The following is a 121,896-nucleotide window of genomic DNA, read 5'->3' as shown; positions in this document are numbered from 1 at the left end:
AACGTTACTACTCTATTGACTGTTAGTACTCTTGATCTCTCGTTCTCTGTCTCTAGATCTCTCGTTCTCTGTCTCTGCGTTGTGTATTTATCTTCAAAATATTCTTATACTTCTGTAAATGAGACGTGCAAAAAGTCATAAAAACAAGTTCACTTGTGGGTGAAACTCACTTTAATCCATTTTGAATTCAGGCTGGAACACAACAAAATGTTGAATAAGGCAAGAGGTATGACTACTTTCTGAAGCCACTGTAGCTTTACTTTAAAGCATTGCTGAGCAATTTGAGTTAAAATAATCAGTTGATAAAAGCAACAGGGTTGAGAAGTTTTATTTGTCACTCTAATGTCTATAACATCTTAAAAAACAAACAGAGCAGAAGCGCTTCAGGTATTACAAAACAACCACAGGTGCTTTTTGAGGGGAATAGGAATTGAAAAATGTATGGGAAAATTACAATATCAAATAAGTGATAAGTGGCATAAACAATCAAAGTCAAGGAACCTGGTGGGTATGAACTTTAGGAAGCCTTTCATTAATGGAATACAACATTAAAATACACTAATGCGCATCGGCTTAGGCCTTCATCAGGGTGTCTGATACAAAGTGAGTCAAGGCTATACAACTGCATCTCCTCCATTTTGTATCAGACACAGTAAGCCGATACAATTTTAATAATGGTGTAGCCCATTAATTAAAGTATTTTTTAACTTTCAAACCACACGAGTGACTGGACTTGGATTTAACAGTCCAAGGGAAGACTTCTGCAGTCATTTTACATTACCCTACATTAATTACATGGTACAATATTGATGCATTATCAATGACCTGATCCATAGCAAATAAATATCATATACCACTGAGAATTTGAAAAACTCATAAATAACACAATGTCCTTCATTCAATTATGTTTGATATGCACATGGTTAAATAAATACAAACCAATATCATGAGCATTATGTTCACCTGTGCCGTATTCAGTTGGGTACAATGCAGCAACAATTTTGCAACACAAAACAATTCTGAATTGTTAAACAACTTCAGGTACTACCTTCCTGTTTCAAAATGTTTTATCCCATTTCGTGCCAATATAACACACACACACTTGGTTAAGTACAGTATGTCCCAATTCTAAACATCTGATCATGTACCTGTCAAAATGCCACTCTGTCAAAGAGCACTATTGCAGAAAAGTAACCCCAAAAGATGTGTACGTTCAATTTCAGAGTATATGTCATACAGTCAGTATATAAATGTATATGTCCCAGGAAAAAGTTTGGAAACACCTACTCATTCCAGGGTTTCTTCATTGTTACTATTTTCTACACTGTAGAATAATAGTGAAGACATCACAACTATGAAATAACACATATGGAATCATGTAGTAACCAAAACAGTGTTCAAACAAATCGAAATATATTTGAGATTCTTCAAAGTAACCACCCTTTGCCTTGATGACAGCTTTGCACACTCTTGGAATTCCCTCAACCAGCTTCATGAGGTAGTCACCTGGAATGCATTTCAATTAACAGGTGTGCATTAAAAGTTAATTTGTGGAATTTCTTTCCTTCTTAATGTGTTTGAGCCAATCGGTTGTGTTGTGACCAGGTAGGGATGGTATACAGAACATAGCCCTATTTGCCAAAATACCAAGTCCATATTATGGCAAGAAGAGCTAAAATAAGCAAAGAGAAATGACAGTCCATCATTACTTTAAAGACATGAAGGTTAGTCAATATGGAACATTAAGAACTCTGAAAGTTTCTTCCAGTGCAGTCGCAAAAACCATCAAACGCTATGATGGAACTGGCTCTCATGAGGACCGCACCAGGAAAGACCCAGAGTTACCTGCTGCTTAGGATAAGTTCATTAGAGTTACCAGCCTCAGAAATTTTAGCCCAAATAAATGCTTCACAGAGTTCAAGTAACAGACAAATCTCAACATCAACTGTTCAGAGCAGACTGCGTGAATCAGGCCTTCATGGTCGAATTGCTGCAAAGAAACAACTAGTAAAAGGACACCAATAAGAAGAAGAGACTTGTTTGGGCCAAGAAACACAAGCAATTGACATTAGACCGGTGTAAATCTGTTCCTTTGGTCTGATGAGTCCAAATTTGTGATTTTTGGTTCCAACCGCCGTGTGTTTGTGAGAGGCAGAGTAGGTGAACGTATGATATGTATGGAGGAGGAGGTGTGATGGTGTGGGGGTGCTTTACTGGTGACACGATCTGTGATTTACTTAGAATTCAAGGCACACTTAACCAGCATGGCTACCACAGCATTCTGCAGTGATACGCCATCCCATCTGGTTTGCGCATAGTGGGACGATCATTTGTTTTTTAACAGAACAATGACCCAACACACCTTCAGGCTGTGTAAGGGCTATTTGACCAAGAAGGAGAGTGATGGAGTGTTGCATCAGAGGACCTGGCCTCCACAATCACCCGACCTCAACCCAATTGAGATGGTTTGGGATGTTTTTCTTGTTTTTTAAAAAACATTTATTTAACTAGGTAAGTTAGTTAAGAACACATTCTTATTTACAATGACGGCCTAGGAACAGTAGGCAGAATGACTTAGTTTTACCTTGTCAGCTCGGGGATTCGATTGTGCAACTTTCGATTACTAGCCCAATGCTCCAACCACTAAATACAAATACACCATGACAGCGCAACACACAAGGGGTGGAACAGTGGCAAAGGTACCCACAGGACCAACAGAATAATATTAGTCTGAGGAGAGATGAAATACTATTAATACCTGCCGCCCCGAGTGAAGGAAAAGCAGCCAACAAGTGCTCACCATATGTGGGAAATCCTATAAAAGACTGTTGGAAAAGCATTCCAGGTGAAGCTGGTTGAGAGAATGCCAAGAGTGTGCAAAGCTGTCATCAAGGCAAAGAGTGGCTACTTTGAAGAATCTCAAATATATTTTGATATGTTTATTACTTTTCTGGTTACTGCATGATTCCATGTGTTATTTCAGTTTTGATGTCTTCACTATTATTCCACAACGTAGAAAATAGTACAAATAAAAAGCCTTTAATGAGTAGGTGTCTCCAAACTTTTGACTGGTACTGTATATATGAAATTATGATTAGGAGGAAGTTGTAACCATGGCTTCCGTGTTTTAAAAGCATTTGAAAATGAGGTGGATACATAGCCAGTCATTTCAGGTATTGAACTACATTCCTATGGGGAAATGATTTACTTATATTCTGTTTTATTTGGACAAACTTCAAATTGACCCAGCGTTAAGTATGATGTTTCACTGCCGTAACATCAGAAAAACACAATACCGAAATAAAATGTTATTGAGAGCTAATCATACTGTATAGGTTCTTTTTGTGATCAGTCTTTTGTTAGTCTATAGCTACCACTGCTGCACATAATACTGTAATTGTAAACATAATGATTTAAAACATGAAATAAAAAAAGTTCCTGATTATTTTCAGCAAACACTAGCAAAAAGTACAAGGTTACTTTTTTGCTATTTACAAATGTTTAGAAGTAGAAAAGCCTGACATTTAGACATCATTGCAATAGACTCATTGCTTTGAGGTGAAAGTTATTCAAGTATTGCAGTAAAATTGGTAAGAGCAATTATGTATTTACTATTAAACTGAACAAAATTGGTAAAAATACAAATTAAGACAAAATAAATGCTGCAAGTCATGTATACTAAGCTGTATTTTTGAATTCAGACAATACGTTCCAGGCCTCCCGAGTGGCAGTGGGCTAAGGCACTGCATCACAGTGCTAGCTGTGCCACTGGAGATTCTAGATTAGAGTCCAGGCTCTGTCGCAGCCAGCCCAACTGGAAGACCCATGGAGCTGCGCACAATTGGCCCAGCGTTATCCGGATTAGGGAAGGGTTTGGCCGGCAGGGATGGCCTTGTCCCATCGCGCACAAGCGACTCCTGTGGCGGGCCAGGCGCAGTGCACGCTGACCCGGTCGCCAGGTGTATGGCGTTTCCTCCGACACATTGGTGCGGCTGGCTTCCGGGTTTAGTGGGCATTGTGTCAAGAAGCAGTAAGGCTTGGTTGGGTTGTGTTTCGGAAGACGCGCGGCTCTCGACCCTCGCCCATACGGGAGTTGCAGCGATGAGACAAGACGGTAACTACCAATTAGATACCATGAAATTGGGGAAAAGGTTTTTTTTTAAATGTGAAAGATAATACGTTGCAACCTCAGTGTGCTCCTGTCTATTTCTCTCTAGTCTCTATTATTATAAAGGACATTGAAACACCAGTGCATTACCAAATGCAAAGTAGAAATCATCTACAATCATATAGTTCATCCTGTAATAGGAAGCCTATTGGCAAGGTGGGTCGAGACTTAACCATTCAGGCCAACAGAAAAATCATTTACAAACATATTACATCCTATTCTTATCGGACTAATAAAATAATGAACAATACATCTTGATTCTTGCAATATATACATCCAACAACGCTATTTTTAACCATAATTAAACCTTTGTATATAATTTTAAGACAGATGAAATTAAACAAAATAAGAGCCCAGTAACACAGGAGGGATTGTCATAAACACACATTCAAAGTACAATCTGAAATCTTTGTCCGCTGTGGCCGGACGTTAATAAAATGCAAACAAATAATCCATGCTCAAAAGCACACACACACACACACACACATACACACACAGTTCAATTTGAAACTCTCAAAAACCCATCCCCACACTCCTATTAGCCAGGTCAATACCTCTGCCAGAAATGAAACTGCAAATTGTAACAAAACCTTGCTGACCTCTGACCTCACACCCGGCAGAAGCCAGTTTAGGAAGCCATCCTGATTACGCCAAATAAAGACATTTATTTAGAATGGTCCGTCATAATGTCGAGATTCAAAAAGAACGTTGCTCTGATATGAAAGCGAAGCCTCGGAGGTCTGCGGTTGAGGTGGACGATGAACGTCTCTCACTTGGAGGAGGAGGCCATGTGTCCGTGCACACGGAAGCGGTACACGCATGTGTACTCCAGGTGACCCCAGTTACTCAGAACGCGCAGCTCCACAAAATAATAGATGGCCCTGGTAGGATTCTGACATAGAGAACAGGAAGGGTTATAACAAGCAACACAACTGATGACTGTATAGATACTGCATTAGGGTCAACAGTAGCTACTAGCTAGGTATTTAGAACGAAGTTCTATGGTCCTGGTCCAGTTCTATTCCAGGCTTATTTCAGCTATAGTCTGTTGCATAAACATCGAGCCCGATTAATGTCTCACGCCCCCCAAAAATAACCTAGTAATCCTAACCGGAGGTCGTGTTCACTAGGCACCAAATGGAAGAAAAACTGAAAGAGGGACTACCTGAACTTGTCCAATAAGAAACACACATTTTCTGTAGCAAAATGTTTTGCTTCATTTTTGAAACGGTGTGTACTAATGAATACAACCGAGGCAAAGTTTAAATGATGGGACTCACAGGCAGTTGGAAGGTCTGGATTGCCCCTCCGTGCTGGTCATAAGTGAAGGTTCCCAGCCAGGTGCCGTCTTCTGTCTCAGTGGACATACCCTGCACAGAGAGAGCAATGAGACCGATTTTTAAAGACAGAAATGAGTCATCAGTGTTAAAGATATTCACCATACTGCTCTAAACATCTCTGTAGGAAATCTTCAACAGTAGATTATGTAGATGTGGCTCTGGGAAAAAGTTGTGCACTGAATAGAGTGTCAGGGAAGGGCTAGAGGTCACAGATGACTCACGTAGACAGAGAAGGCCTTGGGCGCGCTGTCGATGCGTCCGGTGGGCGCGTTGGAGACCGGCAGGTGCTCCAGTGTGACGTGGGTGATGTGGGCAGGATGAGATAGGGCGATGACCAGGGTGCCCTGCGCTCCATAGAACGCCCAGCACTTCCCAGCTTGCACCGCCTGACCCTGGATAACAGTGCGGGGGTTCTCAGAGGGGTACCAGAGGGGTACACCCAGGAAGGACACGCATGCCGAGCGGGTACGGTACGTCTCGGAACACCGTGTGCTCACAACACTGGCACCTTGGGACTCCAAGGCAAAGTCTGGCATCCTGTCAGCCAATAGGGGACTGCAGTTCTTCACAACCTCTTTCACCATCCGTGGCTCATTCTGGGGCACATTTTCATGCAGCCATTTGGCCATGGCCTCTTCGAGCTCAGGGGTCAGGTGTGTGTTGGCTGTGGGAGCTGGAGGAGGCTGGTTCTGAACAGAGTAGACCTGCTTCCCCAGCTACACAACAGAGAGACCACATCCATTAGGTTAGGAAGGCTCATCAATTATTGTTCCAAACAGCACCCCATTCCCTATATAGTGCACTACCATAGGGCTCTGGTCAAAAGTAATTGTAAGTCGCTCTGGAGGAGAGTGTCTGCTAAATGACTAAAATGGGAAATGTAGTGCACTATGTAGGGAATTGGGTGCCATTTTGGACTCTACCATTCACATTTGAGTTATTTAGCACCATCTCTTATGCAGAACCACTTAAGAAAGTGCAAAAGTTCAGTGCTACAAATTTGACTTGAGTTTGCGTGTTTTGTGTACATTACCGTGGCACTCTGGTCCTCCAGGGCAGCGACTCGCTGCTTGACGTGTGTGTGTTGGTCCTTCAGCTCGCCCACCTGACTGATGAAGCCGGCTGTCTGCTCGCTCAAACGATGCTGCCAATCCAGTGGATTCACACTACAATAGAAAAAAATAGAACATAATTGTCCAGTGAGAAACAGAGATATTTATTTATCTTCAACCCCCTGAGACAGCAAACTCACAAAACATTTTTAAAGGCTAAGTCAAGATCATCTTCAAATCAAACCAAATTTCAAATGTATTTATATAGCCCTTCGTACATCAGCTGATATCTCAAAGTGCTATACAGAAACCCAGCCTAAAACCCCAAACAGCAAGCAATGCAGGTGTTGAAGCACGTTGGCTAGGAAAAACTCCCTCGAAAGGCCAAAACCTAGGAAGAAACCTAGAGAGGAAATCTTAAATCCAAGGTTTTTTTTGCAAACAAGGTTTGGACATTAGATTGGTTAACAGAAAAAGTATGGGAGTATGTTTTCACTCCTTTCAAATCTTCCCAAGTGCCTAGGGAGCATGGGACAGGAGCTAGGGATAAGGGCAGGAGGTAGATGCTAGGAGGTAGGGGCTAGGGGCAGAAGCTAGGGGGCAGGTTCTAGATTGGGCTGGACACACACTCACCTGTCCACTCTCACTCTCACGTCCCTCATGTCTGTTCTGACGTCTGCCAAGTCTGTCTGCAGTCTCTCTACCATCTGTTGGGATAGACGAGCACTACATCTCAACCATATACGTAAATATACAACAATTCTATAAAACATATATACAGTACCAGTCAATAATTTGGGCACGCCTACTCAGTCCAGGGTTTTTCTTTATTTTTACTATTTTCTACATTGTAGAATAATAGTGAAGACATCATAACTATGAAACAACATATGGAATCATATAGAAACTAAAAAAAGTTAAAGAAACCAAAATATATTTTACATTTAGATTCTTCAAAGTAGACACCCTTTGCCTTTGCCTGGACTCTTGGCATTCTCTCAACCAGCTTCCCCTGGAATACTTTTCCAACAGTTTTGAAGGAGTTGCCACATATTCCGCGCTCCCGAGTGGCGCAGCGATCTAAGGCACTGCATCTCAGTGCAAGAGGCGTCACTATAGTCCCTGGTTTGAATCCAGGCTGAATCACATCCAGACGTGATTGGGAGTCCTATTAGGGCGGCGCACAATTAACTCAGTGTCGTCCGGGGTAGGCCGTCATTGTAAATAAGAATTTGCTCTTAACTGACTAGCCTAGTTAAATAAAGGTTAAAAAAAAAGAATAATTGGCTGCTTTTCCTTCACTCTGTGGTCCAACTCATCCCAAACAATCTCAATTGGGTTGAGGGCGGGTGATTGTGGAGGCCAAGTCATCTGATGCAGCACTCCATCACTCTCCTTCTTGGTCAAATAGCCCTTACACAGCCTGGATGTGTGTTGGGTCATTGTCCTGTTGAAAAATAAATGATAGTCCCACTAAGCGCAAACCAGATGGGATGGCGTATCGCTGCAGAATGCTGTGGTAGCCATGCTGGTTATGTGTGCTTTGAATTCTAAATAAATCACAGACAGTGTCACCCCCACACCATCACACCTCCTCCTAGAAGGCCAGCATCCTGGGGTAGCTGCTTCACTGTTGATGTTGAGACGGGTGTTATGCGGGTACTATTTAATGAAGCTGCCAGTTGAGGACTTGTGAGGCATCTGCTTCTCAAACTAGACACTAATGTACTCGTCCTCTTGCTCAGTTGTGCATCGGGGCCTCCCACTCCCCTTTCTATTCTGGTTAGAGCTAGTTTGCACCGTTCTGTGAAGGGAGTAGTACACAGGCGTTGTGCGAGATCTTCAGGTTCTTGGCAATTTCACAAATGGAATAGCCTTAATTTCTCAGAACAAGAATAGACTGACGAATTTCAGAAGTTAGTTCTTTGTTTCTGGCCATTTTGAGCCTGTAATCGAACCCACAAATGCTGATGCTCCAGATACCCAACTAGTCTACAGAAGGCCAGTTTTATTGATTCTTTAAAATCAGTACTACAGTTTTCAACTGTGCTAACATAATTGCAAAATTATCTAATGATCAATTAGCATTTTAAAATGCTAAACTTAGATTAGCTATACAATAATATTTTGAAGATAAACACACAACGCAGAGGATGAGGACGAGCGTACTAAACTAAATGGAGTACTATGGTCAATAGGGAATTGTCAATGTAAATAGGAGTTGGTTTTCAGTTCAACAGCTGTTTAGAATCTGTGGAATGTCAGTCCTGAAATCAGAGCTACGTTCTGTACATTGAGTCTGGAGCAGGATACTTGTTATATGGCCATTGGCCCAGTTGTACTGCAAGGACTTCTGATTGGTTGACCCCAAGCTAGGTTGGGGGGTTATAAATGACATCCTGTTATTTGTTCTGTGGAGAAAAGTTGAGGACAACAGGGGGAATGAACATCTACCTCCCAGCATAGCATCTATGATTTGTCCTTTTCAAATAAATACATTTTGCTTTGGGGTTTGTGTTATTGAAGAATAACAACTGCTAACAGCTAACACATCGTGCCATTGGAACACAGAAGTGATGGTTGCCGATAATGGGCCTATGTAGATATTCCATTAAAAATCAGCCGTTTCCAGCTACAATAGTCATTTACAACATTAAAAATGTCTACACTATATTTCTGTTCAATTTGATGTTATTTTAATGGACTATTTTTTTTGCTTTTCTTTCAAAAACAAGGACATTTCTAAGTGACCCCAAACTTTTCAACAGTTGTGTGTGTGTGTGTGTGTATATATTACATAAAAAAGAAAACACTATTTCCCAAATACTGCACTATTATAGAGCCCTATAAGAGGACTCCCTATCACACTACTACAGACATCTATAACTGAAACCCTGTTCTCCATACTAGACCTGACCTCACCTCGGTTACAAATTTCTGCTGGTGTTCCTTCTTCTTAAGAATTTCAATTTCTCTCTGCGGGAGAACACGGACACAAGTGAGTTAACCAAATGAATACACCCAAATGCAGTATAGTTTGTGCATTCTCTCTGTCTCTCTTACCAGGATGGTGTTCATCTTGGCTTCCAGAGCAGAATGCAATACCGAAGCTCCATCCTGCAGAAAGAGTTTCAACAAACAAGCTTTTAACTGTACAATCCAGGAGTACACATGCAGAGCGTCAATGTAGCATCCTACCAAATCAAGAGAAAGAGAGATTATTGCCGGGTATGTGGTCCCATCAGATCCTACCATAGCCTTGACAGGTGGCGTAGTGAAGACAGGTGGCGGAGTTGGGGTGATGACAGGTCGGTTCAGGGTCATAGTGATAGCATTCAGGGCTGAAGTCAGGGTGGCCCATACCAAGGGGGCAAGGAGCCAGCAGCCTAGTAGAAAGGGGTAGAATAGACTTGAATACACTAAGGAGCACATTATCATACAGGACAGGCTACACAGACAACATTTTGAACATATATGCTCGTCAACAATGGGTGTGTGTTGTACTTCTGCTATTTAAATTGCCAGTAAGTACTATGGTTAGGCATGTCATCTGTGGACAATGTACTGCTGGCACCAATAAAGTAACAGTGATGTTGGTTCTTTTCATGGAAGTTCTATAGAACTATAGACTGTCTGATTCTGTAGTGTGAGGTCACTCACCGAAGGTCAATAGGATGAGGAGGATGGCAATTAGAATGGCCTTCCCCACATCGGCCGGGATAAACGGAGGGGCTACAGGAGGAGAAAGAGATAAAGCTAATGCTAACAAACAAGCTACAATCATAGAGACCAGCTAATGCTACGCTAGCACACACACAGTACTCACTCCAATTGGCTCTAGCACTTGTCCTGTTAGTGCCAGATCTCTGGCTGGCGCTAGCCCTTTGTTCGCCTAAGGAGGAGTCTCCAGAGTATCCTCTGTAACGTCTTGCCTCTGAAGAGGAGTAACCAGAGCTGTCCATGGCGCTGGTCTGGCTCTGGGCCTGGTTCAGGCCGGTCTGGCAGGACGAGAAGCCCCTGGGGCTGGGAGCCTGGTTCAGGCCGGTCTGGCAGGACGAGAAGCCCATGGGGCTGGGAGCCAGGTTCAGGCTGGGGGCTGGGGCAAGAGGTTCCTGGAAGGTCTTCCTTCTCTGAACCAAGCTTGAGACCCCTGAAGGGCAGGGGGTGTGGGGACAAAGAGAGAGAGTCAGATGGTTCGTTTTGAATAGCCATAATAGCTAACTATAACCATAGACAAAGAGGCAGCTGCAATACAAAGCTATACTGTACAGTGTATACAGTATAGGCCTAGACAATGAAAGTAACTGAGTGAGTAGGACTGAGTGTCAATAGAACTGTGGATGCAGGAAGTGGTGTGAACCGTACCAATGTAGTCCTCAGCATTGATGGGTGGCTCCACTGTACTACCCTTGCTGCTAGCGGTGCTAGCCACGCTGTTGGCCCGGCTGGAGGTACGAGAGGCCGCCACTTTACGACCACCTGTCTTCCTCTTAGTAAAAACCCTGAGAGAGAGAAAGGGCTTTGTTCAAGCAACTGTCAGGCCTACTGTATTAGGCTATACGGTACAACATGAAACACAAACACACCTCACGGGGCTCTCCCTGTAGGAAACTGAGGAGGACTCATCATCGTCTGATGACTGGTGGTAGTATCCCCCTAAAACCAGCCTCATACTGCGCCGCGACATGTCTGACAGAGAGAGAGAGACAGAGACAATACTTCATACAGGATACTGTGGTATACGAACTGCTTTAACCGGAGGAATCCCACACCCACAGCAAATCAATAATAACACTTTGTAACAGTCATTAGGCTTTTATATGTTGTTAAAAATAGATGAGATGTACAGTTACAGTAAAAAGGGAATTGAGGTTCCCAAGAGGTAGCCTAGGTAGCATAGCGCTAGCCCAGAGCTGGTGGTAGCAGTAGCCCAGAGCTGGTGGTAGCAGTAGCCCAGAGCTGGTGGTAGCAGTAGCCCAGAGCTGGTGGTAGGAGAGAGGCTCTCTGACAGATGCTCTCCTGTATAATCTCTAATCCAGTTAATCTACAGCACCTCACACTGCTCTCTCATGCACCCCCAGTCATATGAAAAGGCTAGAGCTATCAAACCCAGATATGCAAGGTGATTTGGGTAAAGCCTGACACAGCCAGATCTGGTTAGGGATAAAACTAACCTTAGAATTTTTTTGGTGCGTACTTTGTAATTTACATATTACTCAGTGCAATGCTAACTGTGGCTGTGAAGGAATGAACTTCAACTTCCAAACAGAGCTAGCACGGATTAGCATTAGCTAACTGGCAGAAGGAGAGGTCAGTACGGGTGCATCAAAGCTGGGACTGAAAAACAGCTTCTATCTCAAGGCCATCAGACTGTAAAATATCCATCACTAGCCGGCTACCACCCGGTTACTCAACCCTGCACCTTAGAGGCTGCTGCCATATATACATAGACATGGAATCACTGGCCACTTTAACAGAACACAAGTTACTTTAATACATGTTTACATACTGCTTTACTCATCTCATATGTACAGTACCAGTCAAAAGTTTGGAGTCACCTTCTGTATACCACCGATACCTTGTCACAACACAACTGATTGGATCAAATGCATTAAGAAGGAAAGAAGTTCCACAGATGTAATTTTAACAAGGCACACCTGTTCATTGAAATGCATTACACCTCATGAAGCTGGTTGAGAGAATGCCACAAATGTGCAAAGCTGTCCAGGCAAATGGTGGCTACTTTGAAGAATCCAAATAAAATATATTTAGATTTTATAACACTTTTTTGGTTACTATTCCATATGTGTTATTTCACAGTTGATGTCTTCACTATTATTCTACAATGTGCCCAAACATTTCAATTAACAGGTGTGCCTTGTTAAAAGTGAATTTGTGGAATTTTTTCCTTCTTAATGTGTTTGAGCCAATCAGTTGTGTTGTGACATGGTAGGTATGGTATACAGAAGATAGCCCTATTTGGTAAAATATCTTGATATAGACTTCAACAGCTCAAATAAGCAACAAAAAAAAACTACCTTAAGACAAAGGTCAGTCAATTCGGAAAATGTCAGTTACCTCTGCTGCAGAGGATAAGTTCATTAGAGTTAACTACACTTCAGATTGCAGCCCAAATACATGCTTCAGAGTTCAAGTAACAGACATCTCAACATCAGCTGTTCAGAGGAGATTGCATGAATCATTCCTTCACGGTCAAATTGCTGCAAAGAAACCACTCCTAAAGGACAACGATAAGAAGATACTTGCTTGGGCCAAGAAACACGAGCAATGGACATTAAACCAGAGGAAATCTGTCCTTTGTTCTGCTGAGTCCCAATTTGAGATTTTTGATTCAAACCGCCATGTCTTTGTGAGACGCACAGTAGGTGAACGGATGATCTCAGCATGTGTGGTTCCCACCGTGAAGCATGGAGGAGGTGTAATGGAGTGGGGGTGCTTTGCTGTGTCAGTAATGGGAACTCCTTCAAGACTGTTGGAAAAGCCTTCCAGGTGAAGCTGGTTGAGAGAATGCCAAGAGTGTGCAAAACTGTCATCAAGGCAAAGGGTGGCTACTTTGAAGAATCTCAAATATATTTAGATTTGTTTAACAATTGTTTGGCTACTACATGATTCCATGTGTTATTTCATAGTTTTGATGTCTTCAGGTTAAAATGGCGCTGGAGAAGATGGCAGACGTTTACGTGCCCCCAGCCAATTGTGTTTTTTTGTTTTTTCTCATTTGCGTTGTCACTTATCTTGTACATAATGTTGCCGCTCTTATGACCGAAAACTTCTGGACATCAGGACTGCGATTACTCACCACGGACTAGCAGAATCATCTTTTTCCTTTCACCACTAACGAGCCCGACGCAAAGGACACACTGCTTCCTCAGGAACAGGCCCCGATACCCATGATCTGTGTGAAGAGGAGGCGGAAAAAGAGGGGCCGAAGGTCCAGCTGCCTTCTGAGAATTCGCAGGCGATCCAATAAACCTCCACTTCCTCCACTCTGCTTGCAAATGTGCAATCGACAAGTTACGCGGAAGATTAAACTACCAACGGGACATTAAAAACTGTAACATCTTATGCTTCAGAGTCGTGGCTGAACGACATACAGCTGGCTGGTTATGCGTTGTACTGGCAGGATAGAACAGCCGCGTCTGGTAAGACAAGGGGCGGCGGACTATGTATTTTTGTAAAAAAAAAAAAAAAACAGCTGGTGCACGATATCTAAGGAAGTCTATTGCTCGCCTGACGTTTATCTCATGATAAACTGTAGACCACACTACCTACCTCCATCTGTATTTTTCATAGCTGTTTACATACCACCATAGTCAGAGGCTGGAACTAAGATAGCATTAATGAGCTGTATTCAGTCATAAGCAAACAAGAAAACGCTCAACCAGAAGCGGCGCTCCTAGTAGCCAGGGACTTTAATGCAGAGAAAGTTAAATCTGTTTTACCAAATTTCTATCAGCACGTTAAATGTGCAATCAGAGGAAAAATAACTCTGGACCACCTATACTCCACACACAGACGCATACAAAGCCTTCATTTGGCAAATCTGGCCATAAATTCTATCCACCCGATTCCTGCTTACAAGCAAAAAAAAGCAGGAAGCACCCGTGACTAGATCAATAAAAAAAAGTGGTCAGATGAAGCAGATGCTATGCTACAGGACTGTTTTGCTAGCCCAGACTGGAATATTTTCTGGAATACCTCCGATGGCATTGAGGAGTACACCACATCAGTCATTGGCTTCATCAATAAGTGCATCGATGACGTCGTCCCCACAGTGCATACCCCAAACAGAAGCCAATGTTTACAGGCAGCATCCACACTGAGCTAAAGGCCAGAGCTGCCGCATTCAAGGAGCGGGACTCTAACCCGGAAGCTTATAAGAAATCCCGCTATGCTTGCCGACGAACCATCAAACAGGCAAAGCGTCAATACAGGACTAAGATCGAGTCGAACACCGGCTCTGACGCTCGTCAGATGTGGCAGGGCTTGCAAACCATTACAGACTACAAAGGGAAGCACAGCCGAGAGCTGCCCAGCGACACGAGCTTACCAGACGAGCTAAACTACTTCTATGCTAGCTTCGAGGTGAATAACACTGAAACATGCATGAGAGCACCAGCTGTTACGGAAGACTGTGTGATAAAGCTCTCCGCAGCCGACGTAAGTAAGACCTTTAAACAGGTCAACATTCACAAGGCCACAGGGCCCGATGGATTACCAGGACGTGTACTCCAAGCATGCGCTGACCAACTGGCAAGTGTCTTCACTGACATTTTCAACCTCTCCCTGTCCGAGTCTGTAATACCAACATGTTTTAAGCAGACCACAATAGTCCCTATGCCCAAGAACACTAAGGTAACCTGCCTAAACGACTATTGACCCGTAGCACTCACATCTGTAGCCATGAAGTGCCTTGAAAGGCTGGTCATGGCCCTCATCAACACCATCATCCCAGAAACCCTAGACCCACTCAAATTTGCATACCACCCCAACAGATCCACAGATGATGCAATCTCCATTGCACTCCACACTGCCCTTTCCCACCTGGACCAAAGCGACATCTATGTGAGAATGCTATTCATTGACTACAGCTCAGTGTTCAACACCATAGTGCCCTCAAAGGTCATCAATAAGCTAAGGACCCTGGGATTAAACACCTCCCTATGCAACTGGATCCTGGACTTCCTAATGGGCCGCCCCCAGGTGATAAGGGTAGGTAACAACACATGCGCCACGCTGATCCTCAACACAGGGGCCCCGTCAGGGGTGCGTGCTCAGTCCCCTCCTGTACTCCCTGTTCACTCATGACTGCACGGCCTGGCACGACTCCAACACCATCATTAAATTTGCTGATGACTGACAACAACGAGACAGCCTATAGGGAGGTCAGAGACCTGGCCGTGTGGTACCAGGATAACAACATCTCCATCAACGTGATCAAGACAAAGGAGATGGTCGTGGACTACAGGAAAAAGAGGACCGAGCACGGCCCCATTCTCAACGACGGGGCTGCAGTGGAGCAGGATCAGAGCTTCAAGTTCCTTGGTGTCCACATCACCAACAAACTAACATGGTCCAAGCACACCAAGATAGTTGTGAAGAAGGCACAACAAAACCTATTCCCCCTCAGTAGATTGAAAAGATTTGGCATGGGTCCTCAGATCCTCAAAGGTTCTACAGCGGTAGGTGATGTCAGAGGAAGGCCCTAAAAATTGTCAAAGACTCCAGCCACCCTAGTCATAGACTGTTCTCTCTACTACCGCACGGCAAGAGGTACCGGAGCGCCAAGTCTAGGTCCAAGAGGCTTCTAAAACAGCTTCTACCCCCAAGCCATAAGACTCCTGAACATCTAGTCAAATGGCTACCCAGTCAAATGGCTACTCCCTCCCCCCCACACCATTGCTACTCTCTGTTGTCATCTATACATAGTCACTTTAATAACTCTACCTACATGTACATACTACCTCAAATAACCGGTGTCCCTGCAATTTGACTCTGTATCGGTGACCCCTGTATATAGTCTCGCTATTGTTATTTCACTGCTGCTCTTTAATTACTTGTTACTTTTACCTCTTATTCTTAGCTGTATTTTTGGAAACTGCATTGTTGGTTAGGGGCTCGGAAGTAAGCATCACTGTAAGATGTTGTATTCGACGCATGTGATTTGATTATTTGATTTGATTCACTATTATTCTACAATGTAGAAAATAGTCAAAATCAAATTAAAAAACTGTTGAATGAGTAGGTGTGTCCAAATGTTTGACTTGCACTGTATTTAATTTTCTCCATTCAGCTTCACACAAAACCATCTCACTGCACTAGCTCAGACCTGTTTTGATTGAGTTTGCTGCTCCAATCAGAGAGCAGTGTGTGCGTTTCACTACCAAATCTGTTTTTTGCAAGTGCGGTACGGTCTCTGGCTGCGTGGAGAGCAATCCACAGAGACAAAACCTGGCAAGATAATCAAGTCAGTCTCAAGTCAAAGTTGACTTGGAGCCTCAAGAATCGGGACTCAAGTCTCAAGTTATCAAATTTGTGAGTCATGTGGCTTGAGTACTGCAGAGAAGCCAAAATACAGGGTAAAGGCATGGCATAAGGTGTAAGAGGATGTGGTGTGTGGTGAGACAGGAAGTCAGACATGCGAGTGATATGCAAATTCAGACAACAGAGTTGGGAAAAAGGAAGGTGGCCCACACTATCCGCAGCTTTGACAACACTACAGTAAACAACTAACAACAAGTTTAGGTTGCTAGGGCATGGAAAAGGACAGACACTGCTCTATGGTTACTGACAGACAAAAAGACACTGATGTAGGTCAAGTGATCAAGTGGGATTGAGCCAACACCATGAGATTGGGTAAAAACATCCAGCCAGCCAGGTTAAAGTAGCCTACATTAATAGCATTCTCATTGTTATGCAATGGAGTCTGGAATACATGACGTTCCTCTGGTGTGAAAATAAGCTTTAGCATCACTGAACATATTGTACCATAGGCTAATTCTCTCAAATCCTCTATTCCACTGAAAATGGCGTCTCTTGCCATCTCAGCGCTTTATCCCGCTTCCCAATCCTCTTCTCATTACAATAGCCTTCAGTTCCCTCCTTCACTAAGCTCTCCTCCCCTCTTGCTTTACCTGATCCTGCAATCTAATCAACCCCTCTCATCTACAGTGCATTCGGAAAGTATTTAGACCACAACTTTTTCCACCACATTATGTTACATTACAGCCTTATTCTATAAATTCATTAAACTGATGAAGCAAAAACAAGTTAGAATTTCTCAAATGTATTGTTTGCATAAGTATTATTAACATAAGTATTCAGACCCTTTTCTCAGTACATTGTTGAAGCACATTTGGCAGTGATTACAGCCTCGAGTCTTCTTGGGTACAACGCTGCAAGCTTGGCACACCTGTATTTGGGGAGTTTCTCCCATTCTTCTCAAGCTCTGTCAGGTTGGTTGCTGCACAGCTACTTTCAGGTCTCTCCAGAGATGTTTGATCAGGTTCAAGTCCAGGCTCTGGCTGGGCCACTCAGGGACAATCAGAGACTTGTCCCAAAGCCCCTGCTGCGTTGTTTTGGCCTTGTGCTTAGAGCCGTTGTCCTGTTGAAAGGTGAACCTTTGCCCCAGTCTGAGGTCCTGAACACTCTGGAGCAGGTTTTCATCAAGGATCTCTGTACTTCGCTCCGTTCATCTTTCCCTCGATCCTGACTGGTCTCCAGTCCCTGCCGCTGAAAAACATCCCCACAGCATGATGCTGCCACCGTAGGGATAATGCCAGGTTTCCTCCAGACGTGACACTTGGCATGCAGCCAAAGAGTTCAATCTTGGTTTCATCAAACGAGAGAATCTTGTTTCCCATGGTCTGAGTCCTTTAGGTGCCTTTTGGCAAACTCCAAGCAGGCTGTCATGGGTCTTTTGAGGAATGGCTTATGTTTTGCCACTCTACCATAAAGGCCTGATTGGTGGAGTGCTGCAGAGGTTGTTCTTTTGGAAGGTTCTCCCATCTCTACAGAGGAACTCTGGAGCTCTGTCAGAGTGACCATCGGGTTCTTGGTCACCTCCCTGACCAAGGCCCTTCTCCCCCGATTGCTCAGTTTGGTCGGGTGGCCAGCTCCAGGAAGAGTCTTGGTGGTTCCAAACTTCTTAAATTTAAGAATGATGGAGGCCACTGTGTTCTTGGGGACCTTCAATGCTGCAGACATTTTTTGTACCCTTCCCCAGATCTGTGCCTCGACATCATCCTGTCTCAAAGCTCTACCGACAATTCCTTGGACCTCATGGCCTGGTTTTTGCTCTGACATGCACCGTCACCTGTGGGACCTTATATAGACAGATGTGTGCCTTTCTAAAATCATGTCCAATCAATGGAATTTAGCACAGGTGGACTCCAATCAAACATCAAGGATGATCAATGGAAACAGGATGCACCTGAGCTCTATTTCGAGTCTGATAGCAAAGGGTCTGAATACTTATATAAAGTTATGTTTTATTTGCAAAAATGTCTAAAAACGTTGTCATTATGGGGTATTGTGTGTAGATTGAGTTCTAAAAAAATAAATAAAGCTGTAACGTAACAAAATGTGGAAAAAGTAAAGGGGTCTGAATATTTTATTTTTTCGTAGCTTTCTAGCCTATGGCTAGAACATGGGGACACAAATACAGTCCACACACTACAAGAGAGCATCATTAGACCTGACACACACAGGAGAACAGCCGTATAAAATACACATAAACAAAGACACGTGTGTTTCAGTAACAGCTTGAAGCTGATCCTCATTAGTAAATTGGATGATGTTCCTCCTAGAACATCAGAGAGGAGAGTTAGGGTTTGAACGTTCTGTGTTCCTGTTAAGGGAGGGGCAGGTCATGGAGGCATTGCTGGCAGAGCTAGCATGACTGCTGCCATACACACAGCCAGGCTACATAGAAAAATAGACCACAACACACACACACAGAGAGAGAAAGAGACCGAGAGAGAAAAAACCCGGCTGAGTCATTTTAAAGCAAACAGCACATAATTGCCATCTAAATAATAGGAAATGTGTTGACTGTGCCCCTAGAAGCTTGGAAACTGTTTCTCAAAAGTCTGTGTGTCAAAGAGATACTCGTGCATGTTGTGAACATCAGTACGCGTTATGTTTTATCAACAAGATGCTGACACTTCAGCCGCCGTCTCACGGACACAAACAGCATCATCCCCATATGAGAAAAAAGTCATTAATCTGCCTTGCAAACTGTTAGTTACAGCACGTCACGAGTTCACGACATAGCTACTGTAACTAGCTTGTACCATTAAACATGCATAAACAAACTTGGTGTAAACAAACGGATATATTTTGTCCAGACTTACCCGCTTCTTGGGTCGCCATCATGGGTAAGGCAGAGGCAAAGCTCCCTGTCCCAGGTGGCGAGCTGTCAAATGTAACCTCTCTCAAATGGAACGATAACTTGGCTAATTGCAACCAGCAGCCCTATACATTTCCGAACAACAATTTAGTGGTAGACAGAACGGGGTATAAAGAGCCAACCCCTTTGTTGGCTCTTCGTATCACTTTCACAAAAAAAATCTGCTACAGTATTTGCTAGCACAAGGCAAACGGGACTCAACCAGAACGTTGCTACTGACAGTTAGGTGGAGGAGGAGTCCGAGGGCCAGACAGACAGTTACAAAACACCCTCTTATTTTGAGTTAAGGCTGCCTTTTAGGTGCTCTCGTCTTTTTTACGCGTCACCCTGTGGCAATATCTGGTCAGCAACAATTCTTCCCCCCCTTTCTATTGAATGATTCATTAATAATCGTGGCAACTTTCCTTTGCATCTTGCGAGGTGAAATCAATTAATAAAAGTATGGGAAAATAGGCTAAACATGCACATATGATAAAACCAAGGACATCACATTTAGAAAATATTACCTAAATCTTGTATAATGTTCTCAGTCTACAGTCAGTGAAGAAGATCCCTGACTCGGGTTGTTGTCCCGACACTGTTCATATTACATCGACTAACGTCATAATCAAGTCTCAGAGAACTGATTATGACGTCAAACATTGGTTGACTTTTTTGTTTTAAGTTTGCCTTGCTATCCTTACGTTTTCAAGTTAAATTAATTAATATAAAGTGCAATTTAATACTGAATTGCTTGATGAAATATATATATATATATATAACACGTTAGCACGTTCATTATGGACATTGTCGATCCAACAACCGAGAGTCAGTGGCCTTTCCTTTTCTCAATTACATTTGCTCAACTCCTGCGTCCTCTCTGAGCCTTCCTCTCTGGCCTCGCGTTAAAGGTAGTAGAGGAGAGGGAAAGTGTTTTAAAAAAACACGCTTGTATTAAATGAGAGGGCTTGATTGACATTGCAGTTGACATTGCAGGGAACTGCCAGCAGACTGATCAACAAAAATAAATATTCATAAATTACTACTCCATGTTATTTGTAGATCAGTCAGTCACGCAAACGACGTTTACAAAATAAATGTATAAAGTGATTAAAAACTAATGTAGCTAGTTGTGCAAGACATTTTATAGACAAAGGGATAAGTAGCGTATACTTTTTGTCTGTTCGCATACTTTACTCCTTCAAGAAAACAATGGCAGATGTTTTTTAAAATCATGGGTAACTGCATACATGGAGTGTCTGGAAGTGGGCGTGTCAACAGAAGTGTGCGGATGAACAGAACAGGATGTATGGAAAAGCGAATCAGCTCATTGGGCATATTTGTTGCCACTCAATACCGTTTTGCCTGACTGATTGGGTTGCACAACATGTCGATTGTTGACAACTGTAGCATTTTAGCTAAACCTAACTCCTTTCCTAACCTTAACTTAATTCTCTAAACCTGCCACCTTAATTATCCTAACCTGCTACGTTAGTTCTCTTAACCCTCTATGTAAACGAGTGGCTATGCCCGGTCTAACCAATAATGGAGTGCTGATGACGCACCATCTAACTTTACTACTTACGCCAATCATATGCTTTTGGGAGCGGGCAGAAAAAGGTTGTCGATCCACTTAGGCAAAAAGGACATCGGGGTTTACATTCAATAAGAGAAAAGCTGCAAAATTGAGAGTTTAAAATAAAGGGAAGTGAGGGCCAGAAAAGTAATGTTTGGGAATGATTTGGTGAAGTAGTTAAAGAGGATGATAGGAGCGTGATGATTGTGAGGCGCTATACAAATTAGACAGTCACAAGATGGGGACATCAAATAGGCCAATGGCACATCAAGGGAACTGTAGTCTACTGTTTCCTTTGCGCGCACTGCTAACTAAGCTAGCCGTTTCACATCCGTTACATATATATATATATATTCAGACCCTTTGCTATGAGACTCGAAATTGAGCTCAGGTGCATGGTGGAAACTGAAATCTGGACACTGACTGTAAGTCTATAACCTCTCACATCATCTTAATATCTTTACAACCGGTCAAACGGATGTAATTTGGAAATTTTGCACATTTTCCTCATCAATCTACACACTATACCTCGTAATGACAAAGCAAAAACAGGTTTTAGCCATTTTTGCACATTTATTTAAAATATATATGTAACAGTATAATTTTAAACCATACCCGGGCGCGAACCAGGGACCCTCTGCACACATCAACAACAGTCACCCACGAAGCATCGTTACCCATCGCTCCACAAAAGCCACGGCCCTTGCAGAGCAAGGGGAACTACTTCTTCAAGGTCTCAGAGCAAGTGACGTCACCGATTGAAACGCTATTTAGCGTGCACCGCTAACTAAGCTAGCCGTTTCACATATATATATATATATATATATTCAGACCCTTTGCTATGAGACTCGAAATTGAGCTCAGGTGCATACATCCTGTTTCCATTTATCATCCTTGAGATGTTTCTACAACTTGATTGGAGTCCACCTGTGGTAAACTCAATTGATTGGACATAATTTGGAAAGGCATAAACCTGTCTATATAACGTCCCACAGTTGAAAGTGCATGTCTAAGCAAAAACCAAGACGGGATGATGTTGAGGCACAGATCTGGGGAAGGGTATCAAAAAACGTCTGCAACATTGAAGGTCCTCAAGAACACAGTGGCCTCCACCATTCTTAAATGGAAGAAGTTTGGAACTACCAAGACTCTTAATAGAGCTGGCCGCCTGGTCAAACTGAGCAATCGGGGGAAAAGGTCCTTGGTCAGGGAGGTGACCAAGAACCCAATGGTTACTCTGTCAGAGCTCCAGAGTTCCTCTGTAGAGATGGGAGAACCTTCCAGAAGGACAACCATCTCTGCAGCACTCCACCAATCAGGCCTTTATGGTAGAGTGGCCAGACTGAAGCCACTCATCAGTAAAAGGCACATGACAGCCCGCTTGGAGTTTGCCAAAAGTCACCTAAAGGGCTCAGACCATGAGAAACAAGTTTCTCTGGTCTGAAGAAACCAAAATAGAACTCAAAGGACTGAATGTCAAGCATCACGTCTGAAGGAAACCTGGCACCATCCCTACGGTGAAGCATGGTGGTGGCAGCATCATGCTGTGGGGATGTTTTTTCAGTGGCAGGGACTTGGAGACTAGTCAGGATCGGGGAAAGATGAACAGAGAGAAGTATAGAGAGATCCTTGATGAAAACCTGCTCCAGAGCGCTCAGGACCTCAGACTGAGGCGAAGGCTCACCTTCCAACAAGACAACGACCCTAAGCACACAGCCAAAACAACACAGGAGGGGCTTTGGGACAAGTCTCTGATTGTCCCTTAGTGGCCCAGCCAGAGCCCGGACTTGAACCCGATCAAACATCTCTGGAGAGAGCTGAAAATAGCTGTGCAGCAACGCTCCCCATCCAACCTGACAGAGCTTGAGAAGATCTGCAGAGAGGAATGAGAGAAACTTTTTTTTAAATCTAAAAACCTGTTTTGCTTTGTCATTATGGGGTATTTTGTGTAGATAAATGATGGGGGAAAAAACAATTTAATCCATTTTAGAATAAGGCTGTAACAAAATGTGTAAAAAAATCATTTCAGAATGCACTGTATCTATTTATAAACAAGTTGACTAACAAGTAGCCTACCAAAATGTAGGAAATTATAAGCAGAAACATATATAAATTAGGCACAAAAATCATGCACCCCCTGTCAAAAAAATCATTGTCTCGGACTGTAGCCTGCAGTTCATTTTCTATATTAGCTGGTTAGGGTCGGGTGCGGGCCTCAGATTTTAACTTTTTGACATATGGGTCTTGCGGTTTCCGATGGGTTATTAGCAATTGCAGGCGGTTGCAGGTGTAAAAACTGCTGATCTACACATCACTAGTGTAACGGATGTGAAACGGCTAGCTTAGTTAGCGGTGCATGCTAAATAGCGTTTCAATCGGTGACGTCACTTGCTCTGAGACCTTGAAGTAGTGGTTCCCCAGATACAAAGATGAGTTCTCTATCTATCTCTATTGGTAGGATAGCCTACACTTGCCTTCCACGCTGAAAGGAGGCTGTCGATGAGGGGAGAACCATTTTCCTTTTGCTTACTAACATATTGACACACTCCACCAACACGTATCGGTTTCTGGGTCATGGAGGAAAGAATCCAGAGGAGATAGGACATAGACCCCGCTGCAAGTCTATTGCTTGGTATTAATGAAGGTGGGTGGGGACAGGGGTTCCCCTAAGCTATATGGAATTGTTTAAAGAAGGTCATACCAAGTGTTATGTTCTGTTAATTACTGATGTCCCCTTTAAGAATGGAGCACCCTTGGTCATGTACATTTTGAATTTTAAGACCCCTTAAAGTATCACTACATGAAAAATATCTGAAAGATTTAAGAAAGATCAGGAAACATTTGTTTTTATTTTGAACATTATTTTTTGCCACCAAACAGTCTCTATATACTTCCATTCTTGTGAGTCTTGTGAGTCCTAGTCCTTGAGCAAAACAACCGACATGTACTTGTTGTGAGAGTCTCACCCACAGAGGGGTCATATTAGCGTGTAGCCCAAACTGTTCGGACGCTACAGACATAAATTGGCAGATCGAATTCAGAGGAGTCCCAACAAGCTTGTGGGGGTCGTATAGCAAAACACCATCGTGTTCGTGAGTCTCATCTTTCCAGAGGGGATTGAGATACATCCAATGCAAAAAACAGATATCTCTAGTTTAAACTGTTGGATTTGTATGGAGATTTTTGTATTATGCTAATTAGATTTCAGCGGGGGGCGCGGACATCGACCTTAGGGATTTGAAATAAAGAAATAGATTCATAAACTCTTTCCGCCTTGCTTTCATTGTGTGTATTTCTGCCTTGCCCACATGATGTCGCCATTTAATAATTCAAACGAGTGTACATCTTGGCAACGCCCAACCAAAGATGTTTATAGCTCAACCAAGATAGACCACAATCTGTCGTTTCTATTGGGAACCAACGAGTCATAGTGGGCAAAACAAGCAAGAAGGGGGGGCAGAGTCAAGTACGAGCCTATTGGCGTGTTCTAGCATGTATTTGCATAATTCTGTTAGGGAACGCCTACTCTGAAGTGCGTGTGTGCAAAAACTCAATTATCATTTGTACTCCTTTAAACAACTCGGTTTTAATAAACTTTTACAAAGGGTAAAGCCTACAAAATTTAGTCAACTCTGTTCATAATCTAGTTTTGGGAATAGAAAATCAGATCAGCTTTGAAAAAGATCTGAAGTGGAAAGATCTGATATGGTTGGTCAAAATACCATTTAGTGCCTGTAAGACCCACATAGATACATGTATATTTACAATGAGGCCTATTTCTATAGCTTGTAAAGTGGTAACTAAGCCAGGATTATGATACTGACACAGAGTCGATGGGAGAGGGAACCACTGAGAAAAGTGAAACCACATCCTCATCTCCTTCTCCTGCAACCACTCCCACTTAGAAAAGAAGTGTCCTCCTTGATAAACGGTAGAAGGAAAAGGGGTTTCAGAGCAACGACAAACACCAATGTAAGTAGACTATATTTATCTCTATTTTTCCATAGTCCCGCAACCAGCCATTGTTTACAGACAGACTGTTTAATATAATCTATATTGATGTCATTAAAAACAATTATGGATGAGTAGCCTTTCTCATCCATAATTCTTTGCAGAGTTGAGATGGGATCTGGTTTCAGCGGCTGCGTTCGGCAACAAAGTCCAAATAAGACCAAAGACGGTGAGGCAATACCTTTCAGCAACCCTTCATCCACTGTTCGGAACTCAAACACAGCGTTTGCTCTGGGCCTTTACCGTACACTGAGTGAAAACCATGCAGATGGAAACATATTTTTCTCCCCTCTTAGCATTAGTTCAGCTCTGGCCATGGTCTATCTGGGGGCCAAAGGAGATACCGCCGAACAGATGGCAAAGGTAGCCCTACACCCCCCCCCCCCCCCCCCCCCCCCCCCCCCCCCCCCCCCCCACACACACACACACACACACACACACACACACCAGCAACCAATTTTGTTCTATGTGTATATAATAATTTACCAGCCCTGTCTGTCTTTGCCACAGCACTCAACCTGGTAAGTGTGTGTAAGAGATACTACTCACTCATTCTACTATTCCTAGACCCTGTGTCTCGACACTGCCACTGATGTCCACTCTGAATTTCAAAAACTCGGCTCAAAAATCAACAAACCCTCAGCTTCATACCAATTGAAACTGGTCAACTGCCTGTGTGGAGAAGAGACTTTCAACTTCTTCCCAGTGAGTTAGACCAGCTACTTCCCAAATATCTAGCAGCAGGCAGTAACCCTACTGAATATCACTGCCTTGTTTGCAAATGTTGCCATTCCTCTTTCCCCTAACTTGAGAATTATGTAAATATAGGAAATAAATTCATGACCATTGGAAATATTCTACTCTAGACTGTTTGGTAAAACGCTCAGCTGCTTTAGTTTAGAGTGACTCTTTAGGCTTCCTCTAGGAGTTCATTGAAGCCACACAGAAGTTCTACCATGCAGAGCTGAAGGCTATGGACTTCATAAGGGCTGCAGAGGAGTCCAGAGCACAAATCAACAGCTGGGTGGAAAAGAAAACAGACAGTAAGATGACTGGTGTAAATCAGGAGTGTAAAATCTAACTATTATAAGTTAATGTAAGGATGTGTCTGCTCCAACTTCAGTAGTTGGATCCGTTAATTATTTGTGTTCTTTATCTACAGGTAAAATTAAAGTGATGTTGAAACCTGGCACTCTAAGCAGCATGACCAGGTTGGTTCTTGTGAATGCAGTCTACTTTAAAGCACAATGGATAAGTGAGTTCCATGAAGCTGATACCATGGAACACACCTTTCAAGTCAATGAGGTGAGAGAACTACAGTGTCTGAAAATCCTCCATTTGAGTCATAAAAACATACTTCTGAAATCAGTGTGGAAAATCCACTGTCTGCAACAATTGCATAATTGCAACCAGCCCCACCAATTGTTCAAGCCATAAAACTTGTGGAAATACAGTCCTTAAACATGGTTCTTGATTACGTGTGTGTGTGTGTTTGTTCTCCACTCTTCCACCCTCTGTGTCTTGGCAGAATCTATGGTCATTTGTACTGTAATTATTGATGTATGACCCTGCCTCCTTTGTGTGGTTTCAGAATGAGAAAAGACAGGTGCAGATGATGGTTCAAGTCAAGAAGTTACCATACAACGACATACCCCAGTTCAAACTCCAAATCCTGGAGCTTCCATATAAAGGGGAGGAGCTGAGCATGTTCTTCCTTCTGCCTGCAGATTCCAATTACCCTGACCAGTTACTGGAGGTAGGTGTAGCCAAAACCACTATTGACCCAGCCTTTAACTCTGTCATGACTGTCCATGAGAATCTAAATAGGTCAGATCAGGTATGCAATGAATAACTTCAATCAGAGGGAGGAAAGAGGTAGTGGTGATTAACAACTCACGTCCTGTCGTAAATCAAGGGGAGAAGATTGATAAGAGAATTATGTTCTCAAGGTACATAACCCAATTTAATTATTATATTACTCTGTCTGCAAACCAGAATTTGTAAGATCCTGGTCGAATGAAACAGACGGAGGCCCAGCTAAATAGTCAAAAAGGTTTATTCACGGGAACGTTCTGGCGAGCACAATACAAAGACCTTCATTTTATACTGACTTCTCACGCCCATACATTCACAACACACACACACACAAACAGACGCACACACATACACACAAACAGACGCACACAATGTCCTGCTACACACACACTGTCTGTCTCACTACCCAGCCGACAGAGATAGTGACCTTGTCCTGCTACACTGTCTGTCTCACTACCCAGGCGACAGAGATAGTGACCTTGTCCTGCTACACTGTCTGTCTCACTACCCAGCCGACAGAGATAGTGACCTTGTCCTGCTACACTGTCTGTCTCACTACCCAGGCGACAGAGATAGTGACCTTGTCCTGTCTGTCTCACTACCCAGCCGACAGAGATAGTGACCTTGTCCTGTCTGTCTCACTACCCAGCCGACAGAGATAGTGACCTTGTCCTGTCTGTCTCACTACCCAGCCGACAGAGATAGTGACCTTGTCCTGTCTGTCTCACTTCCCAGCCGACAGAGATAGTGACCCTGTCCTGCTACACACACTGTCTGTCTCACTTCCCAGCCGACAGAGATAGTAACCTTGTCCTTGAGACGTACTCCCCGTTCTCACCCAAATCTCTAGTCAGGTCGGCACCAAGCTCAGACAGTCTGTGTTTTAAAATACCATAAAGACATATTGTTTTACCCTAATTCTGACTAGGACTACACATTTATTGATTATGATTTCATACATTCTAATCAATTCCATACAATTATATGTTTCAGGGCGGAATATTCTAATCATTCAATTAACATATAATTCTCAACTAACAAAGATTCAGGTCTCCCTCTCCAATATTCACCAAGGCATGTCCTTTGTTTCAAGAGACCTTTCCTGACGAAACTCTAACACGTTCAAAAGCAAATACTGGAACAATATTTCTAACATAGAACGTGGGGAATGGTCAGAGGCGATCTACAGAACACTAATGTAATTTTGTTTGTTATTTTGTGATGTCATTAAAAATGTTATGAAGGAAATACTGTAACTTGGAAAGTATACTCACTACATGTACGAAGTTTCCATACTATGCGTTGTGCATGTAATATGAAAAATGATGAAAGTGTTTCTGTTAAGAGAGGAATGTGATTTGAGAAACTATAAGAGATAATTATTTTACATAAAACTTTATACAAGTGACAAGTCACGCCCCCAGAGTGAGGTCAGAGAGTGTGTCAGCCTGACGGAACCGCCCATTTCAAACAAACTGTATAAATGATGAGTCAAGAAATTAACATACTAGACCAGAAAAGCATAAAGCTGCAGCTGCACATTTAAAGTGGTTTGAACTGTGAATCTCAACATGAGGTAGAGACGATAAAGTCACCTCCCGGACAATCTCTGGTATGGCTGATTAGCTGTCCTAAGTAAAGTATCTTCGAAAGCAAATTTAAGTAGGACCATTCTAATACTCTGCTCAAACAATCGTATTACGCTACTCTCATGACCCCACTGGGAACCATCTACACGTCTGCCTAGCCTATCTTCAAAGAAGCATCTTCAAATGGAAGAAAAATTAACTATGTAGTTCTGTTCAGGACTACACGACAAGTCACCAGATACCAGACAACTACAGAGGAGAACAAAGGTAGAAGACTTGTTGGAACTCTTTTGAACAATCAGAGCCTTACAAGTGTGCCGCGAAAAGGCCCAACTCCCTTTCCAAGAGAGAGAGATCCGGCGAACCAAGGCATTTCATGTAAATGCATTCATGATTTCTTACTCAAAGAAGGCGGCAGTTCGTGTGCAAAGTATATGGTTACTGTAAGTGAGAGTAGTTTCTGAAAGTACCAATGTTAAGTGTCTCTGTCCCGCTCTCTCCCTCCCTCTCCATCTCTTTTGTAACAAGCAGCCACGTTGTTGTCATTCCGCTAGGGACCTGTTTTTTAACATATTAACTGTGTATGTTTATCCTGTGTTACCATTTAATTAGCTAGTAAATAAATATACCAATTTGTGTAGTACTGAAGTAAGGTTCAGGTTTTTGCAGATGCAAGGAGGTTACGACTGTTCAGAATGACGATATGATACGAGGTTATGATTAATAAGTTGACTGTTTATAGATGTGATAGGTAAAGACCCTTTAGAGTTTAATTGGGGAGATGGTAACTCTTTAAAGAACCGCTCTCATGGTGCCCCAGATCCTAATGAGTTACTCGTTACATGATTAATTTAATTAGGTAACAATTAAACATATTTCAGTAATTTAGATAAATAACAGTCTTCAGATTAATGTTAAAGTCAAGTCACGACAGCTCAGAGGACTATTAGTCTTGTGTTGCGTGGAAGACCATGGTTCAATACTCTGTGGATCATACATCCACAACTTTTCCAGTATGAAGCACAGGATGTTGGTGGCACCTTAATTGGGGAGGACGGGGTCGTGATAATGGCTGGAGCGGAATCAGTGGAATGGTATCAAATACATCAAACATGGTTTGATGCCTTTTCATTTGCTCCGTTCCAGCCATTATTATGAGCCGTCCTCCTCTCAACAGCCTCCACTCATATGTAGATATAGTGAAAACCTCTGCTGTCATTTAATTGCTTGGAAAGTAATATGTCACAAAGCAAATTTCTCCACAAACTGACTACAAAAACATATCTCTTCTTACCTTTTAAATGCGTTAACATACTGTAGGTAAGACTGGCAGCAAGGTTCATATACCGCCAATATAGAGTTGTGCTGTTTTACATCCAGTGGAGGGGTGGACCCCTCATAATAGTGGCTGGAACGGAGCGAATGGAATCAAACACATTGAAACCATGTGTTTGATGTTGTTGATACTTTTCCACGTATACCGATCCAGCCATTACCACATGGCCGTCCTCCCCAATCAAGGTGCCAACAACCTCCTGTGGTTACATCATCCCCTGTTTGTCATTCTCCACTGTCTGACACAGCTTGAGAGAGAGCTGACACCGGAGAGGATCCACAAGTGGACCAAACGGCAGAAAATGGGCACGAGGACCAAAGTCCAGGTTTCAATCCCCAAGTTTAAACTGCAGGAGGACTATCAGCTGAACACACCCCTGGCCTCGCTGGGCATGGTGGATGTGTTCGACCAGGGCAGAGCAGACCTATCTGGGATGAGTGCAGCGATGGAAGAGGAAGTCTACCTATCCACTGTAGCCCACAAGGCCTTCGTAGACGTGAATGAGAGAGGCACAGAGGCAGGCGCGTCCACAGGGGCAGAGGGCAAAATGTACGGTTTCAGTAACATGCATTACTTCACGGCAGACCACCCCTTTATTTTCTTCATTAGACACAACCAGACCCAATCCATTCTGTTTCTGGGCAGGTTCTCTTCACCTGAGGAGGGTGACAGGGAGGGAAGATTTCTGTAGGAAGGTAAAATAATGTTTTGAAAAACATGTTATGTAATGCAAGAGAGCCCTTCACAGTTTAGTTGATTATTGTTGATCTTGTGTACCGAGTTTGGATTTGACCTTTACTACGTGGATAGTGCTGTTATGTATTGTTATGTAATATAGCTCTCACGTGCTTATAGTTTGTGATATTTAATGTATTGAAAATCATCAATGATATAATAAAGTGAAAGTTTCTCTATGTAGATTGTCTACACGTGAAAATATTAGGAAATAGAATGTAGTAGTCTGTATTGGCACATTGCAGGCAAATATTCCCTTGTGTAACTAGCCTATCACAGAGACCTTCATTGTGCAGCTATTGCGTAACAAATGTACGAATATCCCAGACTGAATTCTTGCCCCAGTAAAAGTCCGTCTGAACAGGCTGAGACAGCTGGGTCACACAAAACTACAAATGTAAGTACCATTTTAGGAAACCTTTTCCTCATTGGTTTGGCCGGAGAGGCAAGGAATGTGTTTACATTTGTGAAAGCTAGAAGTTGTTGAACTCTGCTCTATATCACTGCAGTCCTCCATGGATTTATGTTCTCTTACAGAATAATACTTGTTTATTCTAGAGAAAAGTTTACGGTTTTGTCCGCTGACCACATGTGATCTTCTAATACATGCCGTAAGAGTAAAGACTTATACTCAGGGTTTCTACTGCCTCTGTACGCATTACCAGAGAGTTCAGTGAGGGTTTCCACCATGTTGGAGGCGTTAGTCTGTCTGGTGGGACAGTGGATCGATACCAAGGGGGTCCTCCTGTTCCTCTTGGTTCTGTTGGTGACCAAGTACATCCATGATCTGCCGCCTAAGAACTACCCACCAGGCCCCTTCCCCCTGCCTTTTGTTGGGAATATGCTGAATATCAGCATCAAGGACCACATAGGCTCCTTTAAAAAGGTAAGGACACGTGAGAGATAAGGTCGTGTGTAACTGCTCAAATTATACACTCTTAGAAAAAAAATGTCACAAAAGGGTTCTTCGCTTGTCCATCATAGGAACACCTTTTTTGGTTCCAGGTGGAACCCTTTGAACCCTTTTTTGGTTCCAGGTGGAACACCTTTTTTGGTTCCAGGTGGAACACCTTTTTTGGTTCCAGGTGGAACACCTTTTTTGGTTCCAGCTAGAAGTATTTTGCTTTCCATGTACAACCTTCTGGGGAAAGGGTTGTACATGGAACCCAAAAAGGTTCTACCTGGATGCAAAAAGGGTTCTTTAAAGAGTTAACCTATGGGGACAGCCGAAGAACCCTTTTAGGTTCTAGATAGCACATTTTTCCCCCCACATCTCCATAGGCTTTTCCACAAGAACAAAATATGCTATACTCAGTGACCAATTGGATCTAGTCATTCTGTAATCATCCGTTGTTTTTGTAGATAACCTATCTAATAAATTATGATGTAATTAGTGTGCTTAGTGTGACATGCTCACTAAAGTGTGTTTTCTATAGTTTGTAGAGACCTACGGGGATGTGACTACACTAGACCTGGGTGGAGGGAACCGCTGTGTGCTCCTCTCAGGTCTCCGAGGCTTTAAGGAAGCCTTTGTGGATCAGGCCGATGCCTTCACCGATCGGCCATCTTACCCCCTGAACGACAGGATAAGCAGAGGCTTGGGTAGGCTAATATGGTAGCTTAATGCAGGGGTTCCCAAACTCCTGGGTCCCCCCCGGGTACACAAACCAAAATGTGCACCCAGGAGGGGCCCCAGGGCCGTGTTTGGGAAACCTTGGTTTAATTAATTGAAATAAGTTTGACCAGTATGACATTGTGCCACCAGTAAGAGTAATAACACCAATGAGACATTTTTGGTACATTTTCTAGAATGGAGGTCACAATCCTTTAAAAAACATTTACTAAAGGGATATGATTAATCATTTTGCTCACAATGTTATTTCTCTTTATTTAAATTGACACCAAGTGAGGCTTTGGATTTAGACACCACATGATCAATGGAATCCTCACATTTATGACATAATTTTCTTTAATATAGACCCCTCCCCCAATAACAGTTTGCCACTTGAGATGATGCTCAAGATCCTTGTATATCTTTGTAATCAGTGATTTTCAAGGCGGTAACAACAATGACATAACACTGAAGGAAACACATTCTGCTAGTGTTTTAATAGTCTTCTTTGTTTTTATTGATCTGTACAATATCTTTCATTGTCACGCCCTAACGTTAGTTATGTTTTATGTATTATTTTGGTCAGGTCAGGGTGTGACGAGGGTGGGTATGTGTGTTTTTGTCCTGTCTAGGGTTTTTGTATATCTATGGGTTTTTTGTATGTCTAGGTAATGTAGGTTTATGGTGGCCTGAATTGGTTCCCAATCAGTTCCCAATCGTTGTCTCTGATTGAGGATCCTATTTAGGTTGCCATTTTGGTTTTGTGGGTTATTGTCTATGTGTAGTTGCATGTCAGCACTCGTTCTATATAGCGTCACGGTCGTTTTTGTTAGTTTAGTGTTCTTTCATTATTAAAAGAAGAATGTATTCATATCACGCTGCGCCTTGGTCTCCTCTATACGACAAACGTGACATGAATACTTTTTTTTCACTGTCTAGCATTCAAAATAATATCTCTAAATCCCCAAAGCATTTCACAACACTTCTAAATATCACCAGTGGGACAAGTAAATGTTTTATTTGACCTTTATTTAACTAGGCAAGTCAGTTAAGAACAAATTCTTATTTTCAATAACAGCCTAGGAACAGTGGGTTAACTGCCTGTTCAGGGGCAGAACGACAGATTTGTACCTTGTTGGCTCGGGGATATGAACTTGAAACTTTTTGGTTACTAGTCCAACACTCTAACCACCAGGCTACCCTGCCACCCCTACACTCTAACCACTAGGCTACCCTGCCACTCCTACACTCTAACCACTAGGCTACCCTGCCGCCCCTACACTCTAACCACTAGGCTACCCTGCCGCCCCTACACTCTAACCACTAGGCTACCCTGCCGCCCCTACACTCTAACCACTAGGCTACCCTGCCGCCCCTACACTCTAACCACTAGGCTACCCTGCCGCCCCTACACTCTAACCACTAGGCTACCCTGCCGCCCCTAAACTCTAACCACTAGGCTACCCTGCCGCCCCTACACTCTAACCACTAGGCTACCCTGCCTCCTCTACACTCTAACCACTAGGCTACCCTGCCGCCCCTACACTCTAACCACTAGGCTACCCTGCCGCCCCTACACTCTAACCACTAGGCTACCCTGCCGCCCCTACACTCTAACCACTAGGCTACCCTGCCGCCCCTACACTCTAACCACTAGGCTACCCTGCCGCCCCTACACTCTAACCACTAGGCTACCCTGCCGCCCCTACACTCTAACCACTAGGCTACCCTGCCGCCCCTACACTCTAACCACTAGGCTACCCTGCCACCCCTACACTCTAACCACTAGGCTACCCTGCCGCCCCTACACTCTAACCACTAGGCTACCCTGCCGCCCCTACACTCTAACCACTAGGCTACCCTGCCGCCCCTACACTCTAACCACTAGGCTACCCTGCCGCACCTACACTCTAACCACTAGGCTACCCTGCCGCCCCTACACTCTAACCACTAGGCTACCGTGCCGCCCCTACACTCTAACCACTAGGCTACCCTGCCGCCCCAATTAGCTAGCCCCCATTTTCTACAATAGATAAAAATATATGTTTTTCAGTATAAAGGACTTACATTGGTTTGCACATTAAATAACAGTTAAATAAAACAGCAGTAGATTTATTATTTGTCACGTTTTTGTGTTTTTACAAAATGGTGCCAAAGTTATCGGAAAGCCACAATACCACCACAATTCAAGAATGACCCATCAGGCAGAACCACACAATCATATTGGGTCTTATTTAGTTATATTTCATCTTAGTAATTCTGTCATTGTCTCTATGTCTTGACCGGATGATGGTTATCTAGGCCTGATCTCCTCTAACGGTCACATGTGGCGGCAGCAGAGGCGGTTTGCCGTGTCCACGCTCAAATACTTTGGAGTGGGGAAGAAGACTCTGGAGACCTCCATCCTCCAGGAAAGCCAGTTCCTGTGTGATGTCTACTTGGCAGAGAGAGGTGAAGTCAGCGTGTATGCTACACTTTTATGGTGCCCAAACCAGGGAATGAACCACCGTCTCAGTTGTTTAACTGGCACTCTTATCCAGAATGGCCAGTTGTTGTATGGTTAATTGCTATCTGGCGTTCAAACCCAAAACGTTGCTATTGTGAAGTCCAGATGTTTCTTAGCTTTAATTTCCAACAGTCTCTGATCAAGGTATCCTCTCTCTACTTTTAAATGAATGCTATGAACAAGCATCTTGAGATGTAGTTATTTGCATATTTCCATTGGGGAACGCCTACTCTGTGAAGTGTGCATGTGCAATAACTCAATTCACCCTTGCACTAGTTCTAAACAATGCTTTTTTTGTTGTTGTTGTTGTTTTTTTGCAAAGGGTCAAATCTACAAAACTGAGTCCAATCTGGTCATAACAGATTTTAGTTTTTGGAACAAAAAACTGTATTGAGATCAAATGTTTCATAATGTTGGCCACAATCCATCTGGGTCCATGATCTCCCACTGATGGCCACTGGGCTTCCTCTCATCACCGTATTTGTTTTTGTTTGGAACCGTCAACCAGCTGCTTCACACTTATACATCCGGTGAAATATCTGGCTCATTGTTCCATCTGTGTCTAAACTGTCTGAGTAAGACATCTTCATTTATCCACCATCTTTGACCCAACCTCTGAACTGTTTCAGGCCTGCCCTTTAACCCTGAAGACATCACCAACAATGCAGTGGCCAACATCGTTTGCACCCTGGTGTTTGGTTGTAGGTTTGAATACAACGACCACCACTTCCAACACATGCTGAAATGCTCTGAGGACATTTTACAGCTGCCTGCTACCTTCTGTGGACGGGTATGGTTACAACGACACAGACGTGTCTGCTATTCTCTGTTGGGTGATCAGTGTATCTCTTTGGCAAAGTGAATTATAGTGCACAGCATCTGCAAGGACACACATTGTCCTCAGGAAATCTACCATCTCAGGCTAATTTCATGTTCTTTCGACAGATGTATAATCAGTTTCCCACATTGCTGCACTATTTACCTGGGAGGCACCAATCAGCCTTTATCAACCTTGGTACCATAAAGCAGTTTATCAAGGAGGAAGTAGAGAAACACAAAGAGGACAGGAACCCGTCCAACCCCAGAGACTACATAGACTGTTACCTGGAAGAGATAGAGAAGGTAATACCACAGCCTGACCTTTTCAGCTCTATTCTATCTTTAACAGTTACTCCCTGTGATCTACTCTCATTTCTTTAGAATTACGATAGCCGTGTTAATATAGTTTGTCATATTTTGGGCAAATTTTGTCAAGACAATTGTACATTTGTGGTTTAATATGACTTTGTCAGCAAACTCCCCACAGCCTGACAATGCATGATGATTTGCCCTCAACTTAACATCACCTGATGACCATTCCCCCTACAGAATCAGGATGGGGCGGCTGGCTTCACTGAGGAGAACCTGCTGCACTGCGTGGTGGATCTGTTTGGTGCCGGGACAGAAACAACGTCCAACACCCTTCTCTGGGCAATGCTGTACATGGCCAAGTACCCCGACATTCAAAGTGTGACACTGGCAGGAACACATCTATTAGTATTAAAAAAAAATGGTTTCAAATGGCTGGTTTCCCAGATACAATAGAACATTTTCATTGAGCATGTTTTTTAATCCAGAACTAGGCTTCATCTGTGTTCAGGAAATAGGCGCTAAGCGTAAACAGGCCCTAACAGTACTCTGTTATAATAGCCTAGTGTTTACCAGGAAAATTACTTGTTTTATGGCTTTGTTAATCCATTATATTGCATGCGCTATGCAGCCATCTGCCCTAGCCAATCACTAACTTCCTCATTCTGACTCCGTCCGTAGAGAAGGTGCAAGCGGAGATCGATGAGGTCATAGGTTCGGCACGCCAGCCCTCAATGGATGACCGAGCCGACATGCCATATACCTACGCTGTGATCCACGAGATCCAGAGGTTTGGGAACATCGTCCCCTTCACGCCTCCCAGAGTGGCCAATAAGGACACCACCGTGGCGGGCTATCTAGTGCCCAAGGTGGGTGTAGGGTTGATGGATATGTTGTGATTCTACTGCTGGAGTACATGATCAACTGAATGTTTGAGTTGATGCGTGCTGGTTCAATAGTGCATGTTGACTTCACACTGAAGGTTTTACTGGCAATGATGTTTGACAAATTGACTCTTCTGTTTTGCACAGGGAATGATGGTGCTTCCAATGTTAAAACCAATCCTACAGGACAGAGATGAGTATGCAACCCCTAACCAGTTCAATCCTGGACATTTCCTGGATAAAAATGGAAAATTTGTCAAAAAAGACAATTTTATCCCATTTTCTATAGGTAATGTATTATGAACATGCGTTTAAAGGGGAATGGAAACACTAGGATTGGAACTGTACATCGCCATATTATATTATTTTGGAATTCCCAAAAATAGCTGAATTTACAGAGTAGCTCCAAGTCTGAGAATTAGTTTATTACAGAGAATGAAATAATGTAAGGTTAATATCCATAGTGGTTAGGTGCTCAATATATTGCAATGAAACAGCAGGGAGCAGGTCTCGAATCCTCGACCTTTTAGCCCGAGGTCCGGCGCGCTATCGACACGCAAAACCATGCTCGTGCGGCAGGGTCGATTTCCGTGCTTATAAACCCAGGGTCGTTACAATATATAATCAGTATCTTATAACGATGTGTTTCACCAGCGCCTTTTGGCGCGATGGTAAGACATTTACCATCGACGACCGGAGTTCTAATCGCAGACAGTGTCATGATTTATGAAATCTCATTCTAACCAATAACGGGGCGTGCTCATAGATACATTGTGATTTAGTTTCGGTATCAGACTAACTTCAATGATTTTGTTTGCTTACCATACAGGGTGGCAGTTTATCGCCAGTTCACCCTATGGGCACAAGGGAGAATTAGACGAGGTGTACGGCGTGTGTCGTTTCTTCCCTAAGGCGCGCATACCCAGAAGCAAAGGCATTTACATAGAGTTTGAATAAAACCAGTTAATTTAGTAAATCTATCCTTTTTTTCAAGACATAGTGCCTGCGCATTTTGTAAAAAATAGTATTGGTTAGCTTGTCCACTATAACGACAGGTTCAAGCATAACCAGAAACTTGCTTATAAAATAAAATAACTCTCAACGCGCACTAATCCCGTGTCCCTGTCGCTAGAGCAGTGACTTCAACTAGCTGTTGCTCCCATCTATTGGAAAGGAATGGTAACTACACTGGGCAGCTAGTAACAGTATAGCTTGCACCACACCGTTTGTACCACACTGAACGCACTGCAACTGCCTCTGCAACACAATGGTGCAAGGCAAACGCAGCGTTTCATTGGAAATCAATGTAATTCTGGTGTGCCGAAATGCAAAAAACGCTGTCGGTGTGTTCGAAGCCTCAACACCACAGACAATTTGATGATTCCTGCCAGTGACGCACTGGCGTCAGTCGTTACTATGGCAATTTAAAATGGCGCTGACCATAGCTCAAATAAACCTTGTCAATGATCAAAATACTAAATGTAGAGATGTGTTTATGTTAAATGCACATGTTTAGTATTAGTGGATTGAATACATCTCTTTGCTTAGATGTACTTTCTGTTTCCATTACCCTTTAAAATGTAAAATGTTACTGTTAATTCATAACAGAAACCCTTAATTTGTCTCCCAAACGTGTATCACAAAGCTATCTTCCTTCAATCCTCCCTACCAGAGAAATGGTTGTTCAAAATCAAATGTGCTACTGCAGGGTCTTTAAACAGGATTCGGGTTCGGGTTTTCATTTTCCATAGATTCTGCCAAGACACGGAGGGTGGAAGAGTGGAGAACAAACACACACACACACACACACACACACACACACACACACACACAATCCATCCTCATGTTAAAGGTATCTGTGTGTGTGCTCTACTCTCGCTCAGGTAAGAGGATGTGTCCAGGGGAGCAGCTGGCCAGGATGGAGCTGTTTCTGTTCTTCACCTTTCTGCTCCAGAGGTTCACCTTCACACCTCCACAGGGCTGGGAGCTGGGCCTGGAGGGCCAGGTGGGCATCACCAGTGGACCAAAGCCCTTCAAAATCTGTGCCTTGCCTCGATGAGACGCCTTGGGTGAATCTCTATTGTATTTTGTTGATTCCTTGTGTTCTGTCTCCTTGCCTCCTTCTCAAAATACATTGGAGGAATGTGCCTTGAGAAGGAGACGAGGAGGGAGAATTTAAGGAATCAAGAAAATACGATTGATATGAATTCCTTGTGCTTTGTGTAGGACTAGGCCCTGCATGAACTGGTTGATGAAGATAAATAGCATTGTTTGTCAAGCCTGTCTAAAATATTTTGTACTCTAACTGAAGAAATATATGGTAGTAGAGGTGGAGAGAATTCCAGCATCCATCTGGTGCATCATGATGTTTATATTGTAAGAGTGGTGTATTAGAATTGCATTCAAATTCTTTCCTCATTTTTTTTTTACTGGAAATTATATTTCTGGAAGACATTGTATACAAAATGTGTTTACTTTACTTATTTACTTCCCTGAAAAACATAACATAGCATTTTTTTTTATAGCTTGAACATACTCTGCTCCTGTAAGGTGGCAGGTAAATTCAAAATACTACCTTGACGATATATAATCAGAGTTCAGAATATAGTTCAAAGGTCAGTCAAGGCAAGTCCTTTTTATCTATACTTACCTTAATCATACTAATTTAATATCTTCTGCAAAACAAGACATGGGCTGACTAATGATCATTTTAACCGTCTATGTAAATAACTGTCTCATGACCGTTCAAAACAGGGTGTATGATTATTATGAGCTTATGGATGATGAGTGAAACATCTCATGTAATTATGTTAACTGTTACTGTGGCGTGAAGAAACCATGCCATCTCAATGGATCCGTGCCCTCTCATTGGTGCGGGGTGGCACAGATGTCATGGGGAACGGGTGACAGGGTGATGCCAAAGTTGTCGTCCCATCACGGGCTTCACTCTGGGCGGCATGGAGAACAAAAACCTCTGTATGAAGGTGAAGAAGAGGAATAGCTCCATCCTGGTCAAGCTCTCTCCCAGACGCATTAGTTTACCTGGAGGAGAGACAGGATGGTAGATTTAAGCAATAAGGCTCCTCTGACGTTTGTGGTATATGGCCAATATACCACTGCTAAGGGCTGGTGTTACGCACCGCGGAGTGCCTGGACACAGACCTTTGCCATGGTATATTGGCCATATACCACAACCCTCCGAGGAGCCTTATTACTATTATAAACTGGTTACCAACATAATTAGAGCAGTAAAAATAAATGTTTTGTCATACCTGTGGTATACGGTCTGATATAACATGTCTGTCAGCCAATCAGCGTTCAGGGCTTGAACCACACAGTTTTTAATCAGTATTAGCTAATTACTGTACTTCATTGTGTGAACATAATGCTATAGACTTCTTATGCAGTTTGTGAACTATATCCCTTTATTCTTCATCGTATACTGACAAAATATTTTTTAAATAAATTTGTGTTACATGATTTACACTTCGAACACACCGACAGCGTCATTGTCACACCCTGATCTGTTTCACCTGTCTTTGTGATTGTCTCCACCCACCTCCAGGTGTCACCTGTTTTCCCCATTAGTCCCTGGGTACTTATTCCTGTGTCCTGTTTGTCTGTTGCCAGTTCTTCTTGTCAAATCAATCAGTGTGGTTTTCTGTGCTCCTGGTTTTTTCCTTATTTCTGTTTTTGCTAGTCCTCCCAGTTTTGACCCTTGACTCTGAATCAGCCTGCCTGACCATACTGCCTGCTCTGACCTCGAGCCTGCCTGCCACTCTGTACCTCCTGGACGACCTAGTTTATGATCTTTTGCCTGTCCACGACCATTCTCTTGCCTGCCCCTTGGATTATAATAAATATCAAGAGACTCGAACCGTCTGCCTCCCATGTCTGCATCTGGGTCTCGCTCTGTGCCCTTATAAGTCATCGCATTTTGGTACATCAGAATTACATTCATTTCCAATTAAATGCTGAGTTTGCCTTGCAGCATTGCGTTGCAGAGGCAGTTGCAGTGCGTTAGGTGTGGTGCATAACTCTTTGAACACGCTGCTCAAAATAGGATGCAGCATCATCTGGATATGAATGTAACAAAAGTTCAACATTCACCTTCTGCTCCCTCCTCTATGCATACAGTTTGACACATATGTTCAATAAATCCACTGTATGCACCACACCGAATGCACTGCAACTGCCTCTGCAACGCAATGCTGCAAGGCAAATGCAGTCTTTCAGAATGTAATTCTGGTGTACCGAAATGCAACGACGCTGTTGGTGTGATTGACGTATAAGTTGGATTTATCAAACTTATGAGTCAAACTGTATGTGTAGACGGCTTGACAGAAATGGTAACAGAAGGTGAATGTTGAACTTTTGTTGCATACATATCCAGATGATGCTGCATCCTATCAATGAGGAAATGGCACGAATAAGATACCGGGGAGATGGCACGTGGGTACCTGCTTCTATAAACCAATGAGTAGATGGGAGGGGCAGGACTTGCAGCGCGATCTGCGTCAGAAATAGAAATCAAATCATCAAGGAACCCACCAGGTACAACCCTAAATCTGTAAACAAGGGCACCCTCATAGACGTTATCCTGACCAACTGGCCCTCTAAATACACCTCCGCTGTCTTCAATCAGGATCTCAGCGATCACTGCCTCATTGCCTGTATCCGCTACGGGCCAGCAGTCAAACGACCACCCCTCATCACTGTCAAACGCTCACTAAAACACTTCTGCGAGCAGGCCTTTCTAATCGGCCTGGCCCGGGTATCCTGGAAGGATATTGACCTCATCCCGTCAGTTGAGGATGCCTGGTCATTCTTTAAAAGTAACTTCCTCACCATCTTAGATAAGCATGCTCGTTTCAAAAAATGCAGAACTAAGAATAGATATAGCACTCGGTTCACTCCAGACCTGACTGCCCTCGACCAGCGCAAAAACATCCTGTGGCGGACTGCAATAGCATCGAATAGTCCCTGCGATATGCAACTGTTCAGGGAAGTCAGGAACCAATACACGCAGTCAGTCAGGAAAGCAAAGGCCAACTTTTTCAAGCAGAAATGTGCATCCTGTAACACTAATTCCCTCAAAATGTGGGATACTCTAAAGTCCATGGAGAATAAGAGCACCTCCTCTCAGCTGCCCACTACACTGGGGATAGAAAACATTGTCACCACCGATAAATCTACGATTAAGGATCATTTCTATAATCATTTTTCTATGGCTGGCCATGCTTTCCACCTGGCTACCCCTACCCCAGCAAACATCTCTGCACACCCTGCAGCAACTTGCCCAAGTCCCCCCCCCCCACCCCCCCCCCCCCCTGCTTCTCCTTCACCCAAATCCAGACAGCTGAAGTTCTGAAAGAGCTGCAAAATCTGGATCTGCTGGGCTCGACAATCTGGACCCTCTCTTCCTAAAATTATCCGCCGAAATTGTTGCAACCCCTATTAGTAGCCTATTCAACCACTCTTTCGTTTTGTCTGAGATCCCCAAAGATTGGAAAGCTGCCACAGTCGTCCCCCTCTTCAATGGGGGAGACACTCTAGACCCAAACTGTTATAGACCTATATCTATCCTGCACTGCCTTTCTAAAATCTTCGAAAGCCAAGTTAACAAACAGATCACCGACCATTTCAAATCCTACTGTACCTTCTCCACTATGCAATCTGGTTTCTGAGCTGGTCATGGGTGCACCTCAGTCACGCTCAAGGTCCTAAACGATATCATAACCGCCATCGATAAAAGATAGTACTGTGCAGCCGTCTTCATCGAACTGGCCAAGGCTTTCGACTCTGTCAATCACAGCATTCTTATCGGCAGACTCAAAAGCCTTGGTTTCTCAAATGACTGCCTCGCCTGGTTCACCAACTACTTCTCAGATAGAGTTCAGTGTGTCAAATTGGTGGGCCTGTTGTCCGGACCTCTGGCAGTCTCTATGGGGATGCCACAGGGATCATTTCTTGGGCCGACTCTTTCCTCTGTATACATCAATGATGTCGCCCTTGATGCTGGTGATTCTTTGATCCACCTCTACGCAGACGACACCATTCTGTTTCTATCTGGACCTTCTTTGGACACTGTGTTAACAAACCTTCAAACGAGCATCAATGCCATTCAACACTCCTTCCGTGACCTCCAACTGCTTTTAAATGCAAGTAAAACTAAATGCATGCTCTTCAACCGATTGTTGCCCGCACCCGCCCGCCCGACTAGCATCATTACTCTGGACGGTTCTGACCTAGAATATATGGACAACTACAAATACCTCGGTGTCTGGTTAGACTGTAAACTCTCCATCCAGACTCACATTAACTTCTTAGGCCTGAGATCCCGTTAACGGGATCGATATGACAACAGCCATTATCTCCAATTCAAAATTAACCATCTCCAATTCAAAATTAAATCTAGAATCGGCTTCCTATTTCGCAAAGAAACATAGCCTCCTTCACTCATGCTGCCAAACATACCCTTGTAAAACTGACTATCCTACCGATTCTTGACTTCGGCGATGTCATTTACAAAATAGCCTCCAACACTCTACTCAGCAAACTGGATGTAGTCTATCACAGTGCCATCCGTTTTGTCACCAAAGCCCCATATACTACCCACCACTGCGACCTGTATGCTCTCATTGGCTGGCCCTCAATACATATTTGTCGCCAAACCCACTGGCTCCAGCTCATCTATAAGTCTCAGCTCACTGGTCAACATAGCAACACTCACCCGTAGCACGCGCTCCAGCAGGTATGTTTCACTGGTCATCCCCAAAGCCAACACTTGCTTTGGCCGCCTTTCCTTCCAGTTTTCTGCTGCCAATGACTGGAACGAACTGCAAAAATCACTGAATCTGGAGTCTTATATCTCCCTCTCTAACTTTAAGCATCAGCTGTCAGAGCAGCTTACTGACCACTGTACCAGTACACAGCCAATCTGTAAATAGCACACCCAACTACCTCATCCCCATATTGTTATTTATCCTCTTGCTCTTTTGCACCCCAGTATCTCTACTTGCACATCATTATCTGCACATCTATCACTCCAGTGTTTATGCTGAATTGTATTTTTTCCGCCTCTATGGCCTATTTATTGCCTAACCTCCCTACTCTTCTACATTCGCGTACACTGTACATAGATTTTTCTATTGTGTTATTGACTGTACATTTGTTTATGTGTAACTCTGTGTTGTTTTTGTTGCACTGCTTTGCTTTATCTTGGCCAGGTCGCAGTTGTAAATGAGAACTTGTTCTCGACTGGCCTACCTGGTTAAATAAAGGTGAAGTAAAAACAATCATTTGAATATGGACACTAGAAAGGCCAATCAATTTTTTTCTTCTTTTTTCTTGGACTTTGCCCTTTGATCTTGGAGAACTCACTCTGTTCTTAAACAATTTTCGGGGTGTTTCATTTAGAATGTTTTTTTTTGGGGGGGGGGGGGGGGGGGGGGATTTCGAATTTGGGAAATAGGTCTAGATGTGAAATGGCTGTCCTGTACGTGACTGAGTCCCTTTAAAAGGTATGTATGTAACTACTCCGTTGCACAATGCAGCAGTAGCGTACAGTGAGTGACTCAACTAGATGCCATTATTAAACATAGAAGAAGTAGCGGGTCGTCACCAGTTACCATAGCCACAAAGTTATAAACCTCGCTCATTTCTACAATTTATCTTCTTAAAATGTGATCTTAAACCTAGCCCCAATCGTAACCCACTGATAATCTTATGCCTAACCTTAAATTAAGACCAAAAAGGAATAACAAAAATATGTCTACGATATAACCATATACTCGACTTTGTGGCTGTGGTAACTAGTGGACACCCGAAGTAATGTGACGACACGATAACATCCGGTGAGTGACCTGGACTGGTCCGTCCTCCAACATCAAATTCATCATCTAACAGTGGGTCATACCAGGTCAAGAGCATAAACGTCATGGTTTTCGAGGAGAAAATGATCCTGAACGGGGAACCTGAAGATGTAAGACGTGAACTCACCATGTTGTATTCAATATCTCGTTAAATAATGAACGGGCTCATTTGTTAAAGGCCAAACTTGAGAGAGCCAAAGTGGCTAGCAGATTCGTTAGCATACTCGCTAGCTAGTTAGCCAATAATCTGCTAGGTTGCTTTCGATCAACCAGTGGCAATAAATAGTACGCGCTAGCTAGCTTAGTATATTGCCCAGTGTGTAACATCGGTGTAATGTTTCGAGTGGTTTAAAATGTGTTTTTCTTTCAGGAGGAGGAGGAAGAGGAGGAGGAAGATATGGTGGTATGAATCGATTTTGTTTGATGCAGCATAATCTGCCCACCTTGCATTTGTTCTAAAACCCACATCATATGTTCTAACATAGCTAACTGGAGGGAATTAATAGCCTGGTCCCAGATCTGTTTGAGCTATAGTCAAGTCTATGGTCGTTTGTTATGCCAGACATGTTGGCTATAGCACAAACAGATCTGAGACCAGGCAGGGGAATAGATGGTTTGTGTACTTATTGACCTTGGTTTATCTGTTCCAGGACCCCCTTGAGGTGGTGCGGGACAAGTGTGCGCAGGCAGAGCACTGCGTCCACGCCAGGGCGAAACTGGAGGACTGTGAATCCAGGGTCGGCTCCAAGTCCGAAACCAGAGAGGACTGCACCGAGGAGCTTTTCGACTTCCTCCATGCGCGGGACCACTGTGTATGTGAGATCTACCCATACACTTTCACCAACAGTGAAGAAGGGGGTGCAAGGGAATACATACAAGCAGGCATGAGAGTGCATGTGACTTCATTGATAATGCCTGCAGGTCTTGGTAGAGCCTACTCAAATCAAATGTTATGTCATATGCTTCGTAAACAACAGGTGTAGACTAACAGTGAAATGCTTACTTACGGGCCTTTCCCAACAATGCAGAGAAAGAATTGTAGAAAAAACACAAGGAATAAATACACAATGAGTAACGATAACCTGGCTATATACACAGGCTACCAGTACCGAGTTTATGTGCAGGGGTACGAGCTAATTGAGGTAGATATGCACAGTTGAAGTCGGAAGTTTACATACACCTTAGCCAATTACATTTAAAATCATTTTTTTCACAATTCCTGACATATAATCCTAGTAAAAAATCCCTGTCTTAGGTCAGTTAGGATCACCACTTTATTAAGAATGTGAAATGTCAGAATAGTGATTTATTTCAGGTTTTATTTATTTTCATCACATTCCCAGTGGGTCAAAAGTTTACATACACTCAATTAGTATTTGGTAGCATTGCCTTTAAATTGTTGAACTTGGGTCAAACGGTTCGGGTAGCCTTCCACAAGCTTCCCACAATAAGTTGGGTGAATTTTGGCCCATTCCTCCTGACAGAGCTGGTGTAAATTGAGTCAGACTTGTAGGCCTCCTTGCTTGCACACACTTTTTCAGTTCTGCCCACAAATATTCTATAGGATTGAGGTCAGGGCTTTGTGATGGCCACTCCAGTACCTTGACTTTGTCCTTAAGCAATTGTTCCAAAACTTTGGAAGTATACTTGGTCATTGTCCATTTGGAAGACCCATTTGCAACCAAGATTTAACTTCCTGACTGATGTCTTGAGATGCTGCATCAATATATCCACATAATTTTCCTACCTCATGAAGCCATCTATTTTGTGAAGTGTACCAGTCCCTCCTGCAGCAAAGCACCCCCACAACATGATGCTGCTACCCCTGTGCGTCATGGTTCAGATGGTGTTCTTCAGTTTGTAAGCCTCCCCCTTTTTCCTCCAAACATAACGATGGTCATTATGGCCAAACAGTTCTATTTTTGTTTCATCAAACCAGAGGGCATTTCTCCAAAAAGTACGATCTTTGTCCCCATGTGAAGTTGTAAACTGTAGTCTGGCGTTTTTATGGCGGTTTTGGAGCAGTGGCTTCTTCCTTGCTGAGCGGCCTTTCAGGTTATGTCGATATAGGACTGTTCTTTACTGTGGATATAGATACTTTTGTACCCGTTTCATCCAACATCTTCACAAGGTCCTTTGCTGTTGTTCTGGGATTAAGATGCACTTTCACGCCAAAGTACGTTCATCTGTAGGAGACAGAACGCGTCTCCTTCCTGAGCGGTATGACGGCCCATGGTGGTATGATTGTCCCATGGTGTTTATACTTGCGTACTATTGTTTGTACAGATGAACGTGGTACCTTCAGGCGTTTGGAAATTGCTCCCAAGGATGAACCAGACTTGTGGAGGTCTACAAATATTTTTCTGATTTTCTTGGTTGATTTCTTTTGATTTTCCCATGATGTCAAGCAAAGAGGCACTGACTTTGAAGGTAGGTCTAGAAATACATCCACAGGTACACCTCCAATTGACTCGAATTATGTCAATTAGCCTATCAGAAGCTTCTAAAGCCATGACATAATTTTCTGAAATTTTCCAAGCTGTTTAAAGGCACAGTCAACTTAGTGTATGTGAACTTCTGACCCACTGGAATTGTGATACAGTGAATTATAAGTGAAATAATCTGTCTGTAAACAATTGTTGGAAAAATGACTTGTCCTAACCGACTTGCCAAAACTATTGTTTGTTAACAAGAAATTTGGGGAGTGGTTGAAAAACTAGTTTCAATGACTCCAGCCTAAGTGAATGTAAACTTCTTACTTCAACTGTACATATAGGTAGGGGTAAAGTGACTAGGAAACAGGATAGATAATAGGTAGCAGCAGCAGCGTATGTGATGAGTCAAGAGTTACTGCAAAAGAGGGTCAATGCAGATAGTCTGGGTAGCTATATGGTTAACTATTTAGTAGTCTTATGGCTTGAGGGTAGAAGCTGTTCAGGGTCCTGTTGGTTCCACACTTGGTGCATCGGTACCGCTTGCCGTGCAGTAGCAGAGGGAACAGTCTAAAGTATTGTTTTATTTATTTATAGGGGACAATGCACATTAATCAACATCAATATTACAATAATTACGGAAGTTCTCGACCCTCTCCACTATAGCCCGTCGATGTGGATGGGGGCGTGCTTGGCCATCCATTTCCTGTGGTCCATGATCAGCTACTTTGTCTTGCGGATGTTGAGGGAGAGGCTGTTGTCCTGGCAACACAACTGCCTGGTCACTGACCTACTCCCTGTAGACTGTCTCATCGTCGTTGGTGATCAGTTCTATCACTGTAGTGTCTTCAGCAAACTTAATGACAGTGTTGGAGTCGTGCCTGGCCGTGCAGTCATGAGTGAACAGGGAGTACAGGAGGGGACTGAGCACGCACCCCTGAGGGGACCCCGTGTTGAGAATCCCGTGTTGTCGTTACCTACCCTTACCCCCATGGGGCGGCCCGTCAGGATGTCCAGGATCCATTTGCAGAGGGAGGTGTTTAGTCCCAGGGTCCTTAGCTTATTGATGAGCTATGAGGGCACTATGATGTTGAACGCTGAGCTGTAGTCAATGAATAGCATTCTCACATAGGTGTTCCTTTTGTTCAGGTGGGAGAGGGTAGTGTGGACTGCAATAGAGATTGCATCATCTGTGGATCTGTTGGTGCGGTATGTGAATTGGAGTGGGTCCAGGGTGTCTGGGATGATGGTGTTGATGTGAGCCATGACCAGCCTTTCAATACATTACATGGCTACAGATGTGAGTGCTACGGGGCGAAAGTCATTTAGACAGGCTACCTTGGCGTTCTTGTGCTCAGGGACTATGGTGGTCTGCTTGAAACACATAGATATTACAGACTGGTACTGTATGTAGGCTGGAGGTAGATCTCTCTGTCTGCCAATAATGAACATGACACTGAGGCTGGCTGTCAGACTGACAGGAGAGTGATATCAGTGGGTTCATCTCAATAGTATATAGTGGTTTCCTCTCCTTGTCTCCTCTCCTTCATCTGTACTGTTCTGAAAACAGTTGACAGAACTGTGGTTGAAACCATACTGGGTGTTTGCATTCACCTGTCCAGTTCCTTCACGTCAGTGCAGATGATGGAGAGAAAGCGACTTAAGACTATTGAGATGCGTAGTAGTATACTCCCTCCCTATATCTCTAGGGAAAATAATAGCCTAGTATTACTGTCAGCATTGGGCTAATCATCCAGGTGTACCACCACAACTGATGCATGGGTAAATTAGATGACTCAACATTTTAACTTCTACAAGCAAGATTATATCCAGGAGTCAGTGGATTTACTCTATCGCATGCTCCTCCTTCATTAAGTTCCTCATGATTGGAGATGTTATAATTTGAGAACAGTAGTTGAATAGCAGGATGGAGGAGAACGCTGTGGAGAAACAGGGACATATGAGTGGACCGAACCTCATTTGGTGATAAGTCTGGATGCTTTCTATCGTCAGACAGGAGGAATGAATAGAAAATACTCCCAACTTTGGATGGGATGACTAGCTACTTTAGGAGGCAAGTGTCACTCACTTTGCATACATTTGTACAAGACCGTTTGCAATAACTTGTCCTTTAATTTCTGTCCTACAGGTGGCTCACAAAGTCTTCCATTCTGTCAAGTAAAGTCCCTCCAGCTCCCTGCACTACTGGCAGAAGTTCCTTGTCAGATATAGACAACTACCATTTAACTTAAGTGACAAGTACCTGGTTTTAAAGGATTCCTCTGAGTCTAAGTTGTAACCTCATACACACTGTATTTGTTCATGTGAATAAATTATAAATTAAGTGTTGAATCAGTGTTTGTTTTCTGTGGTTGGATTTAATATATTGGATGATGTGTCTAATCTTGTCTATCAGCTGGCGGTATAGCTATTGAGACGGAATGATGCATCAATTTGACAAGTGCAGCATACATTAATTTGGTCTAAACTGGATAATTGCAAAGCATTACAATTGTTTTATGTTTAGCTTAAATGCAATTTCACATAATGAAAACCTTGTACCTTGTACTCATACTATATGGCACAAGAGTAGCCTAATGTGCCATGAAATATGTATCACAGGTTCCCCATCCGAATGTCTGTGCCTCTACTGATCGCTACATAGCTACTTCATTGCAGAGAAGACTGTGGCGTTTGGCCAGAGCAATGAGACTGGGTAGCCAGGCAATCATCCGAAGGCAAACTGGATAGGATCTATGAACTGGACCATCAACTGCGTCCTCTACCGTACACAGGCAAAACCAGGCTTCCTCTGCTAGTTAGTTCCTTCCTCATCTTGTCTCGTGCTCGCCCGGAAGGGCTCCCGCAATTCGGGGCGTTCCTGCATCTGCAGGAACCCCTCTTTATACTTCTATAGGTCAATTTCTAAAATAGGACTCCGTTTCACATGCGGGAGCGCTCAAGTACATTACAGTAAACCCCACAGAATAAGGGGCGGGGGCGACAACAGTAGCTTGCTAGTTAGGACAACAGTAGATAGACACGTCCTTCGCCCCCGCAGTTATGTTAACCATGTGCTAGTTAGGACAACAGTAGATAGACACGTCCTTCGCCCCCGCAGTTTTGTTAACGATGTCAGTTGTTTGGCAGGCGTTTAGGACTCTGGGTAATAACTTGCGAGTTGGAAAACTATGACTCCGGTACACAGCAGGCGGGATAGGTAACGTTAGCTAACACACCGGTGAACTTCGCCCCCGCTTATCGGGCACTGTTTCCCGAAGTTATGTTATTAACGACGGCGAGGACAGGTGTACAGCAAGCGGGAGCGAAGGACATTTTGCTAGCTAGTTAGGACCCCAGTACACAGCAGAAGAGATAGGTAGGTAGCTAACGAATCGAGGCGAAGTTGGTTTTATATTCGCACATTCGCCAAAAGCCATTTAAAAATGTAAAAATCAATAACTCATTCACCGTTTGTCACAGAATCATCAAGCTAGTTATGATTTGTTCTATAAATGTCAACCATACTATTAGGACCTTTGTTTTGAGTAGAAATTCCAGTTTTGACTTGATAGAAATACATAAAATCTATAAAATGCCATTTTAAAGCGGTAAAAATCAATAACTAACGTTAATTCACTGTTTGTCACAGAAACATCAAATGATGTATGATTTATTCTATACATGTCTATCATACATTTTCCAGTTTTGATTTGATAGAAATACATAATCTCAAATATTGCATTTACAGATGAAAAAATCATTAACTAATTCAGTGATTGTCACAGAAAAAAGTGAAAATATGCATTGATTTGCATAACTTTAAGATGTGTTAATTTGAAGTTACATTTGTTATATATGAAGTTAGACAATGTTTACAAGATTGTACAATGTTTACAATCTTAAATTGTATGTCAAATCAATGTCTGCATGTTATTGCAACAGTTCCACATTTTAAAGTAGTTACAAGGTACACCAGTCATTTATTTATACGTCTCTAATTTAACAGCAAAAAAGCCCCTTTCAATCATTTTCTGTTTTGGCTTTGTTGAAGTTCTTCTTTGTCATCCCAAGACAAACTGAATGGTGCCATCTCTGGCACACAGAGCATTCTATCTGCAGTATTAAAAACATAAAACAGGGTTGTGTTTATTTACATGTAAATTACAGTTCTGGAATACCCTAATTCTGTTACATGCTTTTGCAATGAGGAACATTTTCAAATTAAATAGGATTTTTATTCAATTGCAAAATGTCAGTCTTTGAATAAAAATTCCACAAAAACAAAGCCAGATGGTCATCATTTTTCTGTGGATGATGCAAAGCACACATTGAGCAGTCTTGCTTCGCATTGAAGACTGGAAAAAAAGAGGACACACATTTGTTGTGCATTGTTGACACATTTAAATATGTTTTCTGGAACCCATAGTTATAAACGGTTGTGCTTCAAAGACACAATCTGTCCACCACCGTTGCATACTACATTGTTCTCTCACTGTCTGTGCTTTGACCCTTTCCCACACCCTGTAGCAAAGGGTTCTCCAGAGCGAGGCGTTGTTTTGGTCGTAAAAAAAAAAAGAACATGTCAAGCTTTTTCAAGATTAAACGCTCACCAATTGCAACCTTGGAATTGTATTTTAGTGCTAAACCGTGTGCATTTTTATGAGATTATATTTGCTTCCAATCTCAATATGGTTAGTTGCCAGTCTAATGGTTCCTTGCCTTGAACTGAAATTGGAAGGCTGGTCTACATTGCCAAGACTGCAATATCAAAGTAGGGAGTTCATTGTTCAAGAGTCATTCTGCAATTGGTAATGTATGGAATACAAATGGACACATCCAGCTGATCGATGTTTAAAAGAAGTAAAAACATTTTTTGACCCACTTTTTCTTCAGTCCCATTTGTTCATTTCCAAATTCTCCTTCTGTCCGGGCAACTACTCAGCAGGTGCGGAATAGTCAAGGGTGCGCATATGCCTCCTTCAAGCAAGTGTCGGCAGCCGGCCGATTCTTGTCACACTGCTTGCTCAACACAGAAGCCTTTAGTCGGCACATTTTTGCAGAAGGATATACACATTCGCCAACTATACTTCCATGATTGAACTCACAGGTGCCCGATCTGAACACAGGAGGCTGCTGTTGAGCAATGTGGCAAGGTTTTACAGTCCCAACTATTTACACCTCTACCCTTGTTGGAGCTCTGCGCATATTTGTACTTTTTTCCCACCTTTATTTAACCAGGTAGGCCAGTTGAGAACAAGTTCTCATTTACAACTGCGACCTGGCTAAGATAAAGCAAAGCAGTTCGACACATACAACAACGCAGAGTTAAACATGGAATAAACAAACATACAGTCAATAATACAGTAGAGAAAGTCTATATACAGTGTGTGCAAATGAGGTAAGATAAGAGGGTAAGGCAATAAATAGGCCATGGTGGCGAAGTATTTACAATATACCAATTAAACACTGGGGTGATAGATGTGCAGAAGATGAATGTGCAAATAAAGATACTGGGGTGCAAAGAAGCAAGATAAATAAATACAGTATGGGGATGAGGTAGTTGGATGGACTATTTACAGATGGGCTATGTACAGGTGCAGTGATCTGTGAGCTGCTCAGACAGCTGGTGCTTAAAGCTAGTGAGGGAGATATGAGTCTCCAGCTTCAGTGATTTTTGCAGTTCGTTCCAGTCATTGGCAGCAGAGAACTGGAAGGAAAGGCAGCCAAACCAGGAATTGGCTTTGGGGGTGACTAGTGAGATATACCTGCTGGAGTGCATGCTACGGGTGGGTGCTGCTATGGTTACCAGTGAGCTGAGATAAGGTAGGGCTTTACCTAGCAGAGACTTGTAGATGACCTGGAACCAGTGGGTTTGGCGAGGGCCAGCCAACGAGAGAGTACAGGTCGCAGTGGTGGGTAGTATATGGGGCTTTGGTGACAAAATGGATGGCACTGTGATGGACTGCATCCAATTTGTTGAGTAGAGTGTTGGAGGCTATTTTGTAAATGACATCGCCGAAGTCGAGGATAGGTAGGATGGTCAGTTTTACGAGGGTATGTTTGGCAGCATGAGTGAAGGATGCTTTGTTGCGAAATAGGAAGCCGATTCTAGATTTAATTTTGGATTGGAGATGCTTAATGTGAGTCTGGAAGGAGAGTTTACAGTCTAGCCAGACACCTAGGTATTTGTAGTTGTCCACATATTCTAAGTCAGAACTGTCCAGAGTAGTGATGCTGGATGGGCGGGCAGCGATTGGTTGAAGAGCCGGCATTTAGTTTTACTTGCATTTAAGAGCAGTTGGAGACCACGGAAGGAGAGTTGTGTGGCATTGATGCTCGTCTGGAGGTTAGTTAACACAGTGTCCAAAGAAGGGCCAGAAGTATACAGAATGGTGTCTGTTGCGTAGACGTGGATCAGAGAATTACCAGCAGCAAGAGCGAAATAATTGATGTATACAGAGAAGAGAGTTGGCCCGAGAAATTAACCCTGTGGCACCCCCATAGAGACTGCCAGAGGCCCAGACAACAGGCCATCCGATTTGACACACTGAACTCTATCAGAGAAGTAGTTGGTGAACCAGGCGAGGCAGTCATTTGAGAAACCAAGGCTTTTGAGTCTGCCGATAAGAATGCTGTGATTGACAGAGTCGAAAGCCTTGGCCAGTTCGATGAAGACGGCTGTTGGCGGTTATGATGGCGGTTATGATACCATTTAGGATCTTGAGTGTGGCTGAGGTGCACCCATAACCAGCTCAGACGATACGAAAGAGAGGTTGAACAGGCTAGTAATAGGGGTTGCAACAATTTCGGCAGATAATTTTAGGAAGAGAGGGTCCAGATTGTCTAGCCTGGCTGATTTGTAGTCCAGATTTTGCAGCTCTTTTAGAACATCAGCTATCTGGATTTGGGTGAAGGAGAAATGGAGGAGGCTTGGGCGAGTTGCTGTGGGGGGTGCAGGGCAGTTGACCGGGGTAGGGATAGCCAGGTGGAAAGAATGGCCAGCCGTAGAAAAATGCTAATTGAAATTCTCAATTATAGTGGATTTATCGGTGGTGACAGTGTTTCCTAGCCTCAGTGCAGTGGGCCGCTGGGAGGATGTGCTCGTATTCTCCATGGACTTTACAGTGTCCTAGAACGTTTTTGAGTTTGCGCTACAGGATGCAAATTTCTGTTTGAAAATGCTAGCTTTAGCTTTCCTAACTGCCTGTGCATATTGGTTCCTAACTTCCCTGAAAATGTGCATATCACAAGGGCTATTCGATGCTAATGCAGTATGCCACAGGCTGTTTTTGTGCTGGTAAAGGGCAGTCAGGTCTGGAGTGAACCAAGGGCTTATATCTGTTCCTGGTTTAATTTTTTTTGAATGGGGCATGCTTATTTAAGATGGTGAGGAAGGCACTTTTAAAGAATAACCAGGCATCCTCTACTGACGGGATGAGGTCAATATCCTTCCAGGATACCCAGGCCAGGTCGATTAGAAAGGCCTGCTCGATGAAGTGTTTTAGGGAGCGTTTGACAGTGATGAGGGGTGGTCGTTTGACCGCAGACCCATTACGGATGCAGGCAATAAGGCAGTGATCGCTGAGATCTTGGTTGAAAACAGCAGAGGTGTATTTGGAGGTCAAGTTGGTTAGGATGATATCTATGAGGGTGCCCGTGTTTACGGATTTGGCATTGTACCTGGTAGTTTCATTGATAATTTGTGTGAGATTGAGGGCATCAAGCTTAGATTGTAGGATGGCCGGGGTGTTAAGCATGTCCCAGTTCAGGTTACCTAGCAGCACGAGCTCTGAAGATAGATGGGGGGCAATCAATTCACATATGGTGTCCAGGGCAATTCCAAAACTACTACCTTATAGACACAAGTGTAAGGGGATAAAGAAAATGTACATAAAGATATATGAATGAGTGATGGTACAGAGCGGCATAGGCAAGATACAGTAGATGGTATTGAGTGCAGTATATACATATGAGATGAGTATGTAAACAAAGTGGCATAGTTAAAGTGGCTAGTGATACATGTATTACATAAAGATGCAGTAGATTATAGAGTACAGTATATACGTATACATATGAGATGAATAATGTAGGGTATGTAAACATTATATTAGGTAGCATTGTTTAAAGTCGCTAGTGATATATTTTACATAATTTCCCATCAATTCCCATTATTAAAGTGGCTGGAGTTGAGTCAGTGTGTTGGCAGCAGCCACTCAATGTTAGTGGTGGCTGTTTAACAGTCTGATGGCCTTGATATAGAAGCTGTTTTTCAGTCTCTCGGTCCCAGCTTTGATGCACCTGTACTGACCTCGCCTTCTGGATGATAGCGGGGTGAACAGGCAGTGGCTCGGGTGGTTGTTGTCCTTGATGATCTTTATGGCCTTCCTGTGACATCGGGTGGTGTAGGTGTCCTGGAGGGCAGGTAGTTCTTAAGTCCAGTTGGAGTTTATTACAGTCAGTAAAAGCTGAGTGTTGGATTTTTTTTTTTTTTTTAAACAGTTTTGTAGACCATCACAGACTGTGTTGTCATTTTGCACGTTCTAAAGTTCAAACAAACAGTAACAGAATACCTGAATACTTCTCCGCATGCTTTAGTGCCTAGTAAGCCAAGACCGCTGGACTTGCTGTATGTAGGAGCAATTTATTATTGTGAATCAGGGTGGTGAACCTAATAAAGTGGCAACTGAGTGTAGAGCCTGGTTGAAGTCCTAGTTTTAATGGTTAGTGCCAGTAGATTGCAGAGGGGTTCACATACAGTTCAAAGGCAAATCATAATGTATACATTTAGCCCAAAAACCAAACATGTACTTCTTATATTATGATTTTTTTTTGTTATCCACCCTCTGGTATCTTTCAATACCCATGCTTATATATATATATATATATATATATATATATATATATATATATATATATATATATATATATATATATATATATATATATATATATATGTTTACATGTATATACAGTAAAAATGTATGTTATGGTTCACTCTCAGTTTTCCTTATCTCCGCCATGGAATGTCCATGTTGATCCTCATGTTGATCCTCTTAGTTCTCATGATCCATCCACCTGTCTTCTTTGTTAGTCAGGCCTGACCCCTTCATCCCGTAGTTTCTTCCTGTAATCTAATTTAATATGAATGAAGATGCAGAATCTTCTGTCTAGACATTTATAGAATAAATCATACATAGTTTGATGTTTCTGTGACAAACAGTGAATTAGTTATTGATTTATACCGCTTTAAAATGGCATTTTATAGATTTTATGTATTTCTATCAAGTCAACACTGACATTTCTACTCAAAACAAAGGTCGTAAAAGTATACTAGACATTTATAGAATACATCATATCTAGCTTGATGATTCTGTGACAACCAGCTTTACCTCGGTAGCTAACGATACCTAGCACACCCGTAGACAGGTGTACTTCGCCCACGCCTGTCCGGCACTGCTTTCCTGCAGTTCTGTTAACCACGAGGGCAGGTGATCGGCAGCCCGGAGCGAAGGACACTACTAACTTGTTAGCTAGCTAGGACTCCGGTAGACCATGTCTTTCGCCACTGAAAAACTCAGATAATAGTTTTATTTCCCTTTTGACACACATTTTAATCGCATAGACAATCAGGGGAAATCCCGAATATCAAGTATCACACAAGTAGGAAGATGGCGTGCTCGGAACCAATGGGATGCTCGATAGGGGGCGTTTCTGTAGACGCATGAATAAACTACATTTAAGGAACGCCCCGAATTGCGGGCCGCAATCACACACCATATATGTTTATGATACATGGAACGTTCCCACATTAGTTTAGAAAGTATGTTGTCCAAGGTGGATAGCTTTAACAAAGGCGTCATGGACCAAATGGATAACTATAAACAACTTATTTTTGGAGCAAAGCCGAAATGGACAGTGATTCTGACAGTCACTGCATGCGGTGCAAGTGCCTTGGTCCTTTTGTTGAAATGGTTCGGACACCAACAGTCGTGGAAGAAAATTCAGAAGGCAAAAGTGCGAAGAGAAAGGTCGCTGCAACGAGCAGAGCATGCTGTCTGTCAGTTCAACGAGTCGGTAAATTTGACTTTAGTTTAGCAAAAATTTGCTCTCGAGAACCCGAGGGTGGATTCTGCCTCTATGAATAGGCTAAGCGAAAGCTAGCTAACAACGAATGAACATTCAACACGGCTGATTAGTCAGACACAGCTGTGACTGGAACTTGCTGTCAGACACTCTATTACTATATCACAACTGATCAATTTCATGTCAAACTCAGTCCAAGTTCAAACCAGTTTTCACTTAGCCATGCATGCATCAAGTGGAAAGAGGAGTAGGGGGTATTCAGATGACCCCCTACACGACTAGCCCACTGACATGACAGATAACATGACATTCATTTTTATTTTCAGAAAGTGTAGTTAGAGAGAGACATCTGGTGGTATAGGCCTACCCAATGTTCATATTCTCCTTCTTTGAATCCCATGTCAGCACCCTGAAACAGACACCTCTCTCATCCTCTCACTGTCCCTGGCTGAGCTGTCCAAACAACTGAAGGACGGAACACTAACTCCACAAGCTGTGTTCCACTCATACATGGAAAAGGTAATGCACAATCCAATCAACACCCCCAGTATTCACATATAGCTTATACCAGCTATTTCTAATGTGCATGTTGTGGATTTTTGTGGACTGCATCATTTTTTCCCCCATAGTTTTGTTTTCATTGCAAGCATTGGTGACCTAGTTTTGTTCCCTAAGTCGGTGATCTTTGACGGGTCACATCCTACTCCTGCAATGTTTTCTGCAAACCATTAACTGACTTTAATGTATTTAAATCGATTGTCACAGCCGACAGCCTTGAAGGTCTGTCTATATGTTTACACTGAGTGTACAAAACATTAGGAACACCTTCCTAAAGTCGAGTTGTACCCCCTTTTGCACTCAGAACAGCCTCATTTTGTCAGGGCATGGACTCTACAATGTGTCAAAAGTGTTCCGCAGGGATACTGGCCCATGTTGACTGGATGTCCTTTGGGTGGGGGACCTTTCTTGATACACATGGGAAACTGTTGATTGTGAAAGTCCCAGCAGCGTTGCAGTTCTGGACACAAACTGGTTTGCCTGGCACCTATTAGGCAACATTTATTGTGGGGTGTGGTAATCAATCTAGCCTGGTCCCAGATCTGTTTGGGATCTGTTTGTGCTCTTGTTACCATGACCATAGGAGTTGACAACACAAACAGATCTGGGACCATGCTACTAGGCCTATCAATCTACCAAAGCAGTCCCATTGATTTATCCCATGTTTCCCCACAGACCTTGGAGGTGAATAGGAGACTGAACTGTTGCACTGAGGTCCTGCTGGAAAGTTGGGATCAGCTGGAGGATGTTGACTCTCACAAGGATGGTCTCCTTTATGGGGTCCCTGTCAGCATCAAGGAAAATATTGGATACAAGGTAGTGTTGATTAGGTGTTTCATTGCCCTTTTCCCCTGTACCTAGACCTAGTCCTGGACTAAAACACTTTTAAATGGAGATTCTCCATAGAGTATGCTTTTTAGGACAAGGCTTAATCTGTGTGCAGGAAGCTGCTCCACAGTTGGCCTGTCTGTAACATATGTTTGTTTGCTTCTAGTTGACTCTCTCATGACATAAGCCCAACCGGTAACATGGTTCTGGGTTCAGAGATTGTGCTTCTATACTGAAAAAATATATAAATGCAACATGTAAAGTGTTGGTGCCATGTTTCATGAGCTGAAATAAGATATTGCATACATTTTCCATATGCACAAAACGCAAATTTCTGTTTGTGTACAAATTTGTTTACATCCCTGTTAGTGAACATTTATCTTATGCCAAAATAATCCATCCACCTGACAGGTGAGGCCTATCAAGAAGCTGATTTTACAGCATGATCATTACACAGGTGCACCTTGTGCTGGGGACAAAAGGCTATTCTAAAATGTGCAGTTGTCACATTGCCACAGATGCTTTGAGGGAAGGTGTATTTGGCATGCTGACTGCAGGAATGTCCACCAGAGTTGTTGTCAGAGAATTTAATGTTAATTTCTCTACCATAAGCCACCTCCAACGTCATTTTAGAGAATTTGTCAGGACGTCCAACCGGCCTCACAACCGCAGACCACATGTAACCACACCAGCCAAGGACCTCCACATCCGGCTTCTTCACCTGCGGGATCATCTGAGACCAGCCACCTGGACAGCTAATGAAACTGAGGAGTATTTCTGTCTGTAATAAAGCCTTTTGTAGGGAAAAACTCATTCTGATTGGCTGTGCCTGGCTCCCCATTGGATGGGCCTATGTCCTCCCTGCGCCCCTTCCCAGTCATGTGAAATCCATAGATTAGGGCCTAATTAATTGAATTAAATTGACTGATTTCCTTATGAACTATAACTCAGTAAAATCATTGAAATTGTTTCATGTTGCGTTAATATTTTTGTTCAGTATAGTTGAATCTCGCGTGACAATAGCCCTACCGGTAAGATGGTTCAGAGATGTGCACGTCTGCTGAAATAATATATTTTTACATGAATGATTTCCTTGTTTTAGTTTTTCCTCTTGTTTATGTGTTTAGGGTCATGACTCTACATGTGGCGTAATCTGTAAATTGGACCTGCCTGCCACAGGGGACAGTGTGCTAGTTGAAGTGCTGAAGAGACAAGGCGCCATTCCCTTCGTCAAGACCAACGTGCCCCAAGGCCTGCAAAAGTATATAGTTATTTTAGACTTGTGAATGCAACAAATGAGTTTCAGAATATTATTTGGATACCAAACAATGTCAACTGGTGACTGATCGCCACATACACTTGAACTACATTGACACACTGTAGTAGGTGAGACGTGCACCACAGTAAGCCATGTAATTTAGTGCAAGAGCTTTGACTTGAGTAATGTGATTGAGGATTGTATGGACGTGGTCCTCGTCGAAGCCCTAAGACCAGGCTAGTCCGCACCCAGAGTAAAGCTGGTTGGTCATACCATGTGTCATGTTAGCAAGCAGTCCTTTAAATATGTCCTAAAAATATGTTTATTGTCCTAATTTCCAGCTTTGACTGTGGTAACCCTATCTATGGGCTGACTCTGAACCCCCACAACCCCCAGAAGACGTCAGGGGGCTCGTCTGGTGGGGAAGGGGCGCTGATCGGAGGAGGGGGCTCGGTTCTGGGCTTAGGGTCCGACATCGGGGGCAGCATCCGCATCCCATCATCCTTCTGTGGGATCTGTGGCTTCAAGCCCACGGCCAACAGGCTGAGGTGGGTGGGTGTGTTATTGGGTCTGTTACTCTTAGTATGTCTGTCAGTGTTCCTTAGTGTTTTTATCAAATGTATCTGTTAGTGTGTGTTAGTGAATGTGTGTGTCATGGTGACTCAGCCTAACATGTTTATCATTTACAATGCTCATAACCTTGAGCACAGTTCAAAGAAAGAGTACGTCACAAGACTAACCTCTTGGTTAGATATTGACTGACTTTCTTTGTTCCTTTTGTTTTGTTTTTTTTAGTTTGCGAGGTGCTAGCTCCTGTACCCGGGGCCAAAAGTCCGGTACGGCTCGAATATGTAACTTTTATCCCTGCTCATGCATAGTAAATAAATGGATAACATTTTACTTGACCCTTCTGTCAGTCCTTCATAAGGTCTACAAAAAAAGCATTTCCAAAAGAAAAGTGAGCACTGCTTTGATTCTGTGTAACATATAGTAATTATTTCAAAAGGGTGCCTAATGCATTATATACAGTAACTCTGGTATAGTAACGACATGGTAACTAATGGTATTGTTAGCTTTTAGTGACTGACTTTCCACTGTCACGATAACACAAGTTGTTTGTGTTGTGCTTGTTCCAGTGCTGTCGTCCCTTGGGCCCATGGCAAGAGACGTAGACAGCCTGGCTCTCTGTATGCAGGCTCTGCTCTGTGACCACATGTTCAGACTGGACCCCACGGTACCACCCATCCCATTCAACCAACAGGTGGGTTCTCTATCATAGGGAGAAGTTGCCCCCAGATGCTGGTCTTGGGTCAGTTTTGCATTTTATATATTTATATTATTTATATTTATATTATATATATATATATATATATATATATATATATATATATATATATATATATATATATAATATACCAGTGGGTATTGTGACAGGTATACAGAGATGACCAGTTTACAGAGGAGTATAGTGTGCAGTGATGTGTCCTAGGAGCATTGGTGGCAAATCTGATGACCAAATGGTAAAGAACGTCTCTCCGTTCGAATGCACCTTTAACTGCCGATCTATAAATTATGTCTCCGTAATCTAACATGGGTAGGATGGTCATCTGGATCAAGGTTAGTTCGGCAGCTGGGGTGAAAGAGGAGCAATTAAGATAGAGGAAACCAAGTCTAGATTTAACTCTCGCATGCAGCTTTGATATGTGCTGAGAGAAGGACAGTGTATCGTCTAGCCATACTCCCAAGTACTTGTATGAGGTGACTACCTCAAGCTCTGACCCCTCGGCTGTAGTAATTAGATGGGGGCATTCTTCTTATCAAACCACATGCCCTTTGTTTTGGAGGTGTTCAGAACAAGGTTAAGTAGAGAAAGCTTGTTGGACACTAAGAAAGCTTTGTTGTAGAGCATTTAACACAAAATCCGGGGAGGAGCCTGCTGAGTATAAGACTGTATAATCTGCAAATAAATGGATGAGAGAGTTTCCTACTGCCAACAAAGAGTTATTTGAAAGTTGAATGCTTAAACCAGAAAAGTGAGACTGAGCTCATGGCCTTCTGCGAGACCTCTTAGTCAATCAGCTCGGACCAAATTTACACTATCTTGGATAGGCAAAGAGTTGAAAAAAAAAAAAAACTACAAACCTCAGATTTACCACTTCCTGGTTAGATTTTTTTCTCAGGTTTTTGCCTGCCATATGAGTTATGTTATACTCACAGACCTCATTCAAACAGTTTTAGAAAATCTACTAATAATATGCATATCTTAGCTTCTGGGCTTGAGGCCGGTTGGACGTACTGCCAAATTCTCCAAAATGACGGAGGTGGCTTATGGTAGAGAAATGAGCATTCAATTATCTGGCAACAGCTGTGGAGGGAGGACATTCTGCAGTCAGCATGCCAATTGCTCGCTCCTTCAACTTCTGATGTCTTGCATTGTGTTGTGTGCATAGGGCTGTTGCGGTGACCGAATTACCGCCACACCGGCGGTCACTAGTCATGAAGGCAGTCAAATTCCATGTGACTGTTTAGTCACGGTAATTAGGCTTCTGGGATCTATCGCATGACACAACTGTCCCAGACTATGTTTGGAATATTTATTTCTTGCACAGAATAGAATAGGTCGACTTTTGTACTATGGGGGATAGTAGATTGACATAGGCTAGTGCTTCTGCTGTTCGTTAGGCCTACTCGTCTTGTTGGCTGATGAAAAGTAAATGTGTACAGTTCCTCCAATATCTTCAATATGCACCTTGGAATTGGATAAGGATGCGCGCAGTTGCCTCCCTGATGTGTCTGTCTTCACTTGTAGCCTGTGAGAAACACCTGATCGTGTGAGTGAGATGAGAGGTGCTTCGGAGCAGGCAGCATTTAGGGAGGAGGGCTGCAAAAATATATTTTAGGGGTGTATTATGGCCACACAAAGGGGATGCCACTGGGAAATTTGAGGCATTATCAAGTGCTTCTCAAATTGTGAATGAGAGACAGACAGTGTGCACAGCCTGCACAAAAAAAAACAAAGCAGAGCTCATGCCTTTTTTTAGCATTTTTTTCTCTCAAATCATTATCATTGGAGTAGCATCATGCAGCCTTACAATATATTACAAATCCAAACAACATTTGTAGAACAAACCCTAAATTAAGCATATAGGAGTACCTATTTATTTTTTAACCGCATGAGCGCACTCCTTCATCGTTTTGAGAAAATATCCTTTCTATTTTATTCAGCTTTGTTCACTTGTATTCTTCATTATATAAAATAATGCAACGGAATACTAAGCAAATCTTGTCTGCTAAATGAACTAGTGTTAGCCCATAGCTAGATCAGGACCATAGCTAGATCAGGACCATAGCTAGATCAGGACCATAGCTAGATCAGGACCATAGCTAGATCAGGACCATAGCTAGATCAGGACCATAGCTAGATCAGGACCATAGCTAGATCAGGACCACTTAAGGACGACCCACTGTATACCATTCTGTTCTTCTGAAATAGACTACAGTTTCTTCACATCATGCTTCTTTAGACCTGTCTAAAATAATGGATGGATGTGTGGAAGCCAGGATATGTTAAATGTGTTCGCTAATTAACCGTCAATTACAGTGAGACCGACACTTATTTGCTCGACAATCACCGGGTGTCGAAATTTCGTTGTTTGGTGCTTATGGGACATTTCTGTTATCTTTTATTTTAGCACATGAAACATGGGACCAGCACTTTACATGTTGCGTTTATATAGTATATATTACTATTATATTTTGTGATAGAACGATTTTCCATCTGCTATGTTCTTCCTCTGTTCTCCTCCAGGTATACCAGAGCTCCAAGTCCCTGAGGATCGGTTACTATGAGAATGACGGCTATGCCATGCCCTCTCCAAGCATGGGCCGAGCCCTGAGGGAGACCAAGGCCCTGCTGGAGAAAGCAGGGCACACGGTGAGTACCCCCCAGCCCCAGTCTGATCTATTTGTGATAATCCAGATCAGAGCTTGGTTGAAAACTTATCAGACAGTGTTGACTTGGACTGCTGAATGACAGAAACATAAAAATAAGCATAATTAGTTTATAGTTTGATCCATGACTGTAATGATATGTAATTGCAAATTGCATTCCTTTCTCTCCCTCCACCCCTCCATCTTTTGCGCTATCCCTCCACCCCCCCCCCCCCCCCCCCCCCATCTCTCGCTCCACCCCCCCCATCTCTCTCGCTCCCTCTCTCTCTAGTTGGTTTCCTTCAGTCCCCCAAGGCTGATCTATGCCATGCATGAGCTGATTGTCAGGGGTCTCTTAGGCGACGGAGGCACTACCTTGCTTAGCCACCTGTGAGTCAAATTTCCCTGGGTTGTGTTCAGTAAGGCACACCGTAGCAAAATATTTAGAAAAATGTGTGTTTCTCATTAGACAAGTCCAAATTGGTGGGCTCCAGAGTAGCGCAGCGGTCTAAGGCACTGCGTCTCAGTGCTTGAGGCGTCACTACAGACACTGGTTTGAATCCAGGCTGTATCACAACCGTCCGTGATTGGTAGTCCCATAGGGCGGAGCACAATTGGCCCAGCATCGTCCGGGTTTGGCCGGTGTAAGCCGTCATTGTAAATAGGAATCTGTTCTTAACCGACTTACCTAGTTAAATAAAAATGTTATTGTTCCCTGTTTCAACCTGTTTACTTCCATTTTGGGCCTAATGAACATGACCCTGGGAATCCCAACGAGTTTAGCAAAACTACCCCAATGAACGTCCCTGGGAGTGAAATGAACTATCCAGTACACTAAAATATGTTGTCAATGAAAGAATCTCTGTTTTGTGTGTTATTTCAGGAAAGGGGGGCCTGTTGACCCGTGTCTCAGGGATCAGATTATCCCCTACAGTCTGCCTCGCACTGTGAATAAAATCCTCTCCATTCTCCTCAAGCCTATAGTAAGTGAAGGGGAAGGTTGGAGAACCCATGGAGAACCCATTCCCCCGCCCAATGACTCCTTCACAGTTCTGCGTCATTGTAACTCCTGTGGAGGAGTGCGTCTTTCTTCTTCATATTCAATGAATGAAACTGTAGCATCAATGCTTTGGTTTTGATTATATTCCACAGGCATTTTTCAATTCCAAATACTTTCTGGGGGCTTAAGGAAATTCAGTATAGATACATAGGGGTCATACATCCGCCAAATGACGTGCACCTGCCCTCAGCAGTTAACAGGGGTATAAGGGTGTGAATAGTAGTTTGCATTTGGTCTAAAGTGCTGGAGAATTTGGTCGACTGGGAATATTTCTGACACGTTTTCCTCCCTCAGTTTCCCCGCATCGCTGCCTCTCTGGATAGCCTGCGTGGAGTTGGGTGAGCTGTCTGATCAGCCCTGTTCTCCAGGTTTCTATTAGTAACAGTGTTTATGAAATACAGAAGTAACCATAATGAATTACTCCATTTCCTGTTTCACCAGCTCCGTGCAAGACCTGTGGAGACATCACGCGGATGTGGAAGTAGGTATACATTTGGTAATCGGTGTGGTTCACATATCAGTCTAGAGGTCAACGAAGTGACCGCACCATGAGTTATATTTTACAGTGACGGCCGCAGCAGAAAACTCTTTTGTGGGCGACTCTTTCATGCGTGTGCACAATTACTATTTTTGTTTTGATTACATAGGCCATATAAATATTATTTCACACCTTGATATCTTTGTCTATTAAAAATTATGTTGCATTCGATTGAACAAGTCATAGACAATATTATGTTTGTTATATACAGTGCATTCGGGAAAGTATTCAGACCCCTCAACTTTTTCCACATTTTTTTATGTTAGAGCCTTATTCTAAAATGGTTTAAATAATGTTATTTTTCCTTAATCTACATACAATACCCCATAATGACAAAGCGGAAGTACATTTTTGCTAATTTATATATATATTTTTTAAACTACTTATTTACATAAGTATTCAGACCCTTTGCTATGGGACTTTAAATTGAGCTCAGGTGCATCCTGTTTCCATTGATCATCCTTGAGAAGTTTGTACAACTTGATTGGAGTCCACCTGTGGTAAATTCAATTGATTTGACATGATTTGGAAAGGCACACACCTGTCTATATAACATCCCACATTTGAATGTCAAAGCATAAAACCAGGCCATGAGGCCGAAGGAATTGTCCGTAGAGCTCAAAGACAGAATTGTGTTGAGGCACAAATCTGGGGAAGGGTACCAAAAAATGTCTGCAGAATTGAAGGTCCCCAAGAACACAGTGCTCTCCATTCTTAAATGGAAGAAGTTTAGAACCATCAAGACTTCTAGAGCTGGCCATCCGGCCAAACTGAGCAATCGGGGGAGAAAGGCCTTGGTCAGGGAGAATCAAGATTCTCTGGTCTGATGAAACCAAGATTGATCTATTTGGCCTGAATGCCATGTGTCACATCTGGAGGAAACCTGGCACCATTCTTACGGTGAAGCATGATGGTGGCAGCGTCATGCTGTGGGGATGTTTTTCAGCGGCAGGGACTGGGAAACTAGTCAGGATCGAGGGAAAGATGTACAGAGAGATCCTGAATGAAAACCTGCTCCAGAGCGCTCAGGACCTTCCAACAGAACAACGACCCTAAGCACACAGCCAAGACAACACAAAAAGAATACGGATAAGAATAAGAAATAATAGTAAAAAGTAGCAGCAATAAAATAACACTAGCGAGACTATACACAGGGGGGTACCGGTACAGAGTTAATGTGTGGGGGCACCAGTTAGTTGAGGTAATATGTACACTACTGTTCAAAAGTTTGAAGTCACATTGACATTTCCTTGTTTTTGAATTTTTAAAAAAAAAATGCATTAAATAACATCAAATTGATCAGAAATACAGTTCACATTGTTAATCATGTAAATGACTATTATAGCTGGAAGGTATCTGAGACCAACATGAATATCTGTATTCCCAGTCATGTGAAATCCATAGATTAGGGTCTAATGAATTTATTTCAATTGACTGATTTCCTCATATGAACTGTAACTCAGTAAAATATATGCAATTGTTGCGTTTTATATTTTTGTTCTGGGAAACACATCTAGCTTTGGTGAGAAGGCTGTGAGCGTCAATGTTCTGAGGGAAATGTTGCTCTCTATCTGTTCTCTAAGGACTACATACATGAGGTGATTGCAGAGTGGAGGAGGTGTGAGCTGGATGTGCTGCTGTGTCCCATGGTTGGTCCAGCCTACATCCATAATTACCCTGGCCAGCTTACCAGTATGTACCCATCTCTCCTCTCTGTGGCTAGCTTACCAGTCTGTACCCATCTCTCCTCTCTCTGTGGCTAGCTTACCAGTCTGTACCCACCTCTCCTCTCTCTGTGGCTAGCTTACCAGTCTGTACCCACCTCTCCTCTCTCTGGCAAATTAACACCTTATGAAATGGGGTTTAGGTTTGTCTTTTATAGCATAGGAAGTTAACTGTTTTTGCTTAGAGTTGATTTTGTTGTCCAAAGCCACTTGTATAATTTACTTAGGAGTCACTCAAAGATTCACTTAACCTATGGGGGTTTGAGACTTTTCTTTTGACTTAATCATGCCATATTTTCCAATGCGTAACAAGATAGTGGTGTGATTAGGTTGTTTCTCCTTCTCTCTTTCCAGGTACACTCACCTACACTGTTATCTACAATCTCCTTAACTTCCCTGCTGGGGTGGTTCCTGTCTCCACGGTTACAGCAGAGGATGAGGAAGAACTCAGGCACTACAAGGGAAACTATGGGGACCTCTGGGACAAGCTCTACAAAAAGGTAGTCAGTCACAAACTCTTCCTCCTAAAATATTTACAGTACATTTAGCCCTTTCCAAATATATTTACATCTTGACTTGAAGTGGCCATTCTACCCATTTCAGCTGGCACAACCTGTAGCCTAAGCATATGATACAACACTATGGTCTCATAATTGTTCATTAATGTATGTCTTCATGTAGCTACTAACCTGTGAATCTTAGGCTGCAGTTCCACATTTAACCAGTAGATGGAGGTCCTGGTTGTTGTGTTGCAGAGATCAGATCACTGGGCCCATGTTCAAAAAGTGTCTCGGAGAAGGAGTGCTGATATAGGATCAGTTTAGCCTTTTAGATTACTAGGGATGGACTGTGGGCAACTTCCTAGATCAGCACTCCTACTCTGATTAAACGATTTATGAGTACGGGCCCTGATCTGCACATCATTTGTTGGGACTAATGTGTTTGGCATGCTGTGTGTGTCTACAGGCAGTGACTGGTGGAGAGGGGCTTCCTGTGGCCGTCCAGTGTGTGGCCCTGCCCTGGCAGGATGAGCTCTGTCTGCGATTCATGAGAGAGGTTGAGATGCTGGTCAGAGAGGATAAGAAATGAGAGGTCGACAGAGAGGGAGAGATGGTAACGGGGACCTGTTTGATCAAACAGTTAAAACATTTATGTACATAAATGTTACTGGGTTTTAGAAGTAGTGAAAATTCAATATAACATTGTTCTTGTGATGCGAGGTAACTTGAGTAGGCCCCCTCGCCCAGGTAATCCTAAATGTCTAAGAAAGCAGATTGGAGTGAAGACTGATTCAAGTGCACTGAGAAACACTAAGGGTCGTTCTTGGCTGCTATCAGCGCACCAGACCTTTAAATAGTAATTGAAGTACATGGGAAGTAATATTTTTCTTACACACTCAAGGAAATTGAAAAATTATGTTTACCTCAGTTGATTAAACCCCCCCCCCCCCCCCCCCCCCACACTTATAATGTAAGGAAACCCTAATGAAGTAAGACATTACTTGGTATTTGTCAATTATAATCAACATATGCATTTATCATTATATAGGAAAATGAATTTGACTTCTAGCTCTGACTCTACTAATAGCTACTTTATTGAGGAAAAATGTCCTTTCTATGCCTGTGATATGTGGTTGTCCCACCTAGCTATCTGAAGATGACTGCACGAACTGTAAGTCACTCTGGATAAGTGTCTGCTAAATTACTAAAATGTAAATGTCTGTTTTTCGTATCTCAAATTAAACAATTATTTAATATAGCCCTCTGTGATGCCGTTCTTGTGTGCAAGCTTTAGGAATGAGCACATTTATCATGTTGAGGTCAAGTGTCTTCCAAACACGGGTCTCTTACCTACAGTGACACACTCTCTCTCTCACAACATTCAAATTGTTCTACTTAAACGCTTGACTTCAAACTGTAATCAGGATGATGTCATTGTTTTAATAATGTTAGCTGATTGTAGTTAATGACTTGTGTGTTTTTAATATAGCTCCTGTAGTGGTTCCCTACTATCATGCTCACAGAGGTAGAAGTACCTGCTACCACACCACACATTCTACTAATAACAACCGTGTACTGATGATCAACCTGGGCATGGTTGGACAAACACCTTTACGGCATTTACTCAGACTGAATCCTGAGGTACGTTGTCCATCTCAGCAGGACTGAGACTAAGGCTGTCCTGATATGGACACTATACTACTGGGGAGTTTTCTAACGAGTTAGAGAAAAGTTAGAGCTCAACATTCAACTGTGGTTTTACCTGGCTCCAGACCAAGAAAACACAACATATCAGACCATCTAGCAGGGTCCTCATGTCATGGCCCAGTGGTTAGAGGTCCAAACACCTCATTTACAGAAACCTCAGGCTATGAAATCAGGTACTTCAAAAGCCATAACAACCCATTCACACCCCAAAAAACACTATCGCACCAACTAAACTAATATGATTATGTCTTAATGTGCCATTTCAGGGACGAAGGAGCCCTGTGGTCTTTCTAGTGCCGTAGACTCGCAGGTCATGTCTGTCGCAACATGACTCCTGGCTCCTGCATGTTCAAAGTGCTGAGTTCTGCCTCGAGCTGAAAGCCACTTCCAAAGGGACATCAGAGTGAGATTGGCAGCTTTTAGGACTTTGGTCCATTTCAACCACCATTACTCTCCAATCAGAAGAGGGAGCATGTGGAGGGAGTAGGAGCAGAATGGGGGAGATTACCAAACAGCTGACACAGGTGTACATGGAGTGGCACAAGGGAGCTTTTTTTCAATGCACCAGCCCAGGCACTGTGCTTCTTCTTGCATAGGGGCTGGGATATCTTGAAAGTATTTGCCTGAAAATCTCTCTGTGACGGGATTAGCCGAGAGTTCTGAATGATTTCCTAAGATTCTGTGACTCAACAATTCCGTGATCCAGATTCTAGTGGTTTTAAGAGCCACTATTCCAACGTTGAAAAGCTTCCCCTCTGGACAAGAGGACACTTATTTATTTTTTAAGTTTGTTCCACTTCCCTTTTTCTGCTGCTTTCAGGTGTTCATCAACCCCCCCCCCCTTCCTCTCGTCCTCCCCTCCCTCTCTTCTCACTACCTCACCATCACTTGCACCTCTTGCACAATCTGCTAGGTTTGAGAGTTTTCCCTATCTTCCCTCTGGCGGCATGCTTGGCATGCAGCCCTTTTAGCCAAATTGGTTTACATTGGGGAGATAAATGCTCTGCAAATGCGCTTAAACACATACAGTCAAAAATGCAGACAGTGCGTGTCAGGATTAGCATCCAAGTCAGGGGGAGAAAGAAGAGCATCTCGGCCGTACAAAGCTGAGGAGCCGCTAGTGAAGCCTGCAGATACAGGCCGGCTCATCCACTTTTCAGAGCAGGATTTAGCTTTTGCGTGCTAGTCTGTAATTCTGAGAATTATAGAACTTGTCGGCCAAGAATCGAACTCCTTACGCCGTATTGTGAAAGTATTGTTTCAAACTGGTGAGCAGACCTGGGAGTTACTATGCGCTGCTGGTGGAGGGAGTCTTGTTGGTTCTTCCGTAGGAGAAGTTGGCCCAGTAGCAGGTCTAGGATCAGTTGGTATTGGTGATGCTCTATTGCAGTGGTTTTCAACCGATGTGCAGTGGCACCTTGAGGAACTCTCAGGTGTGCAGCAAACAAAAATTCTATTGATTATTTTTGGGAACACACACTTATAAATGTGACCTGTGGAATTTTGACTTTGGAGCACCAGTGCCGCTCATATAATACATTGAATGGCACAGCTACGTCTGTATCGTTGTTTCAAGTCTGGTACGCTCAGGATGTTACATTTGTATAGTTTGAGGGGCGCGCATCACGAGCAATCACTTGAATCATTATACTTTGCCTGAGAGAATTGTTAGAACAGACAAGGCAACTAGGCAATTCTTATTAGACAGCTGTACCAAAGCCTATGTCATAAAAACAAACGGAGCATGGCTTTGTGTGTATTTATTTATTTATTTATTTTACTTTTATTTAACTAGGCAAGTCAGATAAGAACATTCTTATTTACAATGACAGCCTACCAGAAGACAAAAGCTCTCCTGCGGGGATGGGGGCTGGGATTAAAAATAAAACACACAATTTAAAATATAGGACAAAACACACATCACTACATAAAGAGAGACCGAAGAAAACAATGTAGCATGGCAGCAACACAAGGCTGCTACCATCCTGTGTTTCATGACATGTTAGCAGCACAAAACATGGTACAAAGAGCAAGAAGGTAGAGACAACAATACATCACACGAAGCAACCACAACTGTCACTGAGTGTCCTTGATTGAGTCTTTGAATGGTTGCACCTTTACGATGCCAAAAACCTCTTGTCTGTGTCGCGCCTGCAGGGTTGAAATGTTTTCTCTCTTTTGTTTGTGGAGGTGCTATCCTCAGATAATAACATTGTTTGCTTTCGCCGAAAAGCCTTTTTGAAATCTGACATGTTGGCTGGATTCACAACACATGTAGCTTTAATTTTCTATCTTGCATGTGTGATTTCATGAAAGTTTGATTTTTATAGTGATTTATTTGAATTTGGCGCTCTGCATTTTCTCTAACTTTGGGCCAAGTGGGACGCTACTGTCCCACATCCCAGAGAAGTTTTTAAGGTCACTGATTAGTTAGGAACTCCCCTCACCTGGTTGTCTAGGTCTTAATTTTTTTTTTTTTTTTTTTTTTTTTACCTTTATTTTACTAGGCAAGTCAGTTAAGAACAAATTCTTATTTTCAATGACGGCCTAGGAACAGTGGGTTAACTGCCTGTTCAGGGGCAGAACGACAGATTTGTACCTTGTCAGCTCGGGGATTTGAACTTGCAACCTTTCGGTTACTAGTCCAACACTCTAACCACTAGGCTACGCTGCCGCCCCAATTGAACACATTGAAAGGACGTAACTAAAACCAGCAGACGTACAGCCCTCCAGAAATTGAGTTGGACCCCTGCTTTAAAGGGGAAATAGTAGCAGGTCTAGGAAAGTAGTAGCAGCCCATACCCTGACCTTAACCAGGCCTAACATTAGTAACATTTTGACGTTCTTCTGTCCTTGAAGTCATGGCTTTAAGTCCAGGCTTGTGAGGTTAAGTTGTGAGGAGAGGTTGTAGACTTGTTTTGGGCTGATCTTGCTTAATGGAAAGATTCACCCTTTTTGAATGTCATGTCGTTTTTGTGCATCTCTGTGCGACGTTCTATCGATTCCCTGTGGTCATTTCCTGTTTTCATATTTATCTCAGCTATTGCTGTTCAAGCAGGCAGAAATACATCCGGTGTGCCGTGTTTTACATCATGTAACGTTCAAAGTCTGAATTTTGTATTTTAATAAATTAAGTCAGGAAACAAATTAATGGAGTTTGAGTGAGTTGTGCTGAGAGTCAGCATCCGATCCTCCTCAGTAACTAAGATGTTCTAATTCTAAGGACCTGTGCTGAATGCAAACAAGTGGTCATGTGTGGGATTGTGTCTTTATAACAAAAGTGGTTGTATATTCAGATAGAATTAGTGTTAAACAAGGAGAACTATGTAGAGAGAAGTTCACTGGCAAAGAGTCCCAGGCATATGGACCCGGTCCTTGCGGGTGGAGAGTGGGTGGTGCTGAATGGAGCATCGCTAACCTTTGACCCCTGTCATGGTGACTTTTCTCATTCTCAGCGGAGAAGTCTGTGAAGTAATCCTGCAGTCATGGCTGTGAATGCATTCATATGCATATGAAGACAGGTAGTCTAACGCCTAGAGAGTTGGACCAGTATCCGAAAGGAAGCTGGTTCGAATACCTGAGCCGACAACCTGGGGGAAATTTTTTTTGATAATCTGTCAATGTGCCCTTCCGCAAGGCACTTCACCCTAATTGTCTCCAGGGGAACCTTACTACTATGGCAGACCCTTTAGAACAACACATTTCACTGCATCTATCCGGTGTTTTTGACTAAACATATTTTTATATAGTCTGTTCATTGTTTGTTATATGAACTATTCTATTTCCTCTAGTCATATGCAGAAACACCCCATCAAGTAAACGATCTGAGTAAATTCAACACAAACCATCTAGTTGAGTACGGACATAGAATCATAATTTGAGCTCGTTTGCTACAGCAGGAAAATAATCCTGCAGCAACAGGAAATGTGGTTTTATAATTTAATGGACATTTTTGTAGAGGTTAATGCATTCGTAAGGAAAAAATCAAGTCTGAAATATCAGTGAAAAATACGAACTTCAGAAACCTTTTTTTTAACTTCCAAGTACCTTACACGTTGAAAAGGACATGCATTGCAGGAAAGTTCTCCTGCAATAGGGTGATCAAATTCAGATCCTACATCTGTATACTCAACTCATCTAATTGGTCGCTACTGACTTTCCCGAATGGACCAAACATCAGTGATTTTACTATAGAGATCACTGGATTATTCAGACCGCTATAGAGCTCAGACAACTACGTGTATGAAACTATTCATCATTCAACAACAAATGTATTACATGCATGATTGATAGTTGGATACAAGGGAATGTTCTACTAGAAGTCAACACTCACAGGACACTGTTCTTCACCATACACCTTCTGCGGTTTCTCCTTATGGGGACACTGCCATGCCTCCTCCCTGTCCGATAGCATCAGTGTAACAGCCCTCCCTTATGAACAGCCAATGGATTGGGTCTGTGTTTTTGTGCGTGCATGCATGTGTAATGCGGCACCGGGGAAACTGGAAATACTGCTTGTAAACTGGCCGCAATGTGTTGTTCCTTCACAGGCTGTTGTGCCTTCACAGGCTTTGAACTCATTGAACGCTGAGGGCAAACAAGCTGCGTCAACCATGAACTGAAAGTACAGCTGTCATGCTCGTAAATGATTTATAGTGTTAAACATTCAGAATGGATTGTTTTTATAAATAATATTTTGTTGCATTTAACTGCCAAAAATGCTGTTATGTAGGTCATTTCCTTTTAATATGTCATGTCAGAGTTTAGCATGTGGGAGAAGTCAACGCTCAGAGATGATAGATATGTTTCCCACTAGAATGTACCCGTTTGAGGGGTGTTCAAGTAGATTTTTCCTAGTCGCTTGTTGGTATTTACCAATTTACGAGATGTTATGAATGCAGCATAACTTCCCAGACTCCAGTCATTCACCCAGTACCCCCTCCTCCCCCCACCCCTTCCTCCAAATCCATGCCCCTTAGACCTCCCAACACAATACCCCCCCTGATCCCAGCACAGTCCCAGCACAACCCAAATAATAGCGCACCATTCATTTAATCATTGTTTCCCCCCCCCTCTTTCACTCCCTTTATGGGCCCACTAAAGGTTTTAGCTGGGCAGAGAAAGAGGGCTGTCACCCAGGGAACCTTAGCCCATTGATGAAGTGACAGGCGCTGCCAGAATATGAGCCTAATCCTGTTTCCAGCATTCTCTTAGACCGCTGGCATCGCAATTCCATCCACACATTCTCTGAGCTGTCAACGAGGAAAATCCCTCCTAATAGCACATTACCCAGATACACATCAAAGAGCTCATGGAAACCTTCCTTCAGCGGCTTAGCAGTGTCGTGTACACACACACACACACACACACAGCATTCGCATTAACCAGTCCACACACAAACTTGTGATATACAAATGTGTGTACATACACAAACCCCACTGATTAACGTAACATGACCACATAATCACAGGCTTGAACAACCCAATATTTCTCTGGCAGGATTTTTAATATCAACAAAAGATTTGAAATGACAGAGGAAGTTTTTATTTGTATTGATTTTTTTTAAATCGTTTTTATGTACTCTGCAACTTGATATCCTTCCGTTACATAAGTGGGACAGAGATTTCTGATTTTATGGGTTGAGGGAGTGAGAGGGTGGACCATGGTAAACTCTAGGAACCCTTTCAGTTCTATTTCATCTTATTCTATTCTTACTTAATCCATCGATATCCCAACCCAAGGTAATCCTTCTTATGGCAAAGCATTCTGTTTCGGTGCAGCCAAACCTTGACTGACAGGGCCGAGAAGGGACGTGGAGGAAGGGGATTGGGGACTCTTTAGAGCCTGACACTGTGCTTCAGTCATTTCCTTTAGGATTAGTTACTCTGCATTCGGTGGACAAGTGACATGGGCTATGTGTGTGTGTTCTGTTTGAGACCAGTCCTGAAACCGGGACTTCAGCTCTGTGCATGTTTGCGTAACATGGAAAGTTAATTGTGTATTGTGTTAACAGTTATCATGTATTTGGGAGGGATGCGTAGTTACACTGAACAAAAATATAAATGCAAAATTCAACCATTTCAGTTACAGTTCATATAAGGAAATCAGTCAATTGAAATAAATTCATTAGGCCCTAATCTATGGGTTTCACATGACTGGGAATACAGATATGCATCTGTTGGTCACAGATACCTTAAAAAAAGGTAGGGGCACAGATCAGAAAACCTATTATCTATTACCTATTAACCTAGTATCTGGTGTGACCACCATTTGCCTCATGCAGCGTGACATCTCTTTCCCATAGTTGATCAGGCTGCTTGTGACCTGTAAAATATGTTGTCCCACTCTTCTACAATGGTTGTGCGAAGTTGCTGGATATTGTCGGGAACTGGAACCTGCTGTCATACACGTCGATCCAGAACATCCCAAACATGCTCAATACGTGACATGTCTGGTGAGAACTGGGACATTTTCAGCTTCCAGGAATTGTGTACAGATCCTTGCAACATGGGGCCGTGTTTTTTGTTCACCAAATTCAACACTCATTGACCTCCATACAAAAATGTCTCCCTAGTTTTGTTTTCGTGGACAGATTTTGGGCGGAGTGAACCTTCTTGCTTCGCCTCTTCCTCTCTGGATGTAGCTCTAAAACAGGAAGTACTGTCCTTCTGCCAGGTGCAGGGCATTGTGGGATTTGTAGGCTATTGAACTGGCAGGTCTGTCCTGTTGTAAATGTTTGAATGGGAGTTTTCATCTGAGGCTGGAATCTTGATTCAATCTTTGTACCATTTCTATCTTTGTGCTGTTGTAATCCCTGTCTCAGGATGCATGCAAAGCTCATCTTTAATATTATGGTCACCCTCACCACTTCTAGTGTTGAGATCATCAGATATACTGTAGACGACCATAATGCATTTGCCCCATGTGAGATGACGGCTTTGTGATTTAGGAGTGTAGCATTTGAAGTCTGATCAAGCTGGTTTGGTAGGAAGTATACTGAACAAAAATATAAACCGAACATGCATCAATTTCAACGATTTTACCCAGTTACTGTTCATATAAGGAAATCAGTCAATTGAAATCAATTCATTGGGCCCTAATCTATCGATTTCCCATGACTGGGCAGGGGTGCAGCCATGGGTGGGCCTGGGAAGGCAATGGCCCAACCACTTGGGAGTCAGGCCCACCCACTGGGGAGCCAGGCCTAACCAATCAGAATTACTTTTTCACCACAAAAGAGCTTTAATTACAGACAGAAATACTCCTCAGTTTCATCAGCTGTCCAGGTGGCTGGTCTCGGACGATCCAGCAGGTGAAGAAGCCGGATGTGGAGGTCCTGGGTTGGCGTAGTTACACGTGGCCTGCGGTTGTGAGGCCGGTTGGACGTACTGCCAGATTCTCTAAAACAATGTTCGAGGTGGCTTATGGTAGAGAAATTAACATTGAATTCTCTGACAACCGCTCTAGTGGACATTCTTGTAGTTAGCATGCCAATTGCACACTCCCTCAACTTGAGACATCTGTGGCATTGTGTTGTGTGACAAAACTGCACATTTTAGAGTTACCTTTTATTGTCCCCAGCACAAGATGCACCTGTGTAATGATCATGCTTTTTAATCAGCTTCTTGATATGCCACACCTATCAGGTGGATGGATTATCTTGGCAAAGGAGAAATGCTCATTAACAGGGATGCAAACAAATTTGACCATGAAATTTGCTTTTTGTGCGTATGGAACATTTCTGGGATATTTTATTTGAACTCATGAAACATGGGACCAACACTTTACATGTTCCATTTATATTTTTGTTCAGTATAGTAGTGAGATTGCACTGGGTGTATGTATCTCACCTGCAAGGGTGTCAAAATAAGTATAGTCCGGTAGGGTTCTTATCTAATGTGCAGTCCCAGTGTACTGTAGTGTAGTGTAGACACTGGTGCAGTGTCTATAATGTCCAGTCAGTAGAAAGGGTCATAACATCTGATTGTGTCCCAGTTAGCTGCCCTGCCCTGTGGGGGGGGGGGGTCAGTCTGGGGGTCAGTTGGGTAGCGTGTCCAGGGGGTCAGTTGGGTAGCGTGTCCAGGGGGTCAGTTGGGTAGCGTGTCCAGGGGGTCAGTTGGGTAGCGTGTCCAGGGGGTCAGTTGGGTAGCGTGTCCAGGGGGTCAGTTGGGTAGCGTGTCCAGGGGGTTAGTTGGGTAGCGTGTCCAGGGGGTCAGTTGGGTAGCGTGTCCAGGGGGTCAGTTGGGTAGCGTGTCCAGGGGGTCAGTTGGGTAGCGTGTCCAGGGGGTTAGTTGGGTAGCGTGTCCAGGGGGTCAGTTGGGTAGCGTGTCCAGGGGGTCAGTTGGGTAGCGTGTCCAGGCCCAGGGAGGCAGCGTGCTGCTTGGCCCTCAGACGCAGGTTCTCGATGCTGGTGGTCTTGCTGTTGAGGCTGGGTAGGCTGCTCGGAGGGGCCTGGAGACCCGTCAAGGGGCTGTTCCACACCTGCTGGGCCTGGGACATGGACACTTGGGACATGGACGCCTGGGACAGGGACTGGTAGTAAGATTGGCAGGGCAGAGAGCCCAGGGGGGAGGGCATGTTGACGTTCATGCCCAGGTAGGGCAGGGAGGAGGGGGTACTCATGTCGAAGGAGGGGTAGTGGACCACGTTGTTGGTTGCAGCCATGTGCTGGCGGAACTGCTCCTGCAGACGGAAGAGGCTGAGGGGGGACGAGGCATAGGAGCCTTGGGACACACAACTGCTGCCACCGCTAGAGGAGGGGAGGGAGGGAGAGTCTGAGAGAGAGAATATTTTAGAGAGAAAGATGTATTTTCCGCTTTCAAGACTAATTCATAATAATATAGAATACATTGAAATCCTGCAGATAAGGGATGAGCACACTAACAAAAATTGACATATGTGCATCTACAGTATAATAAATACATTTGTCTAATGGCCCATTTGTCTATCGGATTTCTCACCTGGTGTGGGGCTGAAGCGTTTGCAGGATGGAGATCCTCCTCCCGGCTGCAGCCCTGCACCCCCCTGCTGCACCTCCCCCTGATGCTGATACTGATGAGTATCCTGCAGCCTCTCCCACTTCAGCTCCTCATCTCCCTCACCGTTGTCCTCTGCAGCCGACTCGCTGTCCGAGGCCTCCGGGGAGGTGACGTTCACCTCCACACTCATCTCCGCAGGCTGGGGCCGCATGGTCTCCGAGAGGGAGGATGGAGATGGAGATGTCTGGGTGGAAGGGTCGGTGGTCTTGACCTCTTCCTCGTCACCTCCCTCTCTGTTGGTCTGTTTCTGGAGCTGCTCCTTCTGCAGGCTGCGCTGCTTCTTGCGGAACTTGGCGCGGCGGTTCTTGAACCACACCTGGAGAGAGGACGGATTTCAGTTGTTATACAGTAATAAACACAATTTCATCACTGTGTAATAAACTATAATTCTCTAATAGCCAAGGCTTCTGATAATGTCAATGTTGGTGATTTGTTACATGGCTTTGGTGTGTCAAACCTGTAAATTTGAAAAAATAATTCTCACTAATATCATTTTAACTAATTGCATTTGAACTCCTTGACAGCGGAACTCAAAAACATCCACTTGTCATGGCCAGAAGCAACAAAAAAAAGCAGCTGAGACCAGCAACGTTGGAAATCTTTAGCATGGTCCTATGTTCCCCCAGCAACGTTGGAGATATTTAGCATGGTCCTATGTTCCACCAACAACGTTGGAAATCTTTAGCATGGTCCTATATTCCACCAGCAACGTTGGAGATATTTAGCATGGTCCTATGTTCCACCAGCAACGTTGGAAATCTTTAGCATGGTCCTATGTTCCACCAACAACGTTGGAAATCTTTAGCATGGTCCTATGTTCCCCCAGCAACGTTGGAGATATTTAGCATGGTCCTATGTTCCACCAACAACGTTGGAAATCTTTAGCATGGTCCTATGTTCCACCAACAACGTTGGAGATCTTTAGCATGGTCCTATGTTCCACCAGCAACGTTGGAGATATTTAGCATGGTCCTATATTCCCCAGCAACGTTGGAGATCTTTAGTATGGTCCTATGTTCCCCGAGCAATGTTGGAGATCTTTAGCATGGTCCTATGTTCCCCGAGCAATGTTGGAGATCTTTAGCATGGTCCTATGTTCCCCCAGCAACGTTGGAGATCTTTAGCATGGTCCCATGTTCCACCAGCAACGTTGGAGATCTTTAGCATGGTCCTATGTTCCCCCAGCAACGTTGGAGATCTTTAGTATGGTCCTATGTTCCCCAGCAACGTTGGACATCTTTAGTATGGTCCTATGTTCCACCAGCAACGTTGGAGATCTTTAGCATGGTCCTATGTTCCCCCAGCAACGTTGGACATCTTTAGCATGGTCCTATGTTCCCCCAGCAACGTTGGACATCTTTAGTATGGTCCTATGTTCCACCAGCAACGTTGGACATCTTTAGTATGGTCCTATGTTCCACCAACAACGTTGGAGATATTTAGCATGGTCCTATGTTCCCCCAGCAACGTTGGACATCTTTAGCATGGTCCTATGTTCCCCCAGCAACGTTGGACATCTTTAGTATGGTCCTATGTTCCACCAGCAACGTTGGACATCTTTAGTATGGTCCTATGTTCCACCAACAACGTTGGAGATCTTTAGCATGGTCCTATATTCCCCGAGCAATGTTGGAGATCTTTAGCATCGTCCTATGTTCCCCCAGCAACGAACACGGTTAAGTAAGTATTTCTCTTCATCACCCACACTCCCCCTCTTCTACACAACCAATACTGAAAGTTGAGATGCAGGTGAAATAGTTTATTTATTTTGACTAAGTAGTATCCTCACCTGCACACGGGCCTCTGGTAAGTTGGTACACATGGCCAGGCGTTCGCGCATCACCACGTCAGGGTAGTGGGTCTTCTGGAAGGTCTTTTCCAGGGCCTCCAGCTGCTGGGCAGTGAAGGCTGTGCGACTGCGCCGCTGCTTCCTGTGCTGGGAGCCATACCGGGCCTCGAGGATTATGTCTTGAAATGTGCAGCCGTTTGAAGGAAAAGAGATTGGGCCAATTTAATTGAGGAACAGGTCATATAGTGCTTATCAATAAGCATTTCTGAAACAATGTAACAATTTATTGCATTGAACTCAAGAACACATTTTGAACATAAGACAACAATTTTTGTCCATCACACAGCATGATAGCCTGATTTATGGACAGATGTACGCAGTAGAATGAATAAATGTGCAACCAGTTCTTACCAGCCAGTCTCTCTGCCAGCGTGAGCGCGTGCACGGACGGCCGGTAGTCGGGCGCGTGCTGGGCATGCTGCGCCGCCTGCTGGTGAAGATTGTACATGGCATTTAGTGAGTTCATGGCGTGGAGAGAATATCCATTCACTCCGTAGTGCTGCATGGCTGCTGTCACCTGTAAATACAGAGGGATAAATTGTTGTTTCAAACAATTCGTTATTGTTGAATTAGTACAACCAGTAATATCAGTGTTTGATTTATGTACCTGTAAGCAAGTCTTGGGCTGCAAATGTAGACCTAGATTTAAACAGCAAGTGGCCTAAATGATTATCGAACATTTTCGTATTACACTTGTATTTATGCAGGCTATGTATGTATATTAAACTTCGTTTTTTATTTCCATTAATTTAAGGTGTTTTATTGTCACATACACCGGATAGGTGCAGTGACGTGTTGCTTTACAGGGTCAGTCATAGTATTAAGGTGCCCCTGGAGCAAATTAGTGTTAAGTGCTTGCTCAAGGGCACATACAGATTTTTCACCTTGTCGTCTCGGGTATTTCAACCAGCCACGTTCCATCACTGGCCCAACACTCTAACCTAGGATACCTGCCGCCCATTTTATTAAAACTGTCAGTAGCTGATTTCAAATAAACTAATGGTGAAGCTGCATTTGGACATGATCCAATATTACATCAGTTATTATATGTCTATAACTGTAAATATATTTCTTTAAGAAGATTCAAGCTGAGAGAGACATTATTATATGACGGCATTGAGAAACCTAGCCAGCCACTAAACCTATAAACCCCTTTTCCCACGGAGAGCTCGCTATTTAACCAGTCCTTCCCATGAGAGTTCCCCCCACTAAAGCCCGAGGGGCTGTGTGAAATAATTAGCCTACTCTCCTGTGTTATCGCAACATTAATGCGTATATTGATATTCATTCATTTAATGTCGCACTTGACGTTGTGCCTGAATAGCTAAGTGGCGTGGGCCTACTAAATAGGCAAACTATAGGTCCCCTACAGCGCTAGCAGAATTTGAAAACGTCAACAGAAAACTACACAATGATCAGAAATTAATCAGGGACTTTTCTCTGAAAAAGCACACAAAATAAATTGGTGTGACCAGACTAATTTATTAAATGATATTATCATATTTTCATTGAGTCCTATAAATTGCCTAATTATTGTCATTATCCATAATGTGTAGCACAATAGCGTGCATAATAGCATAACTAACCATTTTTATTTACACAGATTAAGCCTATAGATTACGATAGAAAATGCCCCAAGCCTGCTGTTGAAAAGGCTACCTACCACATAAATCAGAAGTTGGTCAGTGCGTTCCGAATTTAATCGCATCCTGAGAATTAAACAAGTCAAAACTAATCATGTTTTAGTGTTTTATTTAATTGTAAGAAAAGTTGGCCTAGCTTCATGTGCGTTCATATTGCGTTAAATTTTTTGAACAATTATGTAAAAACTATCTAGGCCTACAATAATATTTGTTTGAATATAATTTTAATCCCTAAAAAATGTGGATTAAAATATGCCACTTTTGGATTTATTTATTTTCTTCGTCTAGTAGGCTTACATCGAGTTGAAACGTATGTCGAAAAGATTATACAGCCGACGGTATTATTTTGTTTTATATGCTCTTGGGAATGAAAAGCCCGAAGGGTGACAGCGGGAATTTGTACCCCAACAATAAAGCTAAATACAGTACCAAATCATAGTATCAGACCGCTATCCAGACCTGAACATTTCAGCGTGTAATTGATCATTCAGAAATGTAGAATGCTCGAAGTTACATAAAAATTGGTAATAAAAGCTTAATATAATCATAATAATAATCAGAATCGAACGCTCATAACCTGGATATACCTTATATAAAGTCACGTTCTTATTGTCACCAAAGGCAGGAGCATGAACATTTACTAAGATCTATGTCTGAATGCCATACATATCTTGATTTATCATTTATGATGGAAGCATACCTATTATAAATTGTCTAATTTTTTGCCTTGACAATAATACAGTACAAATTTACAGAGATTATCATAGGCCTAAAATACAGGCTTTAAATCATAGGCTTACTTTTTACTGTCATGTATTATATTATTTGTTTTATTTATTTTTTTACAATGGAATGATTTACAATAAACTGGAATATGCCATAGGCCATTAGGGAACACTTTACTTTGGCCAGGAACGGGACAGAAGGTGCTTCTCAAAATATTTATTTAGCTCCCCGAGTACTGGAGTTGAATGGGAGCCGTTTCTCCTGGTCTATGGCGGCTCCCGCCCCACTACCCGGAGGCTTGCAGTGGCGGTAAGTGAGTAAGGTTAAGTATATGCATAGGGTACGCCTGTTGGCTACTCGTTTAATGTAGGTGCAAATAGGTTTCAACTACTAGGTGTGTGTGTGTGATTAATAATGTCCTTTTTTGAATATGACTGTTCCTCATAAGTGTTATTGCCTGTAGCCTACATATTGTTTACAATTGCTTTATTGAGGTTTTAAATCATTTTCATCACTAAAAATATTAATCTCTCGATGTGGACAAAGTCAGATAGCCTTGGGGAGCTGATTTAACACTCATTATGCTAATTGCCGTATCCCAGACACCGTAGAGGCTAAATATCGGCCCGCTGATATGCCTGTACAGGCGACACACTCTTTCTTCTACATTGACCCTTTTTTCAAGTTTTGCCCAAAATTACCCCCGTAGACGTGGATAATTTAAATTAAGAAACTATTCCGAAGATTTAAAAAATGTCATGAAATAATGTTGAAGTCTACGTTTCAGTTTAGACTTTTCAAATCAAATTGTATTGGTCACATACACATGATTAGAAGATGTTAATGCGAATGTAGCGAAATGCTTGTATTCCATGCATAATGAGAAGACCCGGGCAATATATTGCTCCAATGTTTAAATGGAAGAGGTTTAAAGTTGCAAGGAAATGCAATAAAACTGGAATTGTGACAGACACACATCATGTTACTTTACTAACAGGTCCAACCTGATTGTTTATACAGATGCATGCCTTTCAAAAAGGTCTTACCTCTTACGTACGCTGCCCGTGGGGTCTTGGCCTATAGCCTATGTCCGGCTGTTTTCAAATGGAATATTAGCTTTCAAAGTATCACCTTGTATATTACTTCTCAATTCCGTGCTGTTTAGTCCTGTATACTCATTTTTTTAAACTCAAACGCCTCAGGAATACTGTAGTCCGTTTTCTGCGCGCGGTGCTCTCACTCTCCAGTCGTTGGAGAATACCGAGAGTTGCCATCTAACGGGCTCGCGCACGACGAATGGGCTTTAAGGAGCTCGAGCGCCTGGTGAGGTCATACAGGATTTCAAATGGACCTTTGCTGTGTCAACCAAAAGAGGTTTCTTCTACTCCAAGCTTTCTCATTACTGATTTAAACTATTCATTTATTAATCATTTCCTGGACATTAATGTTAGAATCATAGTATCATTAAGCCTATCAAAATATCAATATTAGTATTATTATTTTTCTCGCCATATAGGCCTACACCAACATATTTTAATTTCATTTTCTTAGGCCATAAACTTTTAGTTGTACGTAGAGGTCATGCATTAGGGAAACCCGCATGTTGCTCAGTCTATATTTTGATATGCAGAAATATGTGTTTCCTTGAGACTCATTATCTTAATTCAAATATACATTTGGTAATTGTTTTGCATGTCCGCCCTTTGTAGCCTACTGTGTGTATATATTTGGTCAATATGCAGTCTATTTTCAAATGGAACACGGAATATTGACTAAAATCTTCCATGTCATGTTGTAAACACATGTAACATTATAATAGCCTACATATAATCATAGCAATAATAATACTAATAATACGTTCATTCAAATCTGTGGTATATTAGAACTTATGATTGTTCATTCAAGAAATGCCAATGGCTTCAATGACGTTTTCAATTACACTGGTTTGCATGCAGGTTATGAGGTGTTTAAAGGGCTATTAAGTTACTCATGCTTTAATTTTATTTGCTTTTCGACTTTGTCGAGCCACTTGCAGAGGAGACTGCGGTGGAGAGCTGGCTAATAGATGCTAGGGTGCTGCCTTTAGAAACTCTCCCGGACCCAAGGGATTTAGTTTAGGATTGCAGAGACAAGACGCCATTTCAGCCTCCAAAAAACGGTCTTAAAATGACTGCTACTAAGAGGATTAAAACAATAATGTCCCTCTCTTCTTCAAGGTTTTTAGAAATGATTTATTCTGGAGAAAAACAGTTTAGGCTGGAATTAAGGGTAGCCTTCTAATGTAGTGCTTGCATATTGTGTCGAATTTCTCCAAGAGGAGAGAAAGTGAGGGGGGGGGGGGGGGGGGTGAATCTTACACTCAATTTGATCTTTGGTTATATTCATACATGGAAGTTTCGACTTTACACGGAAAGAAAACGTGTAGGCACTCGCGACACAGTCACAATCCAGTCAAGAGGTGAATTATCAATAACAACTATGCCGGAGAAATTATTTTAAAAATACACTCAAGGCGAATATGTTGTTGTATTTTATTTGTAGGTCGTGCAATTCTCACATCTTGATTGACTACATGAGACAATTGGGAAACTTATGATGCAAATAGTGGTAACGATATTAAATTGTTGTAGAATGAATAAACCGTTTTGGCATAGCCTGGTGGATTGAGCAGGTTGGCAGGACGAGTTACTGCGCGCCCTGGAGATCATTACGCGCAACAGATGGACTGTTCAATATCTCTATGAATCATGTTTATTTGTAATACTTTATCATATTAGGCCTATCTACTACAACAATGATCTAGGCAGATCCAATAATTTTAATGAGAGGTTTATTCAACATCAGAATGTGTGTTTTGCTATTCTCTTGTTTTAAATCTTTGATTTATTGTCGAAGAAAATTGTTCCCGATTTGAGTCTTGATGGGTCTTGGTGACTTAATAACCATGATAATCCCTTATTATAATGATGACAATGATTTAGGCCTAATAGTAATTTTCAATATTCAACTAATAATAATTAATTAGACTATCTATAGGGTTAATAGACCTAATGAAAATAACGACAACACGTTTGGCAATGCATCAATAAAGCTGAATTGGGAGTTAATTCGTATAAATGCACATTCGTTTCCCATTGTTTGTTGTTATTTTTGGGAAAGTTTTTATTCCTTCAAGCCGACCCTCTTGTCATCACATACATCACGGAGTATTTGGGTCTGCGAGAGAAATCGGATTAACTTGTGAACTGATGGAAATAAGAACGTGAACGGGAGGCAAATCTGGGCAGTGTCTCTTTGTGGGAACACTTTCTAAAGCAATTAAAGCGAGAAGGTACACCCCCCAGCTGCTCTTCCTCAAATCAGCTTTCTACAGAACTTAATGCGGGCTAATGTCCAGCGCGTCGAAATGGTTTAAAGCTAAGGGTCATGACGAAGACTAATTTATATTAGGCCTACAGCGACATTTCTCTCTCAATACAATTCAATTTAAGGGCTTTATTGCTCTAGGGCTCATTGTTTTCTGCATACCCGGCATCTGGTCAACTTCATCATGTTGAAGCCTCTAATAATCCGTGTCTATGCTCTTCTTCATCTCTGAATGACGTAGGCCTGCCTGCTTTCAGGATCTAAAACTGTATCCAGTCATATCAGGACTTTGGGCAGCACATGCCTTAATAAACTAACTCCAGCGGTAAAACACTAAATGGTAACTAAAGGACTTTCGATTACAGTTTAATCATGTTTATTACGCATAGGCTTTAATTTTACAGCTCAAAAATAGAGCACATTTTAGACTGATATTTTGCATTAATAGAGTGGAAAATGGAGTCTCTCAAAGCACATTGAGTCATTATGAGGTTTTCGCAACCCAGTTCAGCATTCAACACTATTGTTTCTTCCAAATATGACACCAAGCTCAGAGCCCTGGGTCTGGACACCAAGCTCAGAGCCCTGGGTCTGGACACCACCCTCTGCAACTGGATCCTGGACTTCTTGAAGGGCAGACCACAGGCTGTGAAGATTGAAAACAGCCCTTCCTCCACACTGACCCTTAACACAGGTACCAGCCATGACTGCATGACTTTGCGAGACACTAACTCCAAGGAGGTAAGTGAACTGTCATTGTGGTGCCATGACAACAACCTCTCCAAGAAATAGCTGTGCTTTCTTAAAGTTAAATTCTGCAAATTCTTTCCTTCTTAATATCGCGTTAACCAGTTGCATCTCTAGGGGCGCTATTTCATTTTTGGATAAAAAACGTTCCCGTTTTAAGCGCAATATTTTGCCACGAAAAGATGCTCGACTATGCATATTCTTGAGTTTTGGAAAGAAAACACTCTGAAGTTTCAGAATCTGCAAAGATTTTGTCTGTAAGTGCCCCAGAACTCATTCTACAGGCGAAACCAAGATGATACGTTAAACAGGAAATGAGCAGAATTTCTGAAGCTCTGTTTTCTAATGTCTCCTTATATGGCTGTGAATGCGACAGGAATAAGCTTAGACCTTCTGCCGTTTCCCCAAGATGTCGGCAGCATTGTGACGTATTTGTAGGCATATCATTGGAAGATTGACCATAAGAGACTACATTTTCCAAGTGTCCGCCTGGTGTCCTGCGTCGAAACTGGTGCGTAAAGCCATGTGCAAGTATTTTTCCATTTGATTGAGAGGGGAAACCATGCTTCCACGAACGATATATCATCGAAGAGATATGTGAAAAACACCTTGAGGATTGATTCTAAACAACGTTTGCCATGTTTTCAGTCGATATTATGGAGTTAATTTGGAAAAAAGTTCGCGTTTTGAGGACTGAATTTTCGTTTTTTTTTTGGTAGCCAAATGTGATGTACAAAACGGAGCTATTTCTAATACACAAATAATATTTTTGGAAAAACTGAGCATCTGCTATCTAACTGAGAGTCTCCTCATTGAAAACATCTGAAGTTCTTCAAAGGTAAATGATTTTATTTGAAGGCTTTTATGTTTTTGTTGAAATGTTGCGTGCTGGATGCTAACGCTAATGCTAACGCTAAATGCTACGCTAGCTAGCTACTTTTACACAAATGATTGTTTTCCTATGGTTGAGAAGCATATTTTGAAAATCTGAGATGACAGTGTTGTTTACAAAAGGCTAAGCTTGAGAGATGGCATATTTATTTCATTTCATTTGCGATTTTCATGAATAGTTAACGTTGTGTTATGCCAATGAGCTTGCTGATAGATTTACACAATCCTGGATACAGGGTTTTTTTCATAGCTAAACGTGACGCAGAAAACGGAGCGATTTGTCCTAAACAAATAATCTTTCAGGAAAAACTGAACATTTGCTATCTGAGAGTCTCCTCATTGAAAACATCTGAAGTTCTTCAAAGGTAAATTATTTTATTTGAATGCTTTTCTGTTTTTTTGTGTAAATGTTGCCAGCTGAATGCTAATGCTAAATGCTACACTAAATGCTACGTTAGCCATCAATACTGTTACACAAATGCTTGTTTTGCAATGGTTGAGAAGCATATTTTGAAAATCTGAGATGACAGTGTTGTTAACAAAAGGCTAAGCTTGAGAGCTAGCATATTTATTTCATTTCATTTGCGATTTTCATGAATAGTTAACGTTGCGTTATGGTAATGAGCTTGAGTCTGTATTCACGATCCCGGATCCGGGATGGGGAGATCAGAAAGGTTAAAGGTAAGACCCAAATGCAGACTGCCAAAGTAACAATGTTTATTACAATTGGGGCAGGCAAACGACAGGTCAATGCAGGCAGGGGTCAATAATTCAGAGAGGGTGTAAGGCACCAGAACAGCAGGTGGGCTCAAGGTCAGGCAGAGGTTGGTAATCCTGAGTAGTGGGGCAAAGGTACAGGGATGGCAGGCATGCTCATGGTCAGGGCAGGCAGAATGGTCATCACCAGGAAAACTAGGAAACAGGAACAAATTGAGGGACAGGACCATAGGGGAAACCGCTGGTAGGCTTGACGAAACAAAACGAACTGGCAACAGACAAACGGAGAACACAGGTATAAATACACAGGGGATAATGGGGAAGATGGGTGACACCTGGAGGGGGGTGGAGACAAGCTCAAACACAGGTGAGACAGATCAGGGCGTGACACTTAATGCGTTTGAGCCAATAAGTTGTGTTGTGACAAGGTAGGAGGGGTATACAGAAGATAGCCCTATTTGGTAAAAGACCAAGTCCATATTATGGCAAGAACAGCTCAAATAAGCAAAGAGAAATGACAGTCCATCATTACTTTAAGATATGAAGGTCAGTCAATCCGGAAAATGTCAAGAACTTTGAAAGTTTCTTCAAGTGCAGTCACAAAAACCCTCAAGAGCTATGATGAAACTGGCTCTCATGAGGACCGCCACAGGAATGGAAGACCCTGCAGGGGATAAGTTCTTTAGAGTTACCAGCCTCAGAAATTGCAGCCCAAATAAATGCTTCACAGAGTTCAAGTAACAGACACGTCTCAACATCAACTGTTCAGAGCAGACTGTGTGAATCGGGCCTTCATTGCTTGGTTCCAACTGCCGTGTCTTTGTGAGACGCGATGTGTATTTCATACTGTAAAGCATGGAGGAGGATGTGTTATGGTGTGAAGGGGCATAGCTGGTGACACTGTCAGTGATTTATTTAAAATTCTAGGCACACTTAACCAGCATGGCTACCACAGCATTTTGCAGTGATACGCTAGCCCATCTGGTTTGTGCTGAGTAGAACTATCATTTGTTTTTCAACAGAACAATGACCAAACACACCTCCAGGCTGTGTAAGAGCTATTTGACCAAGAAGGAGAGTGACGGAGTGCTGCATCAGATTACCTGGCCTCCACAATCATCCGTCCTCAACCCAATTAAGATGGTTTGGGATGAGTTGGACCGCAGAGTGAAGGAAAAACAGCATATGTGGGAACTCCTTCGAGACCGTTGGAAAAGCATTCCAGGTGAAGCTGGTTGAGAGAATGCCAAGAAACATACAGGAACTCAAATCCTTCTGTTCACCTGATTTAGAATTCCTCACAATCAAATGTAGACCGCATTATCTACCAAGAGAATTCTCTTCGATTATAATCACAGCCGTATATATCCCCCCCCCAAGCAGACACATCGATGGCTCTGAACAAACTTTATTTGACTCTTTGCAAACTGGAATCCATTTATCCGGAGGCTGCATTCATTGTAGCTGGGGATTTTAACAAAGCTAATCTGAAAACAAGACTCCCTAAATTTTATCAGCATATTGATTGCGCAACCAGGGGTGGAAAAACCTTGGATCATTGTTACTCTAACTTCCGCGACGCATATAAGGCCCTGCCCCGCCCTCCTTTCAGAAAAGCTGACCACGACTCCATTTTGTTGATCCCTGCCTACAGACAGAAACTAAAACAAGAGGCTCCCACGCTGAGGTCTGTCCAACGCTGGTCCGACCAAGCTGACTCCACACTCCAAGACTGCTTCCATCACGTGGACTGGGACATGTTTCGTATTGCGTCAGATAACAATATTGACGAATACGCTGATTCGGTGTGCGAGTTCATTAGAACGTGCGTTGAAGATGTCGTTCCCATAGCAACGATTAAAACATTCCATAACCAGAAACCGTGGATTGATGGCAGCATTTGCGTGAAACTGAAAGCGCGAACCACTGCTTTTAATCAGGGCAAGGTGACTGGTAACATGACCGAATACAAACAGTGCAGCTATTCCCTCCGTAAGGCTATCAAACAAGCTAAGCGTCAGTACAGAGTCAAAGTAGAATCTCAATTCAACGGCTCAGACACAAGAGGCATGTGGCAGGGTCTACAGTCAATCACGGACTACAAGAAGAAATCCAGCCCAGTCACGGACCAGGATGTCTTGCTCCCAGGGAGACTAAATAACTTTTTTGCCCGCTTTGAGGACAATACAGTGCCACTGACACGGCCTGCAACGAAAACATGCAGACTCTCCTTCACTGCAGCCGAGGTGAGTAAGACATTTAAACGTGTTAACCCTCGCAAGGCTGCAAGCCCAGACGGCATCCCCAGCCGTGCCCTCAGAGCATGCGCAGACCAGCTGGCCGGTGTGTTTACGGACATATTCAATCAATCCCTATACCAGTCTGCTGTTCCCACATGCTTCAAGAGGGCCACCATTGTTCCTGTTCCCAAGAAAGCTAAGGTAACTGAGCTAAACGACTACCGCCCCGTAGCACTCACTTCCGTCATCATGAAGTGCTTTGAGAGACTAGTCAAGGACCATATCACCTCCACCCTACCCGACACCCTAGACCCACTCCAATTTGCTTACCGCCCAAATAGGTCCACAGACGATGCAATCTCAACCACACTGCACACTGCCCTAACCCATCTGGACAAGAGGAATACCTATGTGAGAATGCTGTTCATCGACTACAGCTCGGCATTCAACACCATAGTACCCCCCAAGCTCGTCATCAAGCTCGAGACCCTGGGTCTCGACCCCGCCCTGTGCAACTGGGTACTGGACTTCCTGACGGGCCGCCCCCAGGTTGTGAGGGTAGGCAACAACATCTCCACCCCGCTGATCCTCAACACTGGGGCCCCACAAGGGTGCGTTCTGAGCCCTCTCCTGTACTCCCTGTTCACCCACGACTGCGTGGCCACGCACGCCTCCAACTCAATCATCAAGTTTGCGGACGACACAACAGTGGTAGGCTTGATTACCAACAACGACGAGACGGCCTACAGGGAGGAGGTGAGGGCCCTCGGAGTGTGGTGTCAGGAAAATAACCTCACACTCAACATCAACAAAACTAAGGAGATGATTGTGGACTTCAGGAAACAGCAGAGGGAACACCCCCCTATCCACATCGATGGAACAGTAGTGGAGAGGGTAGCAAGTTTTAAGTTCCTCGGCATACACATCACAGACAAACTGAATTGGTCCACTCACACAGACAGCATTGTGAAGAAGGCGCAGCAGCGCCTCTTCAACCTCAGGAGGCTGAAGAAATTTGGTTTGTCACCAAAAGCACTCACAAACTTCTACAGATGCACAATCGAGAGCATCCTGGCGGGCTGTATCACCGCCTGGTACGGCAACTGCTCCGCCCACAACTGTAAGGCTCTCCAGAGGGTAGTGAGGTCTGCACAACGCATCACCGGGGGCAAACTACCTGCCCTCCAGGACACCTACACCACCCGATGTTACAGGAAGGCCATAAAGATCATCAAGGACATCAACCACCCGAGCCACTGCCTGTTCACCCCGCTATCATCCAGAAAGCGAGGTCAGTACAGGTGCATCAAAGCTGGGACCGAGAGACTGAAAAACAGCTTCTATCTCAAGGCCATCAGACTGTTAAACAGCCACCACTAACAATGAGTGGCTGCTGCCAACACACTGACACTGACACTGACTCAACTCCAGCCACTTTAATAATGGGAATTGATGGGAAATGATGTAAATATATCACTAGCCACTTTAAACAATGCTACCTTATATAATGTTACTTACCCTACATTATTCATCTCATATGCATACGTATATACTGTACTCTATATCATCGACTGCATCTTTATGTAATACATGTATCACTAGCCACTTTAACTATGCCACTTTGTTTACATACTCACCTCATGTATATACTGTACTCGATACCATCTACTGTATCCTGCCTATGCTGCTCTGTACCATCACTCATTCATATATCCTTATGTACATATTCTTTATCCCCTTACACTGTGTATAAGACAGTAGTTTTGGAATTGTTAGTTAGATTACTTGTTGGTTATTACTGCAATGTCGGAACTAGAAGCACAAGCATTTCGCTACACTCGCACTAACATCTGCTAACCATGTGTATGTGACAAATAAAATTTGATTTGATTTGATTTGAAGAGTTTGCAAAGCTGTCATCAAGGCAAAGGGTGGCTACTTTGAAGAATATAAAATATATTTTAATTTAACACTTTTTTTGTTACTACATGATTCCATATGTATTATTTCATAGTTTTGATGTATTTATGTTTACTATTTTCTACATTGTAAAATAATAATAAAGAAAAACCTTTGATTGAGTAGTGTCCAAACTTTTGACTGATGCATACATGCTACACACACATCACAACTACTGCTACCAGACTCTTATTATTATTATTGCGAAATACTGCGCATTTGAAACACCTGTAAATACTGTTCTATAAATTGTACCTTCCTGTATTAAACTTATGCTGAAATGTGTCACGCCCTGGCCATAGAGGCTTTTATTCTCTATTTTGGTTAGGCCAGGCTGTGACTAAGGTGGGCATTCTATGTTCAGTTTCTATGTTTTGTATTTCTTTGTTGTTTGGCCTGGTGTGGTTCTCAATCAGAGGCAGCTGTCTATCGTTGTCTCTGATTGAGAACCATACTTAGGTAGCTTTTTCCCACGTGGGTTTCGTGGGTAGTTGTTTTCTGTTTTTGTGTCTGCACCAGACAGAACTGTTCCGGTTTCGTTTAGTCTCTTTTTGTTAATCAGTGTTCAGTTTAAATAATAAAGATGAACACGTACCACTCCTTCCAACAGCCGTTACAAAATGTTTATTATGTTCTACTGATCCATTTACTTTATGTTCGTATTCGTAACTTTTTCTAATTCTTACTCTTGTTGCATTGTCGAGAAGGAACCTGCAAGTAAGCATTTCATTAACTTGAAACACATGTTTCTGCATGTTTCATGCATGAAGTGCACATTTTAAAATGGGAGTCTAAAGGTAAGTGTTTTCATAGATTTCATGTTGCTTGCAATCATTCACATTCCTTGGTTTCTGCTAGCATTCGACTCCTCATTAACAAATCACATTGCTCTCTTGTCTTCAAATCAAGTTTATTTGTCACGTGCACTGAATACAACAGGTGTTCGGTGCCCAGTGACCTTACAGTGAAATGCTTACTTACAGGCAAAAAAGGTGTTAGGTGAACAATAGGTAAGTAAAGAAATAAAACAGTAAAAAGACATGCTACATACAGTAGCAAGGCTATAAAATTAGCGAGGCTACATGCAGACACCGATTAGTCAGGCTGATTGAGGTAGTCTGTACATGTAGATATGGTTAAATTGACTATGCATATATGATGAACAGAGAGTAGCAGTAGCGTAAAAGAGGGGGTGGTGGGTGGCAGGACACAATGCAGGTAGCCCGGTTAGCCAATGTGGTTGGCCCAATTGAGGTAGTATGTACATGAATGTATAGTTAAAGTGACTATGCATATAAGATAAACAGAGAGTAGCAGCAGCGTAAAAAGAGGAGTTGGGGGTGGCACAATAAAAATAGTCCGGGTAGCCATTTGACTCCTGTTCAGGAGTCCTATGGCCTGGGGAGTAAAAACTGTTGAGGAGTCTTTTTGTCCTAGACTTCGCACTCTGGTACCGCTTGCTATGCTGTAGTGGAGAGAACAGTCTATGACTGGGGTGGCTGGGGTCTTTGACAATTTTTAGGGCCTTCCTCTGACACCGCCTGGTGTAGAGGTCCTGGATGGCAGGCAGCATAGCCCCAGTGATCAAATCAAAATCAAATCAAATGTATTTATATATCCCTTCTTGCATCAGCTGATATATCAAAGTGCTGTACAGAAACCCAGCCTAAAACCCCAAACAGCAAGCAATGCAGGTGTAGAATTGATGTACTGGGCCGTACGCACTACCCTCTGTAGTGCCTTGCGGTCGGAGGCCGAGCAATTGCCCTACCAGGCAGTGATGCAACCAGTGCTCTCGATGTTGCAGCTGTAGAACCTTTTGAGGATCTCAGGACCCATGCCAAATCTTTTTAGTTTCCTGAGGGGGAATAGGCTTTGTCGTGCCCTCTTCACGACTGTCTTGGTGTGTTTGGACCATTCTAGTTTGTTGAAGTGGACACCGAGGAACTTGAAGCTCTCAACCTGCTCCACTACAGCCCCATCGATGAGAATGGGGGTGTGCTATGTCCTCCTTTTCCTGTAGTCCACAATCATCTCCTTAGTCTTGGCTACGTTGAGCGATAGGTTGTTATTCTGGCACCACACAGCCAGGTCTCTCACCTCCCTATAGGCTTTCTCGTCAGGCCTACCACTGTTGTGTCGTCTGTAAACTTAATGATGGTGTTTGAGTCGTGCCTGGCCATGCAGTCGTGGGTGAACAGGGAGTACAGGAGGGGACTGAGCACGCACCACTGTGGAGCTCCAGTGTTGAGGATCAGCGTGGCAGATGTGTCGCTACCTACCCTCACTACCTGGGAGCGGCCCGTCAGGAAGTCCAGGATCCAGTTGCAGAGGGAGGTGTTTAGTCCCAGGATCCTTAGCTTAGTGATGAGCTTTGAGGGTACTATGGTGTTGTACGCTGAGCTGTAGTTGATGAATAGCATTGTCACATAAGTGTTCCTTTTGTCCAGGTGGGAAAGAGCAGTGTGGAGTGCAATAGAGATTACATCATCTGTGGATCTGTTTGGGCGGTATGCAAATTGGAGTGGGTCTAGGGTTTCTGGGATAATTTTGTTGTGAGCCATTACCAACCTTTCAAAGCACTTCATGGCTACGGACGTGAGTGCTACGGGTCTGAAGTCATTTAGGCAGGTTGCCTTTGTGTTCTTGAGCACATGGACTATGGTGGTATGCTTATAACATGTTGGTATTACAGACTCAATCAGAAACATGTTGAAAATGTCAGTAAAGACACCTGCCAGTTGGTCAGCACATGCCCGGAGTACACGTCCTGGTAATCCGTCTGGCCCTACAGCCTTGTGTATGTTGACCTGTTTAAAGATCTTACTCAAGTCGGCTATGGAGAGAGTGATCACACAGTCGTCCGGAACAGCTGATGCTCTCATGCATGCCTCAGTGTTGCTTGCCTCGACGCGAGCATAGAAGTGATTTATCTCGTCTGGTAGGCTCGTGTCACTGGGCAGCTCGCAGCTGTGCTTCCCTTTGTAGTCTGTAATAGTTTGTAAGCCCTGCCACATAGGACGAGCGTTGGAGCCGGTGTAGTACGATTCAATCTTAGCCCTGTATTGACACTTTGCCTGTTTGATGGTTTGTCGCAGGGCATAGCAGAATTTCGTGTAAGCTTCCAGGTTAGAGTCCCGCACCTTGAAAGCGGGAGCTCTACCCTTTAGCTCAGTGCGAATATTGCCTGTAATCCATGGCTTCTGGTTTGGGTATGTACGTACAGTCACTGTGGGGATGACTTCCTCGATGCACTTATTGATAAAACCAGTGACTGATGTGGTGTACTCCTCAATGCCATCGGAAGACTCCCGGAACATGTCCCTGTCTGTGATAGCAAAACAGTCCTGTAGTTTAGCATCTGCTTCATCTGACCACTTTTTTATAGACCGAGTCACTGGTGCTTCTTGCTTTAGTTTTAGCTTGTAAGCAGGAATCAGGAGGATAGAGTTGTGGTCAGATTTACCAAATGGAGGGCGAGGGAGAGCTTTGTACACGTCTCTGTGTCTGGAGTACAGGTGATCTAGAATTATTTTCCCTCAGCTTGCACATTTAACATGTTGACAGAAATTTGGTAGAACTGATTTAAGTTTCCCTGCATTAAAGTCTCTCGGCCACTAGGAGCGCCGCCTCTGGGTGAGTGGTTTCCTGTTTGCTTATTTCCTTATACAGCTTATAACTCAACAACCTCTAACAAGGTATCCAGTCTTAGTCTGAGGTTCTGTCTCAAACGGCACTCTACTCCCTACACTTCTGAACAGAGCTCTGTGGCCCCATTTGGGCCATCAGAATGGTGGATAATGATACCACATCTGTAAGTTGAATCGGAAAGTACTGTAGAGGGTGAGGGGAAATGAATGAAAATAGATGCAGTTTATTTCTGAATCCTTACTGTGAGACATATTAAAGGCCCAATGTAATCAAAAGTGTGATTTTTCTGTGTTATATTTCCACATTATGAGGTTGGAATAATAATGCGAAAATTATGATGTATTCCTTTAGGTGTAAGAACTGTTTGAAAAGACTGCCTGAAATGTTTGCCTATTTTGGTGGGAGGGAGTTTTGGCCCGTCTTGTGACCAGAGGAGACTGGTGGGAGAGAGTTTTGGCCTGCCTCGTGACCAGAGGAGACTGGTGGGAGAGAGTTTTGGCCCACCTCGTGACAAGAGGAGACTGGTGGGAGAGAGTTTTGGCCCGCCTCGTGACCAGAGGAGACTGGTGGGATGGAGTTTTGGCCCGCCTCGTGACCAGAGGAGACTGGTATGAGGATCTATAGGAGGACATACTTTTTGTAGGCTGAAATGGAATAAATGAAACGGTATCAAACACATCAAACGTATGGAAACCACATGTTTGACTCCGTTCCATTCATTCCATTCCAGCCATCACAATGAGCCTGTCCTCCTATAGTTCTACTGCTGGTGACATCAACAGGTGGTAAATGAGTTGATAGACCAATAAGAAAGAGTTTAAAATCTCTCTACCAATAGCCTCAGCTGAGTCCCCAACAACCGGATAATCCGGTTTTCAGGGGAAATGTAAAGAGAGCCTGTGACACAACTTTCGCTCTTGGATGTTAACAAGGTGACACTCCGTCTTGGATTGGTCGAACAGGGCAGAAGAGAACCTCCTCCAACAGTTATTTAGATTTTCGTGATGACCGGTATGTAGGGTATATACACTGCTCAAAAAAATAAAGGGAACACTTCAACAACACAATGTAACTCCAAGTCAGTCGCACTTCTGTGAAATCAAACTGTTCACTTAGGAAGCAACACTGATTGACAATAAATGTCACATGCTGTTGTGCAAATGGAATAGACAACAGGTGGAAATTATAGGCAATTAGCAAGACACACCCAATAAAGGAGTGGTTCTGCAGGTGGGGACCACAGACCACTTCTCAGTTCCTATGCTTCTTGGCTGATGTTTTGGTCACTTTTGAATGCTGGCGGTGCTTTTACTCTAGTGGTAGCATGAGACGGAGTCTACAACCCACACAAGTGGCTCAGGTAGTGCAGCTCATCCAGGATGGCACATCAATGCGAGCTGTGGCAAGAAGGTTTGCTGTGTCTGTCAGCGTAGTGTCCAGAGCATGGAGGTGCTACCAGGAGACACGCCAGTACATCAGGAGACGTGGAGGAGGCCGTAGGAGGGCAACAACCCAGCAGCAGGACCGCTACCTCCGCCTTTGTGCAAGGAGGAGCAGGAGGAGCACAGCCCTCCATGTGCTCGCCAGAGGTAGCCTGACTGCCATTAGGTACCGAGATGAGATCCTCAGACCCCTTGTGAGACCATATGCTGGTGCGGTTGGGCCTGGGATCCTCCTAATGCAAGACAATGCTAGAAGAGTGTGGCTGGAGAGTGTCAGCAGTTCCTGCAAGAGGAAGGCATTGATGCTATGGACTGGCCCGCCCGTTCCCCAGACCTGAATCCAATTGAGCACATCTGGGACATCATGTCTCGCTCCATCCACCAACTGAGCACCACAGACTGTCCAGGAGTTGATGCTTTAGTTCAGGTCTGGGAGTAGATCCCTCAGGAGACCATCTGCCACCTCATCAGGAGCATGCCCAGGCGTTGTAGGGAGGTCATACAGGCACGTGGAGGCCACACACACTACTGAGCCTCATTTTGACTTGTTTTAAGGACATTACATCAAAGTTGGATCAGCCTGTAGTGTGGTTTTTCACTTTAATTTTGAGTGTGACTCCAAATCCAGACCTCCATGGGTTGATACATTTGATTTCCATTGATAATTTTTGTGTGATTTTGTTGTCAGCACATTTAACTATGTAAAGAAAAAAGTATTTAATAAGAATATTTCATTCATTCAGATCTAGGATGTGTTATTTTAGTGTTCCCTTTATTTTTTTGAGCAGTGTAGTTTATTTTACGCCTGCTACTTTAGGTTACTCTGCCAATAACGTTTTCCCCTCCCCTCAGACCATTCCCAGACAGTCCTAGCAAAATTCTTACTTGACAAATACTTTTTGCTAAGAAGCTTATTTTGTTTGTTTGACGATTTTAAATGAAAACAATCACAGTAATGTAGTTAATTGTTACCCATAAATGATTTAATATTGAGATAAAATGGCTGCATTTGACCTTTAAGAGACAAGTGACACTGCATGCTTGCATACAAAAGATGTCAAACCTTTTGGGCACGTGTTTATCAAGCAGAGCTGATCTAGGATCAAGTCATCCCTGTCTATAATAATCATATTCATCATGATCTAAAATATAACTGATCCTAGATCAGCACTCGGGAGGCACTTTATAAATATGGGCCTTTCATGCCAAATAGTGTCTGCCTACCAAATACTGTCCCTCCCTGCATCACAATGGGATTCGGTTAGCTCCTAGCGTCCATTGCCCTGTTGATTATTTTAAATATGAAATATATAAGGCATCATTTTGCCATAGGATTCCTGGGCAGTACAACTCTTAGGGTAACCACAGAACTCATCTCAACAGGTGCGTAGGTTGAAAATCATTGGTGTTAATACTCATAATAACTGACATAAATAGGACCCTGGTGCCCCTATTAGCTCTGTAATGTATAGTGTAACCAGAAAGGTTGATTTTAAGTCATATTGGGTACTAATAATGGGTATTGGATATTATGTGTCAGTAGCACCCTTGAAGGGTTTGACTCCAATGGACCCTGTAGAATCTAGATCTGCCTGAAGGGCTGAAACACTTCTGTTTTTAGTTTCTACCTGGTAGTTAATTGCACCCACCTGGTGTTCCAGGTTTGAATTAATCCCTGATAAGAAGGAGAGTATAAAAAAGCAGAAGTGTTTCAGCCCTCCAGGACTGGAATGGGGAAGCACTGATCAACACACCACCCACCATACATACTCCACAGCCACTCTGGCGAACGGTTCCTCTGGCCAACTTGACATATCGAAGTTGGCAGGTTTGTTTCCACCCTTTCACCCAAAGCCAGTGTTTGGTTGTCCACCCTCGGGCTGCAGCCTAACACAAGGGTTTCTATTGTGGCAGCCTAATCCAGGGGAGACACAGCTTTAGCAACATGGAGGGATAAAAGCCTATCAAACCACTACTTTATGGGGGCAAATCTTCCCTAATCCTTCGCTTTATCTAAACAAAAGGAGAGAAACAAGAGGATAGAAAGAAATTGTGCAGACACAGGGCAAGACCTGGAGCTATAGGATGATAAGAAGTAGTTTCACTGGAGAAGCTAACCATTTCTGACAGGCTTTCACCTCCACACTGACAAAAAAACGGACACCAGGATCCCAAAACGACCATAGAGGATTTTGTTCAAGCATACGATTTAGTACCCCAGATAAAGTCGGGTAAACATTGAAAAGGTATTCTGGAAAACATTATTTAGGCTATACTAAAAAGGTTATTAAATAAGTGATGAGATCTCGCACATTTGTGAGAAAGCGCCATCTTGGCATATGTTAAAGATGGCCGATGCTGTGTGATCTAGAGACCCTTTTCATTGCTCTTATCTCAGTTTGAGACCAAGCACTACGGGAACTTTTCTGTCCCAGCACACACACTGTTTAGTAAATCTGCTTCATCACTCTGAATCCCCAAAACACTCTGACCTGTGTCTAAACCCTCCCACAAATCCATGTTTATATTTGGATCAGTTCATTCTACATCAGAGTGAAATCAGTGGAGTGTACCTAGGATGTGGAGATGTTCCAGAGAATGTTAAAAACATTAACACATCTAGCAGAGTTCTGTATCATGTTGCAAAGACTGGAATGACATTCCTTGACTATTATACACCCCTAATTCCATTGATTTAACAGACCCCCTTGTAAACAAGATGTGTCCCCATCACACAATCTGTGTGTGTCGAGATCAAATCCACTGACCCTGTTCCATGTCGGCTGCCAATTCCAATTTTCATCTTTGGTCCGCGGTGACACGCCCCCGTATAGCATCTGCAAATTACTCTGGGAGTGAGATAGGGAATTCGGCCTCCATTTTCTGCCGTGGCCCAAACACTCTACAGGAGAACCATTTAGACCCTACTCTGCCAAACATGAGGAAGAGATGGAAAACAAGATGGCTTCTATGCCAAACAAGAGGTAGAGAAGGAGAACAAGACAGCTTCTATTTGATCCCTGCCCCAGCCAGCAGGCTTTCAAACTACCTCTCCATTTTGGATCCATTGGACAAGGAGATGGTCGATGGTCGCTGACTGAAACTTCATTGGACTGAACATCTGACAGAAAAAATAGCCAGACAAGGCAGCAAACATTTTATCCCATAAAAACATACAGAACACATAACAAAAAATTGGCCTACACTTGATTAGATTTACTTCAACTATGTGAGGACTCCACTTCCCAGAGTGCCCTCTGCTGGCCAGAATCAAAGCCTCTACTAGTGTGGGGTAACTATGGGATAATGTGCTGGAGATTCTCTTCATAGACCGGGTGAACAGTGATTCATTACAGGGGCTTAGAACCAGGGGGGGGGGGGGGGGGGAGCAGAGGGAGGGAAGAGACACAGACACAGCATGACAAATTGCCAATGGATTTATCTGGGGTAATTAAACTATCAACCAGGGGAGAGAGACTGCACTGGGACTAGCTGTACCCAAGAGTCAGTTACCACAGAAAATAGGGGAGGGGGAAGAGGGGAAAGGGATAGGCAGACCACCAACAGATTATGTTATGTCAGGCTAAGAATAACAGATTATGTGTGTCATTTGGGCTCTGTGTTTATCATAATTAGTGTTCACCTCTTTGAAAGGAAAGTTCACCCAACATTCAACAACAATACTAGAACTTATCCAAACCAAAAACCGTCGATAGATAGGCACAACCATGGCACGGTGCAAAAGGAATACAACAGGATACAATGTGATGCCTAAGACACATTTTTATTTGTAGTCATTAGTGTCCGTTCTTCTTGTTTTGTCAGAATACAACAGGACATAACGAGGACCCACATGAAATATGTATTACATGTAATGGACATTAAAAAAAGGACTGGTCTTGTTTTGTCAGAATACAACAGAACATAACGAGGACCCACATGAAATATGTATTACATGTAATGGACATTAAAAAAGGACTGGTCTTGTTTTGTCAGAATACAACAGGACATAATGAGGACCCACATGAAATATGTATTACATGTAATAGACATTAAAAAAAGGACTGGTCTTGTTTTGTCAGAATACAACAGAACATAACGAGGACCCACATGAAATATGTCTTACATGTAATAGACATTAAAAAAAGGACTGGTCTTGTTTTGTCAGAATACAACAGGACATAACGAGGACCCACATGAAATATGTATTACATGTAATAGACATTAAAAAAAGGACTGGTCTTGTTTTGTCAGAATACAACAGGACATAACGAGGACCCACATGAAATATGTCTTACATGTAATAGACATTAAAAAAAGGACTGGTCTTGTTTTGTCAGAATACAACAGAACATAACGAGGACCCACATGAAATATGTCTTACATGTAATGGACATAAAAAAAGGACTGGTCTTGTTTTGTCAGAATACAACAGAACATAACGAGGACCCACATGAAATATGTCTTACATGTAATGGACATAAAAAAAGGACTGGTCTTGTTTTGTCAGAATACAACAAAACATAACGAGGACCCACATGAAATATGTCTTACATGTAATAGACATTAAAAAAAGGACTGGTCTTGTTTTGTCAGAATACAACAGAACATAACGAGGACCCACATGAAATATGTCTTACATGTAATGGACATAAAAAAAGGACTGGTCTTGTTTTGTCAGAATACAACAAAACATAACGAGGACCCACATGAAATATGTCTTACATGTAATGGACATTAAAAAAAGGACTGGTCTTGCGAGTTGTTTTCTCTTCATTTTTTCAAATTTCTTTTGAACAATTTTATCCAATGAACTGAGCAGGCTGGGCTGACATGCTTACCGCCTTGCTAGGACATTCTAAATATGAGCATGCATTTATAAGACTGTGCTGTTATTTATTTCTATTAATATGATTTATTATTGTTACATTTTATTTTTTTCTGACTGTTTTCCATGTTATTTGGTTAGTTCTCTAAAGCATCCTCATAGATATTTATGTTATCATGGGACTGCCCATATTTCCCTCTGGCCAACGCCAATTGGCAGCCAAGGGTTTGCCTTAGAACGCAAAGGTGCGTCATGAGTCAGGGAGATGATCTGATGGTCTTAGTGACAACAGACCTAGATATGGGGGGAGATTTTAGTGGGTGGAATATTAGGACAATTGGAGGTTTACAAAGTTGCAGCTACAGTATGCTAAACAGTGCAAATTATTATGTTACAGCTATATGGACACTTAATCATCATGGTGCTTTTTAATGGTAAGTTTATAAACATTGGTTGTGGTAAGTATAATTGCAACTTGGGTATCATTATGGTAAGTGGGGAAATAAGTATAGCAAGTTATAATTGTAACGGCTTAGCAGATCGTAAAAAAATATACATTTTTACATTGCTAAAAAATAAAGAATATAATGTCTTATTTACAGGAAACTCATTCTACAAATATAGAGGAGGTTGGGTGGAAAAAGGACTGGGAGGGAGAAATAGATTTGTCATGTGTAAAGAAACTCAAAAGGGGTGATTATACTAATTAACACACATTTTGATCCGATTGTGCAAACTGTGAAAACAGATCAACAAGGAAGATGGATTATTTTAGATATGCTACTGGACCAAAAACAGATCTGGATAATTAATCTATATGGGCCAAATAATGATGATCCACACTTCTTCGAAAAGCTCACAAGCAACAAAATAATCTATTATTATGGTGGGAGATTATAATACGGTTTAACGTACCTCAATGGATCGTAAAGGAAATCATTCTACAAACTATCACCCTCAAGCACTTAAGGAGATCATAAATATCATGGATACATTAGAACTAGTGGATATATGGAGGTTGAAACCCTGATCTAGTGAGACATACATGGAGGAGGCTTAATCAAGCTATTCATCTTGATTACTTCCTATTCTTGTTCTTGCTGGCATCAAAAGTTTTTTAAAAGTGTTAATAGGAGACCGAATGCGATCGGACCACCATCTAATTGTCCTCCATATAACTCTTACTGAATTTCCACGTGGACTGGGATATTGGACATTTTATCAAAGCCTATTGGATGACAATTTGTTCTTAACTAAGACAAAATAAATCATAATTGACTTTTTTTTTGTACAACGTAGGTACAGCAGATCCTCTTATTGTATGGGACACTTTCAAATGTATGTTTAGAGGCCATTCAATAGAATACTCATCATTAAAACAAAAGCAGTTTAGGTCAAAAGAGATTAGGCTAATAAAGGAAATAGAGGAAGTAACAGCGCAGGTAGATGGTAATGGAAACTGTACTATAGAGGCACAAAATAGGTTAGAGGAAAAACAAAAAGAAACAGAGGTACTTATTCAAGAACGATCAAGTGTAATATATTACAAAAATAAAGCGAATTGAATGGAAAATTGTGAAAAATGCCCCAAATTTTTCTGGAATCTTCAACATAGAAATTCTACCAAAAATAATTTACAGAAACTTGTTACAAATGGAATTATATTTTGAAAAAGATTTTAAGCATATGTTTTCTTTTCAGCCTCCTCAATTTCCCCTGAATGATGTTAACTGTAAGGATTTCTATCCTAATAATAATAATAATAATGAAAAATGAACAAATTTACAGAAAGACCTGTGTGAAGGCCAATTTACAGAAGATAAACTTTTCAATCTGGAAAAACACCAGGGCATGACGGTATACTAGTAGAGGTATGTCAGACTTTTTTTTATATACTCAAAGATCTATTATTAGCATGTTTTTATTAGTCTTATACAAATGGTAGACATTTAGGTACTCAACAAGAATGTCTGATTTAATTACTACTCAAACAGCACCCAGGTGGTGAGTATAAAGATCCAGTCCATTTAAAAAACTAGAGGCCTCTAACACTTGTTGTGATGCAAAAATCCTGGCGAAATGCATAGCACATAGAATAAAAAAGGTTTTACCAGATATTATTCATCCTGATCAGACAGGTTTTTTACATGGACGATATATTGGAGATAATATACGACAATTACTTGAAACAATTGAACATTACGAAACATCAAAGATACCAGGTCTGGTCTTCGTAGCAGATTTTGAAAAGGCATTTGATAAAGTACGACTAGAATTTATATATAAATGCCTGGATTACTTTAAGTTGGGTGAATCTCTTATACAACGGGTTAAAGTTATATACAGCAATCCCAGATGTAAAATAGTAAATAATGGTTACTTCTCAGAAAGTATTGAACTTTTAAAAGGATTAAAACAAAGATGTCTGTTGTCTCCATATCTATTTATTATGGCCATTGAAATGCTAGCTATTACAATTAGATCCAACAAAAATATTAAGGGGTTAGAAATCCAGGGGATAAAAACAAAAGTGTCAATGTATGCCGTTGACTCTAGTTTTTTCTTAAGTCTGTAATCTGGATCCCTGCACAGTCTCATTGAAGATCTTGATCACTTTTCTAGCCTCTCTCCATTAAAACCTAATTATGACAAGTGTACCATATTACATATTGGATTGGTAAAAAATACAGTGTTTACACTACCTTGTAGTTTACCAATAAAATGGACAGATGATGAAGTAGATATACTTGTTATTCACATCTCAAAAAATATTAATGAATTTACCACAATTAATTTCAATAGAAAGTTTACTTGTCTATTTATGGAAAATCACATTGATTAACTTTTTGATCCTATCACAGTTTAATTACTTAGGCACTGCCTACTACTAATTTTTTAAATAATATGAGCAAAAAATATTTCATGTTATTTGGAATGCTGAGCCAGACAAAATTGAACATGTCTATTTATATAATGAATGAGTTTGGGGGGGCTAAAATTATAAAATATTAAAGCTTTAAACATCTCACTACAAGCTTCACTCATACATAAGTTATACTTAAACCCAAAATGGTTCTACAGTAGATTATTAAGAAAGGCTCATCCTTTGTTAAAAAATTGCCTTTTTCCATTTTCAATTAGTCGGAAATGAGAAGTTGTAATCTTCAGAATTTTGTTTAAAGTACTGCCCATTCTCAACCAAGCCATACAAAGCTGTTTAAAATTTCAGTTTTATCCTCCAGAAAATATATTACAAATATTACAACACATATTATGGTTAAACTCAAATATAAAAATGTTTTAAAATAGAAACGGAGGAGTTATGTCACATATGCAGTTATCAAAATATATGGGAATATCTGCTCAATCCAAACTTAAAACCAGCTGATTGCAGCAGCACCACAAAAATGAAGGAGGCAAGGAGAAAGGGAGAAGGTAGGGGACTTGTTTGTCTGCTGAATATTAAAGATACAAATTGTCTGAAAGGAACTTGCATGAATATAAAAATATACCAGTTTCATCTGAGGACATAAATATTGACAGCTGCTCCATACAGGTTGCAAAATAAACGGGAGGAGATTTTCGATGTACCAATTCCATGGCACATGGTTTATAAACGGGTACAAAAAACGACACTTGATTCAAAACTTAGAGTTTTTCCATTTAAATTATTATGTAAAATTCTTGCCACCATCAAAATGCTATATACAGTTGAAGTATGAATTGTACATACACCTTAGCAAAACATATTTAAACTCAGTTTTTCACAATTCCTGACATTTAATCCTAGTAAAAATTCAGTGTTGTAGGTCAGTTAGGATCACCACTCTATTTTATGAATGTGAAATGTCAGAATAATAGTAGAAAGAATTATTTATTTCAGCTGTTATTTCTTTCATCACATTCCCAGTGCGTCAGAAGTTTACATACACTCAATTAGTATTTGGTAGCATTGCCTTTAAATTGTTTAACTTGGGTAGGCCTCCTTGCTCTCACATGCTTTTTCAGTTCTGCCCACACATTTTCTATAGGATTGAGGTCAGGGCTATGTGATGGCCACTCCAACACATTGACTTTGTTGTCCTTAACCCATTTTGCCACAACTTTGGAAGTATGCTTGGGGTCATTGTCCATTTGGAAGACCCATTTGCGACCAAGCTTTAACTTCCTGATTGATGTCTTGAGATCTTGCTTCAATATATCCACATAATTTTCCTACCTCATGATGCCATCTATTTTGTGAAGTGTACCAGTTCCTCCTGCAGCAAAGCACCCCCACAACATGATGCTGCCACCCCTGTGCTTTACGGTTGGGATGGTGTTCTTCGGCTTGCAAGCCTCTCACGTTTTCCTCCAAATATAACAATGGTCATTATGGCCAAACAGTTCTATTTTTGTTTCATCAGACCAGAGGACATTTCTCCAAAAAGTATGATATTTGTCCCCATGTGCAGTTGCAAACCATATTCTGGCATTTTTATGGAGGTTTTGGAGCAGTGGCTTCTTCCTTGCTGAGCGGCCTTTCAGGTTATGTCGATATAGGACCCGTTATACTGTGGGTATAGATACTTTTGTGCCTGTTTCCTCCAGCATCTTCACAGGTGCTGTTTTTCTGGGTTTGATTTGCACTTTTCGCACCAAAGTATGTTCATCTCTAGGAGACAGAACGCGTCTCCTTCCTGAGCGGTATGACGGCTGCGTGGTCCCATGGAGTTTATACTTGCGTACTATTGTTTATATAGATGAACGTGGTACTTACAGGCATTTGGAAATTGCTCCCAAGGATGAACCAGACTTGTGGAGGTCTCCATTTTTTTTCTGAGGTCTTGAAATACATCCACAGGTACACCTCTAATTGACCCAAATGATGTCAATTAGCCTATCAGAAGCTTCTAAAACCATGACATAATTTTCTGGAATTTTCCAAGCTGTTTAAAGGCAGGGTCAACTTTGCGTATGTAATCTTCTGACCCACTAGAATTGTGATACAGTGAATTATAAGTGAAAGAATGTCTGTAAACAATTGTTGGAAAAATTACTTGTGTCATGCACAAAGTAGATGTCCTAACCGACTTGCCAAAACTATGATTTGTTAACAAGACATTTGGGGAGTGATTGAAAAACGAGTTTTAATGACTCCAACCTAAGTGTATTTAAACTTCCAACTTCAACTGTATATGGGGCATACAACAATCTCAGCTCTGTAGATTTTGTTGCAAGGAGACAGAATCAATAGATTGTTTATTTTGGTACTGCCAAAATAAACCCATGACTGTGTAGCCACACACGTCTCCAACTCAATCATCAAGTTTGCTGACAACACAACATTGTAAGGCCTGATTATCAACAATGATGAGACAACCTACAAGGAGGAGGTGAGGGCCCTGGCAGAGTGGTGCCAGGAAAATAACCTCTCCCTCAACGTCAACAGAACGAGGGAGTTGATCATAGACTACAGGTGACAGCAGAGAGAGCACATTCCCATCTACATCAACAGGCTACATTGCAAGCTGTCTTTGAAAAGCCAGTCAGGTAAAAAGCAATTAAAGGGCCAGTGTTGTATTTTAAGACAGGCTTGAATATGCAAATAAGTCAATAGGCAGAGGGGTAGCCTACGTTGTCTAATTCTCTGTATGGTAATAATAATTAATTGTATTTTGTTAAGTGGTTTCTTGCATTATACAACACAATACAATGCAATTTACGACACCAATTTGGCGCATGGTGTTAGACCAAGTAAAGAATAATGAATTAATGTCAAGCCTTCATAATATAAAAACAATTTTAAAAGTCTCATGCAATGTAGGCCTGCATTGAACACTACATATAGGCTACTGTAGGCTATATCATAGAAAAGCTATTTCCATGTGAAAATGTTATGGGATTTGCTCCATTGGTTTTGTTGGTAGGCCTACATTATGTTCAAATAGCTATTGGCTACTGTCTAAAACTAAAACAACCTCAGTGTTCACTGTAAACGCGCGCCGGAAGTTGCACAAAAATTCTCACAACGTTCAAGTTTCCGCTCACAAGACCAAACATTTGCTCAGTGCCCCAAAGAATTAGAGGGAACATTGGTTATACCCATTGGACTGCATTTTCACTTTGTAGCAGTCCGGTCATGATGTTGGATCAGGCTAAATATTCAGTAGACTGTATCAAAAAGTTAAGGGTGAGTTTACACCTCCAACTCCCACATAGTCTCACCAAAGCCATCCGGACATGATCCTTTCTGTGACGTCAGCGTCATAACGCTGAGAACATCTACGTGGGAAAGTTGATTTTCTCCTACTGTTGATCTGGGAGCACTTGGAAAGTATTTTCTAAATTGAAGGAATGGGAGAAAACTGACGGTGTGATAATAATATAATACCACCTACCCAACTACCTCTCAGCCCTCAAAATCTGTCTATTGTTGCTAAATCTGATCAAAAGTGCTTTACAGCATCAGTGAGTCATCTTGTCCAAGACATTTAGAGAATTGAACCTCATCTCAGCTCCATCAGCTCCATCATTCATTGAATCAGATGGCTCATTCATCACAAAACCGACTGATATTGCCAACTACTTTAATGATTTTTTAATTGGCAAGATGAGCAAATTTAGACATAACATGCCAGCAAAAAACGCTGACACTACACATCCAAGTATATCTGACCAAATTATGAAAGACAAGCGTTGTAATTTTGAATTCCGTGAAGTGAGTGTGGAAGAGGTCAAAAAAAGTTGTGTTGTCTGTCAACAATGACAAGCCACAGTGGTCTGACAACTTGGATGGAAAATTACTGAGGATAATAGCAGATGATATTGCCACACCTTCAATTTAAGCCTACTAGAAAGTGTATACCCTCAGGCCTGGAGGGAAGCAAAAGTCCTTCCTCTACCTAATAATGGTAAAGTCCCCTTTACTGACTCAAATAGCTGTCCAATCAGCCTGTTACCAACCCTTAGTAAGGTTTTGGAAAACATTGTGTTTGACCAGATACAGTGTTATTTTACAGACTTTCAACACACTTCTGGGGAAGGACATTCAACAAGCACAGCACTTACATAAATGACTAACGATTGGATGAGAGAAATTGATGATAAAAAAATTGTGTGGCTGTTTTGTTACACTTCAGTCCGGCTTTTGATTGATTATTGATCAGAGTCTGCTGCTGTAAAAACGTATGTGTTATAGTCTTTACACCCCCTACTATATTGTGGCTTTAGTCAAAGCCATGTCGTTAGTAAAGATTGACAGAAGTAAGGGGCATAGACCCTCTTAATTTCACCTACTGTTCTGACTTAGTGGTGCACATGTAGCCTATATCCTGTTTTAAAGAAATTAAATCATTGAATATTGTAAGAGCTTTCACTGTCTGCTTTTATGCCACCATTATTTATCCTACGGTTCTGACTTGGTGTACAGGGAGAACACTGTAAGAACGGCTCATGTTCTGAATTCTGTCGCTGTACATTTCAAAAGTGCTAAAGAAATAGTTATATTGACTACATCCATCAGCTTTCTCATTAAAGTCTTCATCGAAATTACGGATTGCCTCTTATCCTCTTCTCGTCCCCTTATGCCATAGTTTGTACATGTCAAATGTCATTAGAAACCACATTTGTTTAAGCAAGTCAGCCATATCAGCTATGTTTTTTTTAAAGGCAGTAAATGAGGCTGAATGAACTGTTTCGCTGGGCGACGAGGCTTCGCTGACTTGACAGCGGTAAGATGTTGGGACTGCTGCTGGGACAGCTTTATGTAGGCCCAGTTTGTGGGCACCATTTGTGGGCACAATTTAGTCACCGTTGTAGTGCAATTAATGTATTGTTTAGTGTAGTGTAGTGCTTTGCTGGCATGCATCCCACTTGTTTTTTCCCACCAAAATGTACATGCTAAAATCGCCACTGCCTACAATCAGCCACAGAACATAACTATTTGAAGCTGATAGTATGGGGCTTGCCTGTCCTATCCACTCGGTAGCTCACCATATAAGACGCTTCTGGCCCCTTCTTATTAATGGTATCGGTTGCTTTTATACATGTCTTATTTAAACTCCCGTGGCTTATTTTTCAAATCGTTTCTAAATGTCTGCGCAAGAGTGAAGGTTTCTTCGAGTTGTGAAATAGTACTTTCGCACATATAACACACTGTGGCTTTGGAAAGTCAGTACTCCCAATATAAGTGAACCCCAAATCAATGTAGTTCTCATCATATTTGCGCCTCTTTGATGGTCCAACGTCCCTGTTTGTTGTTCGGTGCTTTCCTGGTTAAGGGGGCAGTAGCTCTTCGGCTGCGTCATATTCACAACTGTCAGTGTCCATGCTAGCTGGGCTAACAACAAATGTAGAATTACTGATGCTAGCATTGGATGTGCTCGTGGAAGCAGAACAACTTGTGATGTCAACAGGGGCAGGTGTAGTACTGCTGGTAGTAGCAGTACTACCAGTAGAGCAGTATGTGTCTCTATGGACATGGGCCTTAATTTTTTTTAACCATTTATCCATTTTCGAGGAAACGAAATGAGCAGCATCTACTGTACATTTGGCTACATACGGACCGTTAGTGGAATTCCCGTAAGAGAGTATTGGTTAATGTGATTGGATGTTAATTATTTGACTAGGCTACCTGTATTTGACATTATGTTGTTATTTCGCTGAACACTAGATGGTTTAATTTTATTTTTGGCAGTGAAACGAGGCTACTCAGTCGAGAAAAAAACATCACCCAAATGTACAGCCCAGTTGGAAAATCTAGACCCCAAGTGGAATAAATCTATTGATTTGGTGACCACTTGACCTTTCCTCTAGCGTCACAATCAGGCCTTTTCCTTTCCTTTTCTTTTTTTTTCCATTTCAAATCTGAGGCGTACCTCTGACAGCATTGCGCGTACCCCTGGGGAATAGCCGAGTTAGCCTGTTGGCAGCAGTCTCTCCACAGGGACCTCTAGACCAGCCACTTAACCTGGATACCTGCTCAAGTGGATCACCAGAAACAGGTACAAATGTAACCTAGGAAATGCAGTCTACATTCATAGTAACGGAAGGTAGCCTAGGGAATGTAGTCTACATTCATTGTAATGGATCACCAGAAACAGGGACAAACGTAACCTTGGAAAAGTAGTTTACATCCATTGTAATGATCACCGGAAACAGGGACAAACGTAACCTTGGAAAAGTAGTTTACATCCATTGTAATGATCACCGGAAACAGGGACAAACGTAACCTTGGAAAAGTAGTCTACATCCATTGTAATGATCACCGGAAACAGGGACAAACGTAACCTTGGAAAAGTAGTCTACATCCATTGTAATGATCACCGGAAACAGGGACAAACGTAACCTTGGAAAAGTAGTTTACATCCATTGTAATGATCACCGGAAACAGGGACAAACGTAACCTTGGAAAAGTAGTCTACATCCATTGTAATGTGTGGATTCAAGTTGATTGCAAGAACAATTCTACAGTATGTGTATGTTAGCAGTATACAGAGATCCTACAATTCTTCAACATGCAATTCTATAGCACCACAATCTGGAAACTCTATCAATCATGTATGCTTCTGTGCATAAACCTCGTCCAGCATAAGATAGCAGCTAGGATCATTAGGCATTTGCTGATATTGTCAGCTCAGCTAAAGCCACAGTAGCTACCCCCATTGCACCAATCTCTGGCTGTACCCAACTGCTCTCCACCCCTAATCGAACCACTTAAACCACACACACTTTGCCTGGCTCGAGACTGAAAGGAGTCTTGCTGGGCCCATCTGGCCATGTAAAGGGACTGTGGTTGGCCTGTCAGATCATCCTTAGATAGTGCCTCCAACACACACACACACACACACACACACACACACACACACACACACACACACACACACACACACACACACTAGGGGTAGGCAGAGCTAATGAATAATTGATATCTTTGTTTACTTATTTATTAATTAATGATCAGTTGATTAGCTTCCCACAGAGCTAGAGCATGGTAGCAACTAACATAGACAATCACCCACAAACAAACAGTGAAACCCAGGCTACCTAAGTATGATTCTCAATCAGAGACAACTAATGACACCTGCCTCTGATTGAGAACCATACTAGGCCGAAACATAGAAATCCCCAAAATCATAGAAAAACATACATAGACTGCCCACCCAACTCACGCCCTGACCATACTAAATAATGACAAAACAAAGGAAATAGAGGTCAGAACGTGACAAGAGTTGCCAGAAAAAAGCCATTGCTTTAAAGAAAAAAATAAGCCTTTTGTGTTTGTCAAAAGGCATGTAGGAGACTCCCCAAACATATGATAGAAGGTTCTCTGGTTAGATGAGACTAAAATTTAGCTTTTTGGCCATCAAGGAAAATGCTATGTCTGGCACAAACCCAACACCTCCCATCACCCCGAGAACAGCATCCCCACAGTGAAGTATGGTGGTGGCAGCATCATGCTGTGGGTATGTTTTTCATCGGCAGGGACTGGAAAACTGGTCAGAATTGAAGGAATGATGGATGGCGCTAAATGCAGGGAAATTATTGAGGGAAACCTGTTTCAGTCTTCCAGAGATTTGAGACTGGGACGGAGGTATACCTTCCAGCAGGACAATGACCCTAAGCATACTGCTAAAGCAACACTCAAGTGGTTTAAGGGGAAACATTTAAATGTCTTGGAATGGCCTAGTCAAAGCCCAGACCTCAATCCAATTGAGAATCTGTGGTATGACTTAATGATTGCTGTACACCAGCGGAACCCATCCAACTTGAAGGAGCTTGAGCAGTTTTGCCTTGAAGAATGGGCAAAAATCCCAGTGGCTAGATGTGCCAAGCTTATAGAGACATATCCCAAGAGACTTGCAGCTGTAATTGCTGCAAAAGTTGGCTCTATAAACATTTGATTTTGGGGGGTGTGAATAGTTATGCACGCTCAAGTTCTTTAGTTTTTTTGTCTTATTTCTTGTTTGTTTCACAAGAAAAAATATTATGCATCTTCAAAGTGGTAGGAATGTTGTGTAAATCAAATGATACAAACCCTCAAAAAATCCATTTTAATTCCAGGTTGTAAGGCAACAAAATAGGAAAAATGGCATAGAGGTGAATACTTTCGCAAGCCACTGTAGGTACTTGTTTTTTTTGGTCCAATTTATATCATGTTGCCCGTTTCTTCTTTTTTTAAACAGCAGATTAAGGGCCATATCATTTTGTTACTGAGTCATTCAAAAACCTATTTAGACCCATAGTGACATTTTGCAACTACTTTAAGACACTGTGAATGTCTGTAATGATTTGTAGGTATTGGAGTGTATTAGCTGGCCCAGGGGCCTCTTGTGGCTGCCAGTAGAAGGGCCCTTTGGGACCAATCTGACACCTCATGAATATGAATGAAGTAACTGGGTAGAGCCTGGAATCTGATGACAGTGTAGGAAAATAACATCAATGGGGATATGACTTCTCAGTCCTGTCTGAGAAGCTATTATAAAGTGATGTGTGTGTGTGTCTGGGGGGTGGGGGATGGGGGGGAAACGACGACAACCTGTGTGTGTCCCTCCCAAGAGAGATGTATGTTCCCTTTTCATCATCAGACCTCACATGGTGATAATTACCCCAAAATCTATATAACCCTACGTCCTACCACCCACATGCCTTCATGCATATGTTTTCATTTCTCATTGTGAACTATTAATATGTGTCTTGAACATAGTGATAGGTGAGATTACGATGTTAACAAGGGAAGAGCATCATTTTGGAGTTTCTTGCAGTGTGACATATGTGTATTAGATCAATACAATACCACTGAGACTGACAGCGTTTGAACAATTTAGTCATTTATGTTAATGACTGTACTTTCCTGTGATTTGGAAAAAGTCAACAAGATAACAAAATCCAGTCCATCGAAAAAGCACTAAGAGCTGAATAGGGCCATAAGAAAACAAGAAAATGCTCATCCAGAGGCTGCACTCCAGTGATTTCAATGCAGGAAAACTGAAATCTGTTTTACCAAAATTTTACCAGCATGTCACCTAGAGGGAAAACCCCCCTCTAGATCACCTTTACTCCACACACAGAGACGCATACAAAGCTTTCCCTCCCCCTCCATTTGGCACATCTGAACATAACTCTATCCTCCTGATTCCTGCTTACAAGCAAAAACTCTAACCTGAAATACCATTGACATGCTTAAAATATGGAAGTAGTAAGATGAAGCGGATGCTAAATTACAGGACGGTTTCATTAGCACAGACTGGAATATGTTCTGTGATTCATCCAATGACATTGAGGAGTTTACCACATCAGTCACCAGCTTCATAAATAAATGCATATTCGAAGTCGCCCAAACACTGACCGTACGTGCATATCCCAACCAGAAGTCAAACATTACAGGCAACATCCGCACTGAGCTAAAGGCTAGAGCTGCCACTTTCAAGGAGCAGAACACTAATCCGGACCCTTATAAGAAATCCCGCTACGCCTTCTGACAAACCATCAAACAGGCAAAGCATCAATACAGGACTAAGATTGAATCATACTACACTGGCTCAGATGCTCGTTGGATGTGGCAGGGCTCGCAAACTATCACAGATTACAAAGGGAAACCCAGATGTGAGCTGCCGAGTGACGCAAGCCTACCACACTAGCTAAATGCCTTCTACACCTGCTTCGAGACAAGCAACACGGAACCATGAGCAAGAGCACCAGTTGTTCCAGACGACCGTGTGATCACACTCTCTGTGGCCGATGTGAATAAGACCTTAGTTAGTCCAGGTAGGTATTTGGTTAACTATTTAACTATCTGCATTGAGCCTTTATGACTCATCACATACGCTGCTGCTGCTGTTTTATCATCTGTCACTTTATTCCTAGTTATATGTACATATCTAGCTCAACTACCTCGTACCCCTGCGCATATCGACTCGGTACTGTTGCCCCGTGTATATAGGCAAGTTATCGTTACTCATTGTGTATATATTATTAGTTACATTTTTTACGTATTTTACTTTTCTACTATTTCTCTATTTTCTTTCTCTCTGCATTGTTGGAAATAAGCATTTCACTGTTAATCTATACCTGATGTTTACGAGGCGAATAAAATTTGATGACAAATAAAATTAGATTTTTTTTTGACTGCACCGTTGCACTGTGAGAATGCTGTTCATCGGCTAGAGCTCAGCTTTTACCACCATAGTGATCTCCAACCTCTTCACTAAGCTGTGGGCCTTGTGTCTGAACTCCTCCCTGTGCAACTGGATCCTAGATTTCCTGACAGGCCGATCACAGATGGTCAGGGTAGGCAACAACAATTCTGCCACGCTGAACCTCAACAACGGGGCCCCCCAGGGGTGTGTGTTCAGCCCCCCCTCCTGTACTCCCTGTTCACCCACGACTGTGTGGCAACGCACGACTCCAACTCAATCATCAACTTTGCCGACGGCACGACAGTGGTAGGTCTGATTACTAACAACGACGAGACCGTCTACAGGGAGGAGGTTTGAGCTCTGGCAGAGTGGTGCTAGGACAATAACCTCTCCCTCAACAAAATGAAGGAGCTTATTGTGGACTACAGGAGACAGAAGAGAGAGCACACCCACCATCCTCATCGACGGGTCCGCAGTGGAGAGGGTCAAAAGCTTCAAGTTCCTCTGCGTGCACATCACTGACAACCTGAAATGGTCCCTTCACACAGACAGCATGGTGAAGAAGGTGCAACAGCGCCTCTTCAACATTAGGAGGCTGAAGAAATTTAGGCTTGGCCCCTATGACCCTCACAAACTTCTACAGATACACCATTGAGGGCATTCTGTTGGGCTGTATCACTGCCTGGTATTGTAACTGCTACGCCCTCAACCGTAAGGCTCTCCAAAGGGTGGTGCGGGCAGCCCAATGCATCACCAGGGGCACACTGTCATCCCTACAGGACATCTACAGCACCCAGTGTCAAAGGAAGGCCAAGATCATTAAGGACCTCAGCCACTCGAGCCATGGATTGTTCACTTGGCTACCGTCCGACAGACGGAGACAGCACAGGTGCAGACAGAGAGACTAAAAAACAGCTTCTATTACCAGGACATGAGACTGTTGAACAGCTTCTATTACCATCAGACTGTTGAACAGCTTCTATTACCATCAGACTGATGAACAGCTTCTATTACCATCAGACTGTTGAACAGCTTCTATTACCATCGGACTGTTGAACAGCTTCTATTACCATCAGACTGTTGAACAGCTTCTATTACCATCAGACTGTTGAACAGCTTCTATTACCATCAGACTGTTGAACAGCTTCTATTACCATCAGACTGATGAACAGCTTCTATTACCATCAGACTGATGAACAGCTTCTATTACCATCAGACTGATGAACAGCTTCTATTACCAGACCATCGGACTGTTGAACAGCTTCTATTACCAGACCATCGGACTGTTGAACAGCCATCACTAGCCGCCGACCACTCACACACACACACACACACACACACACACACACACACACACACACACACACAGCCAACACTGCTGTCCCATGCTATAGAGACATTGAACCACTGTACATTGTATTTCAGTTACACTGTTTATACACACCGCATATACATTTATACACTGGATTATTGACATTGCTTGCACTAATATGTCTACTGCTGTACATATCATTCTTAGCTGATCTTGTGTAAATTCTCCTGGTGTACATAAGTCTAGATTGCATTTGATTACTGCTACAGTGCTACACTACTTGACCAAAAGTATGTGGACACCTGCTCTTCGAACATCTCATAAAAAAATCATGGGCATTAATATGGAGTTGGTCCATCCATTGATGCTATAACAGCCTCCACTCTTCTGGGAAGACTTTCCTCTCGATGTTGGAACATTGCTACACAGACTTGCTTCCATTCAGCCACAAGAGCATTAGTGAGGTCGGGCACTGATGTTAGGGCGATTATGCCTGGCTCACAGTCGGTGTTCCAATTCATCCCAAAGGTGTTCGATGGGGTTGAGGTCAGGGCTCTGTGCAGGCCAGTCAAGTTCTTCCACACCGATCTCAACAAACCATTTCTGTATAGACCTCACTTTGTGCACGTTGGCATTGTCATGCTGAAACAGGAAAGGGCCTTCCCCCAAATTTTTGCCACAAAGTTGGAAGCATAGAATCATCTAGAATATCATTGTATGTTGTAACATCAAGATTGACCTTTACTTGGAACTAACGAGCCTAGCCCGAACCATGAAAAACAGCTCCAGACCATTATTCCTCCTCCACCAAACTTTAGTTGGCACTATGCATTCAGACAGGTAGCATTCTTCTGGCATCCACCAAATGGACATCACTCCAGCCAACACTTGGCATTGCGCATGGTGATCTTAGGCTTACTGAAGAGTTCATTCCTCTTGCGCCAGTCCATTGCACTACACACAATACCCCATAATGACAAAAGCAAAAACAGATTTTAAAAAATAAAAAATAAAAAACAGATACCTCATGTATATAACAATTCAGACCCTTTGCTATGAGACTTGAAATTGATCATCCTTGAGATGTTTCTACAACTTGATTGGAGTCCACCTGTGGTAAATGAAATTTATTGGACATGATTTGGAAAGGCACACGCCAGTCTATATAAAGTCCCACAGGTGACAGTGCATGTCAGAGCAAAAACCAAGCCATGAGGTCGAAGGAATTGTCCGTAGAGCTCCGAGACAGGATTTGGGAAAGGGTACCAAAACATTTCTGCAGCATTGAAGGTCCCCAAGAACACAGAAGCCTCCGTCATTCTTAAATGGAAGAAGTTTAGATCCAACAAGACTCTACCTAGAGCTGGCCGCCCGGCCGAACTGAGAAATCGGGGGAGAAGGGCCTTGGTCAGGGAGGTGGCCAATAACCCTATGGTCACTCTGACAGAGCTCTATAGTTCCTCTGTGAAAATGGGAGAAACTTCCAGAAGGACAACCATCTCTGCAGCACTTCACCAATCAGGCCTTTATGGTAGAGTGGCCAGTTGGAAGCCACTCTTCAGTAAAAGGCACATGACAGCCCACTTTGAGTTTGCCAAAATGCACCTAAAGACTCTCACACCATGAGAAACAAGATTCTCTGGTCTGAAGAAACCAATATTGAACTCTTTGGCCTGAATGCCAAGCGTCACATCTAGAGGAAACCTGGCACCATCCCTACGGTGAAGCATAGTGGTGGCAGCATCATGCTTTGGGAATGTTTTTCAGCTGCAGGGACTGGGAGACTAGTCAGGATCGAGGGAAAGATGAATGGAGCAAAGTACAGAGAGCTCCTTGATGAAAACCTGCTCCGGAGCGCACACAACCTAAGACTGGGGCGAAGGTTCACCTTCCAACAGAACAATGACCCTAAACCATACAGCCAAAGCAATGCAGGAGCGGCTTCGGGACAAGTCTCTGAATTTCTTTGAGTGGCCAGAGCCCGGACTTGAACCCGATTGAACGTCTCTGTGGAGACCTGAAAATAGCTGGGCAGCGACACTGACCATACAACCTGACAGAGCTTGAGAGGATCTGCAGAGAAGAATGGGAGAAACTCCCCAAATACAGATGTGCCAAGCTTGTAGCGTCATACCCAAGAAGACATGATGCTGTAATCGCTGACAAAGGTGTTTCAACAAAGTACTGAGAAAAAAGTCTGAATACTTATGTAAATGTGATATTTCAGTTTTTTATTCATAATACATTTGCAAAAAACGAATAAAAACTGTTTTTACTTTGTCATTATGGGGTATTGTGTGTAGATTGATGAGGGGAAAAAACAATTTAATACATTTTAGAATTAGGCTGTAATGTAACAAAATGTAGAAATTGTCAAGTGGTGTGACTACATTCCGAAGGCACTGTATATTATGTATTTGGGTTGTTAATTTAATTCGTCCAAACGTTCTTGATTTCTTGTATTTTCTGTATTTATTTCCCTGTAACATTGTAATTGTTTGATGTGTTATCGCATTGTTAGGAGCTAGCAACATTAGCATTTCGCTGCACCTGCTGTAACACCTGCTGAACTGTTTACGTGACCAAACTTTCATTTGATTTGAAGGATCTAAACCTAGGCTCACAGCATGAAAGAACCCCTCGGACTATAGCAGTGATCCATAGGGAAGAAGGAAGGTTATAAGGCATGAAGGATGAAGGATCTGTGATTCCTCTCTCATACTGACCAGAGGAACTGGAGTAACATGTACTACACAGTAACTGTACCGCAAACTGTGTGATAAATCTCTGGATTTCCAGCACAGAGACCCGGAATTCTTTACAGAGCCAGGGTGGAAGATTGGAGCCCAAAGATTCCTCCTCCCTTTTCCCCCTGCAAATCCCAATCCAAACCCCGAACCCTCAGGACTCCCCTGCTGGTTTGCCAAGACCACTCAATATGTAGCCCAGATTCGCCTTTTGGGGGGGGGGGGGGGGTCTTCATCACAAAACACAGAGGAGAGGAGATATTGGATATTTCCTATAATTGGAGGTGTGACTGTACCTACATACCCCAACCAGAAGCCATGGATTACAGGCAACATCCGCACTGAGCTAAAGGGTAGAGCTGCCGCTTTCAAGGAGCGGGACTTTAACCAGGGAAGCTTATTAGAAAACCTGTTATGCCCTCCGACGAACCATAAAACAGGCAAAGTGCCAAAACAGGACTAAGATCGAATCGTACTACCGCAGCTCCGACTCTCACCAGATGTGAAACCATTACAGACTACAAAGGGAAGCACAGCCAAGAGCTGCCCATTGAAATGAACCTACCACACAAGCTAAATTGCTTCTATGCTCGCTTCGAGGCAAGTAACACTGAAACATGCATGGGAGCATCAGCTGTTTCAGACGACTGCTTGATCACGCTCTCCGCAGCCAATGTGAGTAAGACCTTTAAACAGGTCAACATTCACAAGGCCGCAGGGCCAGACGGATTACCAGGATGTGTACTCCAAGCATGCGCTGACCAACTGGCGAGTGTCTTCACTGACATTTTCAACTTCTCCCTGTCTGAGTCTGTAATACCAACATGTTTCAAGCAGACCACCATAGTCCCTGTGCCCAAGAACACTAAGTTAACCTGCCTAAATGACTACTGACCCGTAGCACTCACGTCTGTAGCCATGAAGTGCTTTCAATACCTGACACCTTAAATATGGTGTGTACCAAACATCTTTGTCCTATCTTTATGTTAACACACTTTACTAACCTCTTGTTTGGGAGTTTTGATGCCGCCATCCTCTTCTCATGGTGCAACCAGGAAGTGAACAGCTCTGGTCATGTGACAATTTACAATAAACATGTGACACTGCACATCTTTCATTGAGACCCTTTATTATTTCAATATTTGCTGGAAATGCATTGACACATCATTCAGTAAAATGTTAAGAGCCTTATAACTGGAAATGATTTTTACGGTCACTATTGTGACTGATGGGATTAAATAGGTTAAGATTACCGATGACAACAGTGGTAGGCCTGAGCACCAACAAGAACGAGAGAGCCTATAGGAAGGAGGTCAGAGACATGGCTGTGTGGTGCCAGGAAAACAACCTCTCCCTCAACTTGATCAAGACAAAGGAGATGATCGTTGACTACAGGAAAGGAGGACTGAGCATGCCCCCATTCTCATCGACGGGGCTGTAGTGGAGCAGGTTGAGAGCTTCAAGTTTATAGATGTCCACATCACCAATTAACTAACATGGTCCAAGCACACCAATACAGTTGTGAAGAGGGCATGACAAAACCTATTCCCACTCAGTAGACTGAAAAGATTTTGGCATAGGTCCTCAGATCCTCAAAAGGTTCTACAGTTGCACCATCGAGAGCATCCTGACTGGTTGCATCACCGCCTGGTATGGCAACTGCTCGGCCTCAGACCGCAAGGCACTACAGAGGGTAGTGCAAACGGCCCAGTACATCCCTGGGGCCAAGCTTCCTGCCATCCAGGAACTCTATACCAGGCGGTGTCAGAGGAAAACCCCCAAAATTGTCAAAGACTCCAGCCACCCTAGTCATAGACTGTTCTCTCTGCTATCGCATGGCAAGTGGTACCGGAGCGCCAAGTCTAGGTCCAAGAAGTTTTTAAACAGCTTCTACCCCCAAGCCATAAAACTCCTGAACATCTAATCAAATGGCTGCCCAGACTATTTGCTTCCCCCCCCCCTCTTTTACACTGCTGCTATCCTCTGTTAATAACTATGCATTGTCACTTTAATAACTCTACCGACATTGACTCTGTATATAGACTCGATATTGATATTTTACTGCTGCTCTTTAATTATTTGTTACTTATATATATATATATATATATATATATATATTTATTTTTAACTGCATTGTTGGTTAGGGCTTGTAAGTAAGCGTTTCACTGAAAGGTGAAACCTGTTGTATCCGATGCAAGCAACAAAAAAGATTTGATTTGTTTTGAAGTTCAGGCACTACTGTAGCGCTTAGGTCTGCCAAAATGAGACAATGACGAGAATGCGCTTTCCTCCTGCACATGCATCGTACCCCCCTAGACCTCCCTCCACCACCACCCCACCAGCCTAGTTTTGTACACCCTACCAGCCTAGTGTTATACACCCCACCAGCCTAGTGTCATACACCCCACCAGGCTAGTGTTATACACCCCACCAGCCTAGTGTTATAGACCTCACCAGCCTAGTGT

General features: G+C 42.7%; 6 protein-coding genes across 10 annotated transcripts; 4 read left to right on the top strand and 2 right to left on the bottom strand.

Annotated features, from left to right (window-relative positions):
* Positions 1 to 3,011: 3,011 nt before the first annotated feature.
* Positions 3,012 to 38,553, bottom strand: LOC110538561 (SUN domain-containing protein 2). Of its 3 annotated transcripts, none has more exons than XM_036945729.1 (13): positions 37,485 to 38,553; positions 11,147 to 11,249; positions 10,926 to 11,062; positions 10,387 to 10,710; positions 10,221 to 10,292; positions 9,813 to 9,946; positions 9,624 to 9,677; positions 9,483 to 9,536; positions 7,194 to 7,267; positions 6,542 to 6,674; positions 5,730 to 6,224; positions 5,449 to 5,538; positions 3,012 to 5,060 (listed from the first exon to the last, which is right to left on the bottom strand). In XM_036945729.1, the coding sequence occupies exons 2-13, from the start codon at positions 11,245 to 11,247 to the stop codon at positions 4,938 to 4,940; spliced, it is 1,791 nt and encodes a 596-aa protein (XP_036801624.1). In that variant the 5' UTR covers positions 11,248 to 11,249; positions 37,485 to 38,553; the 3' UTR covers positions 3,012 to 4,937. The 3 variants fall into 3 exon arrangements, with proteins under 3 accessions (XP_036801624.1, XP_036801630.1, XP_021481248.1); XM_036945735.1 differs by lacking the exon at positions 37,485 to 38,553 and adding an exon at positions 19,998 to 20,053; XM_021625573.2 differs by lacking the exon at positions 37,485 to 38,553 and adding an exon at positions 19,436 to 19,774.
* Positions 24,882 to 30,917, top strand: LOC110538774 (leukocyte elastase inhibitor-like). 3 transcript variants are annotated; one of them, XM_021625843.2, is made up of 8 exons: positions 24,882 to 25,018; positions 25,162 to 25,420; positions 25,625 to 25,762; positions 25,983 to 26,100; positions 26,220 to 26,362; positions 26,649 to 26,813; positions 30,045 to 30,492; positions 30,802 to 30,917. In XM_021625843.2, exons 2-7 carry the CDS (start codon positions 25,169 to 25,171, stop codon positions 30,486 to 30,488), a joined length of 1,260 nt encoding a protein of 419 aa, XP_021481518.2. In that variant the 5' UTR covers positions 24,882 to 25,018; positions 25,162 to 25,168; the 3' UTR covers positions 30,489 to 30,492; positions 30,802 to 30,917. The 3 variants fall into 3 exon arrangements, with proteins under 3 accessions (XP_021481518.2, XP_021481451.2, XP_021481701.2); XM_021626026.2 differs by lacking the exon at positions 30,802 to 30,917 and having other exon boundaries at positions 24,980 to 25,018; positions 25,162 to 25,226; positions 25,354 to 25,420; positions 30,045 to 30,715; XM_021625776.2 differs by lacking the exon at positions 30,802 to 30,917 and having other exon boundaries at positions 30,045 to 30,715.
* LOC110538684 (cytochrome P450 2J2) lies at positions 31,198 to 40,142 on the top strand. Its single transcript, XM_036945747.1, has 9 exons — positions 31,198 to 31,418; positions 31,969 to 32,134; positions 34,446 to 34,595; positions 35,280 to 35,440; positions 35,596 to 35,772; positions 36,019 to 36,157; positions 36,460 to 36,647; positions 36,810 to 36,951; positions 38,546 to 40,142. Exons 1-9 carry the CDS (start codon positions 31,221 to 31,223, stop codon positions 38,719 to 38,721), a joined length of 1,497 nt encoding a protein of 498 aa, XP_036801642.1. The 5' UTR covers positions 31,198 to 31,220; the 3' UTR covers positions 38,722 to 40,142.
* A 4,329-nt stretch (positions 40,143 to 44,471) lies between these two features.
* On the top strand, positions 44,472 to 49,320 carry LOC110538487 (cytochrome b-c1 complex subunit 6, mitochondrial). The gene is made up of 4 exons (XM_021625378.2): positions 44,472 to 44,646; positions 44,907 to 44,939; positions 45,187 to 45,348; positions 49,118 to 49,320. The coding sequence occupies exons 1-4, from the start codon at positions 44,602 to 44,604 to the stop codon at positions 49,148 to 49,150; spliced, it is 273 nt and encodes a 90-aa protein (XP_021481053.2). The 5' UTR covers positions 44,472 to 44,601; the 3' UTR covers positions 49,151 to 49,320.
* A 7,377-nt stretch (positions 49,321 to 56,697) lies between these two features.
* LOC110538411 (fatty-acid amide hydrolase 1) lies at positions 56,698 to 68,708 on the top strand. The gene is made up of 15 exons (XM_021625264.2): positions 56,698 to 57,045; positions 57,460 to 57,573; positions 58,288 to 58,428; positions 59,568 to 59,701; positions 60,040 to 60,246; positions 60,494 to 60,534; positions 60,835 to 60,959; positions 63,507 to 63,632; positions 63,921 to 64,018; positions 64,512 to 64,611; positions 64,983 to 65,026; positions 65,130 to 65,169; positions 66,810 to 66,918; positions 67,305 to 67,450; positions 67,917 to 68,708. The coding sequence occupies exons 1-15, from the start codon at positions 56,764 to 56,766 to the stop codon at positions 68,037 to 68,039; spliced, it is 1,830 nt and encodes a 609-aa protein (XP_021480939.2). The 5' UTR covers positions 56,698 to 56,763; the 3' UTR covers positions 68,040 to 68,708.
* A 5,852-nt stretch (positions 68,709 to 74,560) lies between these two features.
* LOC110526761 (diencephalon/mesencephalon homeobox protein 1-B-like) lies at positions 74,561 to 83,693 on the bottom strand. Its single transcript, XM_036945550.1, has 5 exons — positions 83,460 to 83,693; positions 80,396 to 80,561; positions 79,985 to 80,163; positions 78,118 to 78,511; positions 74,561 to 77,931 (listed from the first exon to the last, which is right to left on the bottom strand). The coding sequence occupies exons 2-5, from the start codon at positions 80,547 to 80,549 to the stop codon at positions 77,495 to 77,497; spliced, it is 1,164 nt and encodes a 387-aa protein (XP_036801445.1). The 5' UTR covers positions 80,550 to 80,561; positions 83,460 to 83,693; the 3' UTR covers positions 74,561 to 77,494.
* Positions 83,694 to 121,896: the final 38,203 nt, after the last annotated feature.

The sequence above is a fragment of the Oncorhynchus mykiss genome, chromosome 1 (assembly GCF_013265735.2).
Source record: "Oncorhynchus mykiss isolate Arlee chromosome 1, USDA_OmykA_1.1, whole genome shotgun sequence".
NCBI lineage: Eukaryota > Metazoa > Chordata > Actinopteri > Salmoniformes > Salmonidae > Oncorhynchus > Oncorhynchus mykiss.
Note: the sequence above shows the minus strand (reverse complement) of the source record. Positions and strands in the feature narration are given on the sequence as shown.

Bases quoted from the DNA above. Each gene is read 5' to 3' on its own strand.
- LOC110538561 (XM_021625573.2), bottom strand. From the start codon at position 19,457: ATGATGGCGACCCAAGAAGCGG. The intron at 6,675-7,193 runs GTGAGTGTGTGT...TTTCTATTGTAG, and splicing joins GTGAGAGTGAGAGTGGACAG to TGTGAATCCACTGGATTGGC. The intron at 5,061-5,448 runs GTGAGTCCCATC...TCTCTATGTCAG, and splicing joins TCCAGACCTTCCAACTGCCT to AATCCTACCAGGGCCATCTA.
- LOC110538774 (XM_021625843.2), top strand. From the start codon at position 25,169: ATGGGATCTGGTTTCAGCGGCTGCGTTCGGCAACAAAGTCCAAATAAG. The intron at 26,101-26,219 runs GTAAGATGACTG...CTTTATCTACAG, and splicing joins GGTGGAAAAGAAAACAGACA to GTAAAATTAAAGTGATGTTG. The intron at 26,814-30,044 runs GTAGGTGTAGCC...TGTCTGACACAG, and splicing joins ACCCTGACCAGTTACTGGAG to CTTGAGAGAGAGCTGACACC.
- LOC110538684 (XM_036945747.1), top strand. From the start codon at position 31,221: ATGTTGGAGGCGTTAGTCTGTCTGGTGGGACAGTGGATCGATACCAAG. The intron at 31,419-31,968 runs GTAAGGACACGT...TGTTTTCTATAG, and splicing joins ACATAGGCTCCTTTAAAAAG to TTTGTAGAGACCTACGGGGA. The intron at 35,441-35,595 runs GTATGGTTACAA...TTCTTTCGACAG, and splicing joins CTGCTACCTTCTGTGGACGG to ATGTATAATCAGTTTCCCAC.
- LOC110538487 (XM_021625378.2), top strand. From the start codon at position 44,602: ATGGTTTTCGAGGAGAAAATGATCCTGAACGGGGAACCTGAAGAT. The intron at 44,647-44,906 runs GTAAGACGTGAA...TTTTTCTTTCAG, and splicing joins TGAACGGGGAACCTGAAGAT to GAGGAGGAGGAAGAGGAGGA. The intron at 44,940-45,186 runs GTATGAATCGAT...TATCTGTTCCAG, and splicing joins AGGAGGAGGAAGATATGGTG to GACCCCCTTGAGGTGGTGCG.
- LOC110538411 (XM_021625264.2), top strand. From the start codon at position 56,764: ATGGAACGTTCCCACATTAGTTTAGAAAGTATGTTGTCCAAGGTGGAT. The intron at 60,960-63,506 runs GTGGGTTCTCTA...GTTCTCCTCCAG, and splicing joins CCATCCCATTCAACCAACAG to GTATACCAGAGCTCCAAGTC. The intron at 65,027-65,129 runs GTGAGCTGTCTG...CTGTTTCACCAG, and splicing joins GATAGCCTGCGTGGAGTTGG to CTCCGTGCAAGACCTGTGGA.
- LOC110526761 (XM_036945550.1), bottom strand. From the start codon at position 80,549: ATGCAGCACTACGGAGTGAATGGATATTCTCTCCACGCCATGAACTCA. The intron at 80,164-80,395 runs GTAAGAACTGGT...GCACATTTCAAG, and splicing joins GCTGGCAGAGAGACTGGCTG to ACATAATCCTCGAGGCCCGG. The intron at 77,932-78,117 runs GTGAGAAATCCG...TCTCTCTCTCAG, and splicing joins ACGCTTCAGCCCCACACCAG to ACTCTCCCTCCCTCCCCTCC.